Genomic DNA, 144179 nt, shown 5'->3' with positions numbered 1-144179 from the left:
AGTTTATGACTAATAAAAACGTTTTGAGTACATCAAGGTGGAAATGTGATAAAGTCTCAGCAACAGAGCATAAACTATGGTGTTACAGCTTCACTTAGTGAAAGTTTGTCATAGTACTACCAAGGGAAGGTATCATAACAGCCTTTGACTGCTGTTAACTTGTGTAGACATAGGACTAGGGAAGTACTAATAGACGTCTTTTCTGCCCACAATGTTAAAACTGGCTTGGAGATTTAACATGTCAACATAAAAGTTCACAAAAAATACAGATGCTGGGATGCAGTGAATTTTAGAGTGGACAGAATGGGATAAGGTTAATAGGAACCTTTGTGAAGGAAAATAAGTGAAGTTGATGACAAGTTTTTTTTGTTTGTTTGCGATACGCGGGCCTCTCACTGTTGTGGCCTCTCCCGTTGCGGAGCAACAGGCTCCGGACGCGCAGGCTCAGCGGCCATGGCTCACGGGCGCAGCCGCTCCGCGGCATGTGGGATCTTCCCGGACTGGGGCACGAACCCGTGTCCCCTGCATCGGCAGGCGGACTCTCAACCACTGTGCCACCAGGGAAGCCCGATGACAAGTTTTAAAGTTGCATCTTAAGCATAAGGATTTTGATACGATAGGCTGTAGCTTGCAGAAGATAAGAGCTTATTTGTTAATACTTACTAAACACCTTAAATGGGCACTGATCCTAATCATGAGGGCCTTTGTTCTACCTAATACCATCACCTTGGAGGTTAGGATTTCAATACATCAGTTGGGGAGGTGGGGGGGACACAAACATTTGGACCATAGCTGTACATTAAGTCAGATTCATTTGTACAAGCACTGGATTCACTTGCTAATCGTAATACAGTAGGTTTGCTTAGGGTTGAAAAGTTGGTCACAAAGAAGTTTAATGTCTCGGTTTAATAAGTACATAAGAGAGATTTCCATGTGTGTTAGGTTAGAAGTAGGAGATCAGTAATAGCAAATGTAATTGACAAATTAGATACGAAAAAATCACTGGGTCTAAATGCTATCCTTTTTGCTGCGCCGTGCAGCTTGTGGGATTTTACTTCTCTAACCAGGGATTGAACCTGCACCCTTGGCAGGCAAAGCGCAGAGTCCTAACCACTGGAGCACCAGGGAATTCCCCATATTTTATTTATTTATTTGTTTATTTTGCGGTACGCGGGCCTCTCGCTGTTGTGGCCTCTCCCGTTGCGGAGCACAGGCTCCAGACGCGCAGGCTCAGCGGCCATGGCTCACGGGCCCAGCCGCTCCGCGGCATGTGGGATCTTCCCAGACCGGGGCACAAACCCGTGTCCCCTGCATCGGCAGGCGGACTCTCAACCACTGCACCACCAGGGAAGCCCAGGAATTCCCCATATTTTTAACAAACTAGAGGACAATGAGTAAACTGTGTGACATGCCTTTGTAAACCTTCGTTACCAAGGATTGACAGATTGTGTGATGGTCTCTGGAGTAGCATTCTTACATTATTTATGTGCCCTAAACTCCTTTGTAGTCTAAAGAAACCTGTGAACCCCTTTTCATAAAAAGAATATGACTTTTTAACTGTGTGAAATGTAGTTCACCTTAAAAAAAATTTATGATGTAAGAAATTTGCTTTTTATTACTAAATAACAACTAGTGATAGTCCTGCTAATACTACATTCAGAATTGAAGGAATGTTAGTTTCAATTATAGGTTAGTGAAAATAAGGATGTAAGTTTTTTTCCATCCAAATTCTTGGACCCCAGTTTAAAGAGCCTTTGCCCTGGCGAGTCCCGGACACATAGCTAAGTCATTTCATATGCAGCAAACCAGGGGTTTCCGTAAGAAGTAGTAGGATTATTGGCTTAAAGACTTGAGTTAGAGTCCCGCTTAGCACTGGGTAAGTCAATGAACTTTTTTTTTTAAACAAATTTATTTATTTTATTTATTTATTTTTGGCTGCGTTGGGTCTTTGTTGCTGCACGCCAGCTTTCTCTAGTTGTGGTGAACAGGGGCTTCTTTTGTTGCAGAGCACGGGCTCTAGGCACGTGGGCTTCAGTAGTTGCAGCACATGGGCTCTAGAGTGCAGGCTCAGTAGTTGTGGCGCACGGGCTTAGTTGCTCCGTGGCATGTGGGATCTTCCCGGACCAGGGATTGAACCCGTGTCCCCTGCATTGGCAGGCGGATTCTTAACCACTGCGCCACCAGGGAAGCCCTCAGTGAACTTTTTTGAGTTTCACTTCTCCTTATGTGTAAAATGGGTACGATAATTTTCACTTCTGAGATTAAATGACATCAACTATAAGACAGCATATTGAGGAATGTTAGTTTATTTTCATCTTTGAAGAACATATCAAAAACTTTGACATACGTTTAGTTTTGATTTGGAAGAGGGGAGACTTACAGTAGGAAAGAACAACATGTATGTCATATAGGGTTTTCTCAGAGTATTCATGTATAGTGTTCAAGTTTTTGTAATGATACTAAAATTATTCATATTTCTTGTAAATATGAACAAGTAAGCTGCCTCTGGTTTTGCATGTGACAGCTACCTTTTCTGGGCAAGAAGTTAGTAGCTGGGTAGGATAAACTGTGGGTAAATCTTTCATTCCTTGTGCATAAACAGAAAAATGGCTAGTGAACATCAATGTGGTAAAAAGCATACTAGGCCAAGTGGTCAGTTTATCGCTGAGATTGTTGCCTGAATATTACCAGAAAGTCCATCAAAATGTTAGTCACTCCTGAGAGAGGTATGAAAAATAACATTTAGAAATGGACTGTGTTATCTTGGTAGGAAACCACGGTACATCCACTCTTAGACTATTGAATTATTGCACCTCAATGAAGAACAAATTAAGCAGGGGGGGAGGTTTCCAGTATAAATGATGAAGGCAACGGTGATGCTTTCATATGAAGATAAAGAAATTTGACTCCGCAGTGGAGTGATGAAGACTGAGATGGACTATGATTAAATTGTATTAAATTAGGAAAAACATGAAGAATAATCTGAAAATTAGCTTGAAAGATGAATATTGTTTGACAGGTGTGTAATGAGTGGTTTGTTTATGAAACTTAATAGCACAGAGAGTGGTTAGAGCTCAAGAACAGACCAGACGCAATTTAAAGGTTGCAAAGCCAGAGACTTTTTTCCAGCCCTAGTTCATTTCAGGTCAACAAACCATTTAATGATACTTGAACCTAATGGTTTATGAAACTCCTTATTCTCTTCATTCACTCAATAAATATTTATTGAACACATAGTGAATGCTCTTTGATCTCCCAACAGTGATTTGTTGAGCATCTACCACACTCAAGGGACTGTGGTAGACTCTGTGAGGGGTGTACAAATGAGTTAAACCAGTTGTATGTATATGTATGGAGAGTACAGAGTTGCTCTGCAAAGAGAAACAGAATTATGCAAACTCTAAGTGCCATAGAGAAATATAAACCTAAATGTTTCTCTTGAAGTGCTGATATAAATTACACTAGTACTTAGTTTTGTTTTTTTTAAATATAGTGAGATATTCTTTTCATTTGTTTAAAGGCCCTAATCTGCCTTGTTAACAGAAGCATTGTAATCCAGTGGCCTTTTAGTGTAGCCAGACCCCTTCTAGGTTCTAGAGCCAGATGACCCGGGTTTCAATTTTAGCTCTTCCTCTTATTAATTGTGTGGTCTCTGGAGAGCTGTTTAAGCCTCAGTTTATTCATCTGTTAATTTAAGGTAATAGTAATACCTACTTCATAGAGGCCTGAAAATGGTTAGAATGGTACCTGGCACATAGTGCTCTCAACAAGTGTTAGCTATAATCATAAGTACTATTTTGTTTTGACAGTTTGATCTAGAGTTTTAGTTTGTAAAGTATTGAAATCAGAACCTTTTTATTATGAGTAGAAAATAAATCTTTTTTTAGATAATGCAGGTAAAAATACATCAATAAACTTATTATAATGCATTAACCTTTGTGTTTATGTAATAGATAGAAATGTCTCTCTATTTAAGATTATAACTGAAAGAGGTGATGGTTTACAACATTAAACTTTTTAGTTCAGGGTTTAAATATTTCTGTCCAGGTTGTCATTCTAATGTTAGTAATAGTTTGCCTTTTTTAGAATCATTCTTAGAATATACTAGTAAACCAGACTCTGCAGCAGGGCTTGCGAAAAGTTTTCTATAAAGGGTCAAATAATAAATCTTAGGCTTTGCTGGTCATGCCTTCTCTGTTGCAGCTACTCAACTCTGCCATTGTATTGCAAAAGCAGCCATAGTCAATATGTAAATGAATGAGTGTGGCTGTGTTCCAATAAAACTCTATGGGTACTGAAATTTTAATTTCATATAATTTTCATATGTCCTGAAATATGTTTTCTTTCCAATTATTTCTTAGCTGTCAGGATTTATAAAAATGGGCAGCAGGCTGAATTTGACATGCCGGCCATACTCTGCCAACTCTTTTTTTTTTTTTTTTTTGTGGTACGAAGGCCTCTCACTGTTGTCGCCTCTCTCATTGCGGAGCACAGGCTCCGGACGCGCAGGCTCAGGGGCCATGGCTCAGGGGCCCAGCCGCTCCGTGGTATGTGGGATCTTCCCAGGCCGGGGCACGAACCCGTGTCCCCTGCATCGGCAGGCGAACTCTCAACTACTGCGCCACCAGGGAAGCCCACTCTGCCAACTCTTGCTCTACAGTCTTGGCTCTGCAACTCCCTGACTCGGTGATCTTGTGCTAGTTAATATTATTAAGCCTTTAATTCCATCTTTTAAATAGGGATAATACATAATAGTGTTTACTTTATATATAGAGTTGTTGGAATAAATGAGATAATCCATGTGAAGTGCTTAGCACCATCCCTGACACAAAGTAAGTGTTTAATAAATGCTATAAATTATTACTATCTAGTTGAATCTCCCTCATTTTACAGTGAGGCTCTTGGGACTCTGAAAGGATAACTGTTAGTCCTAAAGTCTGTTTGTGGCTTGTTAATAGCATTAAACTTATAGCTCTTGAGCTTCTCTTTCTACCCAACCATGCTGCTTCCATAGAGGATTGTAATACCATTTAATTAAATTAAAATGCTGCTTGATAAACTATTCTATTGGATATAGTAGTGGTGGATGGATGACATTATGCATTTGCCAAACTCATAGGGCTTTATAGCACAAAGAGTCAAGTTTAATGTGTCCAAATTAAGTGAAAATCATTTAGGAGGTTGAAGGATTCCAGGAAGGAATGCAGATTGTGACAAGAGAATCTAATGGTATTACAAATGTATGAAACAACCTTACTAAAATGGGGAGGAAGGGAGTCCTGACCTGAGTAACATTGGAAATGAGTGGAATCTAAGACAAGGGACTGCACATGAGCACTGCAGTCTAATTCATAAAATTGTGTTCTATGGGATTGCCACTTAATTCTGATACTGAAATACATATATACCACAATTGAACAATTAAGTAAATGGATGGCTGGAGACAGGCTTCTCACTGTTAGAGTGAGAATTTACAGATAAGCAAGGGGAGGAAGCTACAGTGTTCCTTGTGGTGATGGATTAGAGTTGGAGACATCAGTATGAAACCGACACAGATGGTTGTGTATTGAAACATTTATAGACATGTACATACATGGGTTTATATACACACAGGTGTATTTCTGTACTCTGTCAGCTGAGAAGGTTAAAAGAAATCCAGGAGCATACCTATACCCAAATCTTGTTTTCTAATACCATTATCCAATAGAAGGAGCTAGAGCTCCTTGGAGAAATAGCTAATTGTAGGTTTGGGACAGGAAATATACAAGATGAGCCCGGAGCATCTTGTGCCAGAAGGTAAGGAAGTGCTCCAGCTACTACCACTACCACCACAACTCCACATTGAAGAGGATATGTCAGAGGAGCACAGGGGCCAACTGAAAGAGCTCCCAGTGGCCCAAACTGGAACGATTTGAGCAGCAAAATGAACAAAGCATCATTGAATTATAACCCATAAAATAAAATCGATATTTATGAATCTGTGTTGGTCTAAATAAATGATTGAATAAATGAATATACTGCTTGGAATATACTTCATTAGCATGGCTTTTTATGCCCTGGGAGCCTCTGGCTTGTGGGAGGTCCTTCAGATTAAATATTGGAATAGTTAAGTATGTGGGACTTTGGAGTCAGACTTTTTGGATTCCGATCCTGGCTCTGTCACTTTTGGCTGTGTGACCTTTGGGGGGACCTTAAGCTTAACTTTTTTGTCTGTAAAATAGGGGTTATAATAGTATCTATGTCATAAAAGGATAAAATATGTGAACGTATATATGAAGTGTATATGCAAATAAAATATTCTGGCGTGTGGCTCGCCATAGAAAGTGTGTACATAGTCTCCTTATTACAGTTGCATTTGATACAACAAAATAAAAAATTTGGATTCCCAGTTGGAATACTTTGTGATAAAGTCCCCCCACCCCCAGGCTTCTTGAATAGTGGAAAAAGTGTTTATTGAATGCCTAGTTTGATGTAAACATACCTGCCGTGTTCAAATTAACTGTGTATATTATATAGTGAAGACAATGAGAGTAATTATATATGGTGTTAATAAAATCATCACATGTCTAAGTGACCGAAATATCTGACAATTGAAAAGCAAGATCTGTTTAGTGTACAATTCAACTCATGCTTATTTACAGATGCTTCATCCCCAGGATGAATTACCTGAACCTTGATTTCTCAGGCTTCCTATGGAGAACACAGTTTTAGACAACTTCTCTGTTACCACCCACACTAGTTAGTGTCTTCACTGCAAAAATGAAAACTGACTTTTAGTATAGGAAAACTAAATAGAAAAGTGAATTTTGTAATATTGGCTGTTTATGAATGTCTCTTAGTTTTTATTCTCAATAATAAACTCTGACCATCACTTTTGTAATAGTGGACAGTTAACTATATGGAACTGATAACTAAATGAGCGCAGCTCTTTGTGTGAATCTGTATTTTCACAAGTATCTATCAAATAAGCTAATGTTAACTTCACTGAGGAATGAACTGATTTGCTCAAGATTTCTGGGCTGTGGATTCAGTCCTTTAGTTTCTCTTTTACAGGAGCATTTTTCTCAGCTATCTCATTCCCTGAAAAAGGTAAGTGTTTTCATGCGTTTAGCTGTACAAGTTGTTGAAGTCACTGATTCTTCAGTAAGAGGGATCTTTAGCAGTGTTTTCAAATTTTTAATTTGATAAATTGTTATTAATTCAGATTGGGTGCTATTCACCAGAAGAGTTATGAAGTATACTAGGGACCTCTAACATAGCCTAACTTAAAACAAGTTTTTAAAAAAAAATTATCATGTGAAAGGTCCACTGGCTACCTCAGGAAACATTTCCTCCCTTTTATATATATATATCTCTATATCTATCTATCTATCTATATATATATATATTTTTTTGGCGGTACGCGGGCCTCTCAGTTGTGGCCTCTCCCATTGCGGAGCACAGGCTCCAGACGTGCAGGCTCAGCGGCTATGGCTCATGGGCCCAGCTGCTCCACAGCATGTGGGATCTTCCCAGACCAGGGCACGAACCCGTGTCCCCTGCATCGGCAGGTGGACTCTCAACCACTGCGCCACCAGGGAAGCCCTCTTTTATATTTTTTGATTTAATAATATTTACACCCTAGATGCTTAATTAATGGAGATTAAACTTGATGTTGTGTCTGTGGTGTATACTACAGAACTCCCTGGAGGCAGTTGTGCTAGTAAGCTATTTCTTTTATTATTCTGATAAAAAGTAATTTGTTCTCCATCTTGGTGAAGATACTCTTCTAGGAAGTTGAAATTGTTCATACCTAGAAGAAAGCAAATGCATTGTAATTGATTTTTTGTTGTTGTCATCCTTGGAAACATATTTCATTTGGTATGTATTCTGATTTCAGTGAGGAAAGAAAAGTAGGGAAGGGAAAATGTGGATAAGCACTTTTTTCTTTCTCACAATGTACCTATGAGGTAAGCCAAAATATCTTCTCTTTGCCATTTTAGAACTCACTGAAAGGGCCATCCTTTTTTAGCCAGGAGTTCTTCATTCCATTTAAAATGCAGGTGTAGGGACTTCCCTGGCAGTCCAGTGGTTAGGACTCTGTTTCACTGCCGTGGCCGAGTTCAGTCCCTGGTTGGGAAACTCAGATCCTGCAAGCCGTGCAGCGTGGCCAAAAAAAAAAAAAAAAAAAAAAAAAATGCAGATGTAATTTTTGTCTCTGAAAACTTTGTGCTTGGGCTTCCTTGGTGGCACAGTGGTTAAGAATCCGCCTGCCAATGCAGGGGACGCGGGTTTGAGCCCTGGTCCAGGAAGATCTCACATGCTGCGGAGCAACTAAGCCCCGTGCCCCACAACTACTGAGCCTGCGCTCTAGAGCCCGCGTGCCACAACTAGTGAAGCCTGCGTGCCTAGAGCCCGTGCTCCGCAACAAGAGAAGCCACCGCAATGAGAAGCCCGCGTACCTCAACAAAGAGTAGCCCCCACTCACTGCAACTAGAGAAACTACTCACACAGCAGTGAAGACCCAACATGGCCAAATATAAATAAATAAAATAAATAAATTTTAAAAGAAGAAAAAAACTTTGTGCTTTGGGGAACTCTGGGCTTATTAAATTGTTCCTATGCTCTTACAGTAAGGAACCGTTCCTTTGGTTGAGGAGGTGGTTTCTGGCCTCCAAGTTGAGGGCTCTATCAGCCTATGCTCTTTGAAGGCAAGGTTTTCCCTCCTGCTGTTTAGTTCAGTTCTTGTACATAGTAGCTTCTTTAGCTTCTTAGTGAATATGGATGGTTTGAATGGAAAGTTTAGGTTCAGCTAGAATATTTAAAGAGTGCTTAATGATTTATTTACCTCTTTCCACATGTAGGGTGACCAAAAATTTATTGTTCTAACAGAAATGTGCTCAAACAAAACGTGGATACTTTTGGAAGTGAGAAGAGAGAGACTATTAGTAATTATGTTTCAGACAACAGGCATAAACTTGAACTGTCTTGGGCAAACCAACTAGGAGGTAGGGTCACCCTAGTCTTTTTGTTGTTTTATCATAGCAGAGTCTGTGGTAAAGAATTGGGTGGTGAAGAATTGGGGCTTTTGAGTCACTGATAATACATCCGAGTTCTAATTCTAGCTTGGGCAAGTTAATTAACCTAACTAAAATGAGAACACGGTTTAAATTACTGTGAGGATTAAACGATCTAGTATTATTATTATTATTTTTTGCGGTACGCGGGCCTCTCACTGTTTTGGCCTCTCCCGTTGCAGAGCACAGGCTCCAGACGCGCAGACTCAGCGGCCATGGCTCGTGGGCCCAGCCGCTCCGCGGCATGTGAGATCTTCCTGGACCGGGGCATGAACCCGTGTCCCCTGCATCGGCAGGCGGACTCTCAACCACTGCGCCACCAGGGGAGAACCCAATCTAGTAGTATTAAAGCACCTAGGACAGAAAACTCACACTAGTGTGCTCTTATTCAGTGTTAAGTCCCTTGTCCTCTCCTCTCATCATGCCATAACGAGACTTTTTACTTTCAGCTGAGACTGGCTTTGAAAGCTTTTTTTATGGTTAAGATTATGTGAAACATTTCAGTGAATGCAGAACTGTTTTTTGGCTGAGCCATTGAGCTTATTTTTTGTTAAAGTTGTATAATTATGGTGGGCAGGAAATAATAGATCCTAGTTACTCTTTCTCAAAACATTCATGAAAAACTTTTTCCCTGATTATTTTTTGTAGAATTGCTAAAAGATATTTTAATAGTTTATAAAATATAAACTGTCTTATATAATATTTAATAGCAATAGAAAGAAGTCACTGGTAACCTTTATTTCAGCTAAATGGAATGATACAAGTAAGTTTTTTTGGTTAGAAAAAAATGATTTAAATGAGAATTTTATTAAGTTTCTGGTCAATATTTATACCATACAGAATTACGTATTTTCTTTTGGAATTTGAATTATTTTTCCCCCTGTATTTTTTATAGATTTCTAGTTTAATCCATTTTAATTACTTTTGATTTTAAAAATTTATTTATTTATTTATTTTTGCTGCGTTGGGTCTTCGTTGCTCTGCGCGGCTTTCTCTAGTGTGGTGAGCAGGGGCTACTCTTCACTGCAGTGCACGAGCTTCTCATTGCAGTGGCTTCTCTTGTCACGGAGCGTGGGCTCTAGGCACGCGGACTTCAGTAGTTGTGGCACGTGGGCTCAGTAGTTGTGGCATGCAGGCTCTAGAGCACAGGCTTGGTAGTTGTGGTGCATGAGCTTTGTTGCTCTGCGGCATGTGGGATCTTCCCAGACCAGGGATCGAACCCGTGTCCCCTGCATTGGCAGGTGGATTCTTAACTACTTTGCCACCAGGGAAACCCTAATTACTTGTGGTTTTTAAAAAAGGAAACTAAAGCAGTTTTTGTTGTACTTTGTGCCTTAATACGAAGATCTACATTGTGAACCAAAGGGAAGTATTGTGGTACTAAAACTTCCAACTACTTCTGGTATTGCATGTGATTCCTTACTTAGTAAACAACAGATAATAAGGTAATGCAGAAAGACCTAGGGTAAAGAACAATCAAAACGGTAATAGATACAACTAAGAAAACTAAGAGAAATGGGGATTATTTAGTATGTCCATTTAAGTATACAATAAATTGTTGCTGCCTGTAAAATACTGGAGAGTTAGGGAAGATACTCTTGCTAATTTTAACAGCAAGGGATGCTGGTTTAAGCACAGCATATGTTATGGGAGATTTTAGTGTCTACTTACTTTTAGTACGTAGTAGCTTTTAGTATCCAGGTACTGGAGAAATACAAAAACTACTTTTAAGTGCCATGGCTAGAAATTGAATCCTAATCTAAGCTGCAAAAGGGAAAGTGTAATCAGGATCTGCTGGAGTAATTCTGGGTGGCCTTGGAACCCATCAGACTTCATGAGAATCCTGGTAAGGTTACAACGTTTGTGTTAAAGGGAATTTGCACCTTTATTTGGCATGAATATAGCAGAGAGCGCCACTACCCCTGATTACATATAATTTGCCATAATACTCTCTCTACAGACTGATTTTTTTAATACCCTTGCAAACTGATAAACAAAACAAGCAAAGAATGATTAACAATTTTTTTAATGTAGAAGTTTTTAATTTTGATGAAGTCAGTTTATCAATATTTTCTTTTATGGTTAGAGCTTCCTGCGTCCTATCTAATTTTTACCTACATCAAGGTCACAAAGATATGTTCTTACGTTTTCTTTTAGAAGCTTTATCATTTTAACTTTTTATTTAAGTCTGATTCATCTCTCACTTCACTTTTGTGTATGGTATGAGGTGTAGGGGTTTGAGGTTCAATCTCTCCCCCTCCCCCTCCTCCATATAGATGTCAAGTGTTCCAGCACCATTTGTCAGAAAAACTTTCCTTTCTCTGTTGAATTGTTTTAGTGCCTTTGTCAAGAACAGTGTCACTGTGTAAGTGTGGGTCTCTTTCTGGACTCTATTCTGTACCATTGATTTGTCTATCCTTACACTAATGCGGTACCATCTTGATTACTGAAACTTTTAGTTAGTCTTGAAATCAGTGTAAACTCCAACTTTGGTCGTCTTTTCCAAACTTGTTTGGACTATTCTAGATCCTTTGTATTTCCATAAAAATTTTATTTTATTTTAATTTTATTTTATTTTTGGCTGCGTTGGGTCTTCGTTACTGTGCACAGGCTTTCTCTAGTTGCGGTGAGTGGGGGCTACTCTTCGTTGCAGTGCGTGGGCTTCTCATTGCGGTGGTTTCTCTTGTTGCGGAGCACGGGCTTGGGCTCAGTAGTTGTGGCTTGCGGACTCTAGAGCGCAGGCTCAGTAGTTGTGGTGCACAGGCTTAGTTGCTGCGTGGCATGTTGGATCTTCCCGGACCAGGGCTCGAACCCGTGTCCCCTGCGTTGGCAGGTGGATTCTTAACCACTGCGCCACCAGGGAAGCCCTGTTTTATTTTACGTTTAAAAATATTTATTTATTTATTTGGTTCCACTGGGTCTTAGTTGCAGCATGCAGGCTCCTTAGTTGTGGCTCACGGGCTCCTTAGTTGTGGCATGAGACCTCTTAGTTGTGGCATGAGACCTCTTAGTTGTGGCATGCATGTGGGATCTAGTTCCCTGACCAGGGATTTAACCCGGGCCCCCTGCATTGGGAGCATGGAGTCCCAACCACTGTGCCACCAGGGAAGTCCCCATATAAATTTTAGACAGAGCTTGTTCGTTTCTTCAAAAACCCTTCTGGGAGTTGATTGAAAAATCTATACGTGAATTAGGGGAGAATGTACATGAAGGACGTAATAGTAATACATATATCTGGCAAAAGAATTACATCTGTGATACATCAAGGACTTCTATAACTCAGTAATAAGAAGACTAAAATTTTCTCAAATGTGGTCAAAAAACTTTAACAGACATTTCACAAGGGAATTTATGCAAATGGCCATTAAGCGTGTGAAACGGTGCTCAACTTCATCAGTCATCAGGGATGTACAAATGAAAGCCACAGTGAGATATTATAATACCAAGTGTTGACAAAGATGGGAAGCAACTAGAATTCTTGCTTGTTGGTGGGAGTGTAAAATAGGAGAACCACTTTGGAAAATTGCTTGGTGGTTTCTTATAAGGGTAAACATATACCTACCTATGACCTAGAAGTTCCATTGCTAGGAATTTACCCAAAGAGAAACGAAAACCCAAATATCCATCAACAGGAGAATAGATAAACAAATTGTGGTTATATTCATTCTTGTAATGGAATCTGATTCAGAAACAAAAAGGAGTGAACTATATGTAGAAACATGGATGAATCTCAAAAGCATACTAAAAGAAAAAGAATCCAGACACAAAAGTATACATGCAGTATGATTCCCTTTATATAATAAATTTCTAGTCTTACAGCGGTTACAGGTGAGGACTCAGGAGTCAGATTGTCTAGATTCAAATCCACATTCCGTATTAAGTGGTATGACCTTGAGTAAGTTACTTAACGTGTAAACCTTTGGTTCCTTATCTGTAAGTGGGATAATAATAGTAACAGTCCTTTTAAACAGAAAATTGTTGGGTGGGTTCTATGTGTTGGAGGTATTATGCTACTGTTAGAATTTTGTAAGAACCCTCTATATGAGATTTAAATTTGTAAAGTGTTGCAAATATTTTTCACAATTTATCATTTACTTTTTTTTTTTTTTTTTTTTTGCGGTACGTGGGCCTCTCACTGTTGTGGCCTCTCCTGTTATGGAGCACAGGCTCCAGACGCGCACCGCGGCATGTGGGATCTTCCCAGACCGGGGCACGAACCCGTGTCCCCTGCGTCGGCAGGCGGACTCTCAACCACTGTGCCATCAGGGAAGCCCTATCATTTACTTTTTTTTTTTTTTTTAATTTATTTATTTTTGGCTGTGTTGGGTCTTCGTTTCTGTGCGAGGGCTTTCTGTAGTTGCGGCGAGCGGGGGCCGCTCTTCATCACGGTGTGTGGGCCTCTCACTATCGCGGCATCTCTTGTTGCAGAGCACAGGCTCCAGACGCGCAGGCTCAGTAGTTGTGGCTCACGGGCCTAGTTGCTCCGCGGCATGTGGGATCTTCCCAGACCAGGACTTGAACCCGTGACCCCTGCGTTGGCAGGTGGATTCTCGACCACTGCGCCATCAGGGAAGCCCCATCATTTACTTTTTAACTGTATTTTTTTTTTTTTCTGTGCAGAAATGACACAGTTTAACATGTTTATTGAGATATAATTCCCAGTTGATAAAATTGACTATTTAAAATGTATATGGTTTTAGTATATTCATTGGTTTTAATATGTTCACAGAGTTGCAACAATTAATCTCAGTGTCAGTTTAGAACATTTTCATCAGCCCCCAGAGAAACTCCTGCTTATTAGCAGTCACACCCCGTTCCCCACTTACCCCTGTCCCAACCCTCTGTCCCACACAACCACTGATCATTTTTTTGTTTCTATAGAGCTGCCTTTCTGGATAGCTCATAAATGTAACCATACAGTATGAGGCCTTTGTTTACTGGCTTGTTTATTTAGCATAATATTTTCAAGGTTCATCTATGTTATAGCATCTGTTAGTATTCCATCTCTTTCTATTGACAAATAATATTCCATTATATGGATATACCACATGTTACTTATCCATTCATCAGTTCGTGGACATTTGTGTTGTGTCCACCTTTTGGCTATTGTGAATATTACTATGAAGATTCATGTCTAAGTTTTTTTGTGGACCTGTGTTTTCATTTCTCTTGGGTATGCCTAGGAAGTGGATTTGCTCTGTCAAAGGTTAACATATGTTTAACCTTTTGAAAAACTGTCAGACTTTTCCCACATGGCTGCACCATTTTACATTCCCACTAGCAATGTATGAGTGTTCCAATTTCTCTACATCCTTGTCAACCCTTGTTACTATCTATCTTTTCTATTATAATCATTCTAGTGGGTTTTATTGTGTTTTTTTTAAATATAAATTTATTTATTTATTTATTTATGGCTGTGTTGGGTCTTCGTTGCTGTGCGCGGGCTTTCTGTAGTTGCGGTGAGCAGGGGCTAGTCTTCGTTGTGGTGCGCAGGCTTCTCATTGTCGTGGCTTCTCTTGTTGTGGAGCATGGGCTGTAGGCACGCAGGCTTCAGTAGTTGTGGCACATGGGCTCAGTAGTTGTGGCTTGCAGGCTCTAGAGCGCAGGCTCAGCAGTTGTGGCACACGAGCTTAATTGCTCCGTGGCATGTGGGATCTTCCTGGACCAGGGCTTGAACCCGTGTCCCCTGCATTGGCACGTGGATTCTTAACCACTGCGCCACCAGGGAAGCCCTTTATTGTGGTTTTGATTTGTATTTCCCTGATGGCTGATGATGTTAAATCATCTTTTTATGTGCTTATTAGCCATTGAAATAGCCCCTTGGGAGAAAGATCTATTCACATCCTTTGCCCATTCTTAATTAATTAATTTCTTAAAAAAACATTTTTGGCTGTGCCGTGTGGCACATGGGATCTTAGTTTCCTGACCAGGGATTGAACCCGCGTCCCCTGTGGTAGAAGTGCAGAGTCTTAACCACTGGACCACTAGGGAAGTCCCCTTTGCCCATTTTTAAATTGGGTTACTTGTCTTTTTGTTACTGTGTTTTAAGAGCTTTTAAAAATATATTCTGGGAGACGCAAGAGAGAAGAGATATGGGAACATATGTATATGTATAACTGATTCACTTTGTTATAAAGCAGAAACTAACACACCATTGTAAAGCAATTATACCCCAATAAAGATGTTAAAATATATATATATATATTCTGGGTATCAGTCCCTTATCAGATATGTGATTTGCAAATATTTCCTCCTATTTGTGAGTTTTCAATTTCTTGATAGTATCATTTACAGCACTAAAGATATTAAGTCCAGTTTATCTGTTTTGCCATTTTGATTTTGCTATTGGTATGTATCTAAGAAGCCATTACCTCATCCAAGGTCATGAAGATTTGCCCTTATGTTTTCTTCTAAGAGTTTTATAGTTTTTGCTCTTAAATTTAGGTCTGTGTTCTCTTTTGAGTTAATTTTTGTGTGTAGTGTAAGAGTTCCAACTTCATTCTTTTGCACGTTACTGTACAGTTGTCATGGCACCATTTGTTGAAAAGGCTGTTCTTTCCCCATTGGATTATCTTGACACCCTTGTGGGACATCAGTTGACTATAAATGTAAGGGTTTATTTCTGGACTCTCAATTGTTCCACTGATTTATATTTCTAGCCTTACATCAGCACACACATCTTAATACCTACTACAGCTGTGTAGTAAGTTTTTTGTTTTTTAAGTGACTTCTGTCTCCACCTGTTTTCTTCTCTCTTTTTTTAAAAAATTTATTTATTTTTGGCTACGTTGGGTCTTCGTTGCTGCGCGCGGGCTTTCTCTAGTTGCGGTGAGCGGGGGCTGGCTAGTCTTCATTGCGGTGCGCGGGCTTCTCATTGCGGCGGCTTCTCTTGTTGCGGAGCTCGGGCTCTAGGTGCTTGGGCTTCAGTAGTTGTGGCATGGGGGCTCTAGAGTGCAGGCTCCGTAGTTGTGGTGCACGGGCTTAGCTGCTCCACGGCATGTGGGATCTTACTGGACCAGGTCTCGAACCCGTGTCCCCTGCATTGGCAGGCAGATTCTTAACCACTGCGCCACCAGGGAAGCCCCGTGTAGTAAGTTTTGAAATCAGAAGTATGAATCCTCCAACTTTGTCATTTTCAAGATTGTTTTGGCTGTCCTGGGTCCCTTGCATTTACATATGAATGTTATTTTATTTTTATTTATTCTTTTGGCAATGCCATGGCTTGCAGGATCTTAGCTCCCTGACCAGGGATAGAAACCAGGTCACAGCAGTGAAAGTGCTGAGTCTTAACCATTGGACCACCAGGCAATTCCCTGAATTTTATAAAAATTTATTTATTTATTTTTGGCTGCATTGGGTCCTTGTTGCTGCGTGTGGGCCTCCTTTAGTTGCAGTGAGCAGGGGCCACTCCTCGCTTTGGTGCACGGGCTTCTCATTGTGGTGGCTTCTCCTGTTGCGGAGCACGGGCTCCAGGCGCGCAGGCTTCAGTAGTTGTGGTTCTCAGGCTCAGTAGTTGTGCCTTGTGGGCTCCAGAGCGCAAGCTTAGCAGTCGTGGCGCACAGGCTTAGCTACTCCACAGCATGTGGGGTCTTCCCAGACCAGGGCTCGAACCTGTGTCCCCTGCACTGGCAGACGGATTCCCAACCACTGCGCCACCAGGGAAGTCTCTCCCTGAATTTTAGAATCAGCTTGTCTATTTCTGCAAAAAAGGCAGCTTGGATTTTGTTTTGTTTTGTTTTGTTTTTTGCGGTACGCGGGCATCTCACTGTTGTGGCCTCTCCCGTTGCGGAGCACAGGCTCCGGACGCGCAGGCTCAGCAGCCATGGCTCACGGACCCAGCCGCTCCGCGGCATGTGGGATCTTCCCGGACCGGGGCACGAACCCGCGTCCCCTGCATCAGCAGGTGGACTCTCAACTGCTCACCAGGGAAGCCCGCAGCTTGGATTTTGATATTTTGATAAGAATTACATTTGATCTGTATATTTTTGACATGTTAAAAATGTTAAATCATTTGATCCATGACCCATGGGATGTCTTCATTTATTGAGTTCTTTAATTTCTTTCAACAATGTCTTGTAGTTCTTTGGTTAAGTATTTTGTTCTTTTTGATGATATTGTAAATGGAATTATTTTCTTAATTTCATTTTCAGATTGTTCATTACTAGTATATAGAAATATAATTGATTTTTGTATATTGATATTGTATCCTACAAGATTACTGAGCTTATTTATTAGTTCTAATCATTTTTTTTAGTGCATTCCTTAGGATTATCTATTTGTATACAAGATCATATCATCTGTAAATAGAGATAATTTTACTTCTTTCTTTCCAAGCTGGGTGCCTGCACTCCTTCCCGCCCTCCCTTCCTTCCTTTTCCTAATTGCCCTGGCTAGAATTTTTAGTTAGTTTTGTGGGGTTTTTTTGTTTTGTTTTTTGTTTTTTGTTTTACACGGACCTCTCAATGTTGTGGCCCCTTCCGGACGCGCAGCCTCAGCGGCCATGGCCCACGGGCCCAGCCGCTCCACGGCATGTGGGATCTTCCCGGACCGGGGCACGAACCCGTGTCCCCTGCATCGGCAGGCGGACTCTCAACCACTGCGCCAGCAGGGAAGCCCCTTAGTCAGTTTTGAATAGAGGTTGTGAAAGCAGACAACCATGTCTTGTTTCTGATCTTAAGGAGGATAGCATTCTGTCTTTCACTATTAGGTCTGATGTTAGCCATGAGTTTTTCATAAATGTCCTTTATCAGGTTGAGGGAGTTCTCTTCCTTTTTTTTTTTTTAATTTTATTTTTTGGCCGCACCGTGTGCATGTGGGATCTTAGTTCCCCAACCAGGGATCAGACCCGTGCCCCCTGCAGTGGAAGGGCAGAGTCTTAACCACTAGACCACCAGGGAAGTCCCGAGGGAGTTCCTTTCTGTTCCTAGTTTGTTGAGTGTTTTTATTTTGGAATGGTGTTGGATTTTGTCAAAGCATTTTTCTGTTTCTGTTGAGATGATCAAGTGGGTTTTATGCTTTAATGCAGTATAGCACATTGACTGATTTGCAGATATTACACCAACCTTGCATTCCTAGGATAAATTCTACCTTAGTAATGGTGTATTATTCCTTTTATATGCTGTTGCTTTCAGCATATGATACAGTTGACCCTTGAACAATGTGGGTTTGAATTGCATGGGTCTACTTATATGTGGATTGTTTTTCAATAACTGCTTACTGCACCATCTATGGTTGGTTGAATCCATGAATGCAGAACTGTGGATATGGAACCTTAGTTATGGAACTGCACATATGGAGGGCTGACTGTAAAGTTATATGTGGATTTTCAACTGCAAGGAGGGTCAGTGCCCCAAACCCCCATGTTGTTCAAGGGTCACCTGTATTTTGTTGAGGATTTTTGTGTCTATATTAAAAGGGATATTAGTCTGTATAGTCATACCTCGGTATCCATGGGGAATTGGTTCCAGGACCTCCTGTAGATACCAAAGTCTGTGGAAGCTCAAGTCCTTTATATAAAATGGTGGAGTCAACTCTTCATATCTGTGGGCTCTACATCTGTGGATATGGAGGGCTGACTGTAGTTTTCTCTTGATGTCTTTGCCTGGTTTTGAAATCAGGGTAATGCTGGTGTCATAGAATTTTTTTTTCTGTTATTTGGAAGAGTTTGTGAAGGATTGGTATTAATTCTACGTTAAATGTTCAGTAAAATTCACTGGTAGAGCCATTAGGCATGGGCTTTTCTTTGTGGGGAGTTGGAAGCATTAAATTTTAGATGATTGTATGCATCACACTTCTCATTTTCTGTTCATTTGATCATACAGAAGGATCCATATCCTGACCTGTTGTTTCCTCATTCAGAGTTGTAGGTGTTTGTAAATAATGCAGATTCCTCACTTAACATTAAACATAGTCTGACACTCATGAGTAATACTTTTTTTTTTTTTTTTTAACCAGTACGTGGGCCTCTCACTGTTGTGGCCTCTCCCGTTGCAGAGCACAGGCTCCGGACGCACAGGCCCAGCAGCCATGGCTCACGGGCCCAGCCGCTCCGCAGCATGTGGTATCTTCCCGGACCAGGGCACAAACCTGTGTCCGCTGTACCGGCAGGCGGACTCTCAACCACTGCGCCACCAGGGAAGCCCAATGAGTAATACTTTTTTCCTGAACTCCCATGGCACTTTATCTGTATGTCTCTTAAGTGACTTCCCATGTGTGCTTTTTATTGTGGTTATTTATGTTTGAGCCTTAAATTCCCTATTAGACTAAATTCTCTGAAGGAAATATGTTTTTCTACACTACACTTAGAGTTGAGCAATTGAATAGCTGAATGAGTGAAATGTTGCTTTAATATTCATGTGAAAATAGCATCTCCATTCTTTTTTTGGTCTTATTTCTGTCTTTTAAAATCTTATGGAGTTTATTTATTTGGCCTGATCCTACTATTTGTGCCGTAGCTCTGCAAATTATCAGTGTAGCCTGTAGCTCTGATTCAGTAAATCACATTCAGTCGTAATAGGTTTGGGTTACAGATTGCCTGAGTTATGGGGGAGTGCAGGTGGGAATGTCAGTTATTTTGTTACCTTAATACTTGGCCTTTTATGTGAGCTACAGCCTATAACCTGCTACAGACTGTCTTTAGTCCTTTAAATGCTTTAAAGCTATAGTTGTTCCCATAAGAGCTGTACCTTTACTCAGCCTTTTCTGTGCTAGTATTGATAAATTTAGGAATTACTTCTTTTTTTTTAAAATTTATTTATTTTTATTTAATTTATTTTATTTTTGGCTGCACTGGGTCTTCGTTGCTGTGCGCCGGCTTTCTCTAGTTGCGGAGAGCAGGGGCTACTCTTCCTTGCGGTGCGCGGGCTTCTTATTGCGGTTGCTTGTCCTGTTGCGGAGCACGGGCTCTAGAGTGCAGGCTCAGTAGTTGTGGCACATGGGCTCAGTAGTTGTGGCTCGCGGGCTCTAGAGTGCAGGCTCAGTAGTTGTGGCGCTCGGGTTTAGTTGCTCCGCGGCATGTGGGATCTTCCTGGACCAGGGCTTGAACCCATGTCCCCTGCATTGGCAGGCGGATTCTTAACCACTACCCCACCAGGGAAGCCAGGAATTACTTCTTAAAGGCAGTTATGATTGAACTCTCTTTAGATATCTGACTAATTCAGTGATTCTCAATCTGCTGTTCTCTGAGATATTTCAATGAATATTTTGCTGTAGAATGGTCAAATAAGTTGGGAATTTCTCTTGGAGAGAGACTAAGAGCACATTAGCATATTGAAGACTACAGAGTCTTAAGTCTGATTTCAATGCATTAATATTTTTAATATTCATGGTCATTTGTTAATATCTTGAGGTCGTACTCAGAGAAGCAAACTTTGGGAAATGCTTCTCTAAATGATTGGTATGAAACCAATTTGGGGTAGCATTTATAAAGAGAAATCAGAAGTGAAAATAGAGTTAAGTATGGAAAGTCTAAATGTGTAGGTCTTAAGACAGATACTTAATGGTCATAATTGTGACTGACTGTTTTATTAGGTGGTCATGATATATCATGTTCTTAACCATTGCTGTTAGGAAAAAAAGATTAAAAGAAATTAAAATCCAAGCTAAAAACAGTTTCTTAGACTAGGCTACCGTTTGAACGGTGCCTCTTAGCTCATCTCTATTCAGAGATAGGGTGGATTTCCCTCCAAGTGGGTATCTTTGTTAGACTTTTCATTTGGAGGAAGATGGAAATTCTGTCCTCAGCTAAGAATTGGCAGTTGACACAGGTGTCCTTCAGGTTCTTGTCTAGAAGTAACACCTTGATCTCTCACCTCCCTATATTTATCTAGGCTTGCCTGAGAGACAAATTTTAAGGAGGATTCCCTGAAAGATACTCAGTTCATGCAGTCTCCTATTCTTGTTCAACAAGGATGGATAATGAATGATTGAACACATTCTGCTTAAGTTACCCGACTTTTGTTATCTTTTGATTTGTCTTATTTAAACTTTTGTCCCCAAATCATGTGTCCAGGATATGAGTAGAGACCTATGGTCATTGACTACAGATTGTCTTTATACAGAAAGTAACATTAGAACTAGAGTTTTGTAGCCTTGACATTTAAGACTGTGCTTTGAAAAGCAAATTAATATGGTCATTTGTAAATATCAGAACCAAATAGATTCATGAGATAGGGACTCTTTGCCCAAATAGTTTAGTAAGTTTGTTTAGTAAGGGAGCTAAGGTGTGCATGTATACAGTTAATTGACTGTAAGATCATACAAGTGTCATGCTTTCCATAAATAACCATGCAGATGTTCAAAGAAGAGAATAGTCTTAGCTAAGAATAATCTAAAAGTGTTTCCTGGAACAGTGTATTTCACTCATTTTGTCTTTGAAGGATTTCATTTCAGCTTGGTGAGACTTCTCTTTCAGAGATGTTATTCATAGGATAAGGGCAAGACAGCATCCATAAAGGCATAGCAGTAATTAGAGAGTGCAAAGCAGTTCAGTCCAGGACCATATATGGATACAGGTAGGTAAGTTTGAGTATGATTTGAAGGCAGATACTTTACCATGGATATCAAGCTTAGTCAGGGGACCTAAAGGGTGATCATAGTCCAGTTGCAGGATAATCAGGATTAAAGAGCCAGAGTTCAGGGTATGGACCAGGCCAATCAATGGTGAATTGCTCTAACATCATGTATTAATCCTTTGAAATGGCAGTAAGAGCCTGTGGTTGGAGGAGTTTTAAAGAGCTCTTCACGTGAATATTGGGATGGATCTGAGAGGAAGTTACGAGACATTTTCAGGGTATTCTTAATTTGTGTCAAGTATAGGGAAATAGTAAAATTGGAAAAGTAGCTTGAAGCCAGATGATAAAGGTCTTTGAATCTCTGGTTGAGGAATTTAGACTTCATTGGATTTTGGAAAGCTATTGTGGGATAACAACATAATCAGAGTGATGTTTTGGAAATACTGATCTGGAAGTAGCTGCAAAGATGGATCAGAGGGAGAAGTACCTGGAGGTGGGAAGCCAAATTAGGCAGCAGTAGTCTGGGTGTGTGAGTACATGTGAATGTACTTAATGGCACTGAATTTTCTACTTACAAATGATTAAAGTGGTAAATTTTATGTTATGTATATTTTACAACAGTAAAAATCTAATCAAACGCTTTAAAAATATTCCTTGACTCTCCAGATATCATCATAAGACTTATTCTTGTGGAGATATGTCATGAACTTCATGCACCTCCTCCTTTAGCCTTGTGGAAATAAGAAAGTGCTATTTCATGATTGCTATTTCAACTATCAATGGTGATATGCTACAGAGGTGATTCTGGGAGAATCAGACTATAGGATTGATGTGTACTTGGTGTCACAGGGGGCACATTGAGCATTGTAAGACCATACAAGTAACTCTGATCTTTCCTGGACAAATTGGTTTTGACTTCATGTTATTATGCAGCCCAGATACTGAGGAATTATTTTAAAAAGTAGTTCCTTTTGGGCTTCCCTCGTGGCTCAGTGGTTGAGAGTCCGCCTGCCGATGCAGGGGACACGGGTTCGTGCCCCGGTCCGGGAAGATCCCACATGCCGCGGAGCGGCTGGGCCCGTGAACCGTGGCCGCTGAGCCTGCGTGTCCGGAGCCTGTGCTCCACAACCGGAGAGGCCACAACAGTGAGAGGCCCGCGTACCGCAAAAAAAAAAAAAAAAAAAGAAAAAAAGTAGTTCCTTTTGAATCACCCAGTATTTCTTTGTAGTCATACCTTCATACCGCCTTAATTAGGACCATTTTATTATCAGCTAAATTAAGTAGAGCATAATATCAATTTTTAAAAATAAATTTATTTTATTATTATTTTTATTTTTGGCTGCACTGGGTCTTTGTTTTTGTCACGCGGGCTTCCTCTAGTGGCAAGCGGGGGCTGCTCTTCGTTGCAGTGCGTGAGCTTCTCATTGCGGTGGCTTCTCTTGTTGCGGAGCACGGGCTCTAGGCGCGCGGCCTTCAGTAGTTGTGGCACGCAGGATCAGTAGTTGCGGCTCGCGGGCTCTAGAGCACAGGGTCAGTAGAGGCACACGGGCTTAGTTGCTCCATGGCATGTGGGATCTTCCCGCACCAGGGCTCAAACCTGTGTCCCCTGAATTGGCAGGTGGATTCTTAACCACTACGCCGCCAGGGAAGCCTGAGCATAATATGAGTTATTTTGTAATAAAATCTTAGGAGGGTGCCAAGCAACAATTTTTTTTCATTTTTTCATTCAACTACAGATGATTTACAATATTGTGTTAGTTTCAGGTGTACAGCATAGTGGTTCAGTTTCACATACACACACACACACACACACACACACACACACACACACAATAAATCCTGGTTGTTTATCTATTTTAATTTAGTGGTGTGTATCTGTTAATGCCATACTCCAAACTTATCCACCTCCCCCCTTTCCCCTTTGGTAACCATAAATTTGATTTCTATGTCCCTTGCCCCTTTGGTAACCATAAGTTTGTTTTCTATGTCTGTGAGTCTGTTTCTGTTTTGTAAATAAGTTCATTTGTATTATTTTTTAGATTCCATGTGTAAGTGATGGCATGTAATATTTGTCTTTCTCTATTTGACTTCACTAGTATGATAATCTCTAGGTCCATCCATGTTGCTGCAAATAGCAATATTTCACTCTTTCTGGCTGAATAATATTCCATTGTTTATGTATACTACATCTTCTTTTTTTTTTTTTTTTTTTTTTTTTTGCAATACGTGGGCCTCGCACTGCTGTGACCTCTCCCGTTGTGGAGTACAGGCTCCAGATGCGCAGGCTCAGCGGCCATGGCTCACGGGCCCAGCCGCTCCGCGGCATGTGGGATCTTCCCGGACTGGGGCACGAACCCGTGTCCCCTGCATCGGCAGGTGGACTCTCAACCACTGCGCCACCAGCGAAGCCCCGAATCTTTTTTATCCATTGATCTGTTGCTTCCATGTCTTGGCTATTATAAATAGTGCTACTATGAACATTGGGGTGCATGTATCTTTTTGAATTAGAATTTTTGTCTTTTCCGGATATATGCCCAAGTGTGGGATTGCTGGATCATATGGTAACTTTATTTTTAGTTTTTTAAGGAACCTCCATCCAACAGTGTAGGAGGGTTCCCTTTTCTCCACACCCTCTCCAGCATTTATTATTTGTAGACTTTTTGATGATGGCCATTCTGATGGGTATGAGGTGATACCTCATTGTAGTTTTGATTTGCATTTCTCTGATAATTAGCATTGTTGAGCATCTTTTTGTGTTCCTGTTGGCCACCTGTATGCCTTCTTTGGAGAAATGTCTATTTAGGTCTTCCAAGCAGCAATTTTATATGCTTTAATTTGTATGTATGTGTATCAAGATGAATTATATGTATTCTCTAAGGTAGTTTTGCTTTATTTTTAAAACCAAGTTTCTTTGAAATCTTCTGGAATGGGTACCTGTTAGGTCTCATTTTGAAAAGTAGAATTTATTGAAGTCCTTTATAAAAGACTTTTATTAAAAAGTCTTTTATAAAGACTTTTATAAAAAGTATTTAAAGTATTTTTTTTTTTTAGTTAGTTTTGGCTGTGTTGGGTCTGAAAGGCTGCGCGTGGGCTTTATTTTTAGTTGCGGCAAGCAGGGGCTACTCTTCCTTGCATTGTGTGGGCTTCTCATTGCGGTGGCCTCTCTTGTTGTAGAGCATGAGCTCTAGGTGCGCGGGCTTCAGTAGCTGTGGCTCATGGGCTCTAGAGTGCATGCAGGCTCAGTAGTTGTGGCGCATGGAGCTGCATGTGGTTTCTTCCCGGACCAGGGCTCGAATCCATATCCCCTGCATTGGCAGGCGGATTCTCAACCACTGCACCACCAGGGAAGCCCTAAAGTATTTTTTAACCTCTTTTTTCTTTAACTGTTCCCAAGATTGATATTTTATATACCAGGAAATTCACCTCATTTAAATGTACAATTCAGTGATTTTTAGCAAAATTACAAAATTGTGCAAACATCACCACAATGTGGATTTACATTTCTACCTCCCCTAAAAAAGATCTCTAGTATCCATTGGTAGTCACTCCCCCTTTGTACCCCCAGTGAACCACTGATCTACCTTTTGTCTCTATAGATTTCCTTTTCTGGATATTTCATATAAATGGAATTCTACAGTATGTGGTCTTTTATGTCTGACTTCCTTTACTTAACATAAAATTTTGAGGTTCGTTCATGTTATTGCATGTATCAATTGTTTATTCCTTTTTATTGCTGAATAGTATTCCATTGTCCAGACATGCCATATTTTATTTATCCATTCACCATTTGATGGACATTTAGATTATTTCACTTTTTGACTATTATGAATAATACTGCTGTGAACATTCACATAAAAGGCTTTGAGTGGTGGACATGTGTTTTTATTTCTCTTGAATAGATAACTGGGAGAGGAAGTGCTAGGTCATATGGTAACTATATTCAAATTTTCAAGCAACTACCAAACTTGTCTATAGTGGCTATAATATTTTACATTTTCACCAGCAATGTATGAGGGTTTCAGTTCCACATCTTCCCCCAGCAATTGTTTTTGTCTTTTTACTGTAGCTGTTCTAGTGGGTATAAAGTGGTATCCCTCTGTAATTTTAATTTGCAATTTTTGATGTTGAGCATCTCCATGTGCCTGTTAAGCCATTTGTATATCCTCTTTGGTAAAATGTCTGTTCAAAGTCTTTTGCCCATTTTTTAGTTATCTTCTTACTGAGTTGTAAGAGTTCTTTATAAATACATATCTAAAGTCATGAGGATTTTTTTTTGTCTTGTAGAAGTTTTATATTTTGGGGTTTTACACCTGGGTCTCTGATCCATTTTGAGTTAATTTTTGTGCATGCTATGAGGTAATGGTTTAAATTCAACTTTTTTTTTTTTTAAAGTGAGAAAAGGACCTATTTCATTGGTCACTGCAGATTTTTTTTTTAAATTAATTAATTAATTAATTAATTTTTGGCTGTGTTGGGTCTTCGTTTCTGTGCGAGGGCTTTCTCTAGTTGCAGCAATCGGGGGCCGCTCTTCATCGCATTGTGTGGGCCTCTCACTATCGTGGCCTCTCTTGTTGCGGAGCACAGGCTCCAGATGTGCAGGCTCAGTAGTTGTGGCTCACGGGCCTAGTTGCTCCGCGGCATGTGGGATCTTCCCAGACCAGGGATTGAACCTGTGTCTCCTGCGTTGGCAGGAGGATTCTTAACCACTGTGCCACCAGGGAAACCCCTAAATTCAACTTTTATATGTGTTATATATTCAGTTGTCCAGCACAGTTTGTTGAAGACTGTCCTTTCCCCCATTGAAATTGCCTTGGCACCTTCATTGAAAATTAATTGACCATAAATGTAAGGGTTTATTTCTGGATATTTCAGGTCTATTTCATTGGTCTGTGTGGTTATCCTTATGCCAGTACCACACTGTCCTGGTGACTGTAGCTTTATGATATATTTAAAATCAGAAAGTATAAGTGAGTAAGCCCTGTACTTTTTCAAAATTATTTTGACTATTCTAATTCCTTTGTGTGTCCATATAAATTTAATAATCAGCTTGTCAATTTTTTGGGGAAAAAAAGCCTACTAGGAGTTTAATAGGGATTATGTTGAATCTGTGGCTGAATTGGGAGAGAATTTTTAACATTCTCTTAAGGAGAAAGATTGTATTAGGAAATTTTTAAAATCTGTAATAAAAAGAGAAGACAACTCAAGATAAAGATGTTCTGGTTTCCTTTAAAGATTATACCTTAATTTATTAGATTATGAACTTTTACAAGTAATTTACTATTTATTGAGTACTCACTGTATGTCAGATGATGGGCTGATTGCTCTGTGTTATCCCATTATTTAATCTTGGCTCGGCCCCTTAACTCTTTAAAGATAACCAGTTATAAGGAAGAAGATGCTACGTGAAAGGCAGTTGGGGGGAAGGTTGTTAACACTGATTGATTCTCTAGTGAAGATGTTCTTAGTCTAACATTGTCCTTAACAACATAAGGTAGCAAAGAGAATGCTCAGGTTTCTCACCCTCACTTTTATTCTCTTTGTTCCAGTTTTCTAAATCATCTCTAAATCTTTATACTATATGACATGTTTATAAGGGATTGTAAAATACTCTGCCAGTATATCTATTCCCTTGTAAGTGGACTACCTCACACATATGTATGAATGTAAATACAAAGTGAAAAAGGGAGCAGCTGTTTTGAAGGGTGATGCTGAGAACATGTGCTCCTCTGTGAGGTGTACAACAGTGAACTTGTGGTACAGATTTGGATAGTTGTGAGTAATTATTAATTGTAAGATGAAAGAGAATTGAATATATATTTTAAGGCACTGCTTCAAAAAAGTATCAAGAATTTTCATTGTGACAGGTGACAGTATTTCTAGTTTGGTGTTTTTCTCATCCTTTTAACGTCTGCATTTGCATTAGGAGGCAATGCCTAACAAGAACTTCATCATGGTCTTTCTGTAGACTGCTGTATTCTCTTCTTGTGTCTAGAAGGTCTGATTTCTCTTCATATTGATAGCAAGCAGGCAAAATAAAGGGAGAATGAATAGCATTTCATCTTTCACTACTTATCTCCATTCTGCAGCCGTGCAGTCGGAAACCCTTGTGCATGAAGACAGATTTGTTCTATGGCCTCGGAGTTGGGTGCCGGGGACGATGGCGGCTTCACTGAGCTGGCAAAGCCCCTCTATCTTCAGTACCTGGAGAGGGCCCTCCGGTTGGACCATTTCCTGCGACAAACATCAGCCATCTTCAACAGGAATATTTCTAGGTATGGTATCCCATATTCCCAATATAACGTTTCACCACATTTCTGATTCCCATCATTCCTGTAGATTTTATGGTTAAAGTATCTTTTATGGGTTTCGGGATGTTTGATTTTTTTTTTCCTTCTTTCTTTCAAATAAAATACAGTCAGCTTAATCAGAGGATCAATTTCTTCTGTAAAGTGTTCAGTCTGCTAACCATAAATTATAATATTTTGCTGGGTCGGCTGTTATTGTGGATTCACCATTCTTCAATTTATAGTGATGAAAGTGAAGATGGACTGGATGACAATAATCCTTTATTACCCCAATCTGGGGATCCCTTGATACAAGTTAAGGAAGAACCTCCAAATTCATTGCTTGGTGAGACTTCTGGAGCAAGTAGTTCTGGAATGTTAAACACATATTCATTGAATGGAGTTCTACAGTCAGGTCAGTGTGGTGTGAGATCCCTCTTTGGACTATCAGTTCTTTTGGGGCAAGTGTCCTTTCATTTTTTTATTCTTTATGTTTCTTTACACAGAAACAAAATCTGACAAAGGGAATTTATATAACTTCTCTAAGTTGAAGAAAAGCAGAAAGTGGCTAAAGGTAAGAGATAAGGCAGAATGTTTATAATTCAAATAACCTACTAAAATTACAAATAGAAGGAGAGGTTACTGACTAATTATGGCACATTGGCAGACATTTTCCTAGACATGAGTCTTTTATTCTGGGTGTGGTTGGGTTTTTTTTTTGTTTGTTTGTTTTTTGTGGTACGTGGGCCTCTAACTGTTGTGGCCTCTCCCGTTGCGGAGCACAGGCTCCGGACACGCAGGCTCAGCGGCCATGGCTCACGGGCCCAGCCGCTCCGCAGCATGTGGGATCTTCCCGGACCGGGGCACGAACCCGTGTCCCCTGCATCGGCAGGCGGACTCTCAACCACTGCGCCACCAGGGAAGCCCTGGGTGTGGTTTTTTAAGAGATTATAGAGAAAAATCTAGAGGACTCAACGAAGTTCATTTTAGCAAACGTTTTTGGGAATGAAGCCCTATACTGAGCAAGGGAGTACAGAAATATATCAGATAAGATCCTTGCTCTCACTGGCTTGTAATCAGGATTATTAATCTGTTTTTTTTTTATTAGTCACTGAGTAGTTCATTCATTCAACAGGTGTTGATTGGCACGTACTGCCTTGGGAGATACTATTGTAGATAGATAGAGTTCCTGCCCTGAGGAGCTTACATTCTAATGTAGGGAGGCAGTGAGTAAGCCTGTAAATAAGAAATAAATACAGTTTCTTTAAAGAGGTAACATTTCAACTGATTGCTGAATGATCAGAAGGAACTATGTGAAGGTTTAAGATAAGAGCATTTCAATCAGAAGGAACAATGGCAGAAGTCCTGAGAAAGGAAGCAACTTGGTATGTTTGGGGAAGAAAGGAGGTTGGTATAGCTGGAGTACAGTAAATGAGAGGATAGTAGAAACTGAGGTTATTAGCTGATCACGTTGGACCTTGTACACTATGTTACGGAATTTGTATTTTAACTCTTGTTACAGTGCTAAGCAGTTGGAGTGTTTGTAAGCAAGGCAGTGACAATCTCATTTATACTCTTACAAGATTACTGTCATTAGCTAGACTGAATTAAGGTTAGCATTTCTTTTATTGAAACTAATTATTTCTCTATTTTATACTTTTCTTATGAAGAGCTCAAAGTAATTTAAAGGTAGTCTATTATTTTTATCACCAGCCCCTTTAAAACGCTCATGTGGAAAAGGCCTGATTAGCTTCACATCAATGAGGTTTTAAACTGTTGGGAATGCAGTAACCTTATGCTTGGCCATCACATTTTAAAAAATTGAGATGTAATTCACATGCCATAAAATCTACCCTTTTAAAGTGTATAATTTAATAATTTTTAGTACTTTCATAAAGTTAATACAGCCATTACCACTATCTAATTCCAGAACATTTTCAACACTCCAGGAAGAAACTCTGTTCATTAACAGTCACCCTTTCTCTACTTTCCCCAGCCCTTGGGAGCCACTAACCTGTTTTCTGTCTCTGTGGATTTGCCTATCCTGGACATTTCATATAAATGAAAACATAAAATATGGCCTTTTATGTCTGGCTTCTTTTACTTAGCATAATGTTTTCAAGGTTCATTCGTGTTGTGGCACATGTCGGTACTACTTCCTTCATTTTAATGGCTGAATAATTCTTCGTTATCTGGATAATACCACATTTTGTTTATCCATTCATCAGTTAATGGATTTTGGGGTTGTTTCCCCTTTATTAGGCATCACAGCTTGTTTTCTGTATTATATCTTTATGCTCTATAGTAGCTTTTTAGGTTTTGTTTAGTTTTTTGCCTTGGTATTTGACATTTATTTAAATTACCTTATGTGTAGCGTATGTACTAAGTGAAATTTAGCCTTGTTGCTGTTGATAGCATTTCTCATGTTTTGGCGCTCTTTCATTCGTGACTACTAGGTTTAATTGGTACCTTTTTGTTTTTTAGATGAATTGGTAAAGAATAGTATAAGGGAAACTGGAATGACTATCCTCCAGCTGTTTTTGTCATTGTTTTGGGATCTGGAAAAAACCCTTGGATTATAAAAGGAATTGCTTCATATCAGAGGTTCCATTTCCATTTCCTCCCTTTTTCAGAGCATTCTGCTAAGTGATGAATCCAGTGAGGCAGATTCTCAGAGTGAAGACAATGATGAAGAAGAAGAAGAAGAAGAAGAAGAACTCAATCTCAGCAGAGAAGAACTTCATAATATGTTGCGACTGCACAAATATAAGAAACTTCACCAGAATAAGTATAGTAAAGACAAGGAGGTAAGGGTTTCAGGAGAAATCTCAGATTTTCATGCTGGGTATTTACCCTCTGGTTTATATTAATTGAAAATACATCATTTTAACTTTATATTTAGGTGGTGGTTGTGGTTGTTCTGATAATTGAAATATACTTCACATACCAAAAAAATTCAGCCTTTTAATGTACACAGTTCAGTTGGTCTTAGTATATTCATAGAGTTTGTAACTATCATCACTTTCTAATTTTGGAACATTTTCTCACCCCAAAAAGAAATTCATTTCTCTTAGCTCTTGCCCCTCATTCTCTTTCTTTCTTTTTTTTTTTTTTTTTAATTTTTTACATTTTTAAATTTTTTGCCGTGTGGCTTGCAGGATCTCAGTTCCCCTACCAGGGATTGAACCTGGGCCACAGCAGTGAACGTCTGGAATCCTAACCACTAGGCCAGCAGGGAACTCCCCCCCCTCATTCTCTTCATTCCCCTCAGCCCCAGACAGTCATCAGTCCACCATTTGTCTCTATAAATGTGCCTATTCTAGACCCTTCATACAAATGGAACAACATGTGTCCAGCTTCTCTCACTTAGCATAAGGTTTTCAGGGTTCATTCATGTTGTAGCATGTATTAGTACCTCATTCCATTTTATTACCAAATAATATTCCATTGTATGGACATAGTGCGTTTTACTTATCCATGCATCATTTGATGAACTAATTGGATTGCTTCTACTTTTTGGGTTTTATGGATTGTAGCTATGAATAGTGACTTGTTTCACTTTTTGGCTCGTATGAATAATGCTGCCCTGAAGATTTGTGTGCAGATTTTCGGTGTGGACAGGTATTTTTATTTCTCTTGGGTATATACCAAGGAAAAGAATTGCTGGGTCATATGATAAAACTATGCTTACCCTTTGGGGGAACTGTCAGGCTGTTTTCCAAAGCAGCTGCACCATTTAAAATTCTTGTGGTTGCTTTTTAATGCAGTTGTTCTTTGGAAGTGTTCCTATCTTGGAAAAACTCCCTTTCTTCACATACTAACATTAGATTGATGATAGTTTTATGTGGCAACTATTTGAATGGTGTTACAAACGCCTTCTGATTTTTGTCAGGAGTGTAGCACTTTGTACATAATGAGCAATAGAATATTTGAAGACCTAAAACATTCCAGCAATTAGTTAAGGTCCAAAGTCAGTTCATAAAGCTTTGAATAATATGCTAAAAGTTATAAACCTGTAGAAGTAATAAATAGTAAGATGTATGAAGATGTATGACTTTTGACTTAGACAAGGAGTTCCTTTTTAAAGTACAGTGCTAAGGCAGTTGGTGCTCAAAATACTTGGTCTTCTTAAAATTGAAGTAAAAGCCACATGTGGGAAAGTCCACAGATTTTAAGTTTACAGCTGTGTGAATGCTTTAACAGAGGACCTTGTAATAGTTCTCCATGTCACTCTTCTATCCTAGTTTCAGTCTTTGAACAACTCATTTGCCTGTAATTCAGGAAAGAGATTCTGCAGTGGACTATCTAATTTTATTTATCTTCGTATTTACCCGTTAGTAATAGGTCAGACAAAATTTGAGCTTTGGAGGTCAATTTGAATGAAATGTTTGAAAAGATTAAGTACTCTCTAGACAGAAAAAAAATAGATTATTCATATGTTAGAATTCTGGTAACAAAGACACTATGTATAATATTGTCAGACTCTTAGTGGGAAATGAAGAGAGAAGACTTCAGAGATTGAAGAATTGTCATGGCTGGGGACTATTCAAACTAAATATAAGGCTAAGAGCTGGGAAAGCAGGCATTAGAAACCTTAGTAAATCTGGGGACCTATCGGTAGTAGAAGTATGGTTTATTTCTTGTTGATGAATTGAAGAGGAGACCTTTCTGCAATGATAAATATGTGTCAGGACAAAGTAAATATTCTGGTGGAGAATCAGAATCATGAAGGTTTTTTTTTTTTGTTTATTTGTTTTTTTAAGTTATTTTCAACAACTTTCCATGTGCATAGCTAATGAACCCATTTTGTTCTGAAGTTAAGGAAATAATTCACTTTGATGTATTAAACGTTTATTGGTCTCTTTGTGGGAAGGATACTGTATGTAGGAATTATGTTTTTTCTCTGGATCAGCTTTCTTTAGTAAAGATAATTTGAAGGCTGTGCTGTAGGAAAGACAGGCCCTTCTAAACATCACTGTCTTTGCCTACTTCAGTTGCAGCAATACCAATACTACAGTGCAGGACTGCTCTCCACATATGACCCTTTCTATGAGCAGCAACGGCACCTTCTTGGACCCAAAAAAAAGAAATTCAAGGAAGAAAAGAAACTTAAAGGTGAGGATATTGACCTGCCTTCTACCTTTACTCATTCTTAGTTCCAGGTACGTTTGGGCTTTGAACATAATCCATGTAGTAGAAATTTGCTTTATCTGAAAAACCCTAGTCTCCCTTATCCGATTACTAGTTGTAAATAGTATTAAATTTATTTTGTATTTGGTTTATGATCTATTCTAGAATTATGAAGACATGAGAACTATAGATTCTTTGCCAGAGATTTAAGCCAATTAGGTTATTCCTTTTTTTCTTCTACATACTCTCCAAATATTGAAAATGTTCTGGGACAGAAAGAAGTTAGTTATACACAGGGAAGTATGTAGAGTCACCTGAAGTATTTGGAATAAGTTATCATTGTTGCTGTATGTAGTGATTTAAAATAGACACCTCCTGATGATCTTCTGTAGTGCTTGTTTGCACGTTTGCCAGGAAATGTGTTTTCCTCTCTGAGTTCCAAGCAGCTGGAAGTCAGGAAGGAAATAGGAAAGGAAAGTTTTAGACTATCTGTACCAGGCAGATTTTATTCCCCTAAAGGCATGAACTCTGTACAGAAACACTCTTTTCAGCCTTCTTCCCTTATTTCTTCCACATCCTCCTTGTTTATCTCAGTATTTTCTCATCCTTCCACCCTCCCTCTCAAACTAGATTTTTGTTTCATGTGCAGTTTTCTTTTCACAGGTCTCAGTGTCATATCAGTTAATGCATTTTTTTTCTTTCTCTGTTATTTTTCTTTAGTCACCTTACATTGCTACCAAGTAGAAAAGTTTCCTTCCTCTGATCATGACTTGAGCTCATGATACTTCATAAGCCTCCTTTCCTATTGTTGGGTTCAAAAGAAATACAGTTCTTAGGTTCTCTTCTATTTCTCTTTCATGTAAACAGAGGGAGTATCCAGTGTTCTTTTTTGAGGTAGTGTTAGCTTCTTCTTGGAATATTCATGGACCTGAATAGATAAAAGGAGAAACATTGCCAGTCTCAGTGGAATGAGAAAAGAACCTTGATTTTTCTTAAAGTGATGAGGTTGTTTTGTGACTTTCTCCTGTGGAAGGGAAGAAATGCAACCTTCTGAGAGTCTGTTTCCTTTGCAGCTAAGTTGAAAAAAGTGAAGAAAAAAAGGCGAAGGGATGAAGAACTTTCCTCTGAAGAATCCCCTCGTCGCCACCACCACCAGACCAAAGTCTTTGCCAAGTTCTCTCATGATGCACCTCCTCCTGGCACCAAGAAGAAGCACTTATCCATTGAGCAGCTCAATGCCCGTCGCAGGAAAGTATGGCTCAGCATTGTGAAAAAGGAACTACCAAAGGTAAGTGAGTGCCTCCAGATAGAATGTTTTCTCTGCCTGCCCTCCAAAGAGAAGCTGTGAGAGGTAGATACCTTCACACGGTTCAGAAAGAAAACTAATCTTTTGGAATTAGGAAAATCCTGAATACTACTCTCTTCAGTTAACTGATTTTCTAGAATTTTATCAAAATACATGAGATAATTGTTGTGTTATGCTCCTTGGCCAAACAAATGGAGGGAAACCTCTTTGAGGAATGCAGTTTTCTTACATAAAGAAATAGAGATTTGACAGCAAATTGATAGGTCATAATGCAGGAAATTAAAATAAAATGATGGACGTGTGTTTCTTAGACTTTATAAACATTTGGATGTTACTGAATAATCACAGGTATTAGAAGAAAATGTGAATGATTTAGGAAAAACATGTATAAGCATTCATTTTGCTCTTTTAATTTGCTTGAATGTTTTGATATACTAATTTCAAACTTAGAAGTTGCAGGAATAATGTCTGTATACCCTATTTATTTATTTATTTGTTTATTTATTTATTTATGGCTGTGTCGGGTCTTAGTTGCAGCATGCGGAATCTTTGTTGTGGTGCGCAGGCTCCTCTCTAGTTGTGGCGTGCAGGCTCCAGAGTGCGTGGGCTCTGTAGTTGCTGCACGCGGGCTCTCTAGTCGTGGTGTGTGGGCTTAGTTGCCCCGAGGCATGTGGTATCTTAGTTCCCTGACCAGGGATCGTACCAGCGTCCCTGCTTTGCAAGACCAGTTCTTAACCACTGGACCACCAAGTCCCCTTATACTGTTTACTTAGATTCACCAGTGGTTTGCATTTTACCCAGTTAATTGCTTCATTATAAATTGAGTGCAATCTTAATAGACATATGAACAGGATATTTTATGAATTTAGAGAAGATGATTCTAAACTCAATGTGGAAAAAGTCAGTATGCGAGAATTGCTAGGGAAACAGTAAAAAAAAGCCTTCCCAAACATTAAAACATACTATAAAATCTCTACAATTAGAACAGTATGGTACTGACACATGAATGGGCAGATAGATCAGTAGTACCTTTAATAAATGGTGTTGGGACAACTAGGTAGCCATTTTGTAAAAGATAAAATTAGGTCTGTATTTCACACATATACTCCAAATGGATTTGGCATCTCAGTGTAAAAAAAAGAAATCATACAAATATTAGAATAAAACGACTGCATTTCTATCTAACGTTTGTGTAGGAAAAGAGTTTCTAACTATGATTCAATATCCAGAGGTAATAAAAAAAATACTCTTAAATTTGGCCACATAAAAATAAATTTTTGCATGACAAAAGACAACTGACAGGGGCTTCCCTGGTGGCGCAGTGGTTGAGTCTGCCTGCCGATGCAGGGGACACGGGTTCGTGCCCCGGTCTGGGAAGATCCCACATGCCGCGGAGCGGCTGGGCCTGTGCACCATGGCTGCTGAGCCTGTGCGTCCGGAGCCTGTGCTCCGCAACGGGAGAGGCCACAACAGTGAGAGGCCCGCATACCGCAAAAAAAAAAAAAAAAAAGACAACTGACAAACCGGCAGATATTATTTTTTTTAATTTTTAATTTTTAAAATTTATTTTTGGCTGTGTTGGGTCTTTGCTGCTGCATGTGGGCTTTCTCTAGTTGCGGCGAGCGGGGGCTACTCTTTGTTGCGGTGTATGGGCTTCTCGTTTTGCAGAGCACAGGCTCTAGGTGTGCGGGCTTCAGTAGTTGTGGCACACAGGCTTAATTGCTCCGCTGCATGTGGGATTTTCCCGTACCAGGGCTTGAACCCATGTCCCCGGCATTGGCAGGCGTATTCTTAACCACTGCGCCACCAGGGAAGTCTGCATTATTTACATTGAATACTACAGTCAAAGGGCTGTTACCTCTAATAATATGGAAAGAACTATTAAAAATTGAGGGACAGGGACTTCCCTGGTGGTCCAGTGGGTAAGACTCTGTGCTCCCAATGCAGGGGACTTGGGTTCGATCCCTGGTCGGGGAACTAGATATGCCACACTTAAGAGTTCACATGCCGCAACTAAGAAGCCCACATGCTGCAACTAAAGATCCCACATGCCACAACTAAACATGCCACAACGAAGATCCTGCATGCCTCAACTAAGACCCAGTGCAGCCAAAATAAATAAATATTAAAAAAAAAAATGGAAGGACAAATGACCACAGATTCAGTAAACAAATGGGAAAATGTCAAGAATAGACAGTTAGCAAAGAAAGATATAAAAATGGCTCTAAAACATATTAAAAAGGTTCAAAGTCTCTCATAATTGGGGTAATACAAATTATAATAACACTTAGACACTATTTGTCACCTATCACACTGGCAAAAATTTAAAAATATGACAACACATTCTGTTAAGGAGCCTGTGGGGAAGCAGGTGCTCTCATAAATTACTGATAGGAATACAAATTAGGACTGTGTTGTGGGGTAAGTTGGCAACACCTAGCAATCTACAGATGCACTTACCTTTAAAATCAGCACTACCAGTTCTAGGAATCTACCTTAAAGCTAAAGCAACCATACACGAATACATGTAAACAAAGTTATTCATTGTAGCATTATGTGTAATTGCAAAATAACAGAAACAATCTAAATGTTCATACATGGGCCTTGAATTAAACGATGGTAGATCTATCCAGTGGATTATTATACTGCTGTTAAAAATAAAGAATGAAGAAGACCTCCCTGAACTGATTTGAAGTAATTTCGAGGACATACAGTTAAGTGAAAGAGGCAAAACACAAAAAAGTAAGTATACCCTTCATGTAAGAATAAAGGGAATACAAGAAAGTACACAAATATCTGCTAATTCATTCAAAAGAAATTCAAGAAGGATGAAGCAGAAATTAAAGTGATTGATTCCTTATAGAGGGCAAGTGGGAAAAGGGTGGAAAGGAGGGAAGGAATGGGAACAGGGTAGCAAGGATGAGGAGGAAGGAGTCTTTGAGTATATTTTGTATGAGGCTGACTTTTAGAACCATAGTAATGTTTCACAGATTTCTGATATACTTCCAGTATTAAACCAACCAGGATGTGGGTGGAGAGGGAGGTTGGGGGGATGTGTGGTCAAAATGGAATAAAAGTAGGAACAAATGAACTTAACTGTATTAGAAATGAGTAACATGATCAAGTTGCAGGGAGTGGGGAAGAAAGAACTCATCTAAGTAACTGAGGAGAACATTATTTTGATTGGATATGTAAGGCTAAAGACTGATGGAACTATGCGTAAATGCCATGATTGACATAGTAAAAGTGTTTCTCATAGGGTAATGAATAGGTTAGCAATTTTGAAACTACTTTATGTGTATACTAGGATTGAACAAATAAGTAAATATATTGTAGATGAGCCAGTTTCTCACTGCTGGAGAAAGAAGTTATAAGTAAGGAGAAGGGGAAAGCTAAAATGAAGCCCATGAAGTTTGACTGGGATCAGAGGTATCAGTATAAATTCATGGTTTCATATATATATACACACATACAGATAGATAACTGAAATATACTTGGGTGTGTATGCATGGATTAGCATGCATATTTATATTTTTTCTGGTTCTGTTTGCTGAGAGGGCCTAGAAGCAGTGACACCCCAGTAACAATGAAGATACCTGGCAACCAGGTCGTGATTTCTTACTTATTTATTTGTTTTTGGTTGTGTTGCATCTTCGTTGCTGCGAGCGGGCTTTCTCTAGTTGCGGAGAGCGGGGGCTACTCCTCGTCGCGGTGCGTGGGCTTCTCATTGTAGTGGCTTCTCTTGTCACGGAGCACGGGCTCTAGGTGCGCGGGCTTCAGTAGTTGTGGCACACGGGTTTAGTTGCTCTGTGGCATGTGGGATCTTCCCAGACCAGGGATCGAACCCATGTCACCTGCATTGGCAGGCGGATTTTTAACCACTGCACCACCAGGGAAGTCCCTGGGTCTTGATTTCTAAACAACTTTTATTCTCTAATAAGAGGAACCAAGGCTCCTTGAAGAAGTACCTTATTCCAGAACTCAGCAGGGAAAATACAAAATGAACCTTGGGGAATTTTCTGGCGGTCCAGTGGTTAGGACTTTGTACTTTCACTGCCGGGGCCCGGGTTCAACCCCTGGTCAGGGAACTAAGATCCCGCAAGCCGTGCAGGGCAGCCAAAGACAAAATGAAAAACATTTTTAAGTGGTGCCAGAAAGTAAAGAAGTTCTGAAGAAAGATTGGGGGGAGGTGGGGCTTGTCAAAAGAGCACAGGAGGCAACCTGAAGGAGCGACTCATGGCGAAATTTAGAATAATTTGAGCAACAAAATAAATAAGAATAATACTGGATTTTGACCCATAGAATAAAAGAAATATTTGTCAGTCCATACTGTTATAAGTAAATACTTGAATAGACAAAGTGTAGAAGGAACAACTCTTCCTTTCAGTAGGAATTCCAATTAGAAAGTGTAGAAGGAAATAAAATTATCTTTATGCAAATACCACAGTAATAATTGTTGCAGACTACATCCATTTATGAATGCTAAAATTAGAGGGCAAAAGGTAGAGGAGAAACAGAAGTTGCATAGCTTCAAAACTGGCAGAGTGGACCTTAACCAAATGATCAAAGTAAACATCACTAGTAATATAAATTTTGATATCATGAACTCCTTGATGTGATGCACTGAGAGGAGCACATCATCAAAACATCATTTCTCTGGTATTCTTGCCATAGTAAATGATGTCATTCCCATCATGAGGAGACAGCGGAAAACCACACATTTTGGGACACTTTACAGAATAACTGATTGGTGCTTTTCAAAAGTGTCAAGGACATGAAAGAGAAGGATTGAGGAAATGTTACATACAGGAAGAGATTAAGGAGAAGAACAACTAAATGAACGCATTGTGAGATCCTGTGTAGGATCCTGGAACAGTGAAAGGATATTAGTGGAAAAGTTGTTGACATTCAAATAAGATCTATATATAATTTGGTTAATACTTTACTGGTGTTAATTTCCTTGCTTTTTTTTTTTTTTTAAATTCGTAAGTGTCAAGAGGCATCACTTTTTATTTATTATTTTTTAAAGGGAACTTTAATTTATTTTTGACTGCATTGGCTCTTTGTTGCTGCATGGGCTTTCTTTAGTTGTGGTGAGTGGGGGCTACTCTGTTGAAGTGCGTGGGCTTCTCATTGCGGTAGATTCTCTTGTGGCAGAGCATGGACTCTAGGCACATGGGCTTCAGTAGTTATGGCATGCGAGCTTCAGTAGATGTGGCTCACGGGCTTCAGTAGTTGTGGCTCATGGGCTCTAAAGGGCAGTTAATTTCCTTTCTTAATAATTGCACTATGGTTATATAAGTTGCTAAAATTAGGGAAAGCGTGGGTGGGAAGTAGTAAGGGAACTCTACTATTTTTTGCATGTTTTCCATAACTCTAAAGTTAGTTCAGTTTCCTCACACCGTATACAAAAATAAACTCAAACTGGATTCAAGACCTGAGAAGATCTGATAAGATCTGAAACCATGAAACTCCTGGAAGAAAACATAGGCAGAACCACCTTTGACATAAGTTGTAGCAGTATTTCTTTGGATCTGTTTCTTGAGGCAAAAGAAGAAATAAAAGCAAAAGTAAACAAATGGGACCTAGTTAAATGTAAAAGGTTTTGGCCAGCAAGGAAAACCATTGACAGAACAAAAAGATAATGTATAGAATGAGAGAAAATATTTGCAAACGGTATGACTGGCAAAGGATTAATATCCGAAATATATAAACAGCTCATACAACTCAGTATCAAAAAAGCAACCTAATCAGAAAATGGCCAGAAGACTTGAATAGACACTTTTCCAAAGAAGTCATGTAGATGGTTAACAGGTACATGAAAAGATACTCAACATTGCTAATCATCAGAGAAATGCAAATCAAAACAAAAATGAGATATCACCTCACATCTGTCAGAATGGCTGTTAATCAAAAGGACCACAAATAACAAATGTTGGAGAGGATGTGGGGAAGAAGGAACCCTAGCACACTGTTGGTGGGAATGTAAATTGGTATGGAGGTCCCTTAGAAAACTGAAAATAGAACGGTAGTTCCAACTAGAGAAAGCCCGTGCACAGCAACAAAGACCCAGCACAGCCAAAAAATAGATAAATAAATAAATTAACTAAAAATTTAAAAAAAGAAAAAATATGGCAAGAATAATGCAAGGAACTGCCATGTGTCTTTTACTTGTATTTAGCACCTGTTTGCCTCATTTTCTTTTGCCATATAAATGCATACTTTTTTCCTCACTCACTTTAAGGGTTAGTTTGAGATTTTGTGCTAAATTTACTCCTAATAATTGTGTGTTTCCGAAGAAAAAGGAAATCATCTAGTGCATAACCACAGTGCAGTATTAAAAATTATTATCTGACCCATAGGTTTTCATATTTCATCACTTGTTTCAATAATGTCCTTTATAGCACTTTCCCCATCCCTGAATCAATCTAGGACTATATGTTGCATTTAATTGTCATGTCTCATTAATCTCCTTTATTCTGAAACAATTCCTTAGCCTTCCTCTTTCCTGACATTGTTATTTTGAAGAGTATATAATTTTGTAGAATATTTTTGAATTTGGGTTTGTGTGATGTTTCCTTGGGATTAGATTTGAATTATGCATTTTTGGCAATATTACTAGAGAGTGATATGTTCTTGACATACCTCATCAGGAGGCACTTGACACATCTGTCCCTATATTGTGATACTAGCTTTGATCCCTTAGTATGATGGTGCCTCTGCATTGTGCAATTACTTCCCCTCCCTCCATTGCAATTATATTTCTGGAGAGAGAGTATATGTTTGAGCATTCTTTTTTTTTAATTGAGATATAGTTGATTTATAATATTAGTTTCAGGTGTGCAGCATAGTGATTCAAAATTTTTATACATTATACTCCATTTAAAGTTATTATAAAATATTGGCTAAGTTCTCTGTGCTATACAATATATCCTTGTTGCTTATTTATTTATTTATTTTTTATTTTATTTTTTATACATAGTAGTTTGTACCTGTTAATCCCATACCTCTATCTTGTTCCCTCTCTTCCCTCTTCCCGCTAGTAACCACTCGTTTATTCTCTATATCTATGAGACAGTTTCTGGTTTGTTATATTCGTTTGTTTTATTTCTTAGATTCTACATGTAAGTGATAACATACAGTATTTGTCTTTCTCTGACTTATTTCACTAAGCATAATACCCTCTAGGTCCATCCATGTTGTTGCAAACGGCAGAATTTCATTCTTTTTTATGGCTGAGTAATATTACGGTGTGTGTGTGTGTGTGTGTGTGTGTGTGTGTGTGTGTGTGTGTGTGTGTGTGTGTGTGTGTGTGTGTGTGTGTGTGTGTGTATCACATCTTCTTTATTCATTCATCTGTTGTTGGACCCTTAGGTTGCTTCCATATCTTGGCTATTGTAAATAGTGCTACTATGAACATTGGGGTGCGTGTATCTTTTTGACTTAGTGTTTTCGTTTTCTTTGGATGTATACCCAGGGGTGGAATTGCTGGGCGATATGGTAGTTCTGTTTTTAGTTTTTTGAGGGCCCTCCATACTGTTTTCCATAGTGGCTGTACCAATTTACATTCCCACCAGCAGTGTGCTAGGGTTCCCTTTTTCCATATCCTCTCCAACATTTATTTGTGGTCCTCTTGATGGTAGCCATTCTGACAGGTATGAGGTGATATCTCATTTTTATTTTGACTGAATTTCTATGATAATTAGTGATGTTGAGCACCTTTGCATGTGCCTGTTGACTTTGTATGAACATTCGTGATGGGAAAAGTTACAGAAAAACTTGTTTCATACTTGAAGAGGCTTCAGATGATGCCCTCTGATGATAAGGAATTCAGTGGGAATATTTGAGATTTTTATCTTTAAAGTGGCAATAGTTGCTTTAGAATTAGAGAAAGTTTTTATTAAAAGCCCTAAAAATTCCCTCAGTCAGACAGTCTGAGGTGGGATTATTATCGAAATGGCTTTCAGGCCCTTTGTATAACTTCGCACCCATTGTTTCTTTACAGTCTGGGGGAGATCTCTTTAATAGTCAGAGAGCCACTCAGCTCTGCCTCTTCTTTCCCACATCAAATAAATGGACCATCATGGTTAAAATCAGGTTTCTTTATTGAAGCTAGTTTTTTTTTAACTGAAGTGGTAGACATAATAAGCAGCTTGGGACTTGGTTGTGGGCTGCTGAGTCATATTGTGTTAGGTCTGCCTTGGAATTTTTGTTGAAGAAAATGAGGTCAAGTGGTGGTAAAAATTGAATAATAGTGGCAGTGGGTTTGCCTTGGCTGGAGGTAGGGCTAGAATCACAAACTAAGAAGCTAGTTTACCTTTCTCCTAATGATTTTTGTATCTGAGTGCCCTGCTGTCTCAGCTTCTTTGCATATTGGCCCTAGAAAGCAGTGTTCTAAATCAGGGTGGTGCTAGGATTAGGGTATGTTGTTACATTTTCCTAGTTCACTTCAAGCCTTAAATATAGCTTAAATTCTTTCCAGAAGGATACAGAAGACTCAATTTAAGGCAGATACAACACCAGTTTATTTTTTTTAATGAGGCTTTAGGAGCTTTATGTGTGGTTCTGAGTTGGTACATTTGGGTGACTCTTAGAAGTAATGTATTTTATTTTAATTGAAAGAAGTAATGTATTTTGACTACGCTTGGTTTGGCATTTTATTTTTTAATCTTTGAGGAGATCAGTAAAGTACGGTGCCAGTCTACACAATTGTATTTCAAAAAAGAATCCTAAATGAATTATTGTTTTTAACTATTTTAGGCCAACAAGCAGAAAGCTTCAGCTCGTAACCTGTTTCTCACCAATAGCCGCAAGGTACGATTATATTTCCCATTTTATGTTTTGCTGGAATGTGTTCTTATTATTTAGATCTATGGTTGCTGCTCTTGTCTCTTGTGACCTGTTGATACTTAATCTAATAGTACTTAAGAGAGTTTCTAAATGTTCTCAATCTATTTTCTTTTAACATCTTTATTGGAGTATAATTGCTTTACAATGTTGTTTCAGCTTCTGCAGTATAACAAAGTGAATCAGCTCTATGTATACATATATCCCCATATCTCCTCCCTCTTGCGTCTCCTCCCACCCTCCTTAGCCCACCCCCTAGGTGGTCACAAAGCACCGAACTGATTTCCCTGTGCGATGCGGCTGCTTCCCACTAGCTATCTATTTTATGTTTGGTAGTGTATATATGTCAGTGCTACTCTCTCACTTCGTCCTGGCTTACCCTTCCCCCACCCCGTGTCCTCAAGTCCATTCTCTACGTCTGTGTCTTTTTCTTTTTTTAAAAAAAATCTTTATTAGAGTATAATTGCTTTACAATGGTGTGTCAGCTTCTGCTTTATAACAAAGTGAATCAGGTATACATATACACATGTCCCCATATCTCTTCCCTCTTGCATCTCCCTCCCTCACACCCTCGCTATCCCACCTCTCTAGGTGGTGACGTCTGCGTCTTTATCCCTGTCCTGCCCCTAGGTTCGTTAGAACCTTTTTTTTTAGATTCCATATATATGTGTTAGCATACGGTATTTGTTTTTCTCTTTCTGACTTACTTCACTCTGTATGACAGGCTCTAGGTCCATCCACCTCACTACAAATAACTCAGTTCCATTTCTTTTTCAATCTATTTTAAAAATAAAATTGCTCTTCCTCGCATTTCTGGTTTTCAAATTTTGGGGGGTAAGACCATAGCCAACTGCTAATTCCTTGGGCAAATCATGCCGTCATCCTGTGCTCAGTCTCTTCATCTAAGAAATGATGGTATTAATACTTCCCCTTAGAGGGAATTAATGCAACTTTCTTTGGGTATTGTGAGAATTAGATGAGGTAACCTTACTAGTTGTGTTTCCCTGGGCTAGTCACTCATCCTCATCTATATATAAAATATCAACTTCACAGTGTTTTTGTGGAGAATGAATTAGTTTAATATATGTTAAGCTTAGAATGGTGCCTAGCATATAATAAACACTGACAGCTATTATTATTATTATTATTATTAAAAAATTTTTTTTGGCCATGCCACACGGCTTGTGGGATTTTAGTTCCCCAACCAAGGATTGAACCCCCGGGCCCTTAGCAGTGAGTGTGCAGAGCCCTAACCACTAGACTGCCAGGGAATTCCCGAAAGCTTTTATTATTAATGTGTATGATAATATTTCAAAACTTCCCAGAACATCTTAGGTTATTATACTTTTTTTTCATCTTCTAAGGCAATGTATCTGTAGATTTCTCATCCCTGATATTACTTTGTGGTCTGGGACTGGCTCATAGGACTGTATAGAGACGTTAATCAGATTAGGGAGAAAGAGATGTGGCCATAGGAGGACTATATGCCCTGAACAGGTTGAGGGATGTTGTGGTTTAGAGTCCAGGGAGAAGTGGCCCTGGTGTTGGTCCTCCTCCAATGTGATAACATTGTTGTCACTTGCAGCTCGCCCACCAATGCATGAAGGAGGTGCGTCGAGCTGCCTTGCAGGCCCAGAAAAACTGTAAGGAGACCTTACCTCGTGCTCGCCGCCTCACCAAGGAAATGCTTCTGTACTGGAAGAAGTATGAGAAGGTGGAGAAGGAACACCGCAAACGTGCAGAGAAGGAAGCCTTGGAGCAGCGAAAGTTGGATGAAGAAATGCGGGAGGTAGGGCAATAGCATGAAATTTTGAAAACCATAATTGCTGCAGCCATATTAAGAGATTGGTTAGCATTTCATAAGTTATAAATCTAACTAATGAAATGGTTGAAAACATATTTTAAGACATAACTTGATTTTAGTCCAGTAAATCAGTTCTGTTTTTATTCTTTTAGTAAGGCCCTCTCCCTGGCCTTCACCCCTCTTCTGTGCTCACTTCCTCCCTTCTTTTTTTTTTTTTTTTAATTTTATTTATTTTTGGCTGTGTTGGGTCTTCGTTGCTGAACGTGGCCTTTCTCTAGTTGCGGCAAGTGGGGGCCACTCTTCGTTGCGGTGTGTGGGCTTCTCATTGCAGTGGCTTCTCTTGTTGCAGAGCACGGGCTCTAGGCGTGCAAGCTTCAGTAGTTGTGACACACGGGCTTTGTTGCTCCGCGGCATGTGGGATCTTCCCAGACCAGGACTTGAACGTGTGTCCCCTGCGTTGGCAGGCGGATTCGTAACCACTGCGCCACCAGGGAAGTCCCCGTTTCCTCTATTCTTTGTAGCCTTATTCTTTTGAATATTTCTGGAGGACACCCTTCCCCAGCCTTCCCCCACAAAAAAAGAAAAGGAATGAAAGAAAAAGAAAACAGCTTAGAGCTTATCTGGGCTTGGTTCCAGATGCTGGCTGTAATTTCGATTTGTTGGAAGATGAGGGCTGGTTGCCAAATTTAGGGCCAGATAGGGACAATGGACAACTAGCTCAGTTTTCTGAGACACCTCCCCCCTCCCCACCTGCTGCCGCCTACTTTTCTGTTTTAACTTGCAGTCAGTTCTCTTGCTAAGCTTGGTATCAGCTGAGAGTATTATTCAGGGAAGCAAGAGGAGAGATTAAGAGGACAGAGTTATTATGTTGCCATTGGTAAGCCCATTGGGATGAGTGGAAGGACAGTTGAGGTCTGGAGGAGGAAGGGAATCAGGATTGAATGTTTTCTTTCGGGTATAGGTAGTACTCCTGTCAAAGCAGAGCCGTGGAGACTCTTTGGAGTTCTCTTCCCTCCTGTCTCATGCCTTTGAGGGGGAATATGGATTTTGCCCAGTTCTCTTAAGTCCCTGGGTGACTTGTTTCTTTGCCTGGAAGATAAACATATTATTGAGTTAGTAAACTTTTGATGCTAATGGAAATATTTGCTCACTGAGTTTAGAGGCATTTGAGTTAGTCACAGATCTTGAAGTTTTGAAACTGACTTGGCTTATGATCTAGGTTTGTGAGACATTCTCTCAGTTATGTTGATAGCTAACTGATGAGGCTTTCATCTGTGATTATGTTGACTTATGTGTCTTTTTCTTTGAATTTTTGAATTAAGACATTTTTTTTTTTTTTTTTTTTTTTTTGCGGTACGCGGGCCTGTCACTGTCGTGGCCTCTCCTGTTGCAGAGCACAGGCTCCGGACGTGCAGGCCCAGCGGCCATGGCCCACGGGCCCAGCCGCTCCGCGGCACGTGGGATCCTCCCGGACCGGGGCACGAACCCATGTCCCCTGCATCGGCAGGCGGACCCCCAACCACTGCGCCACCAGGGAAGCCCCGAATTAAGACATTTTTGATGTATCCTTGTTCCCTTAATTTGCCTTCTTCATTTAGGCACATAGTAGTTGACTTCCTTAAAGTTAAAGAAAATGTTACTTTTTATGGTTTAATTTAGAAAGGTTTTCTTTTAATTTTTGGCTGCACTGTGCCTCTTGCGGGGTCTTAGTTTCCCCACCAGGGAATGAACCCGTGCCCCCTGCAGTGGAAGCACGGAGTCTCAACCACTGGACCACCAGGGAAGTTCCTAGAAAGGTTTTCTTGACAGTACTTTAGCTTTAGAACATGAACATCTGTATCCTTTATGAAAATAAATCAGTTTTCTCTCAAACTCTCAGATTTTTTTTTCTAATCTGAATTTGGCTAAAGTGTTATAAAACCTTAAGGAGAAAGTCTAGTTTTGCGTAGCATACTTTGGGACTTATGTCCTTCCTGGCCATGTTCCTTATTTTATTGTTGTTTTTCTCTTGGGGAGGTGGATCAAGGATAAATCAAGTATACTTCATATGAATTTTATTATAAAATAGTTCATGCAGAATAATGATTCTTTGATTTGGTATTTATTGTATATGCTGTATTTCATATAATTCAGTCTTTTGAATCATTTGCTTACTCATTTTATTGTTTATCTTGAAGAATTATTTTTACTGACAATGATTATTTTTCTTACTAGGTTATTTCAGAGGCACTTTGAATTTAGCTTTCTCATATTTTAAAAAAAGGTATATGTGCTTGTGATTTTGTATTTGGTCTATATTCATGTTTTATAGCTATCATTATCACAGGTGAACAGTAGGCTGTTTTGGGGAGCATTTTCTTTTTTCATGGGCTTCTTATTCTCATATACCTCCTTCATTGACTTTCAGAATAATTTATAGCTCTTCGTCATTTATTTTGCCTTTCGGTGTTAGAGAAGATTTTTGGACACATTTATGTTTTTAAAAATAATAAAGCTGTACACGTGTATTTATCACCCAAGTTATTAAGTAAAGCATGTTGTTTGAATTTAGTTGGTATCTCAGTGCCATTAAAGAAAAGTAATACAGTAAAGAAATAAGCATTTTAGACAGAAGCCTAGTGGAAAAAAGATTTTATTTTGTAAAGGAGAGCAAAACATAGGTTATTATTAGGCTATAAATGAAGATTATTCCTTGCGTTTAGTACCACTGACTTAGTTATAATAAAATTTGTTCATTAACAATTTTTACCTTTCTAAAGGTAAATACTTTGTAAAGGAATTGTTTGCAAACTATGTATAGTGAATTCTGTTGACTACCCTTGTATGTGATTGGTGATTTGACTCTTTTCACTTTCATCTTTTTTCCCCTTTAGGCCAAGAGGCAGCAGCGAAAACTGAACTTCCTCATCACCCAGACAGAGTTGTATGCCCATTTCATGAGTCGCAAACGAGACATGGGTCACGATGGGATCCAGGAAGAAATCTTAAGGAAACTGGAAGATAGTTCTACACAGAGACAAATTGACATTGGTGGAGGGGTGGTAGTTAACATCACACAGGAGGATTATGGTGAGTCCTGAATCAGGAATGGGAGGAAGGAGGTACCCAAAATTTTTTCATATCTCAGGTTATACTCATTAATTCTTGCACGTTTTGTCTTGATCAATAGGTAATATTGATCAAAAGGGGGATTTATTTTATTGGAGTAGGGGAAGTGTGAATGTTTGTATAAAATAAGCATATAAAAAACTTTTATTAAAGAATTTGAAAAAGAAAGGGTGTGGTTATATGATCTTGCAAATTTGGGAATATTTTGTGTGTTGATTTGTTCGTAGAAATAAAAGATATTGTATCAGAAGAATTCAGTGAACATATCTAATTAGAGAAAATCATCTCTCACATAACAGGATTCTTGGTGATGTGAGTAAAGCATGAGAAGAGACTGTTTTGGTATTTTTGTGACCACACAGAGAGGGAGGAATTGGGGTAAAGTTTGAGAGGAAGTTCGCAGAGAATAGTGGTCAAGATCATGTTGAGTAAGAATAAGAGAAAATGAGAGTGCTTCAGATTATGTTGGGATTTACACAGTCTCTGTTTCTTCTTTTGGAATCACCTGGTGTAAATATATTACAATTTTGAATCCTCATTGTCTTGCTTTTCCCGGCATCGGCATTGCTTCGTGCAAGAAACGCAGGATTGGGAGACTGGGGCTCAGTCTCCTGGTGGCTTTTGTGAGGTGGCTTTTGTGAGCTGGCTTTGGCTCCTAGAGACCATGGCAGCCCTCTGCCTCCATTGCCACTTCCAAGTCCTTACCTCTGTCAAGTAATTTGAGCCTTTCTTCTCCCTCACCCTCTGTGAACTTAGGGATAAATAGAATGTGGGCGTCAGGGATCCACATATGCTAGTATAAATTGCATCCTTAAAGGAGATCAGTTAATGAGGTGTTATGATGTACACGTTTCCCTTTTCAGATAGTAACCATTTCAAAGCCCAGGCCCTGAAGAATGCTGAAAATGCTTACCATATTCATCAGGCGCGGGTGAGTCTTAAAAATGAAATGTTGGGCCCTGGAAATACAACTTTTTACTTAGGTGGTCTTCCTTTAATCTTAATCATATTTTCAGTTAAAAACATTAATGGATGTGTACATGTGTATGTGACTGCATTGGGGGTGTGTGTGTCTCTATTTACTTTAGAGTAATAGAGGAATACCTGAGGAAAGATGGGAAACGAGCATTCACTTGTCTGAGCTTTAAGAATGTGTTGATTGACGCTAAGACAGTTTGTCTATTTTTTTTCTTCTGTCCTTCCTGGTGATCATGGGTAATATAGAATGAAGTGGATCATGGTTGTTTAGTGAAAAAGTCCACACTGTTGCATGTTAAGAAAGTTATATCATGTATTAAAACTGCTAAGTTAGCACCTTCTTTTACTTTAGTAATAACTTGCTTGTTCATGATATAGTGACATTTAATGAAATCAGAAAGAAACTGCAGTTAGATCAAATTAAGTAAGGAAAATACAGTTTAATATACTGCATAGGAGCCCCTGTGTAACTTTGACAGGGTCCAAATCAAGGATAGAGACAAACTCAACCTATTCCTCACCAACCCCAACCAATCAAACAGGTTTTATATCAAATCTTAGTAAATTCATTGATGAAGCAAGTAATTGTGTAATATGGCTTACTGCCTATCAGAAATGTATTCTCAATATAATTGTTAAAATAATTTTAAAATATTAGTAATATACTTTACGCTTGACCCTTGAGTAACTCTGGGAGTTAGGGGTGCCGACCCACCCTGCAGTCAAAAATCTTTGTATAACTTTACAGTCAGCCCTCCATACCTATGGATCCACATCCACATATCCAACCAACCACAGGATCAAGTAGTACTCCTGCACATACTTAGTGAAAAAACTTCACGTATCAGTTGACCCACACAATTCAAACCCATGTTGTTCAAGAGTCAAGTGTATTATGCTTACATGTAATATATTACATTATATTATCAGAAAGTTTGTTCGAACTAGCACAAGTTAGATATATTGGCATTATGAATTTTATTTGAATTTAATTATTTTCCTCTTATATATTTCTTCTAATATATTTTTATTTTCCAGACAAGGTCATTTGATGAAGATGCAAAAGAAAGTCGAGCAGCTGCCCTACGGGCAGCAAACAAGTCTGGCACTGGGTTTGGGGAGAGTTATAGCCTGGCAAACCCATCTATCCGGGCTGGTGAGGATATTCCACAGCCTACAATTTTTAATGGCAAATTAAAAGGTTATCAGCTGAAAGGCATGAATTGGTTGGCAAATCTCTATGAACAGGTAAATTTTAGAACTATTCATACCCACTCTGTTTTGTTATCTGTTTTCCTAAAGTCGTTGGTTCAGTGTATTGTGAAATGAGCACAAGATAATGTTTTAGATTTCATCCTTTTTAAAAAGCTTTATTGTTTGACAAGAATCAGAAAGATGTCTGTATATTTCTAACCTGGAGATTTTATTGGGGATTATTTGCATCATGTATAAAGTTTGTCTTAAGTAGTCTTAGTAATAAACCTGATTACTTGTACCTGGATTAGATTAGCTGAAAAACTGGCTTTGGCGTGTTTGTCTCATGATTCAGAGTTGTAGCTGTGGAACTGGCAAAAGGAATCATTACAGTAGTAATAGTGCTGAAGCTGGGTATCTCTAGTCACTTTCGTTTGAACAAGTCTGACATTTTGGGTAGTTCTTTTTGGCAGTAAGTTGAACCCTGTGTAATGCAATGTGAGAGGTGTTGACTATGTGTATTTTTTTTCCAGGGTATTAATGGCATTCTTGCTGATGAAATGGGACTTGGTAAGACAGTACAGAGCATTGCCCTCCTTGCCCATCTGGCTGAGGTGGGTAGATGCATGCAGTCTTTTCTTCTTCCTCTCTGTCCATCCTAGGGTCATTTTCTATTGAGAATCAGCCATTATCAAGCAGTACGCTAGACTCTGTAGCACACCAAGACAGTAGGACTTGCTCCTTGCCTTCAAGGCCTTTACAGGGTGGGTGATACAGTGTGGTGAAACATTCTGGTTTTCAAGAAGACTAGGACAGTTTCTAAGCATGTGTGTTTTCATTCCCCATCTCCCACTTCTGTAGAGAACCACAATTGTAGTGGCAAAAACACTGTAGTTAGTTAGATCAGAAGACCTGGTTTCACATCTCAGCTCTGTGCTTACTAGCAGTGTAAACTTGGACAATTCACTTAGCCTCTTTTGACCTGACTTCACTTTAACTCTGTGAGGTTTAGTTTCCACTTCTGCAAAGTGGGGATACTATCTGCCTTACAGGAAATTTGTGAGAATTAAATGAGAAGAAATGCGTGAAAGCATTTTGAAAAATGCAGAAAACTCTATACCAATTAAATAATAGTAAAATAGTTGTGATCATCTAGTATAAGGAAAAGCAACACATACAAGTCAGTATGTCATAAGTGCTTTGTGAATGATATAAACTAAGACCCGTAAGGGCGGGTGGGGAGTAATTGCTTGGTTTTTTTTTCCTCAAGGTGTGTGCGAGCAACTTCCTTGCCTGTGTTATTATTAACATAGAATATTATTTTTCTTAACATAGGATATTATCATTGAGTGTGCAGGTATGGGAGATACGAACCATTTCTCTTGTTGTAATGCATCTCCTATTCTTAAACTCCTCTTGTCGTTAATTATAATTTTGAATTAAATTTCTTCAGTTTTCCTGCAGTTGGCTGACCCAGTTTTTCTGTTTCAGAGAGAGAACATTTGGGGACCTTTCTTAATAATTTCACCTGCTTCTACACTTAACAATTGGCACCAGGAGTTTACTAGATTTGTTCCTAAATTTAAGGTAAAAATCAACAAAATTCTCTTGCTTTTTAAAATAAACTTTCTGACTCCTTTTTTGCTGCCTTACTTACTTAATTGCTCATAATAGCTTTTAATTTCTTGCATTTTTTTTTCAAAATAACCTTGCATACATTTCCTATCAAAGTTACTGATGGGAGCAATAAAAGAGCATATTAAATCCTTATGTTTTATGAGAAAGACAAAGTCCAGTTTGAGTGATTTGCTGCATTGACGACATGAATTGTAGCTCCTAGTTGTACTGCCATAATAGAAAATGTCTGCGTTGCTGGCTTAATATAGGTTTTGATAAATCAAGGTACATATACTGTAATTTATGGCATTGTTGTCCACACTCCTCCCCCTTCAAATTTATTCATAGATTATCTATTTTCTTGACACTCCAAAGCCAGCTCTTCAGTCTTGGTCCAGATTATAATGTCTAAGGTAGATAATGTGAGAGTTGCATTTAACTAATTCAGAGGAAAAGAATTGAGATTTAGGTAGGATGTGATCAGCAGGGAAATATGCTGCATCAAGTATGGACAAGATTTAAATAGGGATTTAATTATGCAAAGTTGTTGGGATGTAAGAAAGAATGGGTAGGATTTTTTATATTATTTGCAAGTAAAAAGAAGGAAATGAGTTAAATATTTGTTTTGTCCCTAAAGGAATATAATGATAATGAAGTTGCATGGTAAGGAGGATTTTTTGGAGATATGTATCAAGAGATATTGACATGATCTCTGATCTTGGGTCTCCATAATAATCATGGGTTCTATGCAATTTAAGAGGTCATGGGGGAGGTGTTTTTCTGGCTTATACTTTATAAGGAATAGGGACATGTCTGGGATATTCCACTTTGGGGCACCTTTGTGTCTGTGGCCCCACCTTTGCGGCTGAATTAATAGACTTAGGAACTGTTTACAAGGCACATTAGGTATATGGCTTTTAGCTTGGCTGACTCATTCTTAACTTTCTAAGGAGGTGAGATCGTTCTAAGGCAATTTATTGAATATTTTCTCTAGGGTTTTTTCACATTGAATAAGGAGCCCCTCATCTTTTTTCTGCTTTCTTGTTGTTGTCGTTTAGTACATGTCAAACAATTAGGAGCTTGAAAAATTGTCTTAAAATTTTCTTCCAAACCACTAAAGTTTTCAATATTTCCTTCACTGGCCGATAGATGGCAATGTAGTACTACTTACATCATTGGTACCTCTCCTTTGACTTTATACCCATGCCTGACACTGAGTTTTCATTTGCACGTGGAGTTTCCTTTTGAAGCTCTAGTCTAGGGGTCAGTAAAATATGGCCTGTGGGCCAATTGAAAGTGTACAATTCTGTAGTATTAAGTACATTTACAGTGTGGTACAATAATCACTGCTATCGTATTGCAGAATTTTATCATTATACCAAACAGAAATCTCCTTCCCATTAAGCAGTCACTCCCTATTTCACTTTCCCTCTTGTCCCTGGCTACCACAAATCTGCTTTATGTCTCTGTGGTTTGGTTATTGTGAATATTTTGTATACCTGGAATGTGGCCTTTTATGTCTGGCTGCTGCTTTTCACTTAGTAGGTTTTTCAAGGTTCATCATGTTATAACATGTATCAGCACTTCATTCCTTTTATGACTGAATAATATTTCAGTCATAATATTATAACATATAATATTATAGTGAATAATACTTCATTATCTGGGTATACTGTATTTTGTTTATCCATTCATCTGTTGATGGGTATTTTGGTTGTTCCTTTTGGCTATTGTTAATAGTGCTGCTATAAACATTCATGTACAGGTTTTTGTTTGAACACCTGTCCTGTTTTCAGTTCTTTTGGGTATAGACCTAGGAGTGGAATTGCTAAGTCACTTTATATTTAACTTATTGAGGAATCCACCACGTGTTCTTTTGTGCAGCTTATGAGCTAAGAATAGTTTTTACTTTTTAAAATTGTTGATTAAAAAATATTTCGTAGCAAATGATATATGAAATTTAAATACATGTATATTGGAATACAGCCACACCTTTGATTATTTATTATTTATGGCTGCATTCACAGTACAACAGGCACAGTTGAGTAGTTGTGGCAGAGACTGTGTGGCCTACAAAACTAAAATTCTTACTATCTGGCCATTTATAGGAAAAGTTTAATGACCTCTGCTCTATTGATTCATTGTTTCTATTACCATTACTCCTTTGAATTGTCAGAAATGTGTTTGCTTCCCTGTAGAACATAGTTAGAAGTAGACTCTGCTCAGATTTATAATCTGGTTACATTCAAAAGATACTTAGATCTATGATGATAACATCAGAAAGTTCATTTTATTTGGCAGGTGTCTGAGTAACACTCATTTTATGGTTCTAGTATGATTACTGCCTCTGACCTCCTTTTCCTCATGAAATAAGATTTACATTTTTTCTCTAGTTAATGTACCACTTTTCATTCCTGAAATTGGCTATTCTGTATGTTTTGTATTTCATTTATTTCTGCTCTTCTATTATTCTTGTCTACTTTTTTTGTAAACTTTTTTCTTTTTCTGTCATCTTGAGATGGAGCTTAGATTGTTGATTTTCAGCTTTTTCTAATGTATATTTAGGGTATTGCTTTCTAAGCATGACTGTAGCCATCCAAAGGTTTGATGTGTCACATTTTCATTATCTTACAATGCAAAATACTGTCAGCTTCTACTGTAAGTTCTTATTTGATTCATGGGTTATTTAAAAGTGTTGTTTTTACTCTCTACACAAAGGATGGTTTTCTAGGTATCTTTTTGTTATTTATAGCTTAAATCCACTGATAAGAAAACATGCTTTTTATTATTTTAATCCTTTGAAATTTGTTGCTTTGCTTTCATAGCTCAGCATATGGTCAGTTTTTATAAATGTCCTTGTGTGTTTGAAAATAATAGTTATTCTGTACTTGTTGAATACAGTGTTGTATATATGTTGATTAGGTCAAGTTTGTTAACTTGTTCAGCTCTTTTTTATCTTTACTGATTTTTTTGTCTGCCTCTCCTATTACTGACTGAAAGAGGTGTGTTAATATTTGCAACAATTATGGATTTATCCATTCTGTTTTCTTTTGTTTTTGCTTTGAGGCTGTGAGATGTATACAAATTTATAATTTTATCTTCCTGGTGAATGAACCTTTTATTACTATGAAATTCCTCCTTTAAGACTTTTGCCTTAAAGTCTATTTTCTCTGATATTAAATAGCTTTCTTTTGGCTAGTATTTGCATGGTATCTTTTTCGTCTTTTTACTTTTAACCATTCTATAGCCTTACATTTAAGGTGTATTTCGTGCCTTTTATTTGGAATATCTGTGCTTACTTTTAATGTAATTATTGATATATTGTGTTTAAAACTGCTGCCTTGCTCTTTGCTTTCTACTTCTTTTTTTAAATAGGTTTGTTATTGTGTTTATGGTTTTTAGTTTTTAGTTTTAAAATATTTATTTATTTATTTGATAGTGCCAGGTCTTTAGTTGCGGCTCACCAGCTCCTTAGTTGCGGCATGCATTTGGGATCTCTTTCCCCAACCAGAGATCAAACCCGGGCCCCCTGCATTGGGAGTGCAGAGTCTTAACCACTGTGCCACCAGGGAAGTCCCTGCTTTCTGCTTCTTTCACCTGTTCAGCTTTACTTTTTTTTCCTTTTGAATCCTTTTGGATTGATTAGATTTTATCATTCCTTTTTTTTTCTCTCCCTTTTAAACTTGCTAATTATATATTCATTCTGTTATTCAGTAGATACCCAGGAGAATACCACATGCACCCTTAACTTTTTCAAAGTAATATAAATTAGTACTGTTAATACTTTCCAGACAGTACAAAGACCTTAGTAGAGTACTGTAACTACATCCGCCTTCTCTAGACTTACATGCTGTTGTTTTTGTATATATTTTATATTTTAAACCCCAGAAGACATTATTATTTATACATTTAAAACTTACTTAGATTTATTCATATTACTTACATATTCATTGCTCATTGATCTTCATTCCTCCTTGCATATTTGTGCTTTCATTTGGCTGACATTTTTCAAAAGAACAAAGGACATCAAGCTACGGATTCTAGAAGCACTTTGAGCCCCATAACAATAAAAAAAATGAAAGTCACACTTCGAAACATCACAGAAAAGTGCTGAATTTTGCATTCTTTTGTTTCTCCATGCTTTAGTCTGGATATTTCCTTCTGACCTCTCTTCAAGTTCACTAATCAGCTCTTCAGCTGATTCTATCTGCTGTTAAACTCGTCACTGAATTCTTTTTTTTGTTTTTAATTTTAAAATAAATTTTTGTACTTTAAAGATGTTCTGTGTTTTCCAGTTCTACTTCTTATGGTTGTTTTTCTGTATGTTATGTGTCTTCCCCGCCCCACCCCCGGCTACTTTTTTTTTTTTTTTAATTTGTTTTATTTATTTATTTTTGGCTGCGTTGGGTCTTCATTGCTGCATGCAGGCTCTCTCTAGTTGTGGCGAACAGGGGCTATTCTTTGTTGCGGTGCGTGGGCTTCTCATTGCAGTGGATTCTCCTGTTGCCGAGCACAGGCTCTAGGCACGTGGGCCTCAGTAGTTGTGGCACGGGGGCTCTAGAGCGCAGGCTCGGCAGTTGTGGTGCATGGGCTTAGTTACTCTGCAGCATGTGAGATCCTCCCAGACCAGAGCTCGAACCCGTGTCCCCTGCATTGGCAGGTGGATTCTTAGCCACTGCACCACCAGGGAAGCCCTCGTCATTGAATTCTTAATTTTAATTATATTTTTTCAGTTCTAAAAATTCTCTTTGATTCTTTTATACTTTCTAGTATACCACTGAAATTCTCAATCTTTTAATTCAATGAACAAACTTGCTTTTTTTTTTTTTGGCAGCATTGGGTCTTCATTGCTGCACGCAGGCTCTTTCTAGTTGTGGCAAGTGGGGGCTACTCTTCATTGCGGTGCATGAGCTTCTCATTGGGTGGCTTCTTTTGCTGTGGAGCACAGGCTCTAGGCACGCAGGCTCAGCAATTGTGGCTCGCGGGCTCTAGAGCGCAGGCTCAGTAGTTGTGGCGCACGGGTTTAGTTGCTCTGCGGCATGTGGGATCTTCCCAGATCAGGGCTCAAACCCGTGTCCCCTGCACTGGCAGGCAGATTCTTAACCACCGCGCCACCAGGGAAGCCCAAAACTAGCATTTTTTTAAAAGTTTGTTTCTAAAATTTTTGTTATCTAGATCTCCTGTGAGTTTGTTTCTTTTATCTATATTTCATGTTGGTTTTCAGTTATGTGGTCTAGTCTTTCCATATCTGATTTTTTTGTTTTGTTTTGTTTTTGTTTTAATGCCAGACATTGTATAGGAAAAATTGTAGAGATAATTGTGGGCTCTGGATACTGTTTTCTTCTTCCTGAGAGAGGATTAATGTGTGTTTGGGGTTTTGTTGTGGATTTTTTTGCCTATAGTTATTTTTTTTCTGGGGCAATAATAATCCAAAGCCCCCTTAATCTAGTCAGGAATTGAGATGATTTGAAACCAGGATTCAGTACCTGATAAAGCAAGTGTATGTATAGTTTACCTTTACTACAGGTGTGTATCTATCTTTTTTTTTTTTTTTTTTTTTGTGGTACATGGGCCTCTCACTGTTGTGGCCTCTCCCGTTGTGGAGCACAGGCTCTGGACGCGCAGGCTCAGCGGCCATGGCTCACGGGCCCAGCCGCTTAGTGGCATGTGGGATCTTCCCAGACCGGGGCACGAACCTGCGTCCCCTGCATTGGCAGGCGGACTCTCAACCACTGTGCCACCAGGGAACCCTGTGTATCTATCTTTTGATTCCCAACTTAAGGCCAGGGAGGTGGGTGGTTATCAGAATCCCTCCTCCTTGAACTACAGTTTTTGTTTTGTGGTCCTGTGTCTCTTTAAAAAAAAACAAAAAAAACAAAAACAAAAAACAACTTTTCAGTTTCTCAGCCTCAACTAGAACTTTTGGGAAGGATCAGCACCCACAGGGGGAACATGTTCCAGATGCCAGGCTTTCCTCTCTTTTCTAGATCTGGGCTGTATAATTCTCCACTGACTCAGTAGCTCTCTGAAGCCTTCAAACAAATGTTTTGTATCTGTGTTTTAACTTGGTCAGTAGGAGGAGTGCTAGTCCAGCACCTAGTGTGGCAGTGACAGAAGAGGAACTCTTATATTCATTCTATTAGGTTTTTAAAAAATCATTCTGAATAACGTATTTGTGATGATACTTTTAAGATTATCACTAGGAAATAATCTGTATATTGGTCCTTTTTCCAGGTGCTACCATATTGGGGAAATCCTCATGATAGAAAAGTTATCAGGAGGTTCTGGAGTCAGGTAACTTTCAGCTTACTGTACACGCATGCACACACACATATACATGTTCACACATATGTGCAGTCATTATTTCTCCAGTTGATTTGAGTAATTTCACTTACATAAAATCTTCTTATATGTTTCTGGACACTAGGCAAGTGTACTTTTTTTCTTTTACAATGGTTTTCCTGTTATAGACAATCAGCTGGACTTGAAGTCCAGGATTAAGTAAGAACTTTTTTCTTTAATAAGCTGAAGACTAGTTTTTAACAAGGTTTGTGGTTAAGGTAACTACCTTAAAAACAGTTATGCTTTTAATTCACTGCACATCTCCTACATTGGAGAAGTATATCTTTAGAGCTATCTTAAACTTCTTGGCCTTAGAAAATGAATTCCATTCCTCATTGTCTTATTATGACTTGTTAGGTATCTCTTTTCACCCTTGCCCTCTTATGTTTGCAGAAGACCCTCTACACTCAGGATGCCCCCTTCCATGTGGTTATCACCAGTTACCAGCTGGTGGTGCAGGATGTAAAGTATTTCCAGCGAGTCAAGTGGCAGTACATGGTATTGGATGAGGCTCAGGCGCTCAAGAGTAGTTCCAGGTAACATGAGTAGTAGAAATAAAGCCTGTGGACTGAGGATATATAGATACGTGTGTCTCATATACACACACATGTGAATGAAGATCAGAGAGATTTGAAAACATGGTATATGGCTTATATATGGTCTTATGGTCTCTGCATAAGCCATATATCTGACCAGAAGGCATAAATTCTCTTTTGCATTTTCATGGAATATACATATTAATGTTTAGAGTATAAAGATTTTCCTCAGCTTTTTTTCTCCCTATTCAATAATTATGGCATTTTAACCGATTTTTGTTCTTCAAGGAAATTTTCTGTGGAGGAAGGGGTGTCCGCTCATTGCTTCAGGGCTTATTTTAGACAGGAGATCTTAGTAGGAAGTAGAATGTTACATTATGTGGATTGTAGCTTCTACTGTTTTATGAAGGTTATCCTAGTCCCTGAATGGTTATTAGACGCCCAAGAATCCTTTTATTGGAAGTTACATGTTTAAAATGTTCTAATACCTTTAAGTTCCCAAAATGAATAGTAAATGAGTGGTTGACTAGAAAGTGTTACTCAGTGGTATTAGACCTTGGGTTTGATGGATTTTTATTAACTCTTGGTGAGCCCATAGGGCTTTCTTAGAAGTCCACGTTAACTGGCAGGATGGTATTTTCCATGGAACTTTCCATCCTCTAAAGAGCATTATTTCATATTTTACTCTTTTGAAGTAGGGCATGCTTGTGGCCAGGAGCAGTAGACTCACATTGCATTTTCTTCTCACACCCTTTCTCTTTCTCCATTGCTCCCTCCAAACTCACACTGGAAGCGCATAGAGTAATAATTTTAAAACCTACTACTGTAGATAATACTTTATAATTATATGGTCTGTATCAACAAAACTGACCAAAGGTAGTAGAGGACTTTTATCAAGCCAGAAAGGATCCTACTCTGCTATTCGAGGGCTTTTTTTAATGTATACCCTAATACCACGTTTTCAGTATAGAGTCAGTTCCTTTGAAATTTCCTGTCGTCAGCTTTGTTGAGTAATATTTTTCAATTGTGTTCATGGTAGAGTATTGATCCTTGATTTTGAGTGTTTGTTATTTTTTTGAAAAGCATTTTTAGAAATAAGGGGTCTCAATAGGGTGAATATTTACTGCTAACTTGGAATTTGTAATTCATCTTACTGGACAGTGTTCGTTGGAAGATACTCTTGCAGTTTCAGTGTCGGAATCGGCTTTTGCTAACTGGGACCCCCATTCAGAACACCATGGCAGAGGTAGGCACTAGTAAAGACCTCAGTTTTATGTCTGCATTAAACAGAGTGGCTCCAACACAGAATAAAATTCTTTACCCATGCCTACCTGAAGTGTTACGGCTTTGTATAAATTACAATCCCCACATAAAAGGAAGAATTTGACCATGGCTTGCCCTAAGTGGTTTTTTTGGGGGGGGCATCATTACTATTTTCTTATTCTCTGGCAAAAGGCAAATAAATTTCTTTATTCCTTTGTTTCTTATATAATAAATCATAATCACATTAAGAATGCTACTCATCTAATGCAGAGATATTTTTATACTAGAATAAAAAGGTAATATTCTTTGACACTGAGAGGAGCTAAAATTCTTTCTTTGGGGAAGATAATTTTATCTTCTAGAATAGGGGTCAGAAAACTTTCTGTAAAGAGCCAGATAATAAATATTTAGACTTTATAGGCCATATAGTCACTGCACAGCTACTCAACCTTCTATTGTAATGTGAAAGCAGCTATATATATATAGATAGATATAAATGAATAGGTGTGACTGTGTTCCAATAAAGCTTGGTTTACAAAAATAGATGGCAGACCAGACTTGGCACCACAAGGCGTAATTTGCTGACCCCTGATCTAGAGTTATTATTAGCAAGTTATGCTGCCTCAGACTGTGTTCAGTTGTGGAATGGATCTTTATATAAGATCTTTTAAACTATCTCACTGCACAAGCTGAGCAGGACTTGCGCTTTCAGACTTTCAGTGGGAAATTAATTGAAAAATAGTTTTTTGCTATAGTACCTTATAGAATTAGAGTTGGTTGATGAGGCAGTGTGCTTACACACTCATTCTCTCTCACTTACTCACACATACACATGCTCCTAGACACAGATACACAGACCTGCAACTTCACTCTTTCTCTCTCCAAACTCTCATCATGTCTTCACATACTGTCGTTTTGTTGCTCTATAGTTATTTTGCTTTTTGTTTGTTTCCAGCTCTGGGCTCTGCTGCATTTCATTATGCCAACATTATTTGATTCACATGAGGAATTTAATGAATGGTTTTCCAAGGACATTGAGAGCCACGCTGAAAACAAATCTGCCATAGATGAGAGTGAGTACTTTTATGAACATTCATTCTTTCTACCTATTAGTGTAGGCAACTACATAATTCTGTATTTTCTTGTATATGAAGAATTTTTCTTCTGGTATGCATAGAAGGATCTGAGAGAAAAGTTTTTTCTCTCTTAAAATAATTATGTGCTTTGTACATATTTAAAAGAGTCCAAAAAGGACTAACTCAAGTGATGCTCCTGTAGTGTTGACTGATCAAGGCAGAACAGGCAAAATTCACATTTTGGATTACGAAATCCTCATTTTCCACGTAGATCCTGAAAAATTTTATATTCTTTGTGGAATGGGGTAAGACTTTTTGCCTGTGATAAAACCAGAAAATATTAGAAGGATAATTTTTGTTATTTTCTCTATATATTAGGATTTGTTTCTTCTGTAAACATTTTTTAACCTTGTTTATCAATTTCTTTTTACCTCTTGACTAATATTTTAAGAGAGTTATGAGGTATTATTACATAACATGAAGTGCCACCTACTAACTATTAGAAAAGTCTTTAAGTAATTTCTTATACTACATGTTGTTCATTTGCTGATATACATTGAAAAAATGACTTTTGGGGAACACTGGGAGTCCCAGATAGCTTGCATTAGACCTGTCTGAGAACCCTATTATTGATAGAATGTTCCTAAAACACTGTAAAGGTGAATTCTAATAAAAACAAAGCCATCCTTACTGGTTTGAGTAAACGAGAGCAAAATGCATTTGCACAATTGACTCCAGGAAGACGTTGTGGAAAGTTCAGATCCCTTGGCTTCCTCCTTGCGATTGTTTGTCTTCTTGTAGAAAATCATTGAGCCAAAAGGTGTTAGAATGGTTTAGTGAAGGGTGGTCATGATATTTCTTTTGTTTGTGTTAAATTGATATAATGTATTATTTGTCGGTGGGGCTCCTGGCATTTCAGATCAACTCTCTCGCTTACACATGATCTTGAAGCCATTTATGCTGAGGAGAATCAAGAAAGATGTGGAAAATGAATTGTCTGACAAGGTAAGGAAAGAAGACCTTGTGAGTTTATGCCTTAATAGGCACCAACCTAGGGTTCCAGGGTGAAAAGAAATTCCTTGGTAAATGTTTAGTTGAAGGGTAATTAGTTTGATTGATAGGAGACCTTTAAACTTGAGAGGGTCAAAGAAGACTTAAAATGAGTCAAATAATGAAGGCAAGTAATAGTTTTTTTCTTCTTCTTGTTTTATACTTTTTATTACAGAGAGTTTGAAACATTACAAAAGTAGAAAAAAGAGTATAATGAACTCCATATAGTTTAAATGATCAACTCATGACAATTTTTCACCCCTCTGCATTATTCTGAAGCAGATCCCAGTTGTCTTTTGTTTCATTTATAAATATTTTCATGGGTGTCTCTAAAAGATTTGTTTTTTAAAATACATATTCACATATCATTATCACCTCTACTAAAAAAGGCAGTTATTTCATTGTAGTATCACATACCCAGTCAGTGCTCAGATATTCCCAGTTGTCTTTGTGTATGCTTTTTTCTTTCTCTCTCTTTGAAAAAGTATTCAGCTTTTGAAACCAGAATCCAAGCAAGGTCCACACATAGTATTTGGGTGCTATGTCTTTTAAGCATCTTTTAGTCCCACCCTACTTTTTCTCCCCTTGCAATTCTTTGTTGAAGAAACCGAGTTGTTTGTCCTGTAGAGTTTTCCCACATACTGGATTTTGCTGGTTGCATCATTGTGGTGTTATCTAACATGTTCCTCTGTCTCCTGTATTTCTGCAGACTGAGAGATAGATTTAGAAGTTCAATGTGTTTTGGGTTGTAATATTTTTTCTCATAAAAAGTCAGTAATTTTGGTTTATAAATAATGTTTTTTTGGATCTTACCAGACTTCTGTAGTTTTCTATTATCTCTTGTGAATCCTCCCCATATTTTCCTTCCTTCTTTTTTCACCCAGTTCCCAGTCCTTTGGGGTATTTTCCCATCTCCCATAGATTGCACCTGTTCCTCACAGTTCTGCTGTCTATATAAAAAGCATCTTTCCAAGTTCTTGATAATATCAGGTGATTCTCTCTGTCACTGCCAGAAGGCTGGATCATTTTGAAATTAGTAACTCTCTTACAAGATTGTGGTGGAGATGTACACCTTCAAAGAGAGGAATAAAAAAATATATTAAAAAAATAAAAAAAAATAAAAAAAAAGGAATAGAAGTGTACCTTTGTTTTATTCCTTTTAAAAAAATCTTTATGGCTGCTTTGTGAAACTGGCTGATTTTAACTGAATAGTAGTTCACACAGATGTGTACCTGATAGAAAGCACTTTATAAAAAAATGGATCCTTGAGGCCTTTATATCAGAAACAGCTTAAAAACAATAGCAGTATCATAATGTCTGTTATTTAGTGGTCATTAGGGAGGTGATCAAAAGACGTATGGTTCTTAACCACTGTGCAGAGTATAAATTTCTTAAACATCAGTAATGTTTCTAATCTGTTATTAAATAGTATATTATTTATAATACAATAAATAATAGTATTCATAGTATAGTTCAATAGTATTTATAGTATAGTTCAGTAGTATAGTTCAGTAGTATTATTGAACTCTTACTGTCTGCCAGCAACTGGTCCGTAGAGATGCAGCTTCCAGGTTCTATTCAGATTTCCAAGGGGGATGAATACATAAATAGCTAGTACTGTATCGTAAGATATGCAATGATTATCTATGTGAAATATAATGGGAACATAGATAAGGGAGTAGTTCTATTAGGGAAGGTTAGAGAAGGTATCAAAGCAGAGATGACATGTGAGCTAGATCTGGAATAATGAGTTGGCATTTACTAGGAAAATATGGTAGGAAGGGGTGCTAAGCAACAAGAGTGAACAAAGGTAGAACAATATTCAAATAGGCAGCATGTTTGGCAAACATTATTCAGACTGTTGTAGCTAATATATATAGGAGGACTTGATGAGATTGGGATAATATGGTGAGTTAGATTATGGGAGGCCTCTGCCTACAGGAGAATTTTTAATATTTTACTATAGGCAGTAACTTACATTGAAGGTTTTTCAGCAGTTGAGTACCTTATAAGATTTGTATGGAAAGTTTCTTGGAACCAGGAGAGACTAGAGGCAGGAAGCTCCCACAGTAATAGTATAGATTAGATATGATGAGATCCTGTATTAAAGCAATGGGAATGGTCAGAAAAGGTGGTTAGAGGTAGATTTCCAGGTTGAGTTGAGGGACTTAGGAAATGATAGAACATGGGGTATGAGAGAGAAAAAATCAGAGGTGACTGAAGTTTCTGTTTGGGCAACTGAGTGATAATGCTGTTAATAAATTAAGTAAATTGTGAAAGAGAATTTTTTTCTGATATGTCACAAATGCAATTGCTGCAGACTCTGAGTGATACTATTATGGTAGGTAGTTGGAAATATTGGGCTGGGGATGTTGGGAAATATATTTTTGCAAGTCACTGTGATGGACGGTAGTTGGGGTTATTAGAAATGGAAGAGGTCGCCCAGGGACAGAGTGTAGAGTGAGTGACAAGGGAAGAGGGTCAAAGAAGGCACATTTTTCTGGATAATTAGCCATATCACAGGTTTATAGAGATACTGAGTTTCTAGAAATATGTATATTGTTTTTTCCAATCATAATCTGCCTTGCATGAGTTTCCAACTTTATGCTGATACTGCGTTTTCTTACAAACTCTTTTCAAAATATAAATGTCCTTATTGATTTTTAGATTGAGATTCTAATGTATTGCCAACTGACCAGCCGACAGAAGCTGCTATATCAGGCACTAAAGAACAAAATTTCCATTGAGGATTTATTGCAGTCTTCTATGGGCTCTACCCAGCAAGCACAGACAACCACCAGCAGCCTCATGAATCTGGTCATGCAGTTTAGGAAGGTAAGAGCTTATGTCAGCTGCCTTGGAGTTGTCTTTATTATTAACCCACTTCAAGAAAAAAGGCTCTATCTTGCCTTGATGCCAAATAAACAAAGGCAGTTAAAAAAGGATGAAAATGGGAAAGTATATATTCATAAAGGTAAACATGTAGGGTTTGGGATTCCTCCATCGTTTCATAGAGTGATGTCTGCACATGACAATACTGTCTTATCATTTCCTTTCCTGTTAGGTGTGTAATCACCCAGAGTTATTTGAACGACAAGAAACTTGGTCTCCATTTCATATTTCCCTAAAGCCATACCAGATTTCAAAGTTTATCTACCGTCACGGACAGATCAGGGTCTTCAACCATTCACGAGACAGGTGAGCAAATATTAATATCTGTTTGCTCTAAGAGTGTTTTTGTATAATTTGGGGTTTTGTGGCTTAGATAAATTTAATTGAGAGTGAGTTTCACAACGAGGTATTTAAGCAATGGGTGGACCACTATTTGTTGAGGGATCTTGTGATAGGATCTGTGCACTATCAGGAATTTAACTGGCACTTCCAGTTGCCTTTCTGAGTGAGGAATGTGCACCTGTGTACAAATATGTACTTGTACCAAGAGAGATCAGCAAATGTCTCTGCCTCAGTACTGAAATGGCTTTGTGATGGTTTATACACTTGGAATAGCACTTGTGGAAGAACTGATTGGATTTCAAATTAATCAAATTTATCTTCTTCCCAGAATCAGCAGTCACAGATTTGGTAAAAGTGAAGTGATTGTTAATGGTAATATGCTAGAAACCATTTCCATTCAGAAAATGGCTGTGTATGTACATTCTGCACCTCCGAGTGAGGGTGGCCCTGGCTTCTGGATTTTTAAACAAGCTCCCAAAGGATTCTTGTGCACACCTGCACTTGAGAACCATAGATTTAGAACGCTCCTTCTGTAGAGAGACAATATAAACAGTACTTTCAAAATAATCATCAACAACATCTAGCCTGATATTATTGAAATTGAGACACATTTCTTGGGTTTCATTTTAGGAATTCTTTGTCTGTGATAGCTTCAGGCGAGTACTTAACTAGATGGGGAGGGGGAAACAACCAGAGTTGTAGTGCTTTTTGTTTAATATAGTATATAGCAACTTGCAGTGCTAGAATTGTGCTTCTCTGAAATAAAATGAGACCACTTTGAACTTGTATTATAATCTACTACCTTTATTAAGTACTTAGTACTTTCTGACATATATGTTATGATTTTGTCTGGCAACAAACTTCTCAGAAGTAGAAACAGTTTCAAACCTTAAATGATTCTTTTAGTTTGGAACCTCCAGTTTAGTTAAGTTCCTGATATTTATATTTGGGTTTGGATTTATTTTATTTACTTACTTTACAGGTGGTTAAGGGTTCTTCTTTCTCCATTTGCACCGGACTATGTCCAGCAGTCTCTGTTTCACAGAAAAGGTAGGTGTTTTGATATTTGAGAAGGGAAGAATGCCAAGGATTTATCAGGATGCTCTTTGTTTTGCTAAGTTGGAACTAGTAGTGGCTTTGCGTGAATTCTAGGCCTTTATTTATAAAGTCTTGATAAGATTTAAGTAAATTAGTTGTCTTCATCTATAGATGCTAGGCTTTTTGGCTATAACAGGAAGCAATAAAAATTTTTTTTGGATTAATTGTTTTCCATTTTGATTGACCTTCCATCTTTATTTTATACCTGCCTCTTAAGAATTTTTTACACCCTCTGAATAGAGGTGTGATAGAGACAATGCAGGACTCTTGTTAGTGTGGGACTCTTAGGTCCCTCCTCCTTAGTTTAAGGAAAGGAAGCTGCTCGACTTTGAGCATTGTCCAAAGTATTAAGGCAGAGGTTCAGAAACACCTCTGTGTTTTCCTTTTCTTTTTTTTTTTCCTGGCACGATAAAAAGAGGAAGGCAGTTAGCCAAGAATCCAAAACCCCAGAGGTAACTGATGAGCCAACTCCACTCTGGCCCATATATGCCATATCTCATAGGTCTGCCTCTTCTACTTATGATTGTAGTACAAAAATATGACATACTGTCTAATATCAAAGTGGCTGTATTGGAACCTTTAAAATAGTTTTTGATTCTTAAGTCAAAATTCAGCAGTTCAGCAGGCTTTAGTTGAGTATTGCCTCTTGGTTTTCTGTTGGGTTTAACTTTGTCCTTTGATATTCCAGGTGTTAATGAAGAAAGCTGTTTCTCTTTCCTTCGCTTTATTGATGTATCTCCAGCTGAAATGGCAAACCTCATGCTTCAGGGACTTTTGGCCAGGTGAGAAGTTTGCTCATTGTTTGAGAGAGCAGTTGGGAATAATCAGGGGCGAAGGTCGAATACTGTGAAATTAAATATTTACTATTATGTCATCTTACAGAGCCTCTCATTCTTTTTGTATTGTTAAGAATTAAAATTTAAAAAAAAAAAAAAAGAATTAAAATTTTTATAAGGAAATCATACTTTTGATCCTTTAATAATTGCATGATGCTTCGTGATATACCTTAAATAAAAACTATTTAGGCTCTTCTCCCAAATGCTACCAGAAGGTCTTCAATTCTTCTTAATTTCTAGGTAGACTACTTTGTTTTATTTGTTTCTACAGGGCAAATGATGACTGATGATTCCTTTAGTTAGTAGTGATTGCAGCATAGCCTGCCTTATGTATTCAGGGAAGCTTAGTTCTCTTTTCTTATTCTTTGGAATAATGGCTGTTACTTAATTTATTACTTTGTATTTGTGTAAAAAATAGTGACCTCATTAGGAGAGGCTATCTCCTTAGTATAAGGATGTTTTTATTACAGTTTTTGTGATAGAGTTGAATATTCCTTAATTCTGAGAGGAGCTTTACAGAGGATTTTCATTTTCATAGTAGCACACCAATTCATGCCAAAGATAGAATTTATAGAACAAAAGTATGAAATGGCTTTATCTGAAAGTAGGAAAGAGCTGTGTCTAAAATGTTCAAGATTTACAAAAGAGACATGTTAATGAGAGACAAGGTTCCTCACTGCTATGAACTACCCTCAGCCCTCCATGGAGCACTGAATAAGCATGTCTGCTGTGGTTTGTTTCAGATGGTTAGCTCTTTTCCTGTCTCTGAAAGCCTCCTACAGGCTCCATCAGCTGCGCTCCTGGGGAGAGCCAGAAGGGGAGAGCCAGCAGAAATATCTGAGAAACAAGGATTTCCTTCTTGGGGTTAATTTTCCACTCTCCTTTCCCAACCTTTCCAGCTGCCCTTTGTTAAAGGTAAGCAATTGTTTCAGCATCAGTTATCTGTTTAGTACTCCCTTCCCTTTTCTTTGAATCAATAAAAGTAATAAAGTAAATGAAGACCTGAGGGAGTCAGAAAGTTCCCAGAGAAGTGGGAACAGTGTAGTGTTATAGCTTATTACATATCACTTAATAGACATTTTATGTATGTGTGTGTGTGTGTGTGTGTGTGTATATATATATATATATATTTAATATATGTTTTGTATATAACTTTACTGTGAAGTACACAGATCTTAAGTGTACAACTCTTTGAATTTATACATGTGTATACACTTGTGTAACAACTGCCTAGATGAAGGTATAGAATACTTCCAGCACCCAGAAGTCTCCCTCATACTTCTTCCCATTTGAAACCTCTAGTTCAGAACAAATCAACAAATAAAGGTAATCACTATTCTACTGCTATCATCCCAGATTATTTTACCCTGTTTTTGAACTTAATGTAAATGGAATGATCCAGTGTGTACTCTTTTGTGTCTGGCTCCTTTCCCTCAATTATTATGTCTGTAAGATTCATCCATGTTGCACTGTAGCATTCTTTTTTAATGCTATGAAGTGTTCCATTGTCTGTTTCTAATCACAATTTATTATTGTACTGTTTTTATTTATTTATTTATTTGGCTGCATCAGGTGTTAGTTGCGGCCTGCAACTAAATGGGATTGCTGTATCATCACGTATACGTATGTTTAGATTTAGTTCCCACTGCCAAACATTTTTCCAAAATGGTTTTTCAAAGTTAAACTCCCACCAGCAATGTGAGAGATTTATTCTTGTAAATCTTGCCTACCCCTGGTATTGTTGGCCCATTTATTTTGAATTTGTGGTTTTCAGTTGCATTTCCATGGAAAGTAATGATGCTGAGCACTTTTTCATATAACTGTTTGCCGTTGTATAGTAGGTAAGGGGAAAAGGGATAGGAAATAAGTGATAGGTGATAGGTGCAGATTCAGATCATGTGAGGCCTCATAAGTTAATGCTAAGGATTTGGGTTTTATTCTGAATGAAATGGGTGTAACACTGGAGAGTTTTAGTAAGAGACTTGTATGTTTATATGTTGTAGTTCTTCAACTAGATTAAAAGTTTAGAAGGTAGAACTTTTTCTTTGTATCCTCTAGAAAATTTAATGTGTCATCAGTCATACAGCTATCGAATGTAGGATGTTCTTTGGCTGCATCTGGTTATTTGCCCTCTGTATACTGGAGAACCCGTATGATTTCCTTTTCTTCTGTTTTCCCAGTTGGTTTCTCAAGCATTGCTCCATATACTTTTTTGGACTCTGAAGATAAGATCGTTAATGCAGAAGGAGAATAGAATTGGGTTCCAGCCTGTTTGGAATAATATAGTCAGTTGTGGCAAGGTGACTTCCTACTAGTGAATACTGATATGTCTAATGAAGAGTTGCTTAACCTCTGTAGACCAATTTCCTTACATTTGGTACTCTATATTACTACAGTTAAAATTTTTTTACTAGTTTTATTTTTGGTACAGAGCGCACCATTCTCCCAGGGGTTTTTTATGCTCTATTATGTAGATACCTGCATCTTACTTAACACTGAAAGATATGCATCACTTATTTGTAGTCTTCTGCTTTATGAAAATACAGTAGTATGTTCAGATCACCTGTTCAGTGAGGTGCTTATATCAGTTAATTTCCTGAGAAATTTAGATGTGGGCAATATGCTTTATGTGAAACTGGTTTTTCCAAAGTTAGATTCACTTCCATGTCCTCTTCTTTACTTTTATTTTGTGTTATAGATAGACCTTTGCTCTTGTAGTGGCTTAGAATGTACACTGAGTTACGGAGCCACAGGTAGCTGAAAGCTAATCATGTATGTGTAGAGATACTGTTCTGCTTTTGGTCTCACCATCCTTATCTCCAAAATACATATATTGAAATACCAGTGTATCTTGCCAGAGTTGGTTGGTATATCTGTTCTAAGAAATATTTGCTTTCAACTAAGCAGAATAATCTTTACATGATATCTAGCCTTAAAGGTTAGACTGGGTTCTGAATGAAGAATCATTTTGTTGAAGCTCCATGTGTAACAATAAAAATATAATAAAGCCCATTATATCTGTGGCTTTTGAAGTCTGACCATGACTCACAAGAATATTTTACACCATCTGTAGTTATGTAGATATATCAGATATTACATACATATATAAATATTACACATCCATAAATTTTTAAGACAAAATATTCACAAAACAGTATTTACCCTCCTTCAGTGCACAGAGTTTTTTCCTTTTGTTTTTCTTAATGTTAGTTTGGAAGCTACTAAAAAATGATTTCATGACCCTACTACTCACAGTTTGAAAAATACAGCATTCAGTGACTGCATGATATTAGAATAGCAAGGGGACTAGGTAAAGAAAGTCACCATATAGAAAGATTCTGGATCATTCTTTTTAATAGTAAGAAAGGAAAGAAACTGACATTTTGGGACTTAAGGAAGGTCTCACTTTCTGAATATGAACGAGACCACCAGAAGTCACTCTGAGATCAATATGCACATTTCATTGCAGAGTTACGCTGACATGTAGTTAGTGATCAAGGTCCATCTCTGTCTTAGTATATTTTGGCATGTACCTGTTATATCCCTCCTATTCAGAGATAATATAAATAAAGTTAAGTAATTTTGAAAAAACCCAATTCAGACTTGAGCAAAGTAGTTTATTATGAGAACTGTCCCCCAAGAATGGCTTTGTTAGAATATGCCTTTTACCACTATTGTACTGTTTCTCACACTGGTTTCTCCAAACAGTCTTTCTTTCTCTCTTCCTCCCTCCCTTCCTTCCATTTATGGCTGCGTTGGGTCTTCTTGCTGCTCATGGTCTTTCTCTAGTTGCAGTGAGCGGGGGCTACTCTTCATTGCGGTGCATGGGTTTCTCTTTGCGGTGGCTTCTCTTGTTGCGGAGCACGGGCTCTAGGCTTGTGGGCTTCAGTAGTTGTGGCATGCGGGCTCAGTAGTTGTGGCTCGCGAGCTGTAGAACACAGGCTCAGTAGTTGTGGCACACGGGCTTAGCTGCTCCGCAGCATGTGAGATCTTCCTGGACCAGGGCTCAAACCCATGTACCCTGCACTGGCAGGCTTATTCTTTTTTATTTTATTTTATTTTTTTTGCAGTGCGCGGGCCTCTCACTGTTGTGGCCTCTCCCGTTGCGGAGCACAGGCTCCAGACTCGCAGGCTCAGCGGTCATGGCTCACGGGCCCAGCCGCTCTGCAGCATGTGGGATCTTCCTGGACCAGGGCACGAACCCGTGTCCCCTGCATCGGCAGGCGGACTCTCAACCACTGCGCCACCAGGGAAGCCCTGGTAGGCTTATTCTTAACCACTGCGCTACCAGGGAAGTCCCGAACTGAGTTTTTCTCTTATTCAAGAAGTATTTTAGAGAATATTACATTGTCTGTTTTGCAAAGAAGGATAGAGAAGGAAATTTTGAACACCTAATCCTTTACAACAGATTCCCAAAATTCCTTTGTTAAGAGTATAAAAGCTAAAACTTAAGATGCATGGTATTTTAGCATACATACACACATCAGAAACACACATCCAGATTTCATAGTCTGTTGTAATCCTGCCAGTTTACAGTTTTTCACAAAAATATGATTGACAAAAATGAGCCTTTTTTCAAAGGTAACTCTTCAAGTATGGACAGCAGTGGTGAGACTTAAATGTAATAATTATCTGTCTTGCTGATGTTTGGATTTGTCAGTTGGATTTAGATACAGGGTCTTGGATTCTTTTTGTTTGTTGCTTTGTGTGGGATAAATTCATCATGTATGTGCTTTGTGCCTTTTCCTGACATGACTTGTTTGTTGTCATTGAAATCTACAAAAATACTTCTGGCATTATTAATACAATTTACAGATCATCTGGAAGATTCCTTTACTTATACAGGGACGCTACTACTGTGGAATCAGAGAGAAAATTTTTTATTTTCACAGAAAACAAACTTAAAATTGTGCTTACTAGTTTTAGCAAATGTCCTGAAAATATGACTTGAGAGGTATTTGCTATCATTCATATGGTGAATTAGAACCTCAGGAAGACAAAGAAAAGTCTTGAAAGATTAGAAAAGGACTGACATATAAATGTGGGTCCATCTTTAAAAGCTTAAGGAGGTAGGAAGAAAACTTGGAAATGATAACCAGTAACGCTAATCAATTATTAGAGAGTTAAAATTTTTTTCTAATGAAATTAATTAATAACCGTTTGAATTCATGAGTCTAAGAAGCAGCTAAGTTGATTCTGAAAATATGACCATTTGCTTTCCTTTAGTAAACAACAGGCCAAGGAGATTAGAGAGACAGAGAGAAGTAATAGGTATACTATATTAAAAAAATATAAACCTTTTTCTTATTGCCTTGGCTATTCTTCTAGAGATACTAACATACATATAGGAAAGTGCACAAATCATAAGTGTACATACAGCTTGATAACTTCACAAAACACTGTCAGAACTTTACCTCAGAGGCCCCTTTGTGCCCACTTCCATTCATTGTTCCTCCCAGTGTCCTCCCTGTAAGAGTTACTATAGGCAAAATGTTTGGGTGGCTTATAGTTTTTATTATTACAGATAGTGCTGCTGTGAACGTTACTGTACACACCTTTTAATGAAAATTCATATGTATTTTGTGGGGTATGTATATCTAGTAGTCAAATTGCTGGGTCATAGGGTATGCATATGGTCATCTATAATAGGTTATGCCAGACAGTTTTCCAAAGCAGTTGTGCCCATTTTCATTCCCATTAACAGTGTATAAGAGGTTCTAGTTGCTCCATGTCCTTGCCAGAATGTGACATTGTTTTGTCTGTTCATTTTAGTCCTTCTATGTGGTAGTATCTCACTGTGGCTTTAAATTATATTTCCCTTATGAATAATGATTTGAGTACCTTTTCTAATGCTCATTGGCCATTTGGATAACCTCCTTTATGAAGTGCTTATTTGAGACCCTTGCTTATTTTTCTGTTAGTCTGTCTGTATTTTTCATGGTGTTTTGTAGTTCTTTATGTATTGCAGATGTCTTCTACTCTGTAGCTTACTTTATCACTCTAAATATTGTCTTCTGTTGAATCGTTAGCATTTTTTGTGTCCTGTTGAAGAAATCTTTGCCTTTACCAAGGTCATAAAGATAATTCTGTTTTTCTCCAAAGGTTTTTTTGATTTACCATTCGGATCTACAAGAAACTGGGTTTTCAGTCTGTGTTATGGGTTGTCATTTTTTGACTTACAGATATCCATATCCTTTTGACCCAAGTTCATTTGTTGAAAAGACCATCCTTGTTGCACTGCAGCATCATTTTTGTCAAACAGGTGGCTGTATATGTGTGGGTCTGTTTCTAGACCCTGTTCTATTCCATTAGTCCATTTGTCTATCCTTGACCAGTACCACTTTATCTTAATAACTATAGCTTCATAATAAGGCTTGATAACTGGTAGCACCAGTCCTCTAGCTTTGTTTTTCTTCAATATTGCCTTCACTGTTCTTGGCCTTTTGCATTTTCATGTAAATTTTGAATCAGCTTATCTATCTTAGTTTAAACTCTTTTCAGCAATGCCAGTAGCCCCATGTTTTTTGATTATGTCCCCTATTACTAAAACATTCTTTATCCATTTTGCCAATACCTGTGCATTATTTCTTTTAAAATGATACATAAATAATAGCATATTAATATTATTTACATTGTGAAGCCTGCATGTAATTTCTCTGGAGACCACTGATCCAGGCAGTTAAAAGAAGGCTAATTGAGTAAGGAATGTTAATAGAGGGGAGGACACACTATTTACTGGAGAAAGTACTATTTTTTTCCATACACTCTTCACTCTTTCTCTCCTGCTGTTTTCACTTGTTTGATCCCAAGGGCCAATAGGATTGAGTGAATGGGTCCATTAATTTGTATGTATATCAGAAGAGCTTATTGATTGACTGAATCTGCAGTGGTTGACTGTGATCTTGGCTTAAGGGTTGGGGTTTTTCTAATGTTCTTTCATAATAGCCTCCTCCCAGTGTCAGTCTACTCCCACAGAGAAAAAGCACTTGTAATTAATGTTGTTTACAAACGTGTCACGCATCAGTGCCTATTGTGAGCAAGGTGTGTTAACAGTCATGGTCTCTTATTTTCTGGTTTGAAAACTCATTCATGTATATAGTAAAAAGACATGCACAAAGTTAAAAGGACTTTAAAAATAGAAATGATTCAAGATCAGAGATGAAAGAAAACATAATTAACTGCCAAAATAATGATAGATGATTAGTGGTAAAGTTCAGGATAGGAGATCACTTTAGGTTAAAATGGACAAAAAACTCTTTTATAGAAATGGTATTGTTTAAGTTGGATCTTGAGTGGTAGGGACCCTGGGTAGAAGGAAGGATTTTCCAAGTTGAAGATTTGAGCCAAAATACAGAGCAGTAGTGAGAAAAAAGGCCAGAAAGGTAAGTCACCTTTTCTCCCAAGGAATCTTTGAATGCCAGTCTATTGGGGTTTAGATACTAAACCAGGAGTTTCAGCCCTTTTTTGGCTCACCTTCTTCAATAGATGATACTGTTGTAATCCTGGGGGAATAAAGTTTTGGTGGCTACTGTCAAGCCATGGGAAGGAATAATCAGGTAGTTGGTTTTAGGAAGGCTGTTAAATCATTCAAGTCATTACAGCACATCAGTGGGGATCTCTGCCATTGGTACTTGATGACTAATCTCAAGAGTGTGATAACAAGAAAGATTGGATGTGGGAATCCATGTTAAGGAGAGTATTAAACCAAAGTTCCAAGTATCAGGTACAAAGGACCCAACAGAAATAGTTGTAACCAAAAGATGGTGAAGAAAGGGTGAATGGACTCTGATTTGGATATGGATGAGCATTGGCAGTGAAGGAATAACTTCCAAAACCCAGAGTTCAAGAGAGGATTCAGAGGGAGTGCTGAATTCTATATCAAGTTTAAAGTGAACACTTAGGAATGAATTAGGAGCTCTTTGATGTTACGAGTGCAGATATAACAGAGGAGGCCCAGGTGCAGGGATTTACAAGGAGAAGGATTCTGGTTAGGAAATAGGTAATGAAGTGTAACAGTTAAAAAGAATAGGAAGACATTTCAGGAGGGACAGTTGGTTTTAACTAAAAGCTGAGTTTGTAAGAGAGAGGAGACTCAGATTTGAAGACGAAAAAAGAAGAAAAGGCAGCTAAGAGGGAAATCAAACATGCACGAAAGATGATTGATAGGGGATGCAAAAGTGGTTAACTATCCTTTTTGTATGGTAGAAAACCAGTGAATACAGGTAGGAGCTCTATAATTAATAGAAAGATACTTCTCTAATACAAAGAATATTTTACAATGTGCAGAAAGACTGAAACCAAGCTTAACATGAAAAAAAAAGTGCTGTTAAACAGTTCTGTCATTTTTGGACTTCCCTGGTGGTCCAGTGGTTAAGGCTCCACACTTCCAGTGCAGGGGGCACAGGTTCAGTCCCTGGTCAGGGAACTAAGATCCCACGTGCTGCGTGTCAGGGCCAAAAACCCCCCACAATTCTGTTACTTTTTTTCTTTCTTTTTTTTCTTCATTTCTTTTTTCCCCCCCAAGTGTGAGAACAGAATTTAGATGTTTGGACATAGTCCCTCTTGTCTTTGTGGTCGGGTTATTTTAGGCACCTTGCACTTACAAGGTTAAATAAATGTTTACTGAATGACTTAGTAAGTCTTGGTGCATTGTATTAGTGTTGTTTTTCCCTTTGGAACTTTGTGTTTTGTTATCTGAGGGAATGTCCTCCACCCTAAAATTAGAAGTATAGTCTTCCTCTGTATTTAAAATAGAATTTTGTGAAGAGTTCTAACTTTTCCTTGGAGGTTGGGAAATATGGGTGGCATTGCTAATTTGTTTGATCATGCATTGAGTTTATTGCACATTAGTTATTTTTGCCCTGCATTTGAGCTGAGAGCTAGAGGCATTTCTTGGGAGTGAGAAATATACCAGCAGAAAGAAGCTACTTTTTAGACATCTTCAAAAGGGTATCAGTTGTGGATATTAGCCCCTGTAGTAGTTACCTATACCTATATAACAAATTACCCGCAAATCTAGCAGCTTAAAACAATGAACATTTTTAATATCTCATCGTTTATGTTGGTTAATAACTCGGGAGCAGCTTAGGTAGGTGATTCCGACTCAGAAAATCTTATGAAGTTGCAGTCAGGATATCAGCTAGGGTTGCAGTTACCTGAAAGATTGACTGGAGCCGTAGTTTTTGCTTCCAGTTTAGCTCACTTATATGCCTGGTTAAGTTGGTGCTGGCTGTTGTCTGGAGGACTCTGTTCCTCGATGTGTGGACTTTTCCATGGGGCTGCTTCAGTGTCCTCATGGCATGGCAGCTGGCTTCCCCCAGAGTGAGTGATTCAAGAGAGAGAGCAAGGAGGAGCTTCAATGCCTTTTGTATTAGTTACTTCATTACCACGTTTGTTTTGGTATTCCCTGTTCTGAGATTTTGGCTTAGGCAACAGATGGGTTCTGACTGTGACGCTATGAAAGTTCATAAATTGGAAGGGATGCTGGTATCACCTCTCCTTGTTCTCCATGTTACCTGTCTGTTCACAGTTTTATTAGCTACTGCAAATGCAGTATAATATGTGCCGTTCATCTTCAACCGAAATTCATTGCTCAGAAGCCCTAACTCCTTGTGAGCAAATTTTTTTTCATTGCAAGCTCTGTTTTTTTCTGTATCTTGCATTTTCATTTGAGTTGCCAACTTAGTTCTGATTATGTAACTTTGATTATTTGTAAACATAATGGTGAAGAGATGCTGTTTCTCCAAATCCTTGTTTTGCTTTCTTTTGTGATACTGTGAAGTAGAGTAGCCTTGTTTAATACGTAAAGTAAACACAAATTTATGTTTCAGTGTTTTGATGGGAGAACATGAATCCAGCTTCCATGTTCAAGATCAGTCTTAAAAGTAAAGTTGGGGATTATTCTCAAGCAGACAAACCTGAGAGAAGAGACAAGGGGAAATGCTAAAATTGGAAGCGAGTGCCAGGTCTCTTGTACTATTCAAAAATAATTTTGAGTAAAATTCCTTTGGAGCTACCAGATTAACTTTGAATTAATTTTTCCATATTCACCTTTATCCTCTTATTGCAGAAAACCCTTCATCCTGTTCTCTTCTGTGCCTTCATTTGTTTTATGAAAAGTAGCTGTGCCTTCATTTGTTTTATGAAAAGTAGTAGGTATTGTTCCAGCAGCCTGTCTCCTAAATACAGCTTCCTATCATCAGATCAAGGTGAAGGCTTTGTTCTTATTCCTCTGAGGAGATAGTTAATGAATGTTGACTTACCTGCATGTTGTCATCTTGTTCGTGGTAAGCTATCTTAAATCACATACTACCTGAGTTATATCCAGCAGTCTAATCCAATCCTCTCATCTTCCTTGCCACCCATGGACGTGAATGAATGTGAACAGTGAGATCTTCCCCTCACTGAGTGTGCCTATAAAACTCTTCTTCTTACCCTGCAGTGAATATTACTCTGCAGTGAATATTAAATTTGAATTCTGTGTTACAGAGTTCAAGGAAGTACCATTCTCATAATGCTGGCTTTGGGATGGTACAAAAACATCAAGGAACTAGGAACTAGGCTAAGGACATGGATCAGATGACACTTAGGGTACTTTGAACGAAGTTTAGGGCCTTTTAAAGTCTCTTACTTGACGTGAATGCTTTTCTGATTTCTTGTGATGCTTGTAGAACAAAAGCCAGCATGATTCTGTGTTGTCCTCTTAACCTCATTGTTCTCTACCCTGCTTTACTGGTGATGAGTTCAAGAAGGAATAGCATTTAGTTAAAAAATTTTATGAATTCATTCTCACAAATCTCCCTCCCCACTGTAGGCTCTGACCAGAGCTCCTTTCTTGTACAGTTTTACAAGGGTTAGAGTGCAAGTCTCACACATATGAATTTTTTTCTTTTTAATCTTATTTTGCTCAGAAGAATAAAGACAAAAACCAGAATCTGTAGGAAATACACCATTTAGCCATCTTTTGGGGAGGCAGAACAGATTTTATACTGTATCCAGTTAAATACTATGTTAAAAATGATAATTGGCAGAAACAGTACCAGCATTAACTTCATTTCCTGTCCCAGTGAAACTGTTGTCATGGTTATGGTCTGCTTAGGCATTATACATGTTGAAAGCTTTATATACTCTACAACTCTAGTGAGCCAACTAACTTATAGAAATTGAGGGAATTTCAGATTTTGCAATTTAAAATATACAGGACTTTCCAGGTGGTCCAGTGGTTAGGACTCTGCGCTCCCAGTGCAGGGGGCCCAGTTTCGATCCCTGGTCAGGGAACTAGATCCTGCATGCCTCAACTAAAAAGAATCCCGCAGGCCGTAACTAAGACACAGCACAGTCAAAAAAAAAAAAAAAAAGATTTAAAAATATATATACAAAAGAATCTAAGCATAAAGAGTTATTTTGAAAAGAGTGGTGTGTGTTTTAAGTTTTAAACACTATACTCTATTAAATGCTTAGAGAGCTTAGAATGGCTATTGATGAAGAATCCCCCAAACAGGAAGTTTCCAAAAACTCTTCCACTGGAGGTTAATTTGCAACTGCAGTATCTGTATCATCATTTCCTGAGATCATGAGAGCTGCCAGTACCCCTTGTGGAAAGCTCTGGGAAGCCATTGTTTTCAGAGTTTTTCTGTATTTTATTTCCCCCTTTTTGTTTGGTTACTTAGAATATCTGTGAAAATAGAATCCATGCAATCTTAGCAATTGATCTATAAACATTACACCCTTTCATTTTAAGTGAGACCTTTTCTCTATATCTGAGTTTGACGTGTTCTTTAAGAGCAAAAACAGAAAATTAATTTCTAAGTAATGAAGACCTAACGTTAGCATAAGTATTCTTTTTAATTTTAAATAAGGCATGGAAAGCAAAGAACGGCCCCTTGTTAAGTGGACAAGTATGTATCTGAGGGGAAAACATCTGTGTGTTCTCTGTGCTCCACTGTGGCAGGTAGTGTACAGCTGATGGGCCTATCATACTGCCCTGTTATTTTTCACTTGAGACTTGCATGGTGCCAAAAGACTCTACAAAAGCCTTCCTTCACTGCTGTGTGTATATTGCAGTACTGGCAGCAAGACACACAGTTGCCAGTGCCTACAGGGTAGTAAGATACTCAAGAACACGAGGAGGGGACAACAGAAGAGCAAAAACTGTGACCACATTATTACCAAGTCGCATCTCTCATTGTGTGACATTGTTTCTTTTTTTCTAATTTGTTTTAGGCCAAAGTAGACTAAAGAAGTAATGAATCTTCTTTTCTGCACCCTCCCCCCCGCCCCCTGCATCCTACACAGTGGTGCCGAAGGTGTCCTTTGTGTTCTTCTCTATTAAGCATTAAAATTTTCTGTATCTAGCAGTACCTAGCAGTTCATGTCCTTATGTGAAGGGAATGTGGATAGTATGGTACCAAGGACCACCTGTGCTAAGGAAGATTTGATGGAACCAGTGTTAAGAGAAAATGATCTAGAAAAGTATAGATTGAGTGAAGTGTACTGGGGGTAGTCAGGGTTTCTCTAAAGCTAAGGCTTGTGTATGTTGAGCTAGTGAATCACTTTTTAAATCTGGAATCAGCTACAAATCACCTTGATTTAGTGACTGCCAATGAGAAGCCTGTCTTAACCTAACTGATATAAGACAAGTGAACATGTTCTAATTTAGGAATGACCACCCCGGAAATAAAATTATCATTAGACTTTTTCCAGAAAGGTACCACAAGCAAAATATTGTGTTAAAATGACTCCCTATCGTGATTGTTGTATCCCTTATTAATAACTACAGTGTTGGAGAGAAAATAATTGAAGGAAATGGGCATTCTTTCATCTCTTATCTGTTGGATTTTGCCATTTAAGAATACTGAAAATGAGGTTGACTTTAAGAGATCCCTCCCTGAGAGGGATATTGCTTAGATATTGCTCTTTAGGAGTATAAGAAATAGGAATATAAGAAGCTCCTTTTACAAAGATAAAGTGATAACGGATACTGCTCTTTAGAAGTTAGTAAAGAATTCAGAAGTCTTGCTCTTTAGGAGCAAGATATTTAGATATTGCTCTTTAGGAGTATTGTTTAGATATTGCTCTTTAGGAGTATAAGAAATAGGAATATAAGAAGCTCCTTTTACAAAGATAAAGTGATAACGGATACTGCTCTTTAGAAGTTAGTAAAGAATTCAGAAGTCTCTGGGCCAGCCACTGCTGCTATCTCAGCCACCCGGGTGGCAGTGGACACCCCAGCTAGCAGCCCTGAACTACGACAGATACGAGCAGTGGTTGCTAGGCTTGTGTCATCTCTTCACCCTCAGGAGGGGAAAGAAGAGCTATTACTAATAATCAGAAGTGAACTTTTCAGAAAACAAGAAAATTGGATACATTTTTTTTTTTTTTTACTTTCATCTATGTATCAGCAATAGGATTTTTTTAGTAATGATCCTAGCTCGTCAGTATTCAGTATTGGAAGAACAGGGTGACACCTGGTCTATTAATCTTCATAATGATCCTCACACTAGGCATTCAGGTGATAATGGAGATAAACATGTAGAGAGGTGGATAAATCTCAGTGCAGATGCTATCCAACATAAAGATGAGAACACAGATATTGTTGAAAAACGATATCAGAAGATTAATGTTCTTTTCTGGTTAATGATGGGACCTAAACATCTGGAGAAAAATGTCAAACATATCAAAGCTACATGAGTCCAGCATTGTACTGAAGTGTTGTAAAGACTTCCATACAGTGTGATTAGAAATCACTGAAGACGTCCCAACTCTGCGGGAAACATTTAAAGCCTTTCAGTTTTTTCATGCCCATTATTTAGAAGGTGCTGATTGCTTCATGAAAGCAGATTATGATACACCTGTCCTACTAGACAACTTGAGATGGCTTCTTTCAAACTGTGATCCTGAAGAACCCATGTACTTCAGGAGGAAATATATACTAAACAAAGAAGCTTTGAAGAGATTTGGTACTGGACACTTTCGGTATTGGAATTATAAGTGTTATTCTCCTGCAGAGGGTCCTGGTTACTGTTCCTCTTGCAGTTTTTGTATTATCTTCATTCATATGATTATTTAGGTTACCAGCCTGCCTTGAGAAACCAGTAAGACAAATAAATGAAATAATCGAGAATGGAGATCCAAAGATAAAATGTCTAATATTGAACTGAATAAAGAACTGCACCTGCAATATATTGATACAACATTGTAATCCCACTGACAAATTCTTTGTATGTGAACATTCCATACTTGAAAATCTTTCATATGAATGGCTGCAAACTGAAGCTTTAACATGAGCTTTAAGTCTGTTAAAATGAATTGATACAGTAATGTAAGTTTTAAATTTTTTAAATGGTAGTTAGGTTAGAGGAACTAAAGAGATATTGTTTCCTGTTCCTGACCACTTTTATTGATATCTCCAAATAAATAGAACTTCTAACCTTGCTAGAGCTGTACTGCACTGTTGTACACACATGAAATACTAAACAGATCTGCCTAAAAGAAAAATTTAGGAGGAAATATTATTGGTCATCTTTTTTAACTCAAGACAAATGGGTTTGTATCCACAGTTTAACAAATGAACCAAACTTCCCCGACATACACAAAATGTTGTTTTGTCTAATGAAAATTTTGCTGTAACTATTTATAATAAACAGAATCTCTTCCAGAAAAAGGCAGAATTAGAGATGACATTTACCTAAGGTACATTATTAAAAGCACAGTTTGAAATTAGAATGAACCTTGATTATATGTGATATTTTTTCTGTTTTGCTTACATTAAATAATTGTCAGTAGCACTAATTTGCATTTTTGTTTTGTAGTCTCTGGTTTTCAGCAGCCACTGTAAAGCAGTGAGTGGCTACTCAGACCAGGTCATCCATCAGCGGAGATCAGCTACCTCCTCGCTTCGTTGCTGCCTGCTCACTGAGCTGCCATCTTTTTTGTGTGTGGCCAGTCCACGAGTAAGTGCCGCAGGAGGGAAGAGATAAAATAGATGGTGTTTGAAGAAATAAACCAGTTTTCAAGGGATCCATTTCTTAACCAGAACTGTTTTAAGCTATTTGGACCTTGAGAAACATATAAATGCTCGGTATTTAGAAAGGAGATCCGTGGTCCTGGCTTTCCCAAGACAGCACTCCTCACTTTGAATAGTGTTGGTTTGAGAACAGTTGTATGGTAATAGAAGTGACTTCTTTCCCTGATGTTGCTTCCGTGTAGTTCCTCTCATTTAGCCTGGGGCTCTAAACTACCATGGGAGCAAGCCATCTGTTACTAGGTAGGTTATCACCCAATAGCAGGGACAGGAACAGTGGAATATTTGAATAGAAGAGGGAGCCATTTGTCACCTGTGTTGAGGTTTTTGAGGGTTTTTCAGAGGAGGGGGCCCGATTAGGAGGGAGATTTGATCTGGCCTTATTGCCTCAGTACAGTCTCCAAATAACAAAGGGAAACATAACACTCCAGCATCAAGAAACTTCTTAGATGGTATTCTCTAGCTTTCTTCAGCAGCTCTGCCTGGACTGTGGTTCACAAGTGTGTTCCCTCTGAAAAGTGACTATTGGGCCATATCCACCAGTCAGTGGTAGTAGTCTTGTTCGCAGATTGGGAGTAGTTTCTATTGTGGTTTCAACTTTGAACAGCTGTTAGATCCTTCCTGATACCCTGTTTATCAAAACAGGGCACTCTGGTGATTGCCGACAGTGTTGCTGCAAAGGCTCCCCTTGGCACACTGTGGCTGTTTACTTCGCTTACATCTTCCACTCTTCATGTCTTTCTGATCAGAGCCAGACAGAAACTCTCTTACAACCATGAAGCAGTACATGAAGGGGGAGAGGCAGAGTAGAGATGTGGCCAGACTGCAATTAGAGCAAAAACAAGTTTGTCTTTCCAGCTTGTTTCCATTTGCTCTAAGGGCAACTTTCATTTAGCCAGGAGACTCTAAGAGGTTGACTTTTCTTACCCTTCTGTGTTTTTATCTTGTTTTCTTCGCTCATCCTAGCAAGCCTACTGTTTTCACAGTTCCATTCAAAGAAGGTGGAGACTTTTAATTCTTCTTTGTGATGATATTTCTCTACCATTATTTATATCAGCTTACATCCTTAACTTTATTAAGTTATCAAAGGTCAGAATCTGGCAGAGGATCCAAAGAAAGATGATGAATGGAAATGAGATGACAGTAGAGTCCCATTGATTTCCTGCCTGCCTAGATTTCTCTGCTTGTCCTGTGCTACACAAACTTGATTCTGTTACCATTATCAACTTTGTTTGATTTATATTGATTCTCCAGAAAGTATTTGGGTTTTGTAGGTACCCAGTTCTTCCAAAGCATTCTTGGTCTTTGAAGCTTAAGTTGATCTAGGGAAAAGCACTTTTTCCAGAAAACATCTAAAGCCAAGGGCTTGCATAGAAAGCAGCCTTCAGGCTTCATAGTTGCATGGTTGTTTCCTTTTTACTCTCCTAATCTGTTATGTACATGGAGAGGCCGATAAGAGGAAGCCTAGATTTTTGAGAGAGGGATGTCAAGACATTTTTTACTTCTCATATTCCCCGTGTTTTATAGAGCCAGTAAAAAGTGAATTGCCCAGGCTTCCCTGGTGGCACAGTGGTTGAGAGTCCGCCTGCTGATGCAGGGGACACACGTTCGTGCCCTGGTCTGGGAAGATCCCACATGCCGCGGAGCGGCTGAGCCTGTGAGCCATGGCTGCTGGGCCTGCGCGTCCGGAGCCTGTGCTCCGCAGCGGGAGAGGCCACAACAGTGAGAGGCCCACGTACCGCAAAAAAAAAAAAAAAAAGTGAACTGCCCTGGACTGTAACTGCATTTATGGACATAAAAATTCTTCATTTATACCACTCAAAGCTCTATAGCCGGGGCTTCCCTGGTGGCGCAGTGGTTGAGAGTCTGCCTGCCAATGCAGGGGACATGGGTTCGTGCCCCGGTCCGGGAAGATCCCACATGCCGCGGAGCAGCTGGGCCTGTGAACCATGGCCTCTGAGCCTGTGCATCTGGAGCCTGTGCCCCACAATGGGAGAGGCCACAGCAGTGAGAGGCCCACGTACCACAAAAAAAAAATAAAAATAAAAAAAATAAAAGCTCTGTAGCCAACCACTCTGAAGAATAACCCCACTCTTCTGACATACTTACATATACAGACCCCCACTGTACTACTTACGTATTGTTTCTGAGGAGCCTGAAGTCTAAACTATCATGCCTGGTACTGATGTTTCCCTAAAAAAACAATAGTAACTTGAAGAAGACTGTTAACCTAAAGGTGTGGTGGCAGGCAGGAAGCAGGAGGAAGCTTTTCTCATCTGGCTGAGGGGCTCCTCCCCAGCACCCTTTCCTGTTCAGCCCATCTCCCCACATTTGTAGAGTTTCTTCACGTAGCATGTGCTAAATCTGAAATGGGAGTAATCACCCCATAGTTAGGAGGACAGGAAGAAGAGTTTTAAACATGTCTGAATGTTTTATACACACACAAGATCTGTAGATCAGGCCGGGGGTGTGAATAAGGCAACATTTTATGAGGTATTTTAATGATCTTATATTGATTTCTAACCCATCTGCAGTGGAGAGAAACTGATTTCCTTTGACGCCTCAACCCTGGCATTGAGTTAACACAAATTAATTTCCATGGCACGTACTGTGAAAACTTTAGGGTCAATTCAGGAAGAACTGTGTCACTAAGGAAGGAATTATCATTAGCTTAAGAAATCATTCTGCAGGGTTAATAAACTAAGACCCTGGAAATTCATCACACAAAGAAACTGAAGCGCTTGGAGCGGTCACGCTTCCTAGAGCTAGAGCAGGAATATACGTGTCCTCAGGAAGGACGCGCTGAATGCTTGAGGAGGCAGCCCCTGAAGATACTATAGTTTAGGAAGTTAATGAAGCAAGAAACAGGGGTTTGCTCATGTGGGACTAAAGGGTGTATGCATTTCCATTTGTGGGGAGGCAAGAATGGGTATGTCATGCTTCATCTGCTTCTGAGCAATCAGGAAGGCCACTTGGGGTTAGCAGAATGGGTGGAGGCTGTTTAGGATAGAGCTGACTTAGAAAGCACAATTTAAGTAGAAATGGACTTGTTTGCCTCCTTTTGGACCTCATGAGTTCACTGCTTACGTACTTACAACATGACACTGTATGATTCTGTATATATCTTGATCCAGGGCTCCTGCCAAATAAGCTTATCAAAACATTAAAAAATATTTCACTGGGCTTCCCTGGTGGCGCAGTGGTCGAGAGTCCGCCTGCCGACGCAGGGGACACGGGTTCATGCCCTGGTCCGGGAAGATCCCACATGCCGCAGAGCGGCTGGGCCCGTGAGCCATGGCTGCTGAGCCTGCGCGCCCGGAGCCTGTGCTCCACAACAGGAGAGGCCACAACAGTGAGAGGCCCGTGTACCGGAAAAAAATAATAATAATAATAATTTTTAAAAATATATATATATATATATATTTTTTTAATTTTTACTAAGAGTTGTGCCTTGCAAACCTCCTAGTTTGTAATCCTGGACTTTGAAGGCTATCAGTAAAATGAAATTGGAAAATAGGTGAAAGTTTATAACTGGAAAAAGTTGTGGGTTTTTTTTGTTTTTTTTTTTTGATTAAAGCAATTTTTATTTTTTCTCAGCTTTTTTGAGAAGTTGTTTTGTTTTTAAACTATTAGAGTGTCTAGAAATGACACTCTTTCCTGTGTCACTGTTCTCCCCCTATTCCTTCATGATTTGCTAGCTTTTGATTTTTCATCTCGAGAATATGGGCCCAAAGTTTTTATATATAATTCCAGTATATGTTCTGCTTTTCTTCAAAAAAAGAAAAATCAGAGTAAGAGGTGGGGGGGGAGGGAGGGAAGGATTGAGAGTTTGGGATTAGCAGATGCAAACTATTTTATATACAGGATGGATAAACAACAAGGTCCTACTGTATAGCATAGGGAACTATATTCAATATCCTGTGATAAACGGTAATGAAAAAGAATATATATATGTATAACTGAGTTACTTTGCTATGCAGCAGAAATTAACACGACAATAGTAGATCAACTATACTCCAATAAGATTTTTAAAAAAAAGCAGTTATCTTTGAGTGTAAAATTCGTCCATATGAGTCTCTAATTAGAAAAGATTAAGTATGCTTACTCATCCAAGAGTGCTTGCTGTTTGAGCTATATAGAACTGGTCATGCTTCTGTGGTTCAGACCACTGCTTCTCAAACCATTTTTGTGGAAGTATAGCCACTATTGATTGTCACGTTCTGAAACTCATATCCTAGGTGGCAGATGTCTGCTCTGGTTTAGTATCTGCTGGTCTACTGCCAGGACAAGCCATGGCAGGAGAGACCTAATTTTTTTTTTTTTTTTTTTTGGCATATGGAAATTTATTGCTATCCTGCTTTTAACATCAAAACTTACGATCTTGGTCTTTTCTTCTTCCCTTTGTATAAGGCCAAAAGGGAGACATTGGCTACTTTGACGACCTTAAGAGCAGACTCCAGGAATGTCACCAAGAGCATGACCTTTGCAACCAGATCCAGCAACCAGAACTTCATCATTTTCCTAAATGATGAATAAAATTCAAACAACCATCATTGGGTACAAAGGCTCTGATTTTTTTGCCATTCTTGATGAGCTGAACCCTGACACACTTCCTGATGGCAGAATTTGGCTGTTTGGCTTCAACCCCTACTTTTTCAAGCACAATTCCCTTGGCATGAGAAGCACCTCCAAAAGGGTTGGCCTTCAGGGCTGTGCCAAATGGGCTTTCTTGTACTGTTTATAATGCCACTTCTAGTCTCGTCGGTGGCTATGGAGCTTCCTGGTAGTGCAAAGACTGCAACACTTGCCCGTCCTGCCAGCGCCACGGGCCTGAGTGAAAGACACAACTTATTTATTTATTTATTTATTTATTTTTGCGGTACGTGGGCCTCTCACTGTTGTGGTGTCTCCCGTTGCAGAGCACAGGCTCCGGATGCGCAGGCCCAGTGGCCATGGCTCACGGGCCCAGCCGCTCCGCGGCATGTGAGATCTTCCCAGACCAGGGCACGAACCCGTGTCCCCCGCATCGGCAGGCGGACTCTCAATCACTGTGCCACCAGGGAAGCCCTATTTTTATTTTTATTTATTTAATTTATCCTGGTTGCACCAGGTCTTACTTGGGGCATGTGTGCTCCTTAGTTGTAGCATGCATGTGGGATCTAGTTCCCTGACCAGGGATCGAGCCCGAGTCCCCTGCATTGGAGGGCGATTCTTAACCACTGCACCACCAGAGAAGTCGTGACCCAATTTTTAATCACCTACTTTGTGTTTCGGTCTTTATTTGCCTGTGCTCAACTTTCGGTGGGAAAGATGAATAACTTGGAAGCAAGAGAACAAACTCCTTTTGGAGTGGGTAAATGTGGTATGAGACTACCAAAACCTATTCCTAGTACTAAGTAAGCTGATTTAATGCGTGAGCTTTTCTGGGTTTTGGAGCACCAGGGGCCCAGCTTGCTGTGACCCACTGTAGTTTTGCATGTGGACCATAGATGGCACTGCTCCCTAGCAAAATGAATTTAGCTTCATCTGTAAGCCAGAGTAGTGTAGTCTTTGGTTATTGGTAAATGATGCTCTTTCTCCAGTTTTGGTATCCTCCAGTTTCTAGCAGAGGTACCTGCAGCCCCACAGTCAGCTAGCTGATTGTTTATGTACCCCAAGGCAGTATTTCTCAAGGCTTGGCCAGAGATGCTGGGGTGCATGTTAAAAACCTAGAACTAGGGCTTCCCTAGTGGCGCAGTGGTTGAGAGTCCGCCTACCGATGCAGGGGACACGGATTCCTGCCCCGGTCCGGGAAGATCCCACATGCCATGGAGCGGCTGGGCCCGTGAGCCATGGCCGCTGAGCCTGCATGTCCGGAGCCTGTGCTCCGCAATGGGAGAGGCCACAACAGTGAGAGGCCTGCGTACCGAGAAAAAAAAAAAGGTTGCATTCGCGGGCTTCCCTGGTGGCGCGGTGGTTGAGAGTCCAACTGCTGATACAGGGGACACGGGTTTGTGCCATGAGGACCCACATGCCGCGGAGCGGCTAGGCCCGTGAACCGTGGCTGCTGAGCCTGCGCCTCCGGAGCCTGTGCTCCGCAACGGGAGAGGCCACGGCAGTGGGAGGCCCGCGTACCGCAAAACAAACAAACAAACAAAACCCTAGAAGTAGTGATTCCTACCTTAGGCCTGGATCAAAATCTGCACATTAGATAGGCTCCTAAGAAGGTTCTTATGCCCACCAAAACTTGACAAACCATTGCCCTAAATATTGATGGGCATGAAAATAGAAAAGTTAGTAGCAAGTAGATTTTCCTAAATGTTTAACTTCCAATAAATAATAGAAAGAATAGAACTACCTAACTACGTACAGCCAGTACTTTATGTTCTGATCTTTCCCATACCTCTGCCCTTGCTCCTTATATCCACATTCTTCCTATCTCTTGGTCTAGCTCCATGGTTCTTCTGAGCAATTCGCTGCTAATAATGGGACCTTAGCATTTTTATCAACCTGGGCTTACAGGTAATCACAACCTCCAAATTTTAACAAAAGGTAACCTCAGACTCCTTATCAGATGATTTCACAGACATCTGAATGCATAGCTGCTTATTATAGTGGGAATAGACCCAGGTCATTAAAGAAGGATAAAACCTGTGTTTCTAAGTTGGCAGGAGCCTTCTGTTCCTTTGGGGGGCAGCATTTGAATGTGAGATAAGAATTTGTGCAAAGCCTCTGCCCTAGCCAGGAAATGAATTCACTACTCTCTGGCAGTTGCTTTCTCTAATCCCTACCCCATAACGCTCCCCGGCAGCTTATGGCCTGAAAGAAAGATTCTCTTATCTTCCATTACGTTTGTCAGTCAGTAACCTGGTCAGGGAAGAGGAAAAAGAAATGTTGACAAACTTGGGAGCTTTGCCACAGAAGCCTTAAAGATAGCTTCAGATGCACCAGGAGGATGCTCTTTAGTTCTTTAATGATGACTATCTCCAGCTCCCTTTATGGCCTCACCATCCTGTGTATGGCTAATAGAACTTTGCCAAAAGCACTGTCTGGCAATGAAGGGAGATGACAAAGTGATTTTATATATATATATATATATTTGTGATAGAATTATTCCTGACCTGGTATCCCAGTTTATCTGCAAACTCCAGCACTCTTTGGATCTTTAGTTTGTTGAAAATTCTTTTTATGGAGGTTGGCTTTTTACCTGGAGAAGCTCACTAAGTCAGTTATTAAGGACAGGTTAGTTTGTCAGAGCAGGGAAGTTAAAACCGCTAGTCTAAGAATTATCCACATTAGTCTGATTTCAGAGTCAAAGTTCCCAAAAGGCTTAGTGGGTGTGGAAAATGTGAAAGAGCCATCTCACGTGAATCTTTCACTGCAGGTCACCGCAGTGCCATTGGATTCTTACTGCAATGACCGAAGTGCAGAATATGAGCGGCGAGTGCTGAAGGAAGGAGGGAGTCTGGCAGCCAAGCAGTGTTTGTTGAATGGGGCCCCTGAACTGGCGGCAGACTGGCTAAATCGACGGTCTCAGTTCTTTCCAGAACCAGCTGGAGGACTGTGGAGCATTAGGCCTCAGAATGGCTGGTCTTTCATCAGGATTCCAGGTGAGTCCTCCTTTCTCTTGGCATATGTTCCCGGCTTTGGCAAGGGAAGAACCAGGAAGATACTCCATGTGGTGGTTTCAGATATTCAGAATTCAAAGTTCTTGAGGTTTCTATTTCCTCTTTTACCCTTAGTGATTGTAGGTAAGAATGCTTAAGTAATTTGTGACTTGAATGGAAATAGAAATTTTTTTTAGATTTCTGCCTAAATGCTCTCCTGTGACAAGCTTACAGCTGAGAGAGGAATATGACTCTTAGGGATGGGGGCGGGGGGTGTAGGGAAATAAACTTCGTAGGAAAGGCTTCAGGTCGAGTGAGTACAGTCGTCTTGTGCCATTGCCAGTGGAATGAATGAGAATGTCGTCACTCACAGAAAGCCTAGTTTAAGTAGCATAAACAGTGTCCTGCACGAAGCACTAGAGATCTGAATGATAACCAGAAGAAAAACAGTGTTTTGTGCCAAAATGCTAGCGGATTCCCAGACCTACTAGAGTCAAGGTCGAGGGTTGAAAGGAAACTAGGTTTTCATTTTTGCTTTAGTGAGACTACTTTTAAGGAAACCAAACACAGGGTTCATAGGCTTATGTTCCTTGCTTACACCTGCAGGCACACTGGAGTGGTAGCTTAAAGCTACCATGTTCGTTTCAGTTGTCCAAATTCTCTGATGCTTTGATTGTATTCATCTTACTGGCACGTAAAGGAAGTAAACTAGAGTTAAGGGTTCAAAAGAGAGAGTCTGCTATTTCTAAGAGATAACTGGGTTAAAGGCTTTAAGGCCTGGCTTTTCCATTTAATGTTAACTTTGTCAAGTGTCGAGGGACTTTGGGTCAACCTATTAGTTGCTTTGGGGGTACTTTGAACTGGAAGATACCGTTTTGTGTACAAGAGCAATATGTATATGGCCTCATATCTGACTTAAAACAGGTGAAAGCAGTGGGTGAAGGTATATTGTTAGAAAATAAGGGGAAAGCCCAGGTGTAAAGCAGGCCTGAATAGTAGTTGGAATAGAGGAATAGAAGCCAGCAGGTTTGGAAACCACAGAGTCCCCGGCAGAAGATGAGCACAGGTGTTAAAAGAAGCAAGATAACACCTTATTTCTTCTTTCTCCCTTTTTCATTTTGACTCCGAAGTTCCCAGTACAGAAGGAGAAGGCTTATTGCTGGCGCTGTGGGAATCTCTTGTGGCTTTTCCTGTTCTTTGAAAGAAAAATGGACCTTGTTTAAATAGCAGGAAGTGTCTGAGTTCTTTTTGCATCGATAAAAAGCACCAGCCTCACTGGCTGTTTACTGTGAGAACCAACCAGCTCCTCACTGACCCCATTGTGCTCGGTAGACTGGCTGGGCAGGGCAGTGGGGGGTGGAGGGGTCATTGGAACCTGTATTTTATCTCTTTTTCCTCTATACTTTTACATTTTCTGTTTCCCTGGGAAGGGTTGGTTTTATTATATTCCTTGAGAGACTGACCAAAATCTTCTGGATTTCACACCTTGAATGTCTCTCTCTCTTTCACCAAGAGAAGTGTGTACAATCCCTTCAAAAGTCTCCTCTCCTTGGAAAAAGGAGATATTATTTTATCTGTTACCCTAATTTTACTGCCATTGGATACATTCATTTTGTCAGTGACCAGGATCTTATACTGTGGTCAGTGAGAGCTTGTATCTAAGTGAAAATACTGTAAGATTGTGTACTGTAGGATTGTAGGAAAGATTGCAAGAAAGTAGCATAGGTCTTTTCATTTCAACATTTTTCGAGCTTCTGTTTGAAAGAAGGGGCTGGGCACAGGTTTGACTTGGCAGAGTCAGCCTAATTTCTAGGGAATTGTGCTCTTCTTGGCTCTGTGCCCTGCTTAGCAACAGGTGGTGCTCTTGTCCAGTGCAACTTTGGTAGCTCCTGAAAATTGGGTAATGGATGCCAGGCCCAGAAGGCAACAGTGTGCAGTGAAAGAAAACTGTTTTTTTCTGCTTAAGTGTTTTAAGGCTGTTGCTGATGTCACTTTCTTCTTGGACTTTTTCCTTCAGGCAAGTCCAAAGAAATTCAGTCCATCCACTTCCACCTCCCCCACCTAAACAATAACAAGCTAACAGCAGGTGCGACTTCTTGCTTCTTTTAGGTGCATCAGAGTTCTCTTCTAAGTGTGCATCTTCATCTCTGAGTTTTCCTAATCCTAGCATCAGTTCGTTCTGCTTGCAAAGTAAAGCAGATGTGGGAAGCAGGAAGGTATGAAAACCATTAAATCATGATTTTGAGATGAATTGAAGCTTTTGAATATTCAGACACAAGACAGATTTGTATATACTTAAATATTTGTGTTGAGGGACTATATATGAATGGAAAGAGGAGATAAGCAGGCTGCAGAAATCTGATGTGCTTAGCTTGCCCATTCTCACTCAGTGACTGAAAAACATATGGGTTTCTTTTTTTCACTTTCCTGTGCTTTTAATGAGAAAAAAAGAAACTTACCGTCTGAAGCTGATTGGTACCTCTTTAGGGAATGTTTAGGAGCTATCAAAATTGAGGGACCCTTGGGAACCCAATTAAAGGAGAAGGGTAATTGGCAAGAAGAAACCCTTGAAGTTGTTACGAAAGCATTGCTGCCTGATCAGACTGGGAATTTATATAGGCCTCCTTGTCCGGTGCCAGCAAGAGGGCTTAGCAATCGGTTCTGTCCCAGCTGCAGTCATTTGATTGCGTTGGTAAGGCAGCCAACAAGGAGAGCATTTCAATAATCTAAACAGGACCAAACAAAGAGGCTGAACAAAGGTGTGTGCCACAGTGTCAGGGAGGGGGTGGTGGAGGAAGAAATGTGGCCTGGCAATGTTCCGAAGGTGGGAAAAGGCAGGCTGCAGTGCAGAGGAGTAAACATCCAGGACCTGTAGCTTTGTAGCAGAAACAGAGTGGCTGATGATTTGTTGTGGTGCTGTCAGCACATCTGTTCTCATTCGGTTTATACAATTAATTGTGCACTTGGCAGATAGTGGCGAGAACAGAGAAATGACCGTTGAAAACTTTTGGATTGCTCTGAACAGTCAGCTTCTGTAGTTCAGAGGAAAAACCACAGGTTCAAACCTGAAACTAAAGGTAGACAGTATGTTTTTCATAACAGTTTTCTTTTTTTACTTTTAGTAGTTAGCTGTGTATGTGAGCTCTCTAGCCTTTCTGTCTCTCTTTTTGCATCCCACAGCCACTTGCAAACATACTCTTACATCTCCCAGCCCCTTAAGTTTCATCTCTTCCCTTCCTAGTAGCAGCAATTGTTTAGGGTATGTTTATGGACCAGTCTGCAAACAGGAAACTCTACTTCCTGAAATGTGATGGGAGTTGAATGATACTGAATGGATAAGATGAAAATTTGTGAGTTAAGTGTTCTCTAAAGATCTTTGGCTGAAATGCCTTTTTTTTTTTTTTTTTTTTTTAATGGGAAGAGGAAGGAGGAAGCACAAATTAGTGAGTGAAAGCAGCTTCCATTTCACAGAAACCCAAAGTCAGTCTTTCTGAAAAGCTGAATAAGCCCTAGTGTCTTTATTAAATTACAGCTTAGGATAATGACATTTACCAGCCAACCTATTTGAAATCATCCAAGAGAGGAAGGGGTTTTTTTAATTTTGTTTTTGGTTTTGGTTTTTAGTGCATTTCTTGGTGTTCAAGTGTCTTTAGGGGCAGGCAAGAGCAGCCCTTGTTTCTCTACATTCTCATGCCTTTGGGAGGTAAACCATGTAGCCACAGAACTAGTAGAAACAGATACCTAGAGATAAGGTGAACAAAGGAAAAACAGATTTCTCAGGTCACTTACAGCAGGTTTGGCATGGATATTACTCTTAGATGTCCACATATACCTGCTGTCTCTTGAATAAAAATGTGGAGTGGGGGAAAAAAATGTGGAGCAGGGAAACTTTCAGATGCCTTAGCAGCAGATGTCTGATTGGGAACTGTCAGTTGGGAGGGGACCTACACTTCCCTACTTCAGGATATTTCTTCCCAGAGCACTACTCGATATGATTTAACAGTGGTTTGCATTCTTCTCTAGAGTACTTTCCTGCTCTCATGATGACAAGCGTCCTGGTTGCAGTAATTTTGGCTGCATACAGCTTTGCAGTGAGTGATTTTGCTGCTTCAATTAAATATAATTTCCCGCTTCCCCCCTTTTCTTCTCCCTAGGCAAGGAGAGCCTCATCACTGACAGTGGAAAGCTGTATGCCCTTGATGTCCTGTTGACTCGGCTCAAGTCTCAAGGACATAGGGTCCTTATCTACTCCCAGATGACCAGGATGATAGACCTGCTGGAGGTAGGAGAAAGAACCTTTGGGGACTAGGACGCTTTGACATTTAAATTGCAGGAATCATAGCTGTATGACTAATGTCAGTCCTGCTTAATGGGAACCCAAAACTTGTCTTCGTGATTTGACCATCTATATGGGGAGGAGAAGCAACTCCTGGCGGATATGAAAGTGTGCAAAGGACTTCTTCCTCCTTCCTTGTATCAGTGAAATAGAATCCCCCTCCTTCCTTCCTTTACTAGTGAAGAAATTCCCAAATTTTAAAGCAGATCAGATCCTAGGAATTTCTTGAAAAGTCCTCTGAAATTCTGTATGGAAAACAAGATTTGGGATTAATTCTTATTAGAGAGCAGCTATTCATCCTGAGTTGGTGTAGTGGTTCTCAACCTGACTACATTTTGCAGTCTTTTGGGGGAGCTTTGAAAAATACTGATGTCCCATCCTCAGAGATACTTATGTAAGAAGTATGGAATGAGGCCTAGGCATTAGGATAAAAGTTCCCAAGGTGATTCTAATATATAACCAAAGTTGACAGCCATTGGGTTATGGTAAAAGATACAGCTCTGTCTTACTGTGCAGGGCAGATTTTGTTTCTTTTATTACTTCTGAGTTGACATTCTCTCTGCTTTCTTGTTGTTGAAGTAGTGGCTTATTATTTGAGGGAGAGAAAGTCATGGACATATAAACAGAGGAGTGAAAGTGAGGACAAATAATCACAGACGACTAGAGTAAGTTTTTCGTGCAAGAAAGTTGGAAAGCCATCTGTTGAGAGGCTAAAGCATCTGGATGTCAGTAGTGTATAAATATTCTCATGTTTTTTGGTGTGTTTTACATATTTAATAAGCCTTTAAATTTTAACCCTGCTACTCCAGGGACTAGTTGGTAATAAATAAGTGGAAATTGGACATTATTATCCCTATCTAGGAATAAGGGAGTAGAGATTCTATCAGTGCAGAAGGAATGAAGGGTAGCAGTAGGGGAGAATTTTAGGTTCTTCAGAAGCCAAGGCTGGCTCACTGAATTTTGCAGTGAGTTTATCTAAATTCAGTGGCAGGCTCTTAAATAATCAGGCAACTTCTTTTAGCAAGAGACATAACAAATAATATTTGAGGTCAATTTAATCACTGTTTCATGTTTAATAAAAAGTGTTTAGCCTCTGGAATGCTGTCAACAGGCAGAAGTTTCTGCCTTTTTGTATTGTGAGTAGGTCATCTATTTCTAAATGATGGAAAAAATGCTTATAAGTGACTGTGAGTCACCTTAAGAGGTGATTAAGCCGTTGTGTTTGATGTAAATCTTGACTATGTTAAAGGTCCTAACAACAATAATCCAAAATAAGAGGACTGCCTGCATCCTTAATATTCTGTTCAGGGACTTCCCTGGTAGCAGAGTGGTTAAGAATCTGCCTGCCAGTGCAGGGGGCTTGGGTTCGAGCCCTGGTCCAGGAAGATCCCACGTACTGCAGAGCAGCTAAGTCCGTGCACCACAACTACTGAGCCTGTGCTCTAAAGCCCGTGAGCCACAACTACTGAGCCTGTACGCTGCAACAACTGAAGCCTGTGCACCTAGAGTCCGTGCTCCACAACAAGAAGCCACCTCGATGAGAAGCCCACGCACCACAACGAAGAGTGGCCCCCGCTCGCCACAACTAGAGAAAGCCTGAGCAGCAACAAAGACGCAATGCAGCAAAAAAAAAAATTTTGTTCAAACTAAATGATGTCGACAGCCAAAACAATATGAGTAACTTTCTTTCAGTAGGACTCTTTTTAGATAAAGTGCACTTGCCTTTTCCTGAAGAGTCAGGAAAGTATAGATGAAATAGTAATCTTTCACTGATAAGAATTATAGAAAAGGTAATATATGCTAAGGATTTTGTAAGAGAGTTAATAATCTTCTTTTTTCCCAAGGCTATATATCAGTATATTATAGAGTCTTAAAAGCTGATTCACATTATAAGGGAAGTTCCAAGGAAAAGGGGGTGAGCCACCAAAAAATAAGCTAGCTCTGGTAGATGAAGGCAAGTGTGGGTAGGTTAAGTGACACAGTCCTGCATTTTAGTCCCTTATTCTGTATATTGCACACTTCTAGGTACTCATAAGACTCACTAAGATAAGTAATTCAAAGTATGATAATGATTTTGTTCACGATGAGTGCTGTGAACACTACCCACCAGGGTCACTTCCTGTCTGTCTGTAATCCAACAGGATTTTTAGAGGGGATGTGGACTTTGTGGGTAGGCTTAGCAATGAAGGCAGCTTGAGAATCTTCTCTAAATGTAGTTGCATTGCTCTATGGGGAATTCTAAATTAGGGAAAAGCAGATTCAAAGCCTGAATTTCACAACTGCTAACATTCCTTAGCCATGTGTGTAACATGCTTCTAGGATGTTGAAGCCAGAAAATGTTGCAACTGTTTGTACTGAAAAATTAAAATGAAACTGTTGTCTAGTTTCCTTACTACTATACTATTCTTTTTCCTTCAACATTAAATTTTAAAGTTTCTTTTTTTCAGTCTATTTATTTGTTTTAATATTATTTACTCAAACGAACCACATTTTGTATTCCAAGAGTTTAGTCCTCCAAATATATATATATATATATATATATATATATAAATTTTTTTTTTTTTTTTTTTTGAGGTATGCGGGCCTCTCACTGCCGTGGCCTCTCCCATTGCGGACCACAGGCTCCGGATGCGCAGGCTCAGCGGCCATGGTTCACGGGCCCAGCTGCTCCGCAGCATGTGGGATCCTCCCGGACCGGGGCACGAACCCGCGTCCCCTGCATCAGCAGGCAGACTCCCAACCACTGCACCACCAGGGAAGCCCCTCCAAATATATTTTGTGGGCATAGAATTACAGTGCCTACAATGTTTAATATTTGTCTAATCATTTATAGAAATGTAAATGTATTGTGGATTTTAGGACAGTGCAGGATTAGGTCTACTTTTCATTATCTTTTCAAAGAGTATTATGGGTTTTTCAGTCACTTTCATGATGGAAGCTTTCATTGTAAACATTCATTAGAGCCATGTTCCACTTTAAAACATGACCTAGTATTAATTTAAAAAAATACCTTGACCCTTGGCCTTGCTTCTTCATTCTCAGAGTATTGTGGGTTTTGTTTGCTTGTTTGTTTTTTTAGATTAAAAAAAATGTTTTCAGGATTCTCTTTTTCCCTTGACATCTTGTACCCTGTATATCAAAGATGGAAGAAAAACTTCCAATAGAGCAGGAATTTGAGCTCACATGGGGCTGTTGAAGCTGTGCTGTGTAGCTGTGGAGCGTGTCAGCATCTCTTTTATCTAACAGCTTTTTGGGGTTTTTTTGTTCTGTGCCTTAGCCTTGGCTATGTGTTTTTCTGTTTCTGTGACTCAGAAGAACTAAAAGATAGTAAAAATTCGCACACTTTTGTATGGCCAGGATTCCATTTTGTGAAAATACTAGTTCTAAGCACTTTGTATTTGCTCAGTATTTTCTAAAGTGATTGATAGCCTCCTTCTCTTGGGCAAAAATCTGACTTTAATTTAAATTTCAAGTGAATATATCAGATCTTCTTCCAAATAGAATTCTATATTCAGAAATATTTCATCTTGTCCCATGGTATCCAAATAGTATTTCCAGATAGGGGATTTAAAAAGGGGACTACTTAATTTCCAGGGCCAGGAATTTTTAGTGTGCCATGGGTAGAAGTCAAGGACATAAGGGAGGATATCACAGGTCACTAAGTTATGTTATCAGTTTATTTTTATTTCCTGAGTCACATACAGGGTCTTGCCTGATGGGGGTACTGTGGACACAGACATAGCCCCTATGCCTTTGGGATGGTGGCATCCAGCTGGATGTCAGACAAAATTTTTCCCACCACCACCATTTTACCCTATAGTTTGGGATACTCCCCATCCCTCCCCATAGTTTAATAGTTGCAGAGAGCTTTTAACTCACTACAGATGACTTACATTATCTCTGAGTCATCTCTTTTGAGATTCATTCCTATTGCATCAAGCAACTGAGTCTGTAGTTCAAGGAAATAAGCCTCAGTACTTTCTATGCGATACAGAAATACTTGGAAAGGGTCAGCCAACTGGTGCTGTATGTGTGATTGTTAAGTACTGAAACCCAGACAAATCTTGCACTATACCAATATATGAAAATAATGCAACACAGAATTAAATACAGATAATCCATAGCTAATGATGATATTTGAGACACTGGGTTGTGTAACTTGCCTAGTCAGCAAGTACCTCACTGGGGAAGGATTCATCCCAAACAGACATTCTATCATTTATGGGCTGGCTTTTCTTAGAACTCTAAGTAACCTTTGGGAGCTGTGATTCTGAACATACAGGGAAACTGAGTATTTTAAAACTGCTCCGTGGAATGAAAAGCAAATTGGGGTCACTGTTAACTAGCATTTTCATTAGGTCTTAGAAGTAATAGAAAGAAATGTGTTTGCTTACAACCACACTATATTTATTCTGTTTAGTCCATTTCTTTTTCATGTCAACTGTGAGCGAGGCACTGTGCTAGGCAGAGGTAAATACCAGTTAAATGTGGTCTTTGACTTTAAGAGATGAATCTAGTGAAGGATTTATGTATGTATGTATATATATGTCTCACACAAATAACTGTCAAGTGTACCCTGATACTAATGCCAAAAATAAAGCATAAAGAGAGCTGAAGATAGCAGGAGGGATGATACATTTATTTCCAACTGGGTCACTTCGGGAAGGCTTCACATACGGTGACATATGAACTGAACTTAAATAGAATTTCAACCATGAGGAAAAAGGGCATTTCCAGACTAAGGAAGCCAGATGTAAAAAGGCACAGACGTGGGAAGGTACAAGACATTGGGCAGTGGGGAGTAGTTTAGCGTAACTGGAGCATGTGGTATAGAAGAAAGGGGAATAACAAGTAGGGTGAAGGCAGATTATGGTGGGCCCATGAATGCTTTGTGATTGCTCCAGAGGGCTCTATATTAGATAAAGGAAGGATAACTATCATATTTCACTTGCTTGGTGCAATTTGCTTGGACAAAACAAAAGTTGTAATAGACCTTGAGGGGAGCCTCACTTTTTGCTGGTGATATACACCAAAGATGGAAAAGGGTGTGTCCAAGAAAATAAAGTTACACTAGGTCTGCAGGTTTGTGGATCATACTGAGTCTTCCCCTCAAATTTTTTTGTGACAGTGAAATTGGGTTAAAATGAACATCAGAGACAACTTTGAAATAGTGAAGAAGTCTCAGAATGGAAGGTTTGCATTAGGGATATATAAACATTTGCCTTTATTTTTTCAAGTGCCCAGTTACCCTTTCATCATTATAGTCATAATATATTAAGAACCTTGTGGGGCTTCTCCCTCCCCTTTTTTTCCGCTAGTGGTAGTGAGCTTCTGTTCTGTCTGGGAAGCAGTAGGTGGAGGGGTTAAGCTAAAGACTCTGGATCTAGTCTACTTGAGTTCCCATCCTAGCTCCATGCCTACTGCCTGTGTCACTTTAGAGACCTTGCTTAACATCTGTAAGATATGGGAGTGACAATAATAACACCTACCTGAAAGGCTATAGTGAGGATTAGATAAGCAAAACCAGGTAAAATACACAGAATAGTGATTGTCACTTAGTAAATGTTCAGTAAATGCTAGTCATCATCATTATCACTACTGCAAGGTGAACCTAGACCCTTTGTTTTACACCCCTGGGTGTGTGAATGTTTGATTTTATTTAGTATACTTTAAAGGATTGAGAGGCACTTGCTGAAACTATTTTGAGTTATGCTAATAGCTCTGTTCACATGCTACTGCTTAAAAAGTAGGACTTAGGGACGTGTTCCAGAACTGACCTGTCTTCTCAATTTGTATTCTAAGACAGTGGTTTTTCAACTGACGGGGTTGGGTATAGGACAGGAGACCTAGGTGTAGACATTAAACAGGTGGGGCCTGGACTCCCTACCCTTCTTTGTTAGCTAGAATAGTAATTTTTTTAAAAATCTATTTTATATTAGAGGGATTCCATATAAGAGTTTTCTTGAAAAAAGTATTCCAGTGCTTTAGAAATAGCATAAGGGTATGTTCTATAACAGTGTAAATGTACTTACAAGTCACACCTCTTAAATGCAGATTTCGATTTACTAGATATGGGGTGTGCCCCTCAGTTCTGCATTTCTAACAAACTTCATGTGTTGCTCATCTGAGAGCCATGCTGAGATAGTATGATTCTAAGGGACCCTGCCCTGCCTTCCCTCTGGAGTGGTTGTTCTTAGCTCTAGAAATAGGGTGTCTATTGCAGTCATCTTTGGAGCTTTTTAAAAATTAACCGGTCTAGGCCCTAACCCAGACCTACAGAGTCAGAATTCCTGGGGTGGGACCCAGGAATTTTAATCCCGGCTGAAAATCACTACTCAGATGCCAAGAGTACATCTTGTCCATAACCCCTTTGGCTTCTTCAATAATTTTTAAAAATAGTATCTACTAGAACTGTATAGGTCTAAAGACTTCCTAAATGTTAAAAGCCATAATTTTTATTTTATTCAAGCAGAATTAGAGCTTACTTTGGTTAGTGGTTATTGATCCACTTGAGAATACTGGTGTTCATATTTATTTAATTAAGGGAGGATACTAAATTATGAGACTTCTGGGAGGGGAAGGTCTACATTTGGTTTCTCTTTTCTCTTTGCTGCTTTAAGTGGAAAGGAATTCTTGGTTTACAAGGTTCCAAGAAATTTAATCATACTGATGGATCATTTTCTGAGCTTTTCCTAAATAACCCAAGTAGACTTGGGTTAGAAATGCCCTTGGTTTCTACAGAGTGCCAAGTGTCAGGAAGAACTGGGTAACGGTTGGCCTTTCTGTACCATAAGCCCTTCTTAATGCACAGGAGTGCTAACATCACACGGTTCCTACAAAACACAGTAAAGTCATCCAGCAAGCAGTAGTCATCCAGCAGTGGTCCTCAGGCATGGGAGTGAATTACTTACAGACTATTGGGGGATGAATGAGAATGCTGTGCCATCCTTGAAAGACATTTAAGGGACTTCAGTGGTGGTGCAATGGTTAAGAATCCGCCTGCCAATGCAGGGGACACGGGTTCAAGCCCTGGTCCATGAAGATCCCACATGCTGTGGAGCAATTAAGCACATGCAGCACAACTACTGAGCCTGTGCTCGAGTCCGCAAGCCTAGAGCCTGTGATCCACAGCAAGAGAAGCCACTGCAATGAGAGGCCTGCCTGCGCACCGCAACAGAGTAGCCTCCGCTGACCGCAACTAGAGAAACCCTATGCGCAGCAAAGAAGACTCAACGCAGTCATAAATAAATAAATAAAGTTTGTTTAAAAATAAAAGACATTTAACTGCAAAACTCAGCAAATAGTTACTAATTAACCAGTCTCAGCTGCTGGCTTTGAAAAGAATATATTAAGCAAGACTCTTAAGATGGATATTAGAAAACCATTAGAAAACCTTTTGATATAGAGATTGTTAAGTGGGGATAGATTTTTTTAAATAAATTTTTAAACTAACTTTTCAAAAGTGCTACGACTACTATCAAATCATTTGTTGTTAGAATTTGTCTTTTTATTTTAAAAAATAGAATTACATTTTATGTTAAATCATTAGGTGTTTTTAGGATCATAGGAGAACTGAACTAAGAATGGAACAGTTCTTGAAATTAACAACTGGAAAAAATAAGGCTTTTCTTTCCGGATGAGCATTTGATTAAATTAACTATCTTTCCCAAATAGCCTAGAGTTCTAGAGAGATGTCTAGGATAGCTTTGGTGTAGCCAGAATTTCTGAATGAAAGAAATACTGAATTGCCTTTTTAGCTCAGTCTTTTATCTTATAGATGTTTTTCTGTATTGTCAGGATATAGCTATTCCTCTGTTCTGCTTTTCACTGCTGTTTCCATGTCCATTTACTTGTTGTTTTGAAGCTATTTACTGAAATAGGATCTAAACTCAACTAAGCCTTCTGAAATCCCACTATTCCCCTGGGTGAGAGAGCAAAGGCTTAAAGCAGCAAATGGGAAAGATTCACTTCCGTTGCCTCAGTAACAGGTTGTCTATGATCAGTGTTGGTTTGATTATGGCCTAGGATTAATATCTCTAATGTTTTTCTGACCTTGATATATAAATGATATGAACAGCAAGATCTACAAGAAGGTTCATTCATCAGTCCTGTCACTAAAGTTGGAAGTTCTGGTTCAAAAGGCAAAAGAGTGCAGTGCCTATGCAGGAAACCCACCTTTTGGTTAAAGTTCAAATCTGTGGACTGTCTCTCTATAATCTAGGTATTTTGTTGTTCTGGATGGCAACATCTCCTGATTGGATTAGCTGCCCAGGTATAGTGAGCCTCTAAAGACCATCATCATGCTGTCATTTTTCATCTTCTTTCCTGAATTCCTCATCCAAACACCCCCTACTCTTCTGCCATTAACCCATTCCCATTATAGGGCTCTACCACTAAATGTGAAGCTTGCTTTAACTGAATACTTTCTGCCCCCCCTGTGATTACCAAAGCCCTTAAAGAACCACCTGGAGACAGAAGGAAATAGTGAAAAAAGGAAGAAAAAGAAATATATATATATATATACACACACACACACACACACACACACACATACATACATACATACCTACACACACACACACACACACACACACACACACATACACACACACACACATATCAACTTGCTCTAAGAGTGCTGCCACATACACTATACCAGTCATACCAAACTGTAACAACCTTCTGTGCTGAAGTACCCAGTCAGGTATAAGAGGTCCATAATGAGAATACTACAGTGGAAGAACATTCGACCACAGAAAATTAATTAATAGAAACATCTCTCAAATGTAGAAATGATTTGTCTTTTTCAATAGGAAATAGGTTTCTTTGAACTGAAAAAACTGCTTCATGGTGTTTCTTATAAATAGGCAGCTGTATTAGCTTTTTATTTTTTGGTTGCCTTGGGTCTTCGTTGCTGCGCGTGGGCTTTCTCTAGTTGCAGCGAGCGGGGGCTACTCTTCATTGCAGTGCACAGGCTTCTCATTGCCGTGGCTTCTCTTGTGGAGCACAGGCACTAGGCATGTGGGCTCAGTAGTTGTGGCACACGGGCTTAGTTGCTCCGCGGCATGTGGGATCTTCCTGGACTGGGGCTAGAACCCGTGTCCCCTGCATTGGCAGACGGATTCTTAACCACTGCGCCACCAGGGAAGTCCCTGTATTAGGTTTTGGTAACAGTCCCTCTGCAAGTGGACTTTTTGAAACATAATCCATATAATTGGGGTAAAGAAAGGAAATCAGTGCTCATTTGGACATATCTGTAAGAGGAATTGCAGCTTCCAAGAATAGAGATACATCCCCTCTATTTTATCTCTTGAAATCTCTTCTCCATTCTTAAAAGTTTTAATTCCTCTTACAGATAATGCCAAGAACATTCTCTGCCATGGAAAGTTACCTTGTCTTCTGTTCATTCTGATGCTTAGGCCTCCCTTAACAGTGATGTATGCTGTGCTGGGAGAAGGGAGCTTAGGTTGTAAATTCAAGGACTTTGGTCAGCAAGAATTTGCTAGAGAGAAAGCCACTGGGGTGGGTGTTGCTGAAAGAAAACTGGCTATTCCATAGCCATGAGAGACATCTGGTTAGTGACTGAAAAGCCATTTTGGTTTACAGATTTCATTTTGTTCAGTTTGTTTTTTTACAAAACCTACAGAAATCTGTAGGAATAAGATTAGTTTCTAAGATGAAATTGAGAGTTGTTGTAATCTTCAGGGTACCCTCTATTTTCGCACGCTGACAATAAACTCATTTACGAGTCAAATTCCTGTACTTCTGAGATTGCTTTCTCCTCATTCTGGATAGAATGACTTGCCCCCAATATGGATGAGGTGGGTAGATGCTTGTGGAAATTAGAATGCAGTAATTTGTATCAAACTTATTATATCTTTTTACTCTGATTGGCAGGAATATGTGGTTTACAGGAAGCATACCTACATGAGGCTTGATGGCTCATCCAAGATCTCAGAGAGGCGGGACATGGTTGCTGATTTTCAGACCAGGTAATGTTAATAGGAATTACAAAAATGGTCATTTGATTTTCCTCTAGTTGAGATGGTGAGTTAAAAGAAAGACCAACACATCTCAGATTGTTAAGCAATCATGATATAATTTCTGCTATTTTATGAGGTAGCTATATCTGCTTATAGTGGTTTAGATTTGTGTGTCTGTGAAAGAGAGAGGAAATGAATAGTTGGTAATTTTAGTGCCAAATCAGTGCCTGGTTCTTTGGGCAATAAAAGAAATGATTTCTGAGTATGAACCAGGATCCTTATGTGAATAATATGTACATAGAAAAAAGTCCACAAGGCTATATTCCTAAATGTTAACAATGGCTGTCTCTGGGTATTGACTTACAGTTGATTTTCTCTTTGTTTTTGCTTACCCATTTCATTTTGTATAAGTTTAAAGAAAAATACCTCCTTTTTCCTGCTTTCCCTCTAATATTGTAGTAGTACAGTGCAGTATGACAGATTGCAGTAGTGTGCAATCTATTCCTCTGGCAGCTCTCAGTTATAGTACTTCTCCCACCTGATAATGAGCCTATGAAATTTCAAATACTGCCTGCTGGATGCTGATGGCCTACAGAGCCATAATTATCCCAAGTGCAGGTTCTCATTGTAATAAGCAGGGTCTGCTTACTGCTCTCTCCAAGGAGAAAGCTGGCGTCTGCTAGTGACAGGTCTCCTGAACTCCACCCTTAATTTTCCTTAGACCTGGAGAACTAAGGAATAGAGTAAGATCTTAATGTTCTGTAAGTCAGAACAATTCTGAATTTTTGGTCTTTAATTGTGTAGTCTGTTAATATTTAACTTTGGAATTCTTGGGTAGAAAATTAAGCACATAGCCATTTGTATTTAGGTTGCAATTTTTAGTTTCTTTCATTTCAGTTTTAAAGCATGTTTTACTTCAGCATAAAACAAATCCGTAGTTCAACATAGAATATCCTCTGATTGAGAATTTTTGCTATTGCACGGTCCTTTATAACACTGCATGGGTAAGGAGATACATCCTGATGTTTTGGTTTGCAGTATATACTCAGACCAATAACTCCTAGGTTGAAACTACTTCTGCATTCAGGTGCCTGTTTGACCAACAATGGAGGGGAAGAGCTACTTTAGACCTATTTTAGTTTGTTACCTGAAGCAGGTGGTAGATGACCTAACTTAGCTTCTTACCTAGCAGAAGCTTTCGACCGATTCTTAAATTATTTGAGTGAGACATGTATAATCATAGTAGTGCCTCCTAGCACTCCATACTGTGTGCACCTCTCCCCACCCCCAAAAAAGTTTACCAGCTGATCTTTATCTTTCCTTGATTTTGAAATCAAATGAATTACATTTCACTATGTCCTTATCTAGTCCAACCTTCAGAGCTCCAAATGACAAGAATCTTACATACAAGATCTATAGACTGTATGTTTCCCCCAGGGTGCCTATGTTTTCTCCAGGAATGCCAGCACTTAAGTGATTTGGGCACATTGGTATGAGGCAGCATGAGTTATGTGTTAGAAGAAAAGCCATTAAGTAATAGATCTGTTGCCTATTACTGTTTGTGTTTTTTTTCCACTAATATGTTTGATATTGTACATTTGAGAATCTCATTTATAGCAAAGCTAATTTTTTTTTCCAGTAACAGTTGGGGCCATTGTATATTATATAAAATGCCTGTTGAGGAAAATTAGAGAAATATTTGATGAAGAAAGTAAAAATCACCCACAATCCCATCACTGTTAACATTTTGGTTTATTCCTCTTGTCTTTGATGTGTGTATGTAGTTAGATTTATATGTTGATACCATATTGTAGAGATGACTGTATCCTCATTTCTTCAACTTAACAGTATATCATAAAGGTCTTCACATATCATTAAAAAAGTCATTGTAATCATTATTTTTAATGATCAATATTCCATTACATTGGATATACCACCTTTCTGTTGTTAAAATCTTGAGTATCTTTTTTACAAAGCTTTGTCATCATTTTAGATTATTTTCTTAATATAGATCCAAACAAGAGAGATTATTGAGTAAAGGAATATGAATGTTTAAGACTGTATATTGTCATATTGCTTTGTAGAAAATTCTACTGGTTTAGAGTCCAGTCAGAGCTGTATTATGTTGACTTCTAACAGTTTTGGCTTCTGAGTTGTAGAGCTACAATTTTTCTTCTAGGTGAAGCAATTCCCAGAAAACTGGACTGTGAGATCCAGGGCTCACCACATTTTACAGTGACCTTTTAGTGGAAAAAATCAGTAGATGTATCTAATCTACTACTTCTAAAATCTCTTATTTAACTTGTGATTACTTGGGCAATCACAGTAGTACACATTAGTCTTGAAAAGCTTAGCTTTAAAAGAAGGGTATTTTCACCATTAAATTATACTAGATCTGCTTAGTAAATATCTTGTTTCTTTGCTTTCCTGGAAAACCTTACTTGAGCATCCAAATTCTACAACTTCTAAGAATTACTTAGGGAGCAATGAGTTTTATTTAGATACTGAGTAACAATCATTTTAACACCTGCATCTGCATCTAATATTAGGTAAAATGAAAAAACAGACTAAAGTCTTCTTCCCTTCCTACACATGAGCTAGATGGTAGAGTTAGGATTGTGGCTAGGAAATAATCTCCTACCTCTCACGTGTAGAATCTGAACTGTGCCTATGCTGATTAGGAGCTTGTCAGGCAGGTCCCTCCAAATGGTATCTAAATTTACAAATTTGAATGGCAACAGTAGCCCAATATAGAGGAAAAGACAGGTGTTTTTGAAAACAAAAAAGCATGACTTGCCAAATATTTTCATTATTATTAATGAAAAGACATCAAAAGAAAAAATTGTAGTTTCAACTGGAAAGCCCTGTGGCTCAAAGGTCAGCCAGAGTAAACAAGAGCTCCTATAAAAAGCCATTTACATTCCCTTTATACAAGATTTATTTATGAAGGATCCTTCCAGGAAAGAGTCTGACTGAGACTAAAGACTGTTTGGCCAGGATGTCCTGACTGGGCAACATTCAGGACACGTGACCAGTGCGTGATCCTAGAAGCCATTCACAAGGTCTTTGCTCTGGGTTGCCTTGGCCTTTGCTTCCCTTCCTCCTACCCCATGACGTTTGCCAAATGGATCTCCCTGATTATCTGATTACTCGGGTGACCATTTGGAAAACATGAGAAAAAATGAGTGTAGTGTGGATTTTTCCTTCTTGGTGAGAGTGTAAAGCTCCAGTATCTTTAATTCTGGCTCTTTTTCAGTCATTCAGCAAGTCTTCACTGCAGTCAGCTAGGTACCTAGCACTATTTGAGTATTTTGTTGCATAGTAGCCTCAGGGGCCATTAACTAAAGAAGAGTAAGAGTGAGACTTAGGCATGTCTTTGCTACATGATTTCATAGGCTCCTTCACAGACCCCCCTGAAACCTGGTCTCTATGGCCCCTTCCAATAGAGACCCTGAGTTGAGATTCCTTTATAGCCCCTAGAGGGCACCCAGACCATCATGTTGCCTTCTGGGATTCTGTTTTCTTCCTTTTAGTCAGCTCCCAAAACATTAATTCACATTATCAATACTAGATTTATTAAGTAGAAAGGAACTTCTCAACAGTTCAGTTTAGATGTGTTTTTGTTTACATATGATCCAACAGTGTGATCCAGGATGGACACTAATTTCCTTGATTTTTAATCACCCAGGGTTCCCATAATCCTTATTTTTCCATTACAGTATGATGAAATTACACTGAATGCAGCCAAACGTTGCTACTTACCATCTACCTCATCATTAAAAGCATCTTCTCAATAAATCGTTAATATCCCCAAAAAAACATTTTCCACTGTTAATGTTTCTAAGTTTTGCTTCTAATTTATTTTTATCTATATTCCTTTCTCTAGTGTTTTTTTCTGTATATAGTCCTTGTTTGTGAATGATTACCACATCTGGGGACTTACCTCTCTGACTGTCCAGACTATGGAAATGACCCATCTTTTTGCCTCTACTCTTTTACTATAGATCCCAGCTGCCTTCTGTCTCCCTCCCTGTGCCATCCCTGTTCCCCCATCCCCACACCAACAAGACGTCCTAGGCATCGGGTGACTCCATCAGCTCTTACACAGATATCGGAGAAAAGCCTCTGACCCCTGCCTCTGTGTCCACAGAGCAGGAAAGAGAGATGTATGGGACTGAGCAATCTTCCTAAGGCCAGAGTGGGAAGGATTATTCTATAGAGATTAGTATGGCCCTGGAAGGCTACATCAATTTTTATTTGAAACCTTATTGTGGTTAAATATTCTCCCATGGGCTGTGAGGTATCAAGCTTCCATTTATATCATCCCATATCTATGGGAAAATGTGTTTGTAAACTGGCAGATGCCTTTTAACTTTTTGGTTTGCCCTTTATGATTTAACCGTGAAAGATGACATCTTATAGATAAAATTCTGAAATATTAAACTTTATGATAAAATTCAAGGATAAACGAGCAGAACTTTCATGAGAGTACAATACTTTTGGAATTATGCCCTACAAGAAGCCTCCAAACATGATCTGTTATCCATGTCTGCCTCTAGGAAAGCTGTGTTTAATTGAAAGCAAATTAATGGACAGATTTCTACTAGGACCTACCCAGCTTAGGGATTAACCAGGATACTTATTTCAGAATAGTTCCTTCACTGGTATTCATGTTTGACATTGATATGTCATCATTTAGTCACTTCAACTATATTCAGAGCATCCTCATTTTATAGCACAGGAAACAGACCTTTAGCAGCCAAGTGACTTTACCAAGGAAGAACAGCATCAAGGGATGAGAGCATCCTGATGCCAGTGTGTTTCTTTTTTCTTTATTTTTTTTTAAACTGGAACCCACAGAATAAAATTCATCTTACGTTGGGATTTAATATATATCTACCATATCTGAAATCACAAAACAGTACTTATCCTTATGACCTTTGTTGTATTATAATATTTTCTAATCTGTTCTATTTCTTTCTTTAATTTATGTGGTCCAGACTCACCAAACTGATTTCATGACCAATGATAGGGGTGACCTGACCAATGATAGGTGTGACCTGCAATTTGAATAACACTGATATAAATGAATTTCTACTTTTATTCCTCATTATAGTCATAGAGAAAGGGGGTGAGCAGCTTGATTTAGAGGGCTGTAAAGTTTGTTTACCAGTATAAGGTAGTCCCTTTCCCTTAGAAGTGTTCTGGAAAATAACCTCAGGTGGCAGGAACATGAAAATGCAAGATAGTCTTGAAATATATTTATGTTATCTGCAGGAACTGGGCTCAAACCGAGCCCCTAGTTGTATGTGTATACATAGATAAATCTTACAGTCGAAGACTGCTCTTTGTGATCTGGCATGGCCCTTGTTCCTAGAAGATATTCAGTGAATATTTGCTGCCTGAATGAATGACAGTGGCACCTACTGATTTATTTGTAATTCTGGGTTTCTTTAATAGGATGTAGGATGTAGAGGGAAAATGAGAAAACTGTCTTGTTTCTGTTAAGGATTATGTTGGCATTTGTCAAAAAGTACTTTAATTTCAGCCTGTCTTCATGGATTGATCCTAACTTCAACGTAATACTTAGAAGTCATAATCTGAGTCTTAATCCTGACCTCGGGTCATTTTTCTGGGACTAACTTTCTTCATATGAATTTTAGTGCTTTGGTGTTAAAATCATTAGTTCCCAGATTGTTGGAAGTCATGATTCTTTGGGGAAACACCAGGAGATACTGACTTATTTGTCCCCTCTGTATGAACTGGGAATAGTTTGACTTGCTAAAAATATGACTGTTACAGAAAGAGAGGTCTCTACTTCCATAGCATATTTTTCTGTTACATTTGCCAAATGTTTATAATTATATTGCCTATCAGTCAATATTAGTGGGCAGCAAAAGTTTATCTGCAAATTGGAAGGTGACTGCCATGGTTTGATTTTAGCAACAGAGCACCTTTGTACAGTGTGTCAGAGAAACCTGGATCAGGTCTGGGTAACCACCAAAACTCTTTCTAGGCCTAGACACTGTTCTTCGTCCGGAGATCCCTCTCTTTTGCCACATGCCATTTTTCTTTTTCATTTTTTCCTCTTAAAATATCCCTCCCTCTTCTGCAGGAATGACATTTTTGTGTTCCTGCTAAGTACACGAGCTGGAGGACTGGGTATCAATCTGACTGCGGCAGATACAGTAAGTAACAAGAGCACAAAAATACACTGGATATGTGGTTTTCCTACTATAAATATGTTGTTCGGTTGGCCTTATCCTTTATTATATGTCACAGACTTTTTATTTCTTTGTCTCTTGTTGTGTTAAAAGACAATAGTGGCACTTTGCCTGGAACTGGAACATTTCAGCTTTCCTTTTGGGCTTTTCTCTCCCTTCTCTTATTCTAAGTTTCTTACACATTTATTCAACACATATTTAGTAAATGCCTCCTATGTGTCTGATAGTGTTTTAAACACTTGGAATATGTCAGTGAATAAACAAACTGGAAAAAAAAACCCAGTCAACTCAACTAACCAGATGTGTTTGTTTTAGGAGCTATAAGTGAACAAATCAAAAAGTTGTTTTATTACTCTTATGCATTATTCCATCATAGGAAAAACTCATATTTTTGTATCCCGAACGTATAAACATGGTTGGAGAGCAATGAAATTGGTGATTTAAAAAATAAAATAAAAAGACATCCCATCAAATTATCTATCCTTTTATGCCCAATCTCCTTGGAGGAATACTTCAGCATCTGAAAGGGAGAAGAAAAGAGCATTCCTTTTGTATCTCAGATTTATTCCCAGGTTACAAATATATTTAAAAACAATATCAGTAACCCTGACACATAAAAATGCATAAATGGGCAATTGTTTTGTAGAAGGCATGATTCTGCAAATGTCATTTAATGTGATCGTTGCGGTACCTCTCTGTGAAATACAGAGCATCAGAATCCCCACAAATATGAGGAGGATGCAAACTCTGGAGGGTCATGGAGAAATGAATGAAGTACAAAGGTGAAGAAGCTTGAATAAATTCACAACAGTAGAGCTGGAACTAGATCCCATGTTTCTCAGGTTCCACTTCTAGGCTGTGTTCATTCTTTCTCCTTGTTAACTGCTACACAGTAGAACTGTCTGCCTTCAAGAATGAAAAACAGATTCTGTAACATCACCAAGTAGAATATCAACCATAGGATTCAGCTGTACCTTCCTCGGCATCTAAACCACTTCAGCCAATTAACCATGCTGGGACATGGTTCCAGGGCCTGGGGACTGCTGGAGGCATAACTGGGTAGATTCTGTATCTTATGTGCACATCATCAGCCTCAGTCATCTTAAGAGAAGGCAGTCATTGGTGGTAGTGTTGTTCTTGTGGGTTCTCTGATGAGGTAGCTCACTTGGTGTCATATCAGCAACCTTTCTCTTTGCCCCTTGGTTCTCTACTCTAGTTTTCAAGCATACTGTCCCAGTTAGTCATACTCTTTTTTTTTTGATGAATTATTTTGGTTGTCAGTTTGTGATAGAGGGCAGATTCCATAGTTTTGGGGTTTCTTCAAATTAGAGAAATGAGACCTGGGTTTGAATCCCAGCTCTGCTGTTCACTATGTGAAAGTGAAACAGTTGCTTGACTGCCCTAAACCATAGTTTCCTCCTCAATAAAATGAATATAATAATCCTTCCTTCTCTCATGGTTGTGAAATGTCACCTAGAAACATGTGACCCCAGTGCCTGCACATTAATAGCCCTCAGGGATCCTGTGACCCTTGTAGCCCCAAATGAGAGAGCCAGGTCCAGGACTTCATTATTTATACTGGGCCCCAAATACCCCTCCTTTCCCCTAGGCCTTGTCTGCCTGGCTCTGTGCTCAGCTCTGCTGCTGTGGGAAGGCTGGGGATGGGAGTCCAGGGAAGGCTCTGGATTCCCAGGGCGGGTGAAAACAAATTCACACATGATGTGAATTGAAGGGCCAGAGTTGGGGATTGGGAGCCTCAGAGGAGGAAGAGAGCCGATTGGGGAGGAAATACTCCAGAGCCTTGCACTGGTTCAGCCCTGCTGTGTCCTGGAGGCATGGCTGGAAGAGAGGTGGAAACTCTTAGGGGCTTCCCAGGGGGCAGTAGCTTCTTCTCCGGCACCTTTGTTCCCCTCCAGGGTTGGTTGATATTCCTCTCCTGTGTCTCTGCACAGCCCCCAGGAGCTGGGCCTGAGTTTATCTCTGGGTCTCCTGCTTCCCCTCCTCTCCACCCCCGACCCCGGGAAGCCTTTGTCTCAACATCCCAAGCACAGTTATCCTTAGAGAGGCCCAGGTACCTGTGTGAGAACGCCAGGCAGGTGGTGATCAAGCTAGGACGTGAACCCAGGAGTGAAGACTGGTAGTCCTGCCGCACCAAGGTGCTTCCCTCATACCAAGAGGTGACCAATGGGGGAAGTTGGGCACAGATTGGAGGATGAGTTATTTAGTTCCTTTAGGGGTCTTGAGACACTGTTTAGCATGTGGGTGGTCTCAGTCATTACATTTATGTAGTCTGGAAGGCCCCACAGCACCCCCCTTCACATCCCAAGCTTTACTCCAGCTGAGTGAAGCCAATGCATATTTTTTGTTTTGTTTTGTTTTTTGGGCTGTGTTGGGTCTTCGTTGATGTGTGTGGGCTTTCCCTAGTTGCGGCAAGCAAGGGCTACTGTTCATTGTGGTGCGTGGGCTTCTTATTGCGGTGGCTTCTCTTGTTGCAGAGAACGGGCTCTAGGTGTGCAGGCTTCAGTAGTTGCAGTGCGCGGGCTCATTAATTGTGGCTCGCGGGTTCTAGAGCTCAGGCTCAGTAGTTGTGGCACACGGGCTTAGTTGCTCCGCGGCATGTGGAATCTTCCTGGACCAAGGATCGAACCCGTGTCCCCTGCATTGGCAGGCAGATTCTTAACCAGTGCGCCAGCAGGGAAGTCCCGCCAGTGCATATTTGAAACAGAGGGAGGAGCACGTAGGAACTGACCCAGACACAGATTCAATTCAGCAAAGTGAAAGTCCCAGGTTAAAGAGGACTCTCTGACAGCTGCCTAGGAGTTGGCAGCAGTGGGCCCAATTAGTCTTACTCTTAATGTGAGTACAAGATTCATCACTTTCTGCTAGCTGATCTTTTGGACTCCAGTCTCAGTCCCTAGCCCCATACCTCCTCTGTTAGTTTTTATACCCTTTATTAACCATGCTACTCCCTGGCTTAAAACTCTTCAGGGAGTCTCTGTCATCTACAAGATAAAGTATAAGCTCTTTTACACATACAAGGCCCTTCATTTTTGTGGCCTTTATCTCCCTTTCCAGCCTAATTGCCAGACTCTTACTCCTTCCAAAATTTATGTTCCAGAGGCGGGGAGAGGTTGGGGGCCTAGCATGGAAGAATGGTGAAAAGAAGGGGCTTTCAACAGTTGCCTGCAAGGCACTGGGAGAGTGAGAATCTGCCCAGTGTGGCGCCAGGGCATGGGCCGCCTCTGCCTATGTCTAGGGGGAGGTACTGCTCTCTCTCGGGGTCGGTGGATTTCCTGGCGACGCAACCATCATTTTGAGGGGGGACTCGGAGATCTTCATTGCCACTCGCCACCTCACCAGGCACCAGATTCCAACCCACCCCCCTTTCTCCATACGATGAAGTCCATCACCTCCCACCTAGATCCGGATTTGGGTCCACTTGGCGTCTTGCCACCAGGTCCAGCCATCAGTGTGGGGGCAGTGGGTCAAAGACGGCGACACGGACTCTGAGATCCGGGACGTCAGTAACCTGAGGAGGGGAAGGCTGGTGCACCCTCCCTACTTCCCACCACCTCCCTCTGCTCTCTCCCTCCTTTCCAGTCCCAAACCAGCTCACCAGAGTTGAAGCCAGCCCTCCAACTGTGTGAGCATGGGGCATGGGGTGGGGGTGGGGTGGGGGGCTGACTTCACAGTGACTAGCAGGTTTGCTAAGGGTTGGGTCTGTTAGGCTCTAGGGATCTGGAGTGCCCTTTGGCGCTTGGCAGGTACAGGTGAAAGCTGTGTCCGGTGCTCTCTGAAGGGCCTGTGGCCTGTGACTTCCAGTGGTCCAGTGGATGGATGGATGGATGGATGGATGCACGGACGGGTGGATGGGATGAAAGAAGTGTTCCCATATTGGGGTACAGGGAAATCATTCTGGCTCTGACCTGATTTCTGTGCTAACTACAACAGCCTGTTTTGTGGCCTCAAACATATATTATACATGTGCTTTAATCGTTAAAGAAAAGCGTGCATTGTCCAGAAACAAAGACGTCATTTTTCAAAGAAAAAAACAAAAAAAATTATGTTCTGGTAATAACAATTGACTTGTTTCCTGAACCCACCATACTGTATCATAATATTACATTAACAGCTCCCTCATCATAGATCTTCGTCCTGGGCACTTTGTCTTCTTCCACCTGGTAAACTTCTGATTGTTTTTTTGCGGTACGCGGGCCTCTCACTCCTGTGGCCTCTCCCGTTGCGGAGCACAGGCTCCAGGCGCGCAGGCTCAGTGGCCATGGCTCACGGGCCTAGCCGCTCCACGGCATGTGGGATCTTCCCAGACCCGGGCACGAACCCTGTCCCCTGCATCGAACCCTGTCCCCTGCATCGGCAGGCGGACTCTCAACCACTGCGCCACCAGGGAAGCCCTTTCTGATTGTTTTTCAAAACCCAATTCAAGGTCAGGGGTTGCTGTTTTATATGGGCTGGTAAAGCCTCTCTGATAAGGTGACATTTGAACCAAGATCTGAAGAAAGTGAGAAAAGCAAGCCAGTTATGCATCTGGCAGAAAAGAATAGCATTCCAGGGAAAGGAGATAAGTACAGAACAAAGCCCTGAGGTGAGAACATCCTTGGCATAATCAAGCAATGAAGCAAGCCCTTTGTAGGTGTGACAGAATGAATGAGGGCAGAGTGGTATAAAATGAGTGGCAGAAGCAGATTATGTGGGGCTTAATAGGCCATGGTTAGGATTTTGAGGTGGGAGGCTACTGGAAGAACTTGAACAGAGGAAGAACTTTAGCTTGAGCTTAAATGTGTCCTTCTGGCTTCAGGGGGGTGGGGTGGAGAAGACTATAGGGAAGGAAGTAGAAGCAGGAAGTTCAGTTAGGAATTAGACACAAGACGATGGTGACTTGGACAAGGATTGAAGCAGTGGAGGTGATGAGAAGTAATTGGAATCTGCATGTAGTTTTAAGGTACAGCCAATGGCGTTTACTACTAGATTGGATGTGGATCATGTGGATCAAGGAGAACTCCAAGGTGTTCAACCTGAGCAACTGGAATGATGGAGATACCAACGACTGGTTAAGGGGAAGGTGTGGGGAGGAACGGGTTTGAGAGGGGAAATCAAGAGTTTGGTTTGGGGTTTTTTAAGTTCAAGACTCTTAACCAGACATTAAGTGGCATTGTCACCCAGGTGGTAGAGCATGGAATTTAGGAGAAAGTTTGAGGCTCAAGATGTATTTTGGAATCATCAGGTCATAGATAACATTTAAGGCCATGGAGCTGGATGAGGTCACCTGGGGAGGCCTAGCATTGGTTCATTTGATTAAAATATCTTTCCCTTCTTCTCAGCCTGCCTATGTCAGGTTTGGCCTATGGTTTTTTAAGGAATAGTTCACCTAGTCATTCATTTAAATGGCCAAAAAATAAGCAGGTTTGAGTGGGGCAGATCTGCATCATGCTTCTGGTTTTCACAGTTTGCCTTATGCAGGTAAGCTGGTCCTGCCAGTCAGAAAGAACCAAAGTAGGCCCCTAACCCCATAGCTAGAGGAGTAGAAGTAGGAATTCTCTTTATATCCTGGGGCGTAGAGAGAGGCTCTGAATATTCTGAGTCCCCAATTCCAAAATAATTTACATTTAATTTTGAGGGGAGGGCTGAGGGACTCATAAATTAGAACCTCCTGGAATACTCAGAAGAAATGAGACCACAGGATTGAAATGAGTGGGCTTCCCTGCTGGCGCAGTGGTTAAGAATCCAGCTGCCAATGCAAGAGAGACAGGCTCGAGCCCTGGTCCGGGAAGATCCCACATGCCGCGGAGCAACTAAGTCCGTGCGCCACAACTACTGAGCTTGTGCTTTAGAACCTGTGTGCCACAACTACTGAAGCCCGCGCACCGCAACAAGAGAAGGTACCGCAATGAGAAGGCTGCGCACCACAACAAAGAGTAGCCCCCGCTCACTGCAACTAGAGAAAGCCCGCGCACAGCAACGAAGACCCTATGTAGCCAAAAATAAGTAAATAAAATAAAAGATTTAAATGAGTTGCTAGATAAAGCTTTGTGTGGAGTTAAGTTATACTTGGTGTGTTTGTATTATTAGAGAAACAATAAGCTTAATTGCTTGCCTGGCATTTTTCCTTTGTTCTGAGATTTGTTCAGCTTTGGAAGATCCCCAGAACCATTTATGGACAAGGAAGAGGTTAGTCTGCCTAAAATGTCAGGAAAAACTTAATGTTTTATGATTGAGAGTGCATTTATAAACGTGTATTTGTAAACATTGGGATTATGTCTGGCTCACTCTGTTAGTAAAAACATGATTTTAGCATGAAATTAATGGCAACTGCCCCTCACTGCCTGTGTTGTTCTTTGTGTATTCTTCTTGGAGTAGGGATCTCTTTGCATTTGACATTGTTTAGTGAGAAATTGTTATAAACTGCACTGTTGGTTTTGTTTGTGTGAGATCTGTTTTAAATGTTTATGTGTAGAGAGAGATTGAAGAGCTTTTGTCCCTTAGTAACAGTGTGAGAAGTCTTATGTCCTGTGAGACAACATGGGGCAGCTTTCAGTCCTCCCAAGGGACTGAACTTCCACCTGTTCTCTTGGGGAAAAAAAGAGTGAGTTCCACCCTCCAAGTGTTGGTCAGCTTTTTCCAGTTGTTTCTCTAAATTTTCCTGTTTTCCATTTCACTCCCTCATCCCCTGAAACTCCCTGTTATATTGACCTGTATAGCCAGGCGCCTCCACCCCATCTCAGCTCCCACCTTCTTCCCTTGCTTCCCCTCCCAGTGCCCGCCCAGCTTGGTGTTTACAACTTCATAAAGGTGCTGACAAGTAATTTATTTCCCCTTAGTCATTGTTGGGCCACACATTGTGGACTGACTAGCTTTAATGTTTCCTAGTTAAGTCAGCTGTTGTAGTTCTTTAATTGTTATTTTCTCTAGAATGTCTCACTGAGCTCCATAAACAAAGATGTCATCTCTGTCCTATTCTAATGGGCATGGTCTCCCCTGACTCCCTCTCCCTGAGTTCATGTCATGGTTGATTCAGTGTTCATTTTATTGTCAAGTTAGATAATAACCATACATCGAACTTGGTTTTTAGTTCTCTCTGTTCTTATCTTAACCCACTAGCTTACACATATTTCATATTCTTTTTCCCTGGGTCTTTTTCTAAGTAGAATCTTTCTTTTTTTTTTTTTTTAAACATCAATAGCTTATTGGATAGGGTTAAGTAGAATCTTATTTTATTCTCTCTTTCTCCCCAGTTCCTCACCTCTTTTAATCCATTTGAATGATAGATAGCCACTAAATTGGGGGAAGGGGGGACTTTAAATTGCAAGCCTATCTCTTAGGCTTTAATCTTATTGTTTATGATCTCAAAAGAACCCAAGTTGAATCAGGTTTGGTTGCCACTGAGACTTCCAGGAAGAAAATGTAAATATGGAGGAAACACCTATGAAATGATTCATAATATAGGATTCCCCATTATGAATTCATGCTGAACCATTGCCTTAGGCTTGGACTACTAAGGTACTATCTTTGGGATGTGACATCAACTCTCATTTTCCACATATGTAGGTCATGTTAGGTATGTTGGGCAAATAATGACCCTCCCCCCCAGTCCAATTGGAGGTCTCCTTTTCTTTTTTTTTTTTAAAGATCAATTTTATTTTTGGCTGCGTTGGGTCTTCGTTGCTGCGCAAAGGCTTTCTCTAGTTGTGGCAAGGGGGGCTTCTCTTGTTGTGGAGCACAGGCTCTAGGTGCACGGGCTTCAGTAGTTGTGGCATGTGGGCTCAGTAGTTGTGGCTTGTGGGCTCTAGAGTGCAGGATCAGTAGTTGTGGCGTACGGACTTAGTTGCTCCATGACATGTGGGATCTTCCCGGAATCCACTGCGCCACCAGGGAAGTCCAGAGGTCTCATTTTCATTAACTCTGTCTTCTCTTCCTTTGTTCTCCCTGAAAGTTTAAACTGAATTTTCTAAAATTTTTCATATCATGTTGAAGCTCAGAATATCCTGTGGCTAAACTCCTCTACAAGTGACAAACATTGTGTACTTCCAAATCCTAGATCTGTGGACACTGTGGATTAACAATAAGCTTTCATAATGATTTTCTTTCTTTGGCAGGCAGTTTGTAATTTTTTCCTCAAGGATTCTAACCTACACTATAAAAACTGAGGGATTATACCTCATATGAAAGCAAGACAAAAGGAGCGCCAGAAGAAAGAGCCAGTGGGGGTCCTTATTAGTAGAGGCAAGAGCATTGAAAATACTGATGCCTTTTATCCATCTTTACCTCAAGTGAATTCTGAAGAAAATGGCAGAAGAATTGCTTCCATTTTTAAATGAGAAAATAAATTACTTAGGAATGGTGTTAAGCAAGGGAAAAAGCATCTAGAGGAACAGTGTCAAGAGAAATCAATCACTCTTCAGCCTACATTTTTTTTTTTTTTTTTTGCGGTACGCGGGCCTCTCACTGTTGTGGCCTCTCCCGTTGCAGAGCACAGGCTCCGGACGCGCAGGCTCAGTGGCCATGGCTCACAGGCCCAGCCGCTCCGCGGCATGTGGGATCTTCCCAGACCGGGGCACAAACCCATGTACCCTGCATCAGCAGGCGGACTCTCAACCACTGCGCCACCAGAGAAGCCCCAGCCTACATTTTAAGGCTCTATCTAGTTTTGATCACAACTTAGAGATTCTAGTATCAATTGACTAATATTTGTAGAATTCTACTTTGTACTGGTGGATGGTGTCTGTCCTCAAATAAGACTAGACAGGAAGATTTTTAAAATATGTAATACACACAAAACAATTGGTCACCTTTAGAAGGTAGCAGTTAAGTGGGAACTTGGACCAGGATAGGTGATGCAACATTTTGCTAATAGTGCACGTTGCAGAAGGAGACTATTAGGATTGTGAACTCAGGCCAGTCTCTTCCTAATTTGTAAGATGAAGGAAATATATAAGGTTTTTTTGAAAATTTAGTGAGATATGTATGCACATCTGTTTTAAGTGCTCAAAAGGTTTCAGCCAGTGTTACTTCTAATAGGAATTCATGAGGAATAGGAAAAGGAGACGTTACAGGCAAGAGAAATCAGGGAGGTCTTCCTGAAAGTGGTGAAGCTTAAACTGAACCTTAATCAACAGAGAAGAGTTGAAGGATTGATTGTTAGTCAGAAAATCAGCTTAAGCAAGAAGTAGTACAAACAAACGTAATATAAGTGAGGGATACCAAAGAGACCTATCTGACAAAAGGGAAGGGGTGCTTTTATATTAGGAAAGAATAAAAATGAAGTTGTCTTAGTATAGCAGGACCTGATTATTGAGGGGAGCTTGGACTTGGTGTGTAACAGCATAATCGACAGAGAGATGGAATGGTCTCCAGTGGTACCCCAAGTAGACTGAAGAAGAAAGAGACAGATCTCAGAAGCCTGCTGGTCTAGAAACATTAGTGAGCCAGATGTAGGTGGTGAGGGCCTGGTCAAGGAGGACAGTGGACTGTAGAAAGGATAGGTTTGTTTCTGAAGAAGCACTGGCTGGATTTGGTGACTTGGTTGAATGTAGAGGAGGACGCATGAGAGATAGGGGTCATTTTGAACTGGCTTTCTTTTAGGAGGTCTACTGTATTGATAGTAGCCTCAGGGCTGAGGACCCAGGAGTCTGTTGGTTTTAGGATCACTGGTGGGGCAGGGGAGGGGGGAGTACATTTTGTTGTTGTTTGTGTTTGCTGTTTAGCAAACTAGAAGTAACTTCCAGAGAACCCTTTAAACATTTCTTGCCTGGAATTCAAGAGACAGGAAATGACCCTGTTAATGAGAACCTGAGAATGCCAGGAAAGCCATGTCTGCCTCTTACAAGGTAGGCCTAGGGTTAAAGAGAAGGCTTTCACATCCCTCACATCCCAGGCCCACTGCTTATTTAGGCGGTGTGATCTTGGATAAAATCTCTTATTCCTCTCAGTTTCCTCATCTATAAAAAGGGGGTTTTAAATAGTACCTAAATCATAGTGGTAGTGGGATTTAAGTGAGTTAATACACATAAAGCACATAGTACAATGACTGGCAAATAGTAAGCCCTGAGTGTTAACTATTAATATTGTTGCCACTCCCTCTTTTTAAATGAAAACCCTGAAAAACGCTCAGAGTATGTCTCTTTTGCCCAGGGCAGATGAGGGAATGGCTTGGTTTTATGAGTAGATAGATACCTGTTCATCTTTATATCGTAGAAAAAAATCTGGCATCAGACTATTGAAATAGATGAGTGGCTGGGTTGCTGTCAGAATTCCTAGTATTGCCCTGAGAGTGCCTCATTTTTGCTGTATTCTTGTCCTGCCTATGCAGGTGATTTTTTATGATAGCGATTGGAACCCCACTGTGGACCAGCAGGCCATGGACAGGGCCCACCGCTTGGGGCAGACAAAGCAGGTTACCGTGTACCGACTCATCTGTAAGGGCACCATTGAAGAACGCATTCTGCAGCGAGCCAAGGAGAAGAGTGAGGTAAGCAGAAGACAAAGGAAGTATTGTGCTGGTAGAGAAAATAGTCCAGCCACATTGACTGGACTAAGACTAAGACTGACTTGGCTTTCGTTGGTCATGAAAGCACTAAAATTTCTTGTGAATAGAAAATAAAATGAGGTCCCATACAAAAGCAGTCTACTGCCCTGGCCATTCCTTACTCCTTTTCTACCAGAATGGTGTCTACAACCTACATTCAGCTGTTGTTCATGTGAAGAGGACCCCAAGTCATGGCCTTTTCCTATTTGACATGGTTTCACATTCAGGGGAAGAAGGAATGGCGTTTGCTCTCACCCTAGTACTCTCAGTGTGACCGGCCTCTGAGTTGTGTGACAAATTTGCTGGTTTCTAAAGAAATGATTATTTGGGGTTCTTTTCCTTCTTGATTCAGTATTATTGGACCTTATAGCTATCAATTAACAGTTGCAAGCAAAGAAGTTCTCCTTTCTGTTGGACAAATGACCTGGATGAGCCAGTCACACGAATGAAAAAGAAGTAGGAAATCCAGGGGCCTCACCAGAGAACAGATTAAGAAAGATGTTTCTTTCTTTCTGAATATTTGTCATAAGGGAATGGATGCCTGATGGTGGTGGTTTTTGATCTGCTTTGATATTCAGATTCAGCGGATGGTGATTTCTGGTGGAAACTTCAAACCGGATACCTTGAAACCCAAAGAGGTGGTTAGCCTTCTTCTAGACGATGAAGAATTGGAGAAGAAATGTATGTACTCTAGACCTCTTATTAACGCTCTCTCCTCCTTACAGAGATGTTTCTTTAGCCCCACTCTTCTGGAAATGAAAGGCGCCCTTGACTGTGCCAAGGGGAGGCAAAGCCAAAGACTGTCTGGGGAGAAACATTTTTTTGGTTAATATTTTATATTAAAACCCAAAGAAGGATGTATTATGGAGTAGAAGGAAAAATTCGTGTGTATTGTTAGAGTAATATGACTTCAAATAAATGGGTACCAGGAAGGCTATATCCCTTGACACCTCAGCAGTAATGAATTTACTCTGTTCTATCCAGAGAAATGTTTTTATGGAAAAGTTGGAAAAGCACACTGCTGTATGTAACATACAAACGCTTCTCCCAGTACTTCTGGCTTTTGAGAACAATGGGTTTCAGTTTCAGACTTACCTTGTAAACCTCTGAGGACTTCGACAGCATCACATCAGAAAATGTGATGAAGCACCTTTCTTATGGGGCTCACATTTGCCACCACCTTCTAAAAACCTTTCAGGACTCTGTGCAATGCAGAGATATTAAAAGACTGAAAAGAAAAGGAAAAAGAATAAAAGGCAAGGAAAGGCCCATGACAGTGTCACTGAATCGTGATTTGAACCCCAAAACTGTTAAGAATCCAAGGAACTCTGTTCATTCTCCAAGTTAGAAAACCACCAGTTATCTGCCTTAGATGGATAGAAGTCATACCTTCAATCATAAATATAAAAGAATATGGCCACCTTAATTTCAGAGAATGAGGATTAGGATTGCCACAGATACTTCATCAGATCTTTTTAAAATTTTCTTGACAGTGAGACTCCGACAAGAAGAGAAACGGCAGCAGGAGGAAACCAACCGAGTTAAAGAGCGCAAGCGCAAGCGGGAAAAATACGCAGAGAAGGTATGTCAAGTTTGGGGTGGTGGACAGGGACTGATGGGGGTGCAGAGTGGTCCTTACAGAAGAGTCTTCAGGGTACAGGCTTGTCGTCTTGGTTACTGGTTGGTGTCCAGCTCCATCTACGTGTGCTATACAGCAGTTCTGTCCTGATAGAGAATCAAGCAGGAGAAATGCAGCCTTGGTAGAACTGTACTCCCCACACAGACATAATTACATGTGTCTGTGGTTACATGTAATTATGGACACCATTTGTTGGGACTGTTAAAAAGCATAAGTCTAATAAATGTAAGATGGATGTTACATTATTAGATTCCGTAGACTCTTAGAAGGGACCTAAGAGGTCATTAGATCCAGTCTTTCTGCCATAGTTCTGCTAGTGCACCATTCATTGTCATCTACTACTGGAAAAATAAATCGTTGGCCAGTCTGTTCATCTTTTTCTCCAATTCATGCCAAGGATTTGAGTTGTTTTTGTCTCCCTTCTGACATTTCCTACTTGAGCCCACCAGGCTAGCTGCAAAGTGGGATGTAGTTCCCCTACATTTCTCCCTGTCTTGCTGTTTCTACCAAAGTATATCAGTAATCCTTACCCCTGATCTTTACTGATATATAAATCAGAAATGAGGTCTCCAGGACTTACTTGAAACTCTTGTTTCAGGAGTCAGCCCATTAGTTCTGACTAGGTTCCCAGACTTACCATGCCTAAAGACTGTTGGTTTGAACAAATAAATAATTAGTTAATTAATTTAAAAATAAATAAATAAAGGCTGTTGGTTTGAAACCATTTTATTACCTTCCAGAAAGTGGCTCCTAATTTCTTCTGGTGGGTTTGGCTTACCTTTGGGTTGTGCTGAAATTCAGGCATTGCCATAGCTCTGGGCCCTCAAGTCAGACATTTGTCCATGTATCATTTCCCTGGACTGTTTGGTTTGTCTGAAGTTGTCTAGTCACATGTTAAAGCTGGTTGTGCTTTAAGTGGAGGTCCACTTCTTCCTCTTATGCAAGCTTTTATAGGGCCTTGTGTCCCTTTGGCTGTATGGCCCTGATGGTCAGCAGCCTAGGAGCCTGTCTATATTATATGTTCATCTTCTGATAGACACACCAGCTCAATCCACACCCTCGATTGTACCTTCTGCTAAGCAGAACTATTTCTAGCCTGAAGGATGCCCTTGGTACTCACTATATTTACAGAGTTGAAAAAAAATCTTAGGAATGAAGGCTCACGTTCTTCCTAGTCTGGGCTGCTATTTCTACCCATGTTCTCAGGTTCTCTTTTATGACTCCACTTTCAAATTTCTAACCCATTGCTTACTACTATTCAGAAACAATAGCAAAGAAGAAACGGTGATTTTCTTCAACAGGACATTGTAGGATTTACTGAGTTTGCATCAGGTGCCATCCCTACTCTGAATAAGAAGTTTCAGATAAATACCCAGTGATAATATAAACTACACAAAGACATACCGTATTAACCCTAATATAGGTCTAGATACAAATGCCGTTAGGTGCAGTGGATGGGTGTGATCCCCAGAATTTTCTAAGCACTTTCTGTTCTTCCACATCTCTCATCTGTGACAAAGCCCTCCTGAACTTGGCTCTAGAACTGTTTAGTGTAGCTTAGTCGCTCAGTCTTTAAGCGTAAATTGAGGAAATAATGAAAAGCCACTTCAGTATTCCTTATGTGTAATAAGAACCTTCATTCCCCTTATACATATTTAAAAAGAAGGCAGAGTGAAAACAGATGTGCGGAAAATATACTAAGAGCACGGGCCCTCCCTCTTGTGGGGCTGCATCACTTCAGCCCCTGAGAAGTGCTGCAGCTTGGCCATGCTGGAAGCTGACCATGCACCCCGCCCTGTGAGGATTAGGTTTGGCACAGCTTCAGTTCAGTGTGACTGGCCTTTCAACTCTGTATTATTGTGCCAGAATATGCATAAACTCTTACTAAGCCATCCCTTTCCTCCTTCCTTAGGATTTTTTCTTCCTTTAATAATATGCTAATTGAATAAAATGAAACCTAGAACTTTACAAAGAGTCAAATTTCTGTCATCACTTTCTTCTCCAACCCCACTTTTCTCTTGGTGCCTATCCTCATCCTTTTTCCATATTTCTTGATTTGTGTGTTCCCAGAAGAAAAAGGAAGATGAATTGGATGGGAAAAGGAGAAAGGAGGGTGTGAACCTAGTGATCCCATTTGTTCCTTCGGCTGATAACTCCAACCTCTCTGCAGACGGGGATGACTCCTTCATTAGTGTGGACTCAGCCATGCCCAGCCCTTTCAGTGAGGTGAGGCTCCTTTTAGATGCCTTCATAACAGCAGTGGGGACTGTGTCCTGACCTGGTAGCCTTTGCTTTTCCAGGAGTTCTCCTGCCTTGTAGAAGGGGTTACATGTGGAATCCATGGGAAGAAAAGCAAGTGAGGACAGGCTGCCTTCTTTGGAGCCAAAGCAGGGGGTCTAACTCTCAGGAGTGAAGCCAGGCAGGAGAGGCAAATGGTGGTGAGACCTGAGAAGCACATACTGATGTAGGCACGAGGGCCATGGGCTGTGGGTGCTAGGAGGGGGGGTGATCATGACCCTTTTGCCTCTAGATCTCCATCAGCAGTGAGCTGCACACCGGCTCTATTCCCCCCGACGAGAGCAGCAGTGACATGCTGGTCATTGTGGATGACCCAGCCTCCTCAGCCCCTCAGTCTCGAGCCACCAACTCTCCTGCTTCCATAACGGGCTCCGTGTCAGACACTGTGAACGGTAAGTGATGCTGCTGTCCCATACAGCTTGGGTGAGGTCCTGATTCCTTCTTGGATAATGCCGTTTTCTACTTTCTTTAAAGAAGAGTGGAGTAGAGCAAAAAGAATTGGTAGCGTCATTCTTTCATTAGTCGATTCAAGTGAAAGGGAGAATGAGAAGGTTTAGGGAATGTAAAATAAGAACTTCATAAAGATTTCAAACTTCTTTGTTTTCTAGCCATTCCTGTCTTTCATGTTTCACCCTTATTTTTGCCAGTTTTTAATTATAGTTAGCTTTTCCAGGCCTTTCCTCACTTTGTTCTGTGGGGCCCAGTGTTGCTGCTATTTCTTGAGGACTTCTAAGTTTAAAACCTGGAAGTAGGGACTTCCCTGGTGGTGCAGCAGTTAAGAATCCGCCTGCCAGTGCAGGGACACGGGTTCAAGCCCTGGTCCGGGAAGATCCTGTATGCCACGGAGCAACTAAGCCCATGCGGCACAACTACTGAGCCTGCGTTCTGGAGCCCGCGAGCCACAACTACTGAGCCGGTGTGCAGCAACTACTGAAGCCTGCGTGGCCTAGAGCCTGTGCTCCGCAACGAGAGAAGCCACCGTACTGAGTAGCCCGCGCACCGCAATGAAGAGTAGTCCCCGCTCGCTGCAACTAGAGAAAGCCTGCATGCAGCAACGAAGACCCAACACAGACAAAAACAAAACATAAATTAATTAATTAATTTCAAAAAACAAAAAACCTTGGGAGTAAAAGTTGATTCTCCAAGGCAGGAAAACATTGGAGTGTGCAGGTGAATCACAGGTGCACGTCTCTGGAGTTCATTTAGTAATGATCTAGTTGAAAGAAGAAATTCAGGAGTAATGGCACCACTCTTAGAGAATGAAAAGCAGCTTGAGGTGTCAGGCTGTTGTAGCTATTTACAGTTCTTACTAACGCTGTGTGATGCTGTGTCCCAGCCATTAAATTGAGGCGTAGACCTCCCTGGGAGTCCTGAAACAAACACCCTGAAAGCCATCTTCCCTGTCCAGGAGAAGAGTCTGTTAACAAATGAAGAAATAAACTTTTTTCCCTCTTGGCCCATTTGTTCCCATAGGAATTTCCATTCAGGAAATGCCGGCTGCAGGACGTGGTCATTCAGCCCGAAGCCGAGGCCGCCCCAAAGGTTCAGGAAGCACAGCCAAAGGAGCAGGGAAGGGCCGGAGCCGGAAGTCCACCGCAGGCAGTGCTGCTGCAATGGCAGGAGCCAAAGCAGGGGCTGCCGCGGCCTCTGCAGCTGCCTATGCTGCATACGGGTACAACGTGTCTAAAGGTGCGGAAGCCCCAGGGGACTACGGGCTCCATTCTGGTCGGGGACAGTCGGAAGGGTCTACTGAGCATTCTGCCAGGTAGAGCAAGTAGGACACCTCCAGGCCCAAAGCTCCTTCCCAAGCCCATGTTGGATTCTGCCTCAGCATTGAGTGGTCCTGACTCTCTCCTTGCCCTTGTGACTTGGCACAGTACTGCCTTCAAAGCGTAAGTAACTGTGAAAACAGAGAAAGCTGAATTTTAAACAGAATTTCTCCTGCTTTGAGAACTGATTTTTTTCCCCCGGACCCACATTTTAATAATTACACTTCAGTAGTCAAGTTAACTTTTACCCAGCCTTGTGCTCCATCACCTTAGGGTTAAACACCTGCTGTAGGGAATTCCCTGGTGGTCCAGTGGTTAGGACTCCGTGCTCTCACTGCCGAGGGCCCAGGTTCAATCCCTAGTCGGGGAACTAAGATCCCACAAACCATGTGGCGCCAAAAAAAAAACAAAACCAAAACAAAACCAAAAAAACAATACCTGCTGTGTGCATAGGAGTATAACACATGGACCCCGCACCTGAGTGTATAATGAAAATTAGAAGGGGAAGCTGGGCATAGAATTTGTTTAGCAGCAGTACAAGGCAGTATGCGTGTCCTGAATGAAGGAAGAGGGAAGGCCTTAATTCTGGTTGTAGATCAGAAGAAGGAGGAACCGTGGATTTGATGACAAAGTTGCCAGGCTAATTCAGAAGGAAAGAGAAGGATAGTGAAGGATTTAAACTGGCGACAGAGAGTTAACAGTGACCAAGGCACGTTGGGGGTCACTGAGCAGGTCAGTCAGGCTGTGCTGAAGAGGAGCTGCGGGAGTCAGGGTTGGAAGGACCTGCTGGGCCAGAGCTTACCCGGTGTGTGACCAGGGGCTCTGGGAAGTTTGAGAAGGGAAGTAGCTAGCTATTGTGACCATGAGCTGTGGAGGATAAGGGTAGCGGTGGAATGTAGGGCATCTGAGAGCGGTGAGAAGGGCACCCTCACCATGCACAGACCTCTCTCCCATTGGAAACGCGGGCTTAGGATTTAGGGCTGCTGCAGCAAGTAAGGGGAATTTTTGGATAGAAAGTTCTCAGTAAGTGTTAGGCTACCTCCCCTTTCTCCTCCAGGGATAGCGGCCTTCATTTATCTGTTCATTCAACAAATATGAAGTATGATAGCCTACCCCAGTGTTTCTTAACCTCTTGCCAGCTCATCACACCCTTGGAAAATAACAATCATGGCAGTGGTCAAGGCTGCCATGGCAGGATTTCACCCACGGATGGGGCAAAGCATGACACTCATCATGCTTTCTCCCGGAGGCAACAGGGGGTAGAGTGTCACAAGAAAAATTGACAGTGCTTGGTGACTGGGAACGGAAAACAAGGGAAAGGACTGATCTGGACATTACCCACAGCTCCACTGTGGATGAGAGGAGACATGAGTCTGCCTGCTGAGAATTCATTCTTAGGAATGTACAAAAGAGTTGTTGCCCAGGAAGCCATCGCTGGAGATGGGAGATTTGAACCAGGTCCTTAAAGTGGCAGGGCTTGGAGAGCAGGGGTAGCTGCCTCCAACACAAGGAGAATGCATGAATGTAGACACAGGATAGAATGGGCAGCCTTGTGTCCTCTGGCCAGACTGGGGAGTAGAGGGCATCTTCTGAAATTAAGAAGGAAGCAGCTGGGACTTCCTTGGTGGCGCAGTGGTTAAGAATCCGCCTGCCAATGCAGGGGACGTGGGTTCGAGCCCTGGTCCAGGAAGATCCCACATGCCGCGGGGCAACTAAGCCCGTGAGCCACAGCTACTGAGCCTGTGCTCTAGAGCCTGCGAGCCACAACTACCTAGCCCACGTGCCACAACTACTGAAGCCCTCGCGGCTAGAGCCTGTGCTCCGCAACAAGAGAAGCCACCGCAGTGAGAAGCCCGTGCACCACAAGGAAGAGTAGCCCCCGCTCACCGCAACTAGAGAAAGCTGGCACATAGCAACGAAGACCCAATGCAGCCAAAAATTTAAAAATAAATACATAAATAATTTTTTTAAAAAATAAAGAGGGAAGCAACTAATCACAAGTGGTGTCCTGAAAAGGAAGAACGAATGTGTAAGAAAATACATTAGTGCCTGTAAGTTACGGCTCATCCTGCAGCCTTGGCTTTCCCATGTTATATAATGTGTGCTCTGCCCTTCAGTGCCAAGGTGACATCTTTACTCCCTGTTGATGCGGTAATGTGGAGAGAGCTGGGTAGGTATCATTTTTCTCTTACTGAAAAAACAGTTGACAGGAAGAGCAAGCAAATATGCTAAGAAGAGTGGCAGGGAGGGGCTTCCCCACGACCTCATCTCCAGACCAGACTCCAGCAACCGAGGTCAGGCACTGAGGCACTCAGACAGGACTGGTGCTTATGCTCGTCTTGCCTCTCTTTTCCTCCCCACAGGAATCTCCGCCAGCAGTCCTCTGCAGACGTCCCTTGTTCGGCCTGCTGGCCTTGCTGACTTTGGACCTTCAAGCGCCTCTTCTCCCTTGAGCTCCCCTTTGAGCAAAGGAAATAGTGTTCCTGGGACTCCCAAGAGCCTCCACTTGACCAGCAGCCTAGCCCCAGACTCCCTGGTCCGGAAACAGGGCAAAGGCACCAACCCCTCTGGAGGACGGTAACCACCTGGCCCTCCAGCTTCCTTCAACCAAACCGGGGGCTAGAGTCCTGGCCTGCAGATGGTCTTTGGATGGCTTGCCCAGTGCAGCATCTTTCATCCCAAGCCAGAGGGCAGCGATGACCAGCTGCAGCAAGGGAAAGACAGGCAGGTGGTTGGCGTGAGCACTTTGATCACCTGTGTCTCAAGAGGAATGCTCTGGGGTTGCCTGTAGGAAGAAGGCCCAAGGACAGGGATCAGGCCCACAGCATCTCAAAGGAATTTATAGGCAAGTCTTAAACCTCATACTGGGGAAGGGCCTGACAGAGACCCTGTTTAGATGCTCAGGCACACAGTCTCCATCCCCATTCCACTCTTCGGCTCTGGCCATGTTCCTTGCAAAGGCTCAGCAAGTGCTGTGAAGAGCCTTCCACAGTGGAGACTTCTCTTAGGGCTGTGATTTCCTGTGGGGCTAGGAAGGGAGGAAATCATTTATGTGACGTCCTCAGTCGTGGGCAACTCCCCAAGTCTCCAAACCCCATTTGCCAGAGTGTCACGGTTGAGGAGAGCAGCGAATGCAGAAGAAGGTAGTGGTCTGTGAGGATGACAGAAGGCTAGAGGAAGCATGCCTGGAGGCAGTTGTTTTCCCAGCATTTCCTCCCCTGTCCTGCATGGTTCGCATCAGAGAACCTTCAGGTCCCACCAGCAACAGTAGCAGCAGCTCCCACTCCGGGACTCCCAGAAGCCAGTAAACAGACCAGGAGCCACCTCAATCAGCAGGACATCCTCACTGCCCCTCTTGCAGGCTCCCCTTGCCCTTCCTGAATGCACAGTCTCCCCACCCTTGCCCTTCAGCCCCCTGCTTGGCTGTATGCACTGTCTGTATTGCACTGAGAAAGGAAGGGATGGCGGAGTGAGCTGGAGAGGATGGAGAGAGGGCAGGCTCAGCACCCACCCTCCCAGCCCGGCCCCACCAGCCTGAGCTTGCTTCCCTCCAGGAGAGGCAAAGGGTTGGTGTTGGCATGGGTGGTGTTTCTGCTTGCCCCCAGCCTGATGTCCCTGGTGGAGCAGGTGCTTCTGGGCGGGCCAGCCTCTAATTTGCACACCTGAAAATCGCGGAATTGAGTTTAGATAGATTGATTTTTAAAACTTTTTTTTGGGAGTAGGAGTGGTAGGGGAATCATTTAATTTAAATCATAAGATTCCCCTGCCCAAATCCAGACTCCTGTGTACAGATGCTATTTAGAGGGAATCAGAAAAATGCCAAGCCTTTTTTCTCTTTGAATGTGCTGTCTATTTTTATAACTGAACTTGTACATATGTATAAAGAGAGACACATCTTTCTTTTACTAACTGGAGAAAAAAAATCTTAAATAAAATGGAGTGAGATAATTTTATGTAAATTGAGGTGTCTGTGGTCTTTGCAGCCGCCTCTCCTTGTGGGCATTGTAGGGCTCTTGGGGGAGTGTGGCAGGATGAAGGGGAAGCAGAGCCCCAACATCGTCATGGTTCTTGTGGTCAGGACACGTGGTCAGTGTGACGAGGAGTGCCCTGTGGGCGTTAATTGGGCATAGGAATTCGCCTCCAGCCATCAGAGAGGAGGCTTGACCAAGTGCCTGTCGGGCCAGGGCCCTCAGGGTGTGGGCTCCTTATGACTCCAGACCTTGCCTCCAGGACTTAGGCGTAGGCAGCTTCACCTAGTCCAACATTAGGCAGTTACATAGTGGTAATCTTAACACTGACGGATTCTTTCCCCAAAACCCACAAGTGAGAGATTATCCTGGCAGTGTATAATATATAAAATCCCCAACTAATAGAAACTTTATTGTCCCAGTTTCTAAAACTGTGATGTGTGTACAAATGTGTGCATATAAACCCCAGAAACCTACCCCATTTGCAGTTCCAGTACCCACTGTCAATCAGTTAAGCCAGCAGAAATACTAAGGAACTGTGAAACGAACTCAGTGTTAATCAAAGTTAGCTGTACTTGTAAGAATCATGAAGGAAAACAGTGAAATATGTTACTAGGGATTCCAAAGACATCCAGGCTTTGAAAACTTAGCTCTCTGATCAGCTGGAAAAGAATGAGTTCCCAGCCTGCACTGGCAGTGTTTCTCTGATTGAGTTAAATAAAACACTCACATATGCTCTTGCGTCACCTTTGAGCAGGGCTCGTGCTGTTCCGAATGTGCTGGCTGTGTGGCCTCCCAAGCCTTGGCTAACCCTGCACACCCTTGATTGGGGTGGCTGGCTCCTGAGAAGCTGCTGCTCACCCCGTCACAAGGGTGATGAGCCTTGTCTTCATTTTGTTGATCTTAAGTAGCACTGTCATATATGCTGGCTCTTTCTTTTCTTGCTGGTAAACTTGACCAAGGCCTCACACAGAGCAAGCCAGTGTCAGTTTCCCAATTAGCCATGCCCTATTGTCGTCACCACTGTGGCTCCTGGTCCACAAGCCCACTAGGATGGATCCTTTCCAGTTCTCATTACCCAGTGACAAGACTCTAGAACCTTGTCAAGGTCAGCAGTGGTCGTCTCTCTAGGGACCTGACAACTCAGATCCTCGCGTAGCTTCACCCAGATGCAGATGGGCTAGTATCCTCTCTTGAAAAGCATGTAAGTCTTGGATCAGAGCTCTCCAGTCTTCTGTGTCCCCAGACATGGTGCCATACCCCCCTTTTACCCATTTTCAATCCAGTCCCTGAAGAAACACAGCTAACATTTCATCTTGAGAGGTGCTCGCAGCCTTAACGTTGTTCCTCCTCACCTGTCCCTCCCTTACCTGAGGGTTCACAGATGGGGCTTGAATCTTAAAAGCAAAGGCTTCAAACTCGTTAACAGCTTGAGTCCTGTCTCCAAGTTATGACTTATGCTAGCCTGTCCACTCTCTGAAGACTGCGGCTCTCAGACTGTGGGAGATGGACAGCTCTCACCTGTGAACCCAAAGAGCCAGTCCCTTAACATAGAAAAAGACTGGGGAGGGCTCCTGCCTGCTAAAAGGAGCATCCCTCAGGGAGCCTGGAGGTCCAGTCCTCCAGTGCAGATCTCACTGGATCACAGTGAGGCCATCTTTTCGAACAGGTTTCCCTTGCCACATGAGCCAGCTCTGGGGCCCTAGGTAAGCAGATTTTAAGATTGTGGGCTGCCCCATGAGCAGCCCTGGAAATGTGGAGTCTGCACTGGGCTTACTATCACAGTTTCCATGCCTAGGGCTTTGTTGAAGCACTCAGGAGTCTCTGGAGATTCCCTGGACCTAGAGTTTTAGAGATCCCCAGATGTGCCTCAAGGGCTGTTGTTAGTGATAAACAAAAAGGGATATGGGCCACCCAAATTAAACAGAGCAGCTCTGCTTTTACTGCTAGCTAAAGATTTTGTGTGGAGTTAAACTAAGTTTAAGTTAAATTTTTTTTTGAAACTTCTGAATCATCCCTTTAAGTAATGCTTATCAAACTTTAGTATAGATATGAATCACCTCGGATCTTCTTAAAATGCAGGTTGAATTTCAGAAGGTCTAGGGTGAGACCTGAAACTGAATCTCTAACACACCACAGGTGATGGCTGCTTCGCCTTGGACCACACCCGGCATAACAAGGCTTTGGGCACCCTCCAGCCATGTCAGTCAGAATAAACTCTGATCTCTGCTTGTATGCCCCCACTCCAGCCAGGAAGCTCTGTGCAGGAAATACAACTTGATTTTTTAGGTTACTCAATCCACCTGATGAAAGAAAATGAAAAACTAACCTTTCCAGGAAAAGTAGGTCCCATACATGTTTTCTCACTTCTTTCATTTTAAACCTATCAATTCATGATTTTCTCCATCGCCTTTTTCCCCTGGGTAGAGCTCTGTTAGCATGCTAGGTATGAGAGATCTCTGATCTGCTGCTGCCCCTCTGTCCTGTGTAGCCTCCACCAAGTTGTAGCCTCTTTAATTGCTGGAGGGTCTACGATCCCCGGACTCACCATTTTCTCTGCTGCATGTGTCTCCTTCTCGTGACCACCAGACTCCTCAGGGCCAGTCAGCTTTCTGAACTAACTCCTAAGCCCTTTTCAGGGGCATGGTGAAGTTTGGCAGGTCTCCCATGCTTCTCCGAGACTGCCAGAGTGTGGGAAGCCGTGCAGTTTGGGAGGCAGCCATGGCCACTGCTGGCTGCCCAAATCAGCCATCTTCATGGTGCCTTCAAACCACTTGGATGTGGAGGGCATAGGGAGGGCAGGCTCTGTTCTAGACAAAGCAGGGCCTCTGGCTGTCTTAAAACTGTGTGTGCCCAGGTACTCGCTCTATGGTAGCAAATGGTGCTGCTAAGAAAGGTATCTGCCTGGAGGGGAGGCCCCTGCATGGAGGCTTCTAAGGACTCTGGGGTGGCAGGAGCTTGAGCTATGTCAGGCCTCATGGAAACAACCCCTTTTGTCATCCTGGAAGTGTCTGGGGCAAATAGTGTCATGGCTGGACTACAGAGATGCCAATCCCTGGTGACAGTCCCCAGGGCTGGGTCTAGGGGGAGGTAGAAGGAAAGGGAAAGAGGAGGGAGGACAAGCCTGAGGCCCACTTCCTGGGTCCCTGAGGAAGCTGGGCGCCTCCCTTGTCACCAGGCCCCTGAACTCTTCCTGTGTTCCTATTTTGCGGCGAGCCGCCTCCGACCAGCAGAATGACGAGTCGCCACACGCAAGATTCTTCTCGTATCACACTTTATTGGAGCACAGCTTGGTTAAAGAAAAGATGGAAGGAAGACCCCGCAATCCTATAGCAGTCTGCTTATATAGGGATTAAGAACATGTGTCGCTCTGTGATTGGCTTTCGCTGATGGTGCGACTTGTGAGCCAGCATCGGATAGGTCGCTACTTTAAAACCTCATTAGTATACTTAGCGCAAGCGCAGTGGCCACAGGAAGGATGATTCAGCTTGCTTCAGCTTCCTGCTGCGTGGCAGTTAGCTGACCGCGCCCTACATCTCCCCCTTTTTTATTTACTAGGATCACCAAGCAGAATGTAGCCCGTACAAGTGTTCACCTCATGATGTGCTCACTGTTCGAGGGCAGTCTTCCGTTGGCATGTCTGAGACACCTTCCTGCGTGCAATGCCAACAAGGGCTGCAGGGTGCAAAGGCTGACTCAGAATAAGTTTTGATTCCCTATAGAGGTGCAATGGCAACAGGGCCTCTCTGTGCAAGGGCAATCAATTCGAACTGTTCAGGACGGAGACCCAGGCTGCGGGAGAATCACCTTCACTAACAGCCAAAAGTGCTTGAGTGAGCAGGACCTTATCTCGATGTGCCCTGACGCGCATGCGACAGACCAACCAGAGACATATTATAATCAGAGCCCAAAGATCCCCACCCCTACCCACTCTTTAAAGAAGGAAAAGGCAGAAGAGAGCCAAGAGGTAAAATCTCCAAAGGTAACGGGTTCCAGCTTGGTAGCATTCAGTTGCATAATCTGAATCTTTTGCTTAAATATCATCCGTTCAGCTTCTTGAGACCAGTTTCCCTTTAGGAATTCTCCAATCTCTGCACTCCTATTCAGGGCATCTGTAAAGTGGCCAAAGCAGAAATATCCATGCCTACTCCTGCCTCATTAACTAATAACCAAGAATAAAATGGCCATCCTTCAAAATACCACTTTGTACTATCATTTCCTTTTGTCTCATTAGTATCATTTCCTTTTTCCTTTCTTCCCATATAGGACTTTAAATCAGGGGAAAATTGAAAGCCTGAACTAAGTTCATACTTAGCATAAGTTCCCCCCTGACAAGGGGTAAAGACTGGGGGTGTTGATGTGACTGGCTCACAATAGGGGGCGACAACAGTCCTGTTGGCACTTGTTTTATCAGAAGCATTATTTCTTAAAGGAACTATCCCTGTATGTTCCAAAACTAAAGTGGTAATATTCATCTCATTTTCACTGGCATTATACGGTGCCCAGTCATAATTCAATGGCTGGGTACAGGCCGTATTCATTTAATAAAATATTGGAAGAACTCTGCTCTGAGAGTGAACCGGCATGGGAACTGGCCACGTCCGGCTAATTCCCCAGAACGTCATATTCTCTGCCCTAAGCAAGGGAAGAATCATCAGGAACATCCAGCTCAGCATCTTCTCTGAAGTTTTCTTCAACAATTCTCGTCAGTCTTGATGGCACCCAGATCGGATCTTGATCCTGTGGGGAGACACAAAGAGATCCCCTGGATCGAGTAATAACACGATCCGGGCCCTTCCATTGATTGGACAACACATCTTTCCACATCACTTTGCCATAATTTTTATGGTTTGTTGCCACATGGCGTTCAGCAGAGGTTTCTTTATCATCATTTAAATGTAAAAAATTTATGGTAAATAAGGCAAGTGAAAGTCTCTGTCTAGGGGTACAGTTCTCTGCGATCCCCCCTTTTTGTTTTATTAAGAGTTCTTTAAGCGTGCGATTTGTGCGTTCTATAATTCCTTGTCCTTGTGGATTATAGGGCAAGCCTGTAATATGAATCACCTGCATTTTTTGACAAAAAAGAGCAAAGCTTTTGGAAGTATAGGCTGGGCCATTATCAGTCTTAATCTTAGCGGGTTTGCCCCACGCTGCCCAAGCTTCAAGGCAGTGGGTAATAACATTTTGAACCTTTTCTCCAAAAAGAGGCGTGGCATGTACCACTCCAGAACAGGTATCCACTGAAACATGTACATATTGGAGCGTTCCAAAGGAGGAAACATGGGTAACATCCATTTGCCATAATTCATTTGGAAGAATGCCTCTGGGGTTAACCCCAGTCTTTTGGGTAGGCAAAAATTGGGCGCAAGCAGAACAACTCTTCACAATATTCCTAGCCAAAGCTCTGGTAATGTTAAATTTTTTTCTTAAGACTGTAGATGACACATGATATAGCTTATGAAACTCTTGAGCCTGTGTCGTAGAGTCTAGCGCTGTTAGAGCGCGTGTGGCCAGATCAACTTGTTCATTAGCTTTAGCCATGGGGCCGGGTAACAAAGAATGAGCCCGAATATGGGTAATATAAAAGGGATGTTGACGATGTAATATTTGACATCTTATTCCTGTCAACAAGGAAGCTACAGTGCTAGATGTTTTAACAAAAGAAATAACTTCTAAGTGCTTAACAGCATTCACCACATATAAGGAATCAGAAATTAAATTAAAAGGCTCTTGAAAGCGTCTAAAAACTTCTAAAACTACTTGACATTCAACCACTTGAGGAGCATCAGGTCGACATTCAATGATCACTGGTTGTTTTCCTTGGACCATATAAGCTCCTTTTCCCGTTTTAGACCCGTCTGTATAAATGGTCAAAGCATTAAACAGTGGCTGATCTACAGTAATTCTTGGGAATACAACAGGTTGTTGAGTCACAAACTTCAAAAGTTCACTCTTTGGCAAATGATTATCAATAATACCAGAAAATATACATATAAGTATGGACCACTCGGAAGTAGTTGCTGCTAGCACTTCTACTTGATCTTTCGTATATGGGACTACAAGCCTTTCGGGCGTTCTTGCAAAAGAGGAAACACATTGCTTAATACCCAATAAGGCGACCTCGGCAACCATAGATGGGTAATGTGACAAAGTTCTCATTCCCATAGATTTTGTGTGAATCCACAATAAAGGTCCACTTTGCCAAAGAACACCAGTTGGAAACCCCAAGGTAGGAAGAATACACATCCAAACCGGTTGAGAATCATCACAGCGTTCTAATTGTGCATTTGTAATAGCTTGTTCTACCTTTTGAAGTGCCTGATGGGCTTCTGGGGTCAATTGGCGTGGGGAATTAAGATCAGGATTTCCCTCTAATACACTAAACAAAGGTTTTAGATCCAAGCGGGTTAAACTTAAATATGGCCGAATCCAATTCACATCTCCAAGTAACCTTTGAAAATCATTTAATGTTTTTAAGCAATTAGTCCTAATCTCAATTTTTTGAGGTACTATCTTATTCCTATGTACAGTAGCTCCTAAAAAATTTACATCTCCCTTCTGTATTTTTTCGGGAGCAAGAAATAATCCCCTATTCCCTAAATATTTGATCAAAACGCCTAAGGCCTGTTCAAGCAACTCCATACAAGGGGCTGACAATAAAACATCATCCATATAGTGAATAATCCTAACTTTAGGAAATTCATTTCTTACTGGTTGCAAGGCCATGTCAACATAAAGTTGGCACATAGTAGGACTATTGGCCATACCTTGAGGGAGCACAACCCAATGATATCTCTTATCGGGCTGTTCATGATTAACAGAGGGCAGAGTAAAGGCAAATCTTTCTTTATCTCGACTATTCAAAGGAATAGAAAAGAAACAATCTTTAATATCTACTGCTATAACAGGCCAGTTTCGCGGAAGAGCTGTCAATACTGGCAAACCGCGCTGTATAGGCCCCATAATTTGCATTTGCTGATTTATAGCTCGCAGATCATGAAGCAAACGCCATTTCCCTAATTTTTTCTTAATAACAAAAATCGGAGTATTCCAGGGTGACTGGGAGGGTTCTAAATGCCCTAATTGTAGCTGCTCATCCACTAGTTTGGATGCCGCCTCCAGCTTTTCCTTTGACAAAGGCCACTGAGGTACCCACACAGGTGTTGTGGTCCTCCATGTAATAGGAATCATAAACTCAGTGACCCTTGAGAAAAACCCAAGCCTCGGCGGTTTAAATTTCCGCGGGCTTCTATAGGGGCGGTCATGCCTTGTAACTTACGTCCTATCCCTCTATTAGGTATAAATCCCGATTTAAGCATAATATTTTGTGCGACTTCAGAATAATCATTAGTAAGTCTAAGTTTCATTTGACTTTGTACATCCCTTCCCCATAAATTAAATGGCAATCCCTCAACCACAAAGGGTTGAAATCTTCCCTTCTGATCTTTAGAGATCCAAGTTAATTCCTTGGAGCTAACTTTGGGTGTCTGTGCATATCCTAGACCTTGCAAGGTTTGAGAAGACTCTTGTAGGGGCCAAGAGCCTGGCCAATCTCTAGTAGTTATAATGCTCCGATCTGCTCCGGTATCTACCAAACCTGAAAATGTTTTCCCTTCTACGGTTAGACTCATCATAGGACGATCATCAAGGGATAATGACAAAAAGGCTAAAATCAATTCCAGTGGATCCAAAACCCTTGGATCCTCGTTCTGCAGAACATGCGGGATAATTTTCATGAAAAGAGGGCAAAATTAACAATTGAGCTATCCGATCACCAGGGGCTATAGTAATGATCCCTCTGGGGGATTGACACATTACCTTAATAACTCCGATATAATCAGGATCAATCACTCCGGGGAGGACAATAAGTCCTTTCAAAATAGAGGAGGATCGTCCTAACACCAACCCAACCGTCCCTCTAGGTAGTGGTCCTTTCATGTCTGTATCTATGGGCTGTATGCCCATGGTTATTGTTAATACCATTCTGGAGGTGGCACGGAGGTCCAACCCTGCGGAGCCTGACGTGGCTCGCCTTGGGGTCGGAGTGGCTGAAGGTTCACACTCTCGTGGGCCCCAAAAATCTTCGGGCCCTGGGACCGGGGGCCCGTTATCCCGTTTTTTGAATTGGTTGTATGGATATTTCTTGGATTAGCTACCTGTGCAGCGGGCTGAATGGGCTGCCCATTTATATCTTTAACAGATCTACATTCATTAGCCCAATGTTTTCCTTTTTTGCATCTAGGACAAGTTCCTGGAACTCTTTGAGCTTGTAGCATTTTAGGTCTCGCACCTGCATTTTTGCACTGTTTCTTAATGTGCCCAGGCTTTCCACATTGGAAACAAACCCCTGACTTGGCAGGGTTCTGTACACTGTGGGCGGCAGCCAGCACAGCCGCAGCAAGCCCTGTATTAGACAAAGGCCCTCCGATCTCTCTACATGCTTTCATCCAGGTTTCAATGCCCTTCCCTTTATAAGGTGTTATCGCTCTGCGACACTCTTTTGTGCATTGTTCATAAACTAATTGTTTTACTAATGGCATAGCCTCATCTACATTACCAAAAATCCGTCCGGCAGCCTCCATCATTCTAGCTACAAAATCGGAAAATGGTTCTGTGCCGCCCTGTATAATCTTGGTTAAATTCCCTGAAACTTCTCCTTTGTTGGGGAGGGCTCGCCAGGCCCGCATGTTAATTTCGTTTATTTGGCTGTAAACTTGCACAGGGAACATGGTCTGATTATTTATCCATTGTCCCTGTCCCAACAGCATGTCAACATTCCAGGCCGGCTGCCCATTGGCAGCATTCTCCCGCGCCTGACTATGTGCTAGGTCAGACACGATTGATTTCCAATCTAGGTATTGCCCCATCGTTAAGCAAGCGCGGGCAATATCCTGCCAGTCTGTAGGTGTTAACGCATTTCGCGTGAGGCGCTGCAACAACATGATAGTGTAATTGGCGGACACGCCATCTCTTTTAGCCGCTTCTGCAAGATCCCTAATGAGCTTAAAATATGGTGGGCTAGCGAGCGGCGGCATGTACCAATGCCCATACCGCTCTTGTTCATATGCCGCGGCCGCTCCTTCTAAATCTTCCTCCTTTCTAGGATTTAATTCATCTTGAAACAAATATAATTCCTTAAACTCATCTAGGATTGGATATAATCCTGGCACCGTTTCTTGCTTTTCCTTTTGTTTTCTTTTTTCTCTTTTCATAATTTCAGGCCTGTCTACCGTAGTCCCTGTTTGTTCATTCTCTGATGCGCTATCTTGACACATGCTAAGAGCCTTGCGTCCTCGTTGAATAATTTCTTCACATTTTCCTTTAGGCAAGAAAGTATCATGCTCCACAAGGGGAGAGCGCCTCGAGAAAGTTCTCCCCTTGTGTTACACTCCTCTAGGTCTTTTCCGAGTTTTTCCCATGACGGAACAGTCAAGCTGCCTGATACCCCAAACCACGGCGCGGCACTTTCGATATCTTGTAGCAGCCTACTTATGGTTTTATGAGAGAGCTTTAGCCCTCGGTCCCTTAAAAGGGCTTGAATAGGCTCATGAAAATCAGTTGTAGGCTCCGTGGACGAACTATTCCCCATTTTGCGCCCTTATCTACGAGTGACTTATTAAATTGGAAAAATGCTTGACTTATCTATCGGCAAAAGGAAGACACACTCGATCGGGCTGGTAGCACCGTAGCCACAAGCAAACGAAAAATATGAGAAACACTAAAAGGACAAAAGCGAAAGTAAAAACTTCAGGCTCCAAACCCCCGAAAAACATACCTGACTGGACTACTCACCGACGGTTCACTCCGTGTGTCGAGTTCTGAATCGGTCCTCCATGCAGGGCGCGAAGTTCCCGGGTTTCGGCACCAAATGCGGCGAGCCGCCTCCGACCAGCAGAATGACGAGTCGCCACACGCAAGATTCTTCTCGTATCACACTTTATTGGAGCACAGCTTGGTTAAAGAAAAGATGGAAGGAAGACCCCGCAATCCTATAGCAGTCTGCTTATATAGGGATTAAGAACATGTGTCGCTCTGTGATTGGCTTTCGCTGATGGTGCGACTTGTGAGCCAGCATCGGATAGGTCGCTACTTTAAAACCTCATTAGTATACTTAGCGCAAGCGCAGTGGCCACAGGAAGGATGATTCAGCTTGCTTCAGCTTCCTGCTGCGTGGCAGTTAGCTGACCGCGCCCTACACTATTTCTTCCTTGCTTCAGGTCCTGAGACTCAGCTGGCTTCCCCTTCCTCTTTAAAACAGCCCCCATCCATTCTCATTCCAGTTTCCCCTGTTTACGGCAAGCTGCTGGGGGATGTACTCCTGGTCCTCTCCTAACTGCTGCCAAAAATGAGCATCTTGCTTTTTTTTTTATATTAAGGGTTTTCTTGCTCATCAAAACAAAGACACCAGGTAAAGGCAGAACTGGACATAGGGAGTTACAAAGCTCAAGATCTTTTCCACAGTTCTCAGAGTCCCTGGTCTACAGTTCCTGGCACCTTGGTTAAGAGAAACAAGGATTCCTGAGAGAGAGGCTCTCTCTTAGAGAGGTAAGAGTTTCTTCCCAAAGGCCAGGGAATGGGCTCTCGTGGGCACCCCTGCAGGGCCCATGCCTCTCTCCTCTCCTGCCCTTTGGGATTTTGAGGTCCTGGGACCCAAAGCCCAAGAATGAATGCCTGGACCAAGGGCTGGGGTGACCTCTCTGGGTCTGACCTGGACCGTGGATTAGGCTGCACAGCCTCTGAAGGGAAAAGGAAGCAGGGGCACAGAGGGTCACAGTTGCAGGAGACGGTGGGGAGTTTTCTAAGCTCCCCCAGCCCGGCTGATGGTCCTGAGAGCCACTCTCTGGGAGATTGCCCAGGGCACTCAGAACGTCTCATGCCCTCCATTACCACCACACAACCCCAAGCCCCACCCTGAATCAGGCCTACATGCAGCTGTTCCTGCCACCAGGGAAGAGGGAAGGGGCTCCCTTCACATTTCCCAGGTGAGGTGTCCTGGAAGACCCCAGGCAGCTTCATGCCTTGCACCCTTGAAGCCACTTGCCTGGGAATGTCTGAGGAGGGCAGTGGGGCGTGTCGGGGGTTAGGGGTTGAATCCAGTGGGTTGTGAGGGCCACGCGGCTTCAGTGGTCTCAGTTTGTCCTCAGCCCCGTGGATTTGGAAAGGGCAGCATGAACTCTATCATGCAGAATCTTTCTGAATAGCTTAAGTCTTTCAGAGAGCTGATATATAACCCTTTGAAACACCAGAATTTATCTTGGTTAGGACTCTTTAAGAGATTTTATGAGTATCACAGCTTAAACAGACCCTACTGAACATATCTTAACATTTCCTGAGAACCTGGGTCACACGAGCATCTGGTGCTCAGGTCCCTGCGCTGTGACTACCGAGTGCCCGATGCTAAACCACACGGGCAGCTGCACTGGTATGCGTCTCAAGTCTGCTTTGAATACGACCTGTGTCCCCTTAGTGTTTTTGTGCTGATATCTAACTTACCTCCCTCTTCTAACTTACCTTTTCCAAATTCTTGGGGGCTTGAAAACCATTTATCCTGATTCAGAACTTCTGAGCCAGAGAAAAGTACTCCGAAGGAGGAACTGCGGGGTCTCCTAGGAATAAAGTGATTGACCTTCAGTGCGTGCCTCTGGCCTCTGCTGGGCTCCAGTACCTGAGTCCTGGATAAGCCCAGTGTTCTAGATAGGCGTGTTCTGGTTTGAACCAGTTCACTAAAGCTTATGGATTTTATTTTACTCTCTCTTTTTTAAAAAACCAAAAAACATGTTGATTAACTTAAATACCTAGGAACAGTTCTGCCAAGGAAGAGCTGGAGGCAATCTGAAGGCAATGTAAGCAAATGTAGTCCATCATCAGGGTTCAGTGAGAGCAAGGAAAACGAACTGTGTGATCTCAAAGGCCAGTGTCACTGAACCTGATCTCCTGATCTCCACTCCCCCGTGCTTCCCCTTTATGGGGACGGGCTGGTCATCCCTAGGGACTGTCCAATTACAGATCTCCATGGGTTGAGCGATAAATCCTCTGATCAAATAATGTCACTGCTTACATTGGTTAGGGCAGCATACACTCTGTAAGAGAGACTCCAAAATGCAACTGCTCAAATCAGATGTAAATCCACATGTCTCCCTTAAGAATTTGAATTTGTTCTACACAATCATTTAAGGTCCCAGTTTATTTTCATCCTGTTTCTCTGCCCTCTCCATGCTTTGTTCTCATCTGCATGGTTAGTGCTGGTTTGCAGAAACATCTGATAGGAAGGGGAAAGTCTGGAGAGGAGGTGCCCCTGCTGTCTTAAAAGTTAGACCCTTAAATGGCTCACAGTACTTTGGCTCACATTGTATCAGAGAGAGCTCTAGATGCAAAGACCCATCCAACTGCAAAGGAGGCTGCCATACAATTAAGGAAGAAGAGAACGGATTTTGAATGGACAGCTCTTAGTCTTGAACACAATGCCCCAAAGGAAAATGGGCAAAACCACTTGTTTGAGGTCTATTTGTAAACACTTTCTGTATGCTGGGCACTGTACATGCATAGAAAATGCACACAAATACGCAAATGGGTAATAATCATATGGGGAAATGTTTACCCTCATTAATAATCAAAGAAATGAGAGCTAAAACAATGAGATTCCAAGCTTTACCTATCAGACTGGCTGAGGTTTGCTTTTAAATAACAATTGCCAGGGACTTCCCTGGTGGTCCAGTTGTTAAGAATCCACCTTCCAATGCCGGGGATGCAAGTTCGATCCCTGGTGGGGGAACTAAGATCCCACGTGCCATGGGGCAACCCGCGTGCTGCAACTACTGAGCCCGTGTGCTCTGGAGCCTGCACACCACAACTAGAGAGAGGCCCATGCGCCACAACGAAAGATCCCGCATACCGCAACTAAGACCCGTCACAGCCAAATAATTAATTAATTAAAAAAAAAAACAATTGCCGAAGTTGGGGAAGAAACACAAAAACAGGCTTTAGCACCAACTCCTGGTGGAATCAAAGGCTGATTTACTATGAAACACTGTAGTTTAAGCTTCCGGACTCCTCACTTTGTAGGCCTCCTTTGCACGGATGGCGTGGAACACTGTTCCAGTCTGGGGGACCCCCTCTGTGCCTTGGAAGAGGTGGTCCTGGGGCTGTTCCTCTACCTCCAGTGACAATTTGCCCTTGGTGGCCCTCATCCAGCATCCAGACCCCATTGTTGACCCTAAGGAGAATGATCTAAACAAGACACTGTCCCACTATGGCCCAGGCTTCATCACTAGTAAGCCCCCAAAGACTGGCATGGTGGGATCACCAGATCAGTGAGGATCTGGCTGGCTGGACCAGCTGACATGGGAGACCATGCCTCCTGAGATCAGTGAGCAAGGCCTAGCCTGAACAGGCATCTCTGAGGAAGTTACAGAGATGGCAATAGGGCACTTTCTAAAACTATCAGTAATGAAAAATCTATATCAAATATGCTATTTTAAAAAGACTATACTAGGGTTTCCCTGGTGGTGCAGTGGTTGAGAGTCCACCTGCCAATGCAAGGGAC

At 40.6% G+C, this 144179-nt stretch overlaps 1 protein-coding gene and 1 pseudogene across 3 annotated transcripts; one reads left to right on the top strand and one right to left on the bottom strand.

Annotated features, from left to right (window-relative positions):
• Positions 1-27697: 27697 nt before the first annotated feature.
• Positions 27698-130607, top strand: INO80 (INO80 complex ATPase subunit; the record flags this gene model as incomplete). 2 transcript variants are annotated; one of them, XM_082648866.1, is made up of 35 exons in its annotated part: positions 27698-27840; positions 28098-28267; positions 28359-28426; positions 30486-30659; positions 32847-32967; positions 34056-34270; positions 43049-43102; positions 44721-44924; positions 47813-48008; positions 48911-48978; positions 50064-50273; positions 50753-50833; positions 51711-51806; positions 58071-58130; positions 58572-58714; positions 59876-59960; positions 60933-61050; positions 61973-62058; positions 64771-64938; positions 65168-65301; positions 66320-66387; positions 67124-67217; positions 68015-68186; positions 82082-82222; positions 89657-89882; positions 94034-94161; positions 104113-104207; positions 110314-110386; positions 120747-120905; positions 121541-121643; positions 122456-122544; positions 124675-124827; positions 125132-125291; positions 126373-126588; positions 129032-130607. In XM_082648866.1, 35 exons carry the CDS (start codon positions 27698-27700, stop codon positions 129247-129249), a joined length of 4689 nt encoding a protein of 1562 aa, XP_082504992.1. In that variant the 3' UTR covers positions 129250-130607. The 2 variants fall into 2 exon arrangements, with proteins under 2 accessions (XP_082504992.1, XP_082504991.1); XM_082648865.1 differs by having other exon boundaries at positions 124672-124827.
• Positions 86667-89068, bottom strand: LOC309818492 (small ribosomal subunit protein uS12-like; annotated as a pseudogene). Its single transcript has 2 exons — positions 89064-89068; positions 86667-87106 (listed from the first exon to the last, which is right to left on the bottom strand). The product of its transcript is annotated as a small ribosomal subunit protein uS12-like (transcript).
• Positions 130608-144179: the final 13572 nt, after the last annotated feature.

The sequence above is a fragment of the Grampus griseus genome, assembly GCF_964374135.1.
Source record: "Grampus griseus genome assembly, chromosome: 2".
Classification (NCBI taxonomy): Eukaryota; Metazoa; Chordata; class Mammalia; order Artiodactyla; family Delphinidae; genus Grampus; species Grampus griseus.
This window is presented reverse-complemented; position numbering and strand designations above follow the sequence as displayed.